General features: G+C 41.8%; 1 protein-coding gene across 1 annotated transcript; it reads right to left on the bottom strand.

Annotated features, from left to right (window-relative positions):
• Positions 1–684: 684 nt before the first annotated feature.
• Positions 685–69061, bottom strand: PCOLCE2 (procollagen C-endopeptidase enhancer 2). The gene is made up of 9 exons (XM_081235689.1): positions 68646–69061; positions 67577–67685; positions 27565–27820; positions 21020–21144; positions 17877–18013; positions 11471–11625; positions 6635–6718; positions 3532–3699; positions 685–1264 (listed from the first exon to the last, which is right to left on the bottom strand). Exons 1-9 carry the CDS (start codon positions 68726–68728, stop codon positions 1134–1136), a joined length of 1248 nt encoding a protein of 415 aa, XP_081091815.1. The 5' UTR covers positions 68729–69061; the 3' UTR covers positions 685–1133.
• Positions 69062–121896: the final 52835 nt, after the last annotated feature.

Below are 121896 nucleotides of genomic sequence, written 5' to 3'. Positions count from 1 at the left end.
GGCCCACAACCTCCTGAGGGCTGGTTGCCACAATCATTGCAGGTACTGCTGCCTTTTAAGCAGCTCTGTGCAAACGATGGGAACCCTTTCACAGTTCTTCCATTACTGAGTGAGAAGAGGTCTTTCAAAGGCAATGGCAGAATGCATCCCAGCTGATACAATCTCGTCCAGTTAACTAGGGATTAACAAGATAGGGTTGTCAGGCTCACTTCTAATTTCAAGTCCTATGAAACAACTAATTATGATTTAGGCTAGGAAAACAAAAACTGAACTCTGCAAGAGAAGAGGGTTTTCCTGTGGAGCAGAGAAGGCCTTTTCTAGTGGCAGTGAGGGCACTGGGGTTAGAATTAGGACTTCTGAGCTAGATTGCCCGTTCTGTCTCTTGGGAGATATGTGCTCTGCACAAGTCACTAAATATACCTGAGCTTCCATTTCTATCACAAAATGAAGGACCTGAATGAGATTCCTGAGGGACACCATTCTAGCTCGAACATTCTCTGGTTCTGCAGAGAAGAATTATAGTCTATTTACATTACTGAGTCCATCTAGTCCCTGCGGTTCTTGGAATGTTCTTTTAGCAAAGTATAAACTGATACAAGGACAACCTTATGTGTAAATAGCAGGGAACATTCTTTTTACAGTGTCCCACTTTCTATAAAAGCAAGTCTAATGGCTGTTATATAATCATTTAAAAATATTTTATTAAGCATTGATTTTTAAAATGCAAGAGAAGAATATCACAACTCAGAGCAAATGCTTGAAGGTAAAACAAATATCACTATAAATATTGCACGTATAAAATCTCTTTTTTACATCTTCACACAACTCATTTCTAAAATATCCTTTTACAGAGATGTATAAATAAACTGCTTCCAAACTGTCAACGCTTGATACATTTAGTTTCTTATCACCTCACTAAGTGTGCAGGTTTCCAATCGGCTCTCTGCTCTTCTTCTTTGTAGGCAACAGAACTTCCATCAGTGACACCGGAGCTCTCCTACCTACATCATGTGAAGAGTAAATCTCTCTGAATGCTCAATATTTCAGGTTATAAATTTTCTTTTCCTACTGAGAAAAAAATAGATCCTTCAAAGGCAGTGACAGAATGCAGCTTAAATGGACACAGTTCACTGTTAACATTGCTTGTTCTTCAAGGCGTCCAGGAGCTTCTGATTCTTGGTCTTGAACATCATGATAAAGCTGTTGGGCATGATTTTGCCTCTCCCATCTTCACCCACTTGGCCCATAATAATGTAGTTTAGACCTAAAAGAGAATATAAGATTAATTTTTTTCTCTGTGTGTGTTGGTTTGAAACAACTTCGACTGTAACTCACCTCTAGGTAATTGCTCTGTAAATGGTATAATTACACATTTATCCTATCTAGGATAAAATCTGGTTTAAGACTCTCATTGGGAAAAAATCTAAATGTAACTGAATAGCATGTTCCAGCTCTGCTAACACTAGGAAAGTGGATGGAATGATTCGATCCGGTCATGTCTAGCTCTGCAGAAGGTCTGATGTATTTACTGAGTGTCTGCTATGAACAATACACTGTTTCTGTGAAAGGCTCTCCTTCCTCAAGGGGCCTCCAGTGCTCCCCGACACGCCATCTTCAGGTGGCCTCTCCTGGTGTCACAAGGCTTCTGGATCTCCCCAGGCATTTGGCAACTAATGATCCATTGTCTTCTGTTGTTGTTGTCTTGAACTTTTTATTAACATCGCCAACATTTATACTATGTAAGTTTTTTGAGGGCATGGTTGGATCATATACTTCTTTCCATTCTTATAGTCCCTTGCAAAAAGGTAAGTACTAAAAAGTACTTTATTCTGTTAAACTATTTTTTATATATCAGTGTTTCTGGCTAAGGTAGGCCTAGACTGGGGCCCAAGCTGAGCTATGTAGGGTTCAACTCTGAAGATTTATACTGCTTCAGAAAAATGTCATAAAGGAAGTGTGTCTTACCACCCCCTTTATTCTCCCTCTCTCCCGTGTGTCATAAGAGAAATATGTGTTTCCTTTTTCTCTTGCATAGGCCTTCCTCTGTGGGCCAACACTGGCATCATAGTGGTCTTGAGCCCGTGAAGGCTGGGTAGGATGAGCAGGTAGACGCCACCGAAAGGCTGGACTGCTAGCATCATTGTGAGATTTGACCGTGTCTAGATGTGTGTTATTTGCTGTTCCAGACAGCTCTGGAAAGAAGTGTTAGCTTTTACAGGGCCTTTGATATTCCCTCTAAAGAGTCAATGTGAGGCTGCTCGCCTTCCGACTTTTCTCAACAATCTGAATTCATAGTAAAGCTTTCTTGAAGTGGATATGCTATATTTCTGTGTGTGTGTGGCAGAGGTTTGGTTTGTTTCACTTGTAGGAGAGGTGTGTAACAAGACTGAGGAAAGAAGTGAGCTGATATTGGACAGAGAAATCATGGTATAGCACACAGTGGAATGCCAGGCATTATTGCCATGCTGAAAAAGAGATCTATACATGCTGTTGATGGAAAGCTGTCCACATATACATCACGTGGGGGAAAAGTTGCAGTAGAACGTGTAGTATGATCCCTCTGTCTACGTGTGTATGTGCAGGCTTTATATGGATAGAACTTTGTGGAAGGAACTGTTCATTGTGCCTCTGGTGAAAGGGAAAGGGCTTCACTTTTTATTTTATATCCTTCTCTACTTATTTAAACTTTTTAAAAACCATAGAGCAGGGCTTCCCTGGTGGCAGTGGTTGGAAGTCCGCCTGCCGATGCACGGGACATGGGTTCGTGCCCTGGTCTGGGGGGATCCCACATGCCGCAGAGCGGCTGGGACCGTAAGCCATGGCCTCTGAGCCTGCGCGTCCGGAGCCTGTGCTCCGCAGCGGGAGAAGCCACAACAGTGAGAGGCCCGTGTACCGCAAAAACAAACAAACTAACAAACAAAAAACAAAAAAAAACCCCATAGAGCATACATTACTTTTATAAGTTAAAGAACCTGTTTAAAAAAAAAAAATCATGTACCTTTGGCTCTGGAGTAGCTTTTTTTTCCGCAAAATTTCTTAATAAACTCATCCCCGTCTATGGATTTAATAATCCTATATCTACAAATGAATCCCAAATCTTTCATTCTAGCCCATAGATACCTCTCTCTTCTGAACTCCAGCTCTGAATTTCCTGTTCCTTGATGGATATCTTCCTCTACACACAGCAGTGGCACCTTAAGTTCAATAATTCAAAATCTCTTTCTCCTGATGTGCTCCTTCTCTGTCTGTTCCCTACTGATCCAACTTCAAACGTTTCTTGGACTCATTGATCATTTCCATTACCTCGTCTCCTTCCACAAGTTACCGGAACTGGGATTGGAGCCCAATTCTGGCTGACTCCAAAGGCCCTCCTTCGAAACCACAAGTGGGCAATACAGTAGCCCTGACTTTACTTCCCCTAGACCAGCCATGGCATGGAAAGATCCATGATTTTCTCAGAGAGGCTCTCCCGTCCCCTTCTCTGCCCCTGAGCTCCCCTGGAAGAAAGACTGAAGTTTTCCTCTGACTCACCTCTTCTGAGGAGTGGGCACTGCTTGCAGACCACGACGACCTTGGCACTCATGTTCTTGCCGGCTTGCTGAATTGCCAGATTTCCCTCTTTATAGATGTTGATGATTGAGACCGTGGCATGCAAACTCCCACCTCGAGGGATGGTGGTGATAACAGTGCCGGCCAAGACTGCAAAAGAAAACGTTTTTGAAATAATGGGACAGTGAAGGCAAACGTAAGCAGAACTGAACGTAATTGTACATTTCTCTAAGTTTCAGATGGGATACATTTTAATGTTAGAAAGAAGGTCCTCATAGAGCCATTGAATTTGATTCTGTACATTTGTCATCAAAATTCAGGTTGAAAAAAAGGAGTCGTGAAGCTGTAACGTTACCGCAGCTGTTAGGCGTTGATACTGAGTAGGAAAACCAAAATATCTGCCGAATTGCAGCCAGTTGCTGAGACGAGGACTCGTTCCAATGTTTCATCCGACGTATGGATCAATTACCAAATAAGGGATGGGCTCATGCGCCTCTACCTGTGAATACTCAACAGGACCTTGTACCTTTAGAGGTACTACCATACTAAGAGGCTGCATGATGGGGGTTTGAGCCACGAAGATCTGAGTCCTTGTGTCTGTGTGGGTGAGCGCCTACCTTTCTGTGTCTCCCCCTGGTTCCTCTCTTTAGCTGGCCTCTCTCCTTGAACTTTTTTTTTTATAAAACACATATTTATTAAATGAAGAATCGGTCTTACAAATATCCACTCCCTTAAACCTTCTCCCAGGCTTCTACAGCAAATGACCAATTGCAGGTGCTGGAGGAAACTAAAGAGAATTAGAAGCAGCAGGTTGGGATGGAGGTGGGGGGAAGGAAGAGGGAAGATGGGGGTCAGAAGATAAAAGCCCCTTTCGGGCTTCCCTGGTGGCGCAGTGGTTGAGAGTCCACCTGCCGATGCAGGGGACGCAGGTTCGTGCCCCGGTCTGGGAAGATCCCACATGCCGCGGAGCGGCTGGGCCCGTGAGCCATGGCCGCTGAGCCTGCGCGTCCGGAGCCTGTGCTCCGCGACGGGAGAGGCCACAACATTGAGAGGCCCGCGTACCACAAAAAAAAAAAAAAAAAAGAGTATCATAAAAGCAGTGAAGGTAATCAGGGTTAGCAAAAACCAGAATTGTTTTTGTTCCTTAGACCAACCCCCCCCTTCATCCCTTATCTGTCTTCTCTCAGTGGATATCAGGTGCTCTCTCCTTGAACTCTGATTCATCCATAGATCCCCATCTCCCTCTAATGATCAGTAAATATCTGTCTTTTTCTGGGTCTTTCATATTCTCTTTTTTATCCATCCTGTTTAACGCATTTAACAAGTCAAAGTATAGAACTGAGGTATAACTTAAGACATTTTCTTGCTTACAAAAAAAAAAAAAAACTCTAGCAAAATTCAGTTGCTTTTCATTATGTCACTCTCTCTTTTTACTATGTGACACTCAGAGAAGAGTCTCACTTCTGACCCACAGAAAGAAAGATGCTGTGTTTCTCAAAGGCGTGCTTTTGGCATTCTGGGGGTGGCGGGGGCAGGGGACATTCCATGTGAGGCAGGACTTGCGTTGAGTGACTTTCTGATGAATCCTGTCTCTACCCAGAAAACCAGTAGCACCCGGCAGTTATTGTGACAATCAAAACCTACCCCTAGGGCTTCCCTGGTGGCGCAGTGGTTGACAGTCCGCCTGTCGATGCAGGGGACACGGGTTCGTGCCCCGGTCTGGGAGGATCCCACATGCCGCGGAGCGGCTGGGCCCGTGAGCCATGGCCGCTGAGCCTGTGCGTCCGGGGCCTGTGCTCCGCAATGGGAGAGGCCACAACAGTGAGAGGCCTGCGTACCGCGAAAAAAAAAAAAAACCTACCCCTAAAGGAGTGTTAACCAATGCTGGTTGGGAACCAATGGGCCACTGGTGATAGTATTGGGTCATTTTGCCATGGAAGTGAGTCACAGTGGAATAGATCGAGTTTTGGACTTGGCTGATATGACCCGTTCAGGATAAAGTGAGAACTCACTGCTTACGTGGTGCGCAAAGCTCATAACATCAGAATTCTTCTCACGCCTTACTTTGACTCTTGGTCATGAATGTTTACTGCAAAACGTCAGTCAGTAGCCGAGTGAAATCAGGTGGCTCTGAAGGACAGGAAGGGAGATTTCCTTAAGCACCTCCTACAGAAGATCACACTGGGTGTGGGAGCCATGACACTTCGTGCTACTGGTTTTCATTTTCATGCCATTATTTGAATTTCAGCATGCAAACTCCAGTTAGATTTAGGGCCCTAGATTCTTTAGTGCCTTCATACCTTCTCTACAGCATAGTCCGTCTGGGCTGCAGTTACCACTTGAAGGCATAAGAAAAAGCAAGCAAAGCCTCATCTGGGAGGCCCTTTGTTCTGGGTAACCTATTTAAAGGCCATACCAACTTTCTTTTCCGGCTAAGACTTCTCTTCGATGTTCTTTTTAAACATAACCAACATAATTAAACTTGGCATCTTTTGCTCTTTAGTGGTTTTCACAGAAGTGCAATTTTTTTTAATTGGAAAAAACTCTTAGAAATTCTAAGTCATTAAGTAATATCTCCTCAGGTTCCTGCTTATAAGAGTTTCCAAATGGATTTCAGATTTCCAAGTTTTAATTTAGTACTTTGGAAGGACACTACAGAGGAAATACTTGAATTTCTTCTGAGAGAGGCCAGCTTGGACATGTTTCTAATTAACTTCAGTTGAACTACAGATGTGTGAAAAAGTACTCAGTACATGAAAACTATATGAGAAAAAAGGGACACAGGTTTTTTCTGGAATACGGAGCCAGCCAGAATACACAGAACGGTAGTATCACATACCAGGAGTCAAATTATTAAGTTTATGTGGAAAATGTATATTTTCTGTACATGAATTTTTCTCAGGTGTGAAATCTAACACTTCAAAAGGCGCAAGTCAACATACCCTAGTGTGTAAGAAAATATTTTCTTGGGTAAATGAAGAGTGTAACTGACCCTTTACCATCACATTCACGGCAATTCCTTTGAGATTAAGCATGCGGTTTCAGGTTTCTGATTAAAGAGGAAAGGCTGGGTTTTATTTCTTACCAAAGTTACTCAAGCAATAATTGCTCTCCAGCGTCCCCGTCCGTCTACACTTCTGCTGACACAGGGCCACGGTGGGTTTTAAACCTTCATTCAGAGAAGAAAGACATAAGATTCAGGAAAATGAATTCAAGTATAACTGGTGTTTAGATCTGAATCTACCAATTTAAAATTCCCATATATTTCCCTGAGCCACCAATCTGTCATTGCAATGAAATAATTAAAAAGCATGCAAAGGCAACACTTCATGCTACCAACCCCTGCTCTAATTTCTTCAGGGTAACTCAATACCCTCTGCTGAGTTTTAAACCTGAGATCAAAGATAACCCAAATTTAGCCCTATTCTCTTCTTCCTTTATATATAACTAATGCTGTAACCAAAAATAGATACAGTCTCATGTGCCCTGCTTAGAAAAACCCAGTACAACAAATATGAACACAGGAGATGTAGGTTAACTCCTCATTTTCCAAAAGGAATCCTATGGGTCTCCCCCTGAGGGTGGAGGGCACTTTCTTGGTGCATCTGAAATACACAGTCGCCCAAATGTGAGCAGTACAGGTTTCTGGGAACACTGCTCATGTGGTAAGGTGTGTTATAGCTGTAATTAGATGCAGCCAATCACTAAACATTTATTTTGAGCCTGTAAGGATTATTAGTAAGGCATTATTCATTGCCTAGAAGGATCTTAAGAACCGAGAAGTAGACAGATTTGAAAGTACAACTAAACAGATAACCACAGTGGTTCTCAGTCAGGGGTGATTTTGCCCACTAGGTGACATTTGGTAATGCCTGGAAATATTTTTGGTGATCACAGCTAGGGGATGCCACTGGCATCTAGTGGGTATATAACCAGGGAGGCTGCTAGACGTCCTACAGTGAACAGGACAGCCCCCAACAGCAAAGAATTTTCTGGCCAAAAATGTAAATAGTGCCAAGGTTGAGAAACTGTAATATGATGAAACGAAATGAAATGAAATGAAAATAATCCTCATTATCATCATTAAAAATGTTTCCAAAATATTTCCTAATGATTCACTTCTATGTGGCAACATGCTAGGAAGAATTAAACAAAGCTGTCACAGAACAGTACTTGGTGGGTAAGAATTTACAACTGTAATATTGCCCTGCTAATATGTTCTAACTTTTCTGTGAATTTACTCTTAATTTGTACCCCTACTTAACTCCAAAAAGGATCCAAAGTGGATTATAGTATTAAAATATATACAATTTAATGGTAAAATACACACAATTTAATGGTAAAATACACACAATAGCATATATATGGAGAAAGAGCTCAGAAAGCAGTTAGAGGGACTGTTGTTCCAGGAGTTGGGGACCTGAATTTACCTAATTTGCTGAGTCAAAAGGCAGTGGCGTTAGTGGTTCTCCCTGTCTGATGAAAGAGCATCTTTTCACGTGGGCCACTGGAAACCAGCTCCTTCTCGGCCTCGGAATGCTAGTCTGGAGGTTGGGTGGGTGTCCCCCACGGCCCCTTCTCTCCCTTCGGGACATGCCTACTCTCTTGCCTTTCAGCCATCAGCTGTCCCACCCTGACCCTCGCCATGCTCCCGTCCTCTCTGCTGCCCTGCACTCCCCAGCAGGGCACCTGGTTCTCAGCCCTCCTCTCCATGTGCTCCCGCGGCCGTGCCGGTGGGTCCTCCCTCCTCGGGGACGATCCCTCTCGGTGCCGCCACCCTCAGTCCCAGGCTTCCATGCCCTCCTGCTGAAGTCTCATCACCAATCGCCCAAACGTAGACACCCTGTCAGCCAGTGTAGCCTCCTCTCCTTCAAGGTTATTTAGTTACTCTCAGACTCTCATGAGTACTTGCTTTCTGTCTTCAGAGGTTCAACTCATTGACCCCTCGCATTCTTCCCACTCCGCCCTCCTGGCCCGTCTCTACTTCCTTAGCTACTCCACTGACTTTCCACAGTCTGTTATCTCACTTTCTTGACAATATGTTAAACTCCCTTTCCCCTCTGCCCTCCAACCCTTAGGAAGCCTGAAGGAGCCTCTGCGTCTCTTTCTGTGCCTGCACGTAGACAGCTGAGAACACAAATGGACCCTCGTCCAAGTGACAAGCTGTCTCCAATTTCCACAGCTGTTTTTCGGATTCTCCCAACCCCCCGGGGCTCCCACCTCCCTTCTTTCTCATTCTCAGCAGCTGACCTTGCCTATTTTCTGGGGAAAACAGAGATCATAGAAGAAAATGTTCTCGAAGCCCCACCAGACCTCCGAGCTGTCTTTATCTGCCCCCCTCTCTTCTTTCCTCCCCTGAGAGAGGAGGCTGCCCATGTCTGGTCTAAGGTCTGTCCTTCTGTGTGTCCTCCGGAGGTCAGACCCGCTCCTCTTTGTGGAAATTTCCTCTTCAGTTTATTCCTTCACTCTGCCCTTCTGTTCTCCTGCTGTGCCGGCTACTTCCCATTGGCTTTACCACGTTCACACCCTCCCTTAGGCTCGAACCTGTGGACTGAGTTCCTGGACTTAGTGTCAGTTTCCTCGCCTTGCTTCACACGCCCCTCACCCCCATCTGGCTTCTGCCTGCACAGCTCCACTCATAACCCTTGCCAGCGTGTCCAGTAACCTCCACATCATGAAATCAGATGGTAACATTTTGGTCCTGCCGTTGTTTGAAGTCTCATCAACACTTGGCTCTTCTGACTACCCCCTTCTCAAAACACAGTCTTCCCTGGCCCCCGAGACACCTGGGTTCCCCCCACATCCACCGCCTCCCCTTGGCTGCTCTTTTCATTCTTCTCTGCCAGCAGATCCTCCTCTTTAAAGACCTGGAGTTTCTAGAGATTGAATTCCAGCCCTTCTTCTCCTTTCCCTGTAACCTCTCCCTAGGAAATAGCATTCTGCACCATGGTGTCAACCACGTATATGTTGAAGATTCAAATTTAAATCTCTTGCTTAAATCTCTCTTCTGGCCTGGAGGCCCGTAGATCTAACTGTCTACATAACAGCTCCATTTGCTTGTCTCACAGACACCTCTAACCCTACAAGAGCTCAGCTTAACTTATGAATCTACCCCTCAACCTATGACTCTCCTTCTATGAATGGTAACGTTGTTCCTCTGAGTTATGCAAGCCAGGGACCCGGGAGGCATGCTTCTGGATCGCTCTAGTCCAATTAACCACCGAGCCCTGTCACTATCTCCCAAGGTCTCTGGCCTGCATAACTGTCAGTGTCTCTTGACCGTCTCTGTATTTCTGTCTGGTGCAGTTCCCCTGGACAACCCCAAGAACATGCTGACCCTCCTGACCTCTACAGTCCATTCACCTCACTGGGGCCTCACAGAGTGATCTTCATAAAGTGTGAATCTAATCCTGGACTTTGCTTAAATCCACCAACAGCTTCCCCTGCACTTAGGATAAAACCCCAACTACTTAGAGCTTCAGTGGTGAGGTGGTGGGGCCTAAAGATGAACCCAGCAAGAGAGGCCATAGGTACAAAGTGCCAAGGGGTTCGGCCCCTGTGCCGTCCAGTATGGCAGCCACTGGCCACGGAGGCTTTTAAATTTTAATTAAATTAAAAATTCAGATCTTTAGTAGCACTCATCACATTTCAAGTGTTCAGCAGTGGCCACTGTATTGGATGGCACAGGTGGAGACAATGAATTTAAGTGGGAGAAGGACACCGTCTGCTGTGTGTGTGTGTGTGTGTGTGTGTGTGTATGTATGGGGCATTCATTGGGGAATTAAGACAGAGGAAGGGGACCCTAAGAGTGTGGCTACAGTTGCTGTGGACCATGCTTGGGAAAACAGGTGGAGAAGCAGAATTGAGACAGAAAATAATGTGATAGAAGTGAGTTACATTAGATATGTTTTCATTTAAATGTCTAGCAGCTGCAAAACTCGAGGAGAAAATTACAAATTCATGTTTGCAATTTCAGAGAAAGTTTAGGACTGGAGATAAAAGCTGGGGAACCACGTGAGTGCGGACAGATAATTCACTGGAAAGAATAGGACACCAGGGTCCACTGAGATGGGCTGAAGAAATATTGCTGTAACGTGCGGCAGTACACCTTCAGGGCACAAGGTGGCACACTGTGGAGTGCTCAGAAAAATCAGCCCTTCTAGAAGTGCCTGTACTCAGGACAGCCCTGCTTAGGGTAACTGCAGAAAATGGTGGGCAGTAAAGCTGGGTTTATCTCAGCCTATTTCATATCTTAACCTTAGATCCTTCCTTCCCACTTTTTTTCTCCTCCCTGTATTTAGATTTTGAAATCTCAGGCCTGAAATCCTGGTGGGTGGAGCTGACAGGGTACAGAGACAAGATACAGGGACCCACAATTGCCCCTCCATTTCTTAGATAATACCAGAGTTTCCCGACTGGCTTCTATAATACCTCAAATATTTCTGTTTGATTTACTCCAATTTGAAAAAATAATACATTTTGTATGACACATTTTGGAGCATACCCCCTCCCAAAAAAGTCCAAATACTGGCAGATGTGAAAACAGGCAGGTATCAGAGCCCTGAAACTTTAACCTAAAACACTACAGTTCTATGTAATAAAAAATAAACATAATTTTATAAGTGCCAAGAAATAAAAAGTAGGCTTGTAATGATCTGTGCCAAAACAGGGTTCCTAGCATTTTTAAGTGACCATAATTTTCTTAGGTAACAGTTTAAAATTATTAGCTTAGATGCATTCTTACACCTTACACTTTTCTTTAATTCATGGAATCATATTATTCTCTTCCATAAGTTTTCATCTTATTTAACTTATTTTAGTCTCAAGTATTTTCCTCTTATTTAATTTTTTTTTCTACTTCAGAAGAATTTTTCTTATACTCCTCGAGTTTGTGTACAAACCTCAAATGAGAAAAACTTACTTGTAGTCACAGGAAAGGTGGTGGTAACAGGTGGTGCTGTAGTTGCTGGCAATTTCTTTGGCCTGAATTTGTAGTGAGCGATAAACCCATCTGCAGTTAAACTTAAGTCTGATAAAAACTGAATGAGAAGTTCATTTCTCTCAGATACAATTGGCCTAAAAGAAAAAAAGAGGTAAATACATATATATTTAAAAATTTAGGTGACACCTCTCTGAAATGTAGCATTTTCTAACTTGCCATCAATTTCTGACGATAGGTTATTCTTTGTTTAAACTGAAAAGCTGAAATACTTAAAAAGATGATGGTCTTAATCTGCTCAGTATTAATGCAAATAGCTAACATTTACTGAACGTTTGCTCAGTTCGAAACGTGCTTTATGAAAACTCTTGAATTCTGTCTTCCCAACAACCCTGTTATTATCCCATTTTCATGGAATAGGCAAGTGAAGATCAGAGAGTTCAAGTGATTTGCCCAAGGCCCTCGGTTAGTTTCTGGGAGAGTCAGCATTTGAAAGGACCAGGTGCCTTTAGAGACGCTGGTAGACATTGGGACCAATGTAAACACTGAAGCTGCAGCTGGTTCCTCACAAGCACTGCAGGGTTTGGCCTGACTTGGCAACCACACAGCTTCTTTGAACTAAGACTCTGAGTTCCAGCTGGCCTGGGGAGCTAGGGATGCTGGCCCTGGGGAATCAGATGGAGAACTTCGGTGAACAAATTCCCACACCCTGTGAAGACACCACCAAAGGGATCACCTCAGTGGGCTGGTCACCTAGGGATAAGAAAGCCAGGCAGGGTTTAATGGGACTTTCATTTCATTGTTAATGAGAGTTCTTATGCGTGCCTGAAATGGAAACCTTTCTGTTTATAATCTGGGTAGCAAAATGCTGTGAAGGAGAAAGAGAAAGTGATTACTTTGTTTTGGTGGTCATGAAAGACATCATTAAGAATTCTAATTTTAAAGCAATTTTAGGGGCATGCTGGTACTAAAGGTTTAGTGGCGATAATAACTGAGGCTCAGAAGCTCTGTTAAATCTTAGGGGATAACTATATTATACAAGATGGTAGTTTCATTTAATCTTGCTATTGTTATTTAAACAATGGTTTAAAAATGCTGTTTGGCTAATTTTATTTTAAAACTATTTAATTCAGAAGTGGAAAATTTATTTAATTGAGTTAATTGGTGGTTTGACTAAACTCCTTTTTTTGAGGCGTCTTCTCAGCTGAATCACTTCTTAGCCCTCACGGACAGTAAGTAATGAGGCAACCTATAAGCTATTTTGAGTGGAGTGGGTGGAGGGGAAGGTAGATCTGGACTTGACCCAACCAGTTAGAAAAACTGCAGGATCTTTTCTGTCCTGAAGGTTATTGCCTTCTTAGCCAAGGGATGAGACAAACCTAAGAGCAAGCGCTGTGACCCACATTTAGAGTTCCAGTCACAAAAGCGACCAAGGTCATTTAAATAATGCTTCTGAGAATCAAGCCTGGAACAGAAGTATTTTATCTTGCTTTTGAAAACACATTCCATTGAATAAATACAGTGTGCAGGGAACACAGTTCTCAACTACAAGTACAAATAAGACACGTTAATCTTGTTTAGATGATAAAATTACAAAAAGCACTTCTTATAAGCAGCAAAGAAAACCTTAAGATCCAACCAGGTCAGCCTTCTAGGCATGATGTTATAATCCTAGTGATCATTCACTGCCTTTTCTATGAACTAATCTTGGAAGCACGATATTGGAGGCTGAATTTTCTCAAGGAAGAGTCTTTTAGTAACAAAGATATGCTGCCACTGAGTTATGCTGCTACTGAGCTTTAGTATGAATGCGACAGAGTCACAGTGCCATAAATGTACTGAGGGCAGAGTGCTACATCTGCAAATTAATGTTACAAATCGCTAGGAAGGCAAGGGGGCATCTCACTTGGACCCACTCCCCACTGGCAAATCCCAGGAATGGACTGAGGATGCTGACGGGCGTCTTATAGAGCCGGCTTATGTGAGCTGTCTCTGCCTTGTCATCCACAGCCTCTCTCTTCTTTAATCACTACAGCCAACCAGCCACCAAGTCCTGCCAATTTTGCCTCCTAAGTATTCCTTGATCCACCTCCTCTTCATCTCTACCACCCTTCGCTACCACCTCAGCTTTCCCGGGACCACTGCTACAGCCTCCTTGCCAGCTCCCTGCTCCTCTTGTCTAAGGGCGGGTGTTCTAGAAGCCCCGGTCCTGTCACTTCCCCTAACTGCGCTTCGAGAGTCCCCATGTCTGCAGGACGTGGAACCCAACTCCACTCTCCGCCTCCTTGCTCTCTGGGCACCCACTCAAGGTTCAGGCTCCAGAATAGCATATATCTCCCCTGTGGATCTTCAGTAACAGAGTCCCCTCTGCTTGGAATGAGTCTGTCCTAAGTTCTGCCTCTAACTCTCACTCTTGCTTCAAGACTCAGCTTCAAGAGGCATAATCTCTTTTCCCAAACCTCCCCTGACCTCCCACCACTTGTCCCGACTGGACCAAAGGACTCCTTGTCAGAAATCCACCAGGACATTCCGTTGCCAATCTACCTATCTGCCTTGTTTTGGTCCTTCCCACTACTTACCTCTGTATCTTTTATTTTATCTTTGTGTTCCAGGTCCTTAGCATCATGTCTGCCACACGGCTAGGGTACATATAGTACATGTTTCTGAACTGAATCCAATGGTATCGATACTGATTTGAACCAGGCACAGGGATGCTGAAGTGATGTCCCCATTGCCCCCACCCACCCTGAGTTTTGTGCTTCTCCTTTCCTTTTGTCTACAGATTTACTCAAACATATGCATCGTGAAACCAGATATTCTATAGGTTTGCATTTTTTTAAATTTGATATAAATGAAAGAGTATAGTGTGTCTTTTTCTGTTATTTTTTTCACCCTCAACATTATAACTGTGAGATTCATCCACTGTGCTCAGGGCTGTATAGTGTGAACTATAACAGAATCGAACTATTCTCTTGTTGATAAACATTGTGCTGTTCACTCTCCCCCCAGTACAAATAATATTAATGAGAACATTCTTGTATATGTCTTGTGATGCACAGGGACAAATGAAGAGAGTAGGGTATATGGTCTATACCAGGTCAGAGGATACAGGCTCATTTTCAAATTAAAAAAAAAATTGTTTATTTTTGGCTGTGTTGGGTCTTTGTTGCTGCGTGCAGGCTTTCTCTAGTTGTGTCCAGTGGGGGCTACTCTTTGTTGCGGTGTGCGGGCTTCTCACTCCGACGGCTTCTCTTGTTGTGGAGCACAGGCTCTAGGCGTGCGGGCTTCAGTAGTTGTGGCACGTGGGCTCAGTAGTTGTGGTTTGTGGGGTCTAGAGTACAGGCTCAGTAGTTGTGGTGCATGGGCTTAGTTGCTCTGCGGCATGTGGGATCTTCCCGGACCAGGGCTCTAACCCGTGTCCCCTGCATTGGCAGGCGGATTCTTAACTACTGCGCCACTAGGGAAGTCCTTATTTTCAATTTTATTAGATACTGCCAAACTGATTTCCAAAGTGATTGTACCAATTTACATTCTTGTCAAAGATTTATTCACTGTGCAGATTTCTTCTTTGGGGAATGCCTTTTCATGTCTTTTGTCCATTTTTTCTGAGTTGTTATCTTTTCCTTAATAATTTTTAAGGATTTCTTGATATGTTTTGGAACCTAGACCTAGGTCTTTGTCAAATATATCAAACATTTTACAAATATCTGTTTCCGTTTTGTGTCTTCTCTTTTCCCTCTCTTTAAGGTGTATTTTGATGAGCAGAAATTCTCATTTCAGTTCCCAATCCATCTGTAATTGATGTTTGTGTGCTATTAGATATGAATACAATTCATTTTTCCCATAGAAGCAAAAGTTGTCCCTGCCTCATTCTTCAATAGGGTCATCCTTTATCTGCTGATCTGTGCGTCTCTGGGATATGTCTAATCTGCAGAGACATGTGGATATGTTTCTGGCCTCTCTTTGATGTTTTCATTAGTCAATTTTTCTACCTCTGTTAAAACCACACTCTGTCTTAATTACAACAGCTTTCTGACCTGGCTCTGCCATGGTTGGTCAAATCCCCCTGCCAGTTCCTTCTCCTTCAAAACTGTCTTAGTTTTGTCCCTTCCCCTAGCAATGCCATGTACATTTTACAGCTGGACTGTCAGTTTTAATGGAAAGCCAATCTTTAAAATTTTTAGATACTACTGATTTTTCCTATTCATTTGAATAGTACATAGCTCCATTTATTTAGGTCTTATTAAAATATCTTTTAGTAACGTTTTATAATTTTCTCTATTAAGGCCTTGTACATGATTTGTTAGATTAATTCTTGAGTTTTTTTGTTATTGCTATTAAGATACCTTTTAAAAATACAAACTTTTTTATTCAAGCTATTTAAGATAGTCTTATATAAGTTAATGTTTTCAACTAATAAAAACATAAGTTTACAAGTCACACTTTAATTTGGTAATATATAAAATTAAATTAATAGATTTTTCTAAATTCAAACCAACCTTGAACTCCTGGTCATAAAGTATTTTTTTTTTTTTTTTTTTTTTTTTTTGCTGTACGCGGGCCTCTCACTGTTGTGGCCTCTCCCGTTGCGGAGCACAGGCTCCGGACGCGCAGGCTCAGCGGCCATGGCTCACGGGCCCAGCCACTCCGCAGCATGTGGGATCCTCCCGGACCGGGGCACGAACCCGTGTCCCCTGCATCGGCAGGCGGACTCTCAACCACTGCGCCACCAGGGAAGCCCCATAAAGTATTTTTTGATTGTTAGATTTGGCTTGCTAATATTTTTTCTTTTAGGATTTATTTTTCATCGCATTCATAAGTGAGATTGATCTTCAGTATTCTTTTCTTTGTCCTTATCTTGTTTTGGTGTCACTATACTAGCCTTGTAAAATTTGTTGTGGAACAATCCCTATTTCTCTCTGGAAGAATCTGTGCAGTGTTGGAATTATCTGTTCCTCAAATGTTGGTTAGAACTCATGGAGGAAAACAACCGGGGCCTGTTTTTTTCCTCCCTTGATAGGAAGACTTTTCAACTACAGATCAAATTTCTTTAATCGTTATTCTGGCTTTTTCTTTTTCCTGTGTCCATTTTGCTTAAAAAAAAAAAAAAAAAGAAAAGAAAAGTGTTCTCTCCAATGGTTGGATGCAGTGTTCTCTATCCATTAGACCAAGCCTGTTGCCTTCAAATCGTCTACATCCTAATTTCCCATATTGAAAGAGATGTGTTAAAAATCTCCTACTGTAACAGTGGACTTTGTAGATTTGTCTTTTAATTTTTATTATTTTTCTGAATTAGATATTTTGATGTGCATACAAGTTTATAATTATTATACTTTCCTGATAAACTGCACCTTTTATCATTATATAGGAACTATTTCAGAACTGCTTTCTGCCTAAAATTCTTTTCCCTGATATCAATAAAGCTATGCCAGTTTTCTTTCAGTTAGCATTTGCTTACAATAGATTTTTCTATCCTTTCATTCTCAAATACTCTGTGTTCTTATTTTTTGGAGACATGTCTTATAAACAGCATATAAATGGATTTTACTTTGTTATCCAGCCTGACACTCTTTGTCTTTTCATCAATGATTTGATCCATTTGCATTTATATTGATTACAGGTACATCTAGATATATTTCTATGGTTTCCTTTGGTGCTTTTTTAAAAAAAAATCTTTATTTATTTATTTATTTATTTATGGCTGTAGTAATGTCATTGCCACTTTTCCTAGTACTGTATGTGACGGTGTGAAATATCTTGCACCAAAACAGTCATGTGTTGCACCAAAATACAGCACAGAGGAGTTAAGTAACTTGCCCAATGTCATGTATCTAATAAGCGGCAGAGCTCTTAGCTCCATAAATATTTGCCGATAAATGCACAGTACCTTTCAGGCTCACTCAGCAAGAATTTGAGCAACAATGCGAGGCAGCGTAAAGCCCCCAAAGTCCAGGACAGGTAAAATCACCTGGATCTGTCATAAGCTTCTAGGTTTCCTCATCTGGATTCCCAATAATCAGCTCCCTAGTTTTTGCTCAGAATTTTCCTCATTCCACTCTGATGCTTCAGCTCCCCCCTTGCAGGGCAGTGAGGTATCCAGGTCAGGTCTTTGGCTCAGCGTCTGCCCCAGGGGCATCACCAACGCTACTTCGGTTTATCTGTTTGGCTGCCAAGCCCTCTCTACACTCTTGCTAATGTTGCCTCGCTCTCTTGGTTGGCTACTCTTTGTGTTGATGATGTACGGGACTCCACTGCCATGGAACCCAAGAATTTGAGAACAAAACAACACCACAAAATCTTCCAGAAAATACAACATAATTGGGCAATTTAATAAGAAACAAGTTTAGAGCTCCTAAAATATTAATGAAATAAAACAGGTGCTACTCACGCAGGAGGGCTGTCGCCACAATACTTCCCAATTCTTTCAGCGTCATTGATCTCCTCACCGTTAAACACAGCCACATAATCATACCGGCAGTAGTTATCACGCTCAACATCAAACTTCTCAAACTTTAATTCTATAAGCTTTAGTGAAAACACAACATTAGAAGTGTCAGAAGAGCAGTGCGGAACAAACTCAAACAGTCTTCCTCTCCCCAGATTTGTAGGGTACCACGATTTTCCTTCTTAAAAAAACGTATTCACCGTGTTTGAATTTTTTCTTAGTGTTTACATACTTATTAGTTATCAAAACTGTGGTATTCTTTTGCTTTCATTTTTAATCATTCCTAAAGACCATCTCAAGCCCAAATCAATCCTAATTAGGATCTTAAACGTGGGAACTCTGTTCACTTACAGCTAAGAAAGTTTAAAAACACTATATAACCCCAGAAACCTATGTTAAGACTTAAATTGAGCTTGTGTTGGAGTGGGAAGCGGGGCTATACACCAACTTCATTCTTCTCTAGAGGAAAACTAATAGAAATAAAAATATTATCTACAATGTCCCCTATAGTAGTGTGTGTTGGGGTGCGTGAGATGGGTGGACACAACAGTTCCCCTTTCAAGAAAACGAGACTTACATTCCCACCACATGTAAAGAAGTCAAATTCTTTAGGACCAGAGGTTCAGGGAAGTGGGAACTGATTATGATGTCTTCTGGAAGTATGTTTGAAAACTGTGCCTGCCAAACACATTCTACTTGGTGATCTGGTTGATTTTTTAAGAGATTGCATAGAAGCATGGATACACAAAGTCAGTGTTAGATTTCTGAAGTATTTCTTAATTTTTTTTTTTTGCACTGGTACCAGTAGTAGTGTCCTAAATTATTCGAATCAATAAGATTTTTTATTTATTTTTTTATTTTTTTTTGCAGTACGTGGGCCTCTCACTGTTGTGGCCTCTCCCGTTGCGGAGCACAGGCTCCGGACGCGCAGGCTCAGCGGCCATGGCTCATAGGCCCAGCCGCTCCGCAGCATGTGGGATCTTCCCAGACCGGGGCACGAACCCTCGTCCCCTGCATCGGCAGGCGGACTCTCAACCACTGCACCACCAGGGAAGCCCTCGAATCAATAAGAATTTTTGATGTAAGAGCAATCATTCCCCTCATAAGCAGATTTTTCAAGACTCCCTCCAACATGTGAATCAGAGGAAGTCTCACTGGGTTCATAAATACCCATGGCACCCAGAGAGCTGGTCCCCACTCTTGCTGGATGGCAGGTGGGCAGGCAACCCTCCTTGCTGCTTATGGAATATAATAGGCATTAACTCCTGTTAGGACAGGCACACTGTTACTAGTTGTTAGCTAGTAAAGACTTAGACACAGTAATGTGGGTGAAGGTGATAACAGCAATGGCACCACAGAGAGACACAGAGGTAAAGTGTGGCTTTGAACATCATTGCCACTTATCTACATATTTATCCACTTTTAAAAAGTCAGCACCAGTGATGGGTGAATAATTGCTTATTCATACTTAACACTGCTTTAAGTTATATTAAAATATTTCCTCTTTGGGTCCTGTAACTCCTTACCGGTTAGTAATAAAATGTGTTCTAGGTTATTAAAAAATTGGCTGAACTTTTTCTACTTAGAAATTAGTCACAGAACTTTTGAAGAGAAAATAAAAATAAGTAAATAGATAGCAGGGTAAAGGGAAAGCTATGATTTTTTAAAAAGTAAGTCTTTAATAGAAGAAAATGCCCATAGATTTACATAGAAATTACTTAGGACTTAACTTTCTCATATTATTTTTCTCATTTGGACAGTTTCCAGTGATTTCAGACACTACAACCATGATTAAAAACTCAGCTGGCTGAAGCCAAAAGTCATATAAATAAGATAAAACCCAAATTTAAGTTTAAATAATCCAAGAGAAAAACAATGGAAAAAAGATGCTAAATTGTAATCTGTGAGTATAATTAAATTCAACTTATTTAATCTAACATATTTATAAATGACACAGAGAGAAAAATGATCAATACAATCTCAAGAATTACATGATGGCTTAAATGTTTGAGAAATTTAATTTTTAAATTTATTTTAAACTATAAAATGTTTAATAGATCTATAGAATCTTTCATTATCAAATAAATGAACATATTTTTCATCTTAAAAATAAAACTGAATTTGGGGATTATGATCAAAGTGTGTGAAGTGTGTGTGTGTGTGTATGTGTGTACTCAAATCACTATCTTGCAGGGTATATTTACCTGAATAATTTTCCACTAAAGAAATGAATATATGTCAAATAATATTTGTGTAAGCAATACAAAAGATCAATTTAGAAAAGTTTTTTTAACAGTATTATAATGCTCACCATACAGTGTTTTGATTTAAGTCTATAATATTTGTAATAATAACAATTTTTTAAAAGTTATTTTCAGAATTACACAACATAAGCTTGGTCTATTCTCATGCTAAGTTCTACCCTGCGATTAATTTCTGAAAGTGGTCCCCAAAAAGGGTAAAAATTCATACAACCACATACTAATAAACAACGGAAAACTTCTCTGTTGATTGTTTTAGAGCAATGAATAAAGTTATTTGTGGGGAAACTACACAAATTTTATTTTAAACAACAACCAAAAAAAAAAAAACAAAACACACACCACCAGTTTTCTCATCAGACACCTTGTTCTTAGAAAAGATGATGTGGTACGCTTGCACTGGCTTTGTTAAAGTGAAGCATTCAGGCTGTTTCTGATTTGGTGACTAAGAGGGCCATTATCAGGACATAATGCTCTGTGAGCAAATGGTAACCCGAAGTGTACATGTACTTGGGGATTTGTTATGCTTGCATGGTTATTCACTGCTGCTTATAACCCCATGCTTACAACATCTTCCACAGGGTTAAAACAATCTCATGTGGAATTGGCAGACCATTTGTATTTCAAAACCTGTTTTGAAAAATCCAATTCTATAGTAGGAAATTAAATCCATGACTTTGCATGTCAAATGGCACAAAGGCAATTTTAACCTGGGCCTTTGCATGAAGAAATACTGTGTCCAGGGGGTCTTCCTCATCCTGTATCTTTAACAGTTCACACTAATTCACACATGCATACTTTCTTCATGTTTTCAGGGAATCTTACCTGATTCTTTGGGGCTACAATGTGCCACACACAAGAGACTCCTGCAGGGTAATCACGGTCTGGCCAGTTGGGGGTTTTAAAAGAGCCGGAAGGTCTTTCAAGGAGTCCTCCACAATACTGATCCCCTGAAGTTATTAAAAATGAAAAAAGAAAATCCAAGTTTATGGCAATGCAACCATGGGGAAATTAGGAATTTGGAATATTGATACTATAATAAAGACAGTGGCAGATGCTTTTAAATTTTCTCTTAAAAAAATGGTTAGTCTCCTCTAAACCCACCCCCCTCCCTAACACACACACACACACACACACACACACACACACACACACACACAGAATGATCTCTAGGTTACCTGACATATCATATCAGCACAAGAGAGAGAAGGAGTGAAATCAGGGCCATAGCTTCCTTCCTTTTTCCCATTTTTTTGGATGAGACAAAACATTTGGGCATGCACTCATTCAGAAATCGTGCAGGCTCATTAGAACTCTCAAGGCAGGGGTATTATTTACTAATAATATTTTTGTCCATGCCCACGGACAAAATCTGAATTAGCTGTTATAGACAACTCTCATTCCTCGAAAACTTTTTATACTATACATCTTTCACAATTTTTAAGAATAATTTTGTTTGTAAAAACAATACATGTTTATAAATTTTCAGCAATACAGAAAAGCATTAAAGAAGGTGGGAGTGATTTCTAGATTGGGCCTGTATTGGGCAAGCTCCCTCTTGGTCTGAGAAAGTGACTGCTCCAGGAAAGTCTCCTGGACTAACAGGTATAGGTGTCACAGGGGGGCCGCTCCGTCCTGAGCAGCTAACCATGACCCTGGACTTGCCGCCAGGCATGAGCAGTTCTGCTCTGAATGAACTCAGAACAGAACCAGGAAGACTCTCTCCCAAGGGCCTCAGGAAGGGGTGCCACTGGGTGTTGCCAGGACCTGCTGGAGGTGCCCTCACACCAGACAGCACAGGCCCTGTGTGTTATGACAGGGACTGTGCTTCGTCAGCCAGTGTCCCTCTGCTGCCCTCTGTCCCCAAACCCATGGTTCCTCCCTTACCTGCACACTGAGATGGCCTTGTGTGGGGATGAGACCATCCCCCTACCTTTTCCTCTATTCCTCCCACCCCAGACCCATAACCTCATGTAGAGCTCAGACTCAGCAGTGCTGGAGGTTCTCCCTTTATGCACAAGTCTCATTATTTCACTAGGAGCTTCCAGAAGTTTCACCAAAGCCAAACTCAGCAGCATTTCTGATTGTTAGGATATTAAGATGGATGTTTAGTTTCACACTTGGTCTTCAAGAGAAAATTCTGCAGTGCTAGATTCCTGCTCTGTGCCGATATTAGCCTCACTTCTCTGGGACTGAACTGGGTTCCCCAAATACACCTAGACTCCTAGTAAAGCTGTTTCTTCATTGGTGGGGGGAAAAAAAATTAAAATTAAATTCGGGGTAAGATTACCTCAAATCCCACTAACCACAATGAACATGTGACAAACATCATTTCAGACCAATCTCTATGCATATGTACTGGGTTGGCCAAAAAGTTCGTTTGGGTTTTTCCTGTAACATCTTACGGAAAAACCCAAATGAACTTTTTAGTCAACCCAATACAAAAAGGTTCACAGAAATAATTTAGAAAGATATTTTAATACAAGTTTTACATTTAATTTTACTGGGACTTAACTAACAAAGAAACACTGAAAGGAATTAATATACTTTAATAAAAATATTTCTGTGACACAGAAGCTAATCATTCTTAAAAGAAGTCTGTAAATTTAAGACAATGTGTTATAAAAATTGAGGCTGGAGTAATTTCTGTAACTTTTTAAAAATATATATTTATTTATTTATTTTTGGCTGCATTGGGTCTTCGTTGGTGCACAGGGGCTTTCTCTAGTTGTGGCGAACGGGGGCTACTCTTGTTGCGGAGCACTGGCTCTAGGCATGAGGGCTTCAGTAGTTGTGGCACGTGGGCTCAGTAGTTGTGGTGCACAGGCTCTAGAGCTCAGGCTCAGTAGTTGTGGTGCACGGGCTTAGTTGCTCCGCGGCATGTGGGATCTTCCCGGACCAGGGCTCGAACCCGTGTCCCCTGCATTGGCAGGCGGATTCTTAACCACTGCGCCACCAGGGAAGTCCATCTGTAACTTTTAATTCATGGAAAATTTCAAGCATATACAAAGTAAACAGAACAATATAATGAATCTCTATGTATGCATCATCCAATTTCAACCATTATCATCATTTTACTGTTCTATCAATATCACTACCCAATGCTCACCACCTGCATTATTATTATTATTATTATTATTTTACAGGTTTGGGGGAGGTAAATTCAATACTCTGACATGCACAAGTCTTAGCTGTAAAAATTTGAAAAATGGATCTGCCCGTGTGAGCCACACTCCTATGATGATAATAGAATCATTTCCCACAAAATTCCTGTATCCCTTGTCAGTCAATCTTCTGGCTTTTTGTGCCATTTTTCTAAAACTTTTCACCTTAGATTAGTTTTATTCTATAGCTTCATATACATGGAATTATACGGTGTGTCCTCTTCTGTGTCTGACTTCTCCTGCTTAGTACAATTTCTGAGATACATTCATGTTGCTGTGTGTATTAGTAGTTTGTTCCCTGACATTGCTAAGTAGTATTCTGGGGTGTGGAAACCAGAGTTTGTTCACCTATTCTCCTGCTGGTATTCATTTGGCTTGCTTCCAGTCTGGGCTTCTGCAAATAACGCTGCTATGAACATTATTGTATAAATCTCTTTGGGGACATGTACTTTCATTTCTCTTGTGTAAATATCCAGGAATGCAATTGCTGGGCCAAGAGTAGATGTAGATGTTTAACTTCATAAGAAACTACCAAGATTTTTTCCCCAAGTGGTTGTAGCATTTTTTACCTCTCAAGGGATGAGCACTTTGGTTGCATCACAACCTTGCCACCATTTAGTGCGGTCAGGTTTTTTAGCCAACCCAGTTGGTATGTAATGGTATCTCATTGTGGTTTTAATTTGCATTTCCCTGTTAACTAATGACACTGAACAGTTTTTCATGTACTTATGAGTCATTCATATATCTTCTTCTGGAAAGTATCTGTTCAAATATTTGCCCATTTTTATATTTACGGGGATCTTTATCTTTGTACTGTTGAGTTCTTTATATATTTTGAATACAAATCCTTTATGAGGTAGTTTTGCAAATATTTTCTCCTATTCTGTAGGTTGCCTATCCATCTTTGTAACATTGCCTTTTATAAGCATTAGTTTTGATTTTAATGAAGTTTGCATGGTACATATTTTTCCATCCTTTTATATTGAACCTATTTTGTCTTTGTATTTCTAGTGCTTTCTTTTAGAGAATTATGGTTGGGCTCTGCTTTTTAACCCATTCTAATAATTACTGTCTTCTAATTAGAGTATTTAATCCTCTACCTTTAATGTATTTATTGACATGTTTGGATTGAGTGTGCCAATTACTATTTTGTTCTATTTGTCACACCTTTCTCTTGTTCCATCTGTTCTTCCTTTCCTGCCTTCTTTGGGCTGTTCAATAATTCTGGTATTCTATTTTAATCTTTTGGCTTTTAGCTAAAATGTGTGCATTTTTAATGGGTTCTCCAAGGACTGCAGTTTTAATGGGTTCTCCAAGGACAGCTTATTTAGAGTTAACAGTGTATTTCTTCACGTACTGTATGTTTCCATTTGCTCCTCCATCCTTTGTTCAATTGTTGTCATATATATTATGTCATACATTACGCTTGCCACAATAGAGTGGTAAAGCTTTTTGTTTGTTTTGTTTTGAACAGACACATGTAAAGAAATTAGAGAAGAAAATAAAACATAGCCTTCTATATTTACCATTTCCAGTGGCCTTCAATGCTTCCATTACCTTTGGGTTACCCTGTGGGGCCACATCCCTTCAACTTGAGGAACTTCCTTAAATACTTCTTGTGATGCAGGTGTTTATCTGAAAATGTCTTTATTTCATTTTCATTTTTTTTTTTGCCATTACTATGATTCCATTTTTTAAAACATCTTATTGGAGTATAATTACAATGGTGTGTTAGTTTCTGCTTTATAACAAAGTGAATCAGCTATATGTATACATATATCCCCATATCTCCTCCCTCTTGCATCTCCCTCTCACCCTCCCTATCCCACCCCTCTAGGAGGTCACAAAGCACCGAGCTGATCTCCCTGTGCTATGCGGCTGCTTCCCACTCGCTATCTATTTTACGTTTGGTAGTGTATATATGTCCATGCCTCTCTCTCACTTCATCCCAGCTTACCCTTCCCCCTCCCCGTGTCCTCAGGTTCACTCTTTACGTCTGCATCTGTCTGTCTTTATTCCTGTCCTGCCCCTAGGTTCTTCAGAACCTTTTTTTTTTTTTTTTTTTTTTAGATTCCATATATATGTGTTAGCATACGGTATTTGTTTTTCTCTTTCTGACTTTCATTTTTGAAGACTAGCTGTAGAATTCTGGGTTGGTACTTTTTTTCCAGCACTTTAAAAATGCTGTTCCACTGCCTTCTGGCCTACATTGTTTCTGATTAAAAGAAAGCCATCCTTCATACCATTGTTCTTCTGTATGTAATTTGGGTTTTAGCTAATTGATTTTAAGATTTCCTCTTTCTCTTTCGATTTCTGTCATTTAATTATGATGTGCCTAGGTGTGGCTTCATTTTTATTTATCTTATTTGGGATTTGTTGATCTTCTTGGCTCTATAAATTGATGTTCTTCACTAAATTTGGGTGGCCTCCAGCCATCATTTCTTGAGATATTCTTTCTGCATTATTATCGCTCTCTTTTTCTTTTGGGACACAAATTACATGTGTTAGACCACTTGACATTGTCTCACTGGTCTCCGAGGCTCTCTTTCTTTCATCTTTTTCCTCCTGGTTCTTCAGCTTGGATCATTTCTATTCAAATCCACTGCCTTTTTCCTCTACCACCTCCAATCTGCTTGTAAGCCCATCAGGTAAATTAAAAAATTACATGTTCTGTATCTTTCAGCTCTAGTATTACCATTTTCTTTTTTTTATATAGCTTCTTTTCTGAGATTCTCAATCTGTTTATTTTCTACACATATATTTCCCTTTAAATCCTTAAACATTTATAATAGCTGCTTTAAAGTGCTTGTCTGCTAACTGTAACTTCTGGGTTACTTTGGGGTCAGTTTTTATTGACTACTTTTTTTCTTGAATATGGACACACTTTCCTGGTTTCATCACATGATTGGATACTGGACATTATGAATGATACATTATAAAGTCTCTAGATTCTGTTGTGTTCCTATAAAAAGTGACTTTTGTTCTAGCAGGCATTCACCTTGGCTAGACCCGAGTTCAAAGTCTGTTGCCCTGGCAGTGGGCAGCAGTTGTAATCTCTGTTTTTTTCAACCTCCAGATGATGCTTTTGTGCCAGGCCAACTGAGTTCTCCCTCATATATGCAGAGTTTAGCCATTAGCCAAAGATTTAGCTGGATTATACCTCAATTTTTTGTGCCTCAATTCTTCTTTGGGATTTCCTCCCAAAGGTTCTGGCTGCTCTCTCAAACCAGCGATGTTGCACTATAGCCCAAAGCAAGAAAAGATTAGGAGTGCCTGCAGGCGGAAGGCTGTAAGTTTAACAGATCTTGACCACTGTGGTTGTCTTCCAAGGGTAGAGGTTTCTACCCTTGGGAGCGCACATGTCCTGACACGGAACGGTCCCAACTTGTAGTATGAAGTGTAAAGAAAAAGTTGTGAAACAATATGAATGTATGATACTACCTATATATTTTAAAAACTATTGCAAAAATACATACATATAAGTAAGTGCACATAGACGGTATGGGAACTACCAGCCATGGCTATTTCTAAGAGGGGACTACAATGGGGTGAAATGTGTCTATAGCTGTATGTGTATATCTGTATGCAGGCTTCACATTTTTACTCCATGAATTTCTACATTTGAATTTTTATAAGAATATATATGGGCTTTAAAAAAGACTGATTTTTTTATGGTTTATCTCAGAACATTGAATATAGTTCTCTGTGCTGTATAGTAGGACCTTGTTGTTTATCCACTCTATATGTAATAGTTTGCATCTGCTAATCCCAAACTCCCAGTCCATCCCTCCCCCACCCTCCCTCTCCCTTGGGAAGACTGATTTTTATTTTTAAGATTTTTTTTTGATGTGGACCATTTTTAAAGTCTTTATTAAATTTGTTACTACACTGCATCTGTTTTATGTTTTGGTTTTTTGGCCGCAATGCATGTGGGATCTTAGCTCCCTGACCAGGGATTGAACCTGCACCACCTGCATTGGAAGGCGAAGTCTTAACCACTAGACCACCAAGGAAGTCCCAAGACTGATTTTTTAATGGTCTCTTGATGGTTTGGTGGTATTTATTAGCTCTCTGTTTGAGAAAAATTGCTCTTAAACTTTAGATTAAATGAGTAAATGCATATAAAGTGCCTAGAACAGTGCCTGACACACAGGAGGCATTCAACACCCATGAGCCCTCATTATTGCTGTTATGTGGAAACGGTACCTCTTTCATTTGGTTCAGCGGCAGAGAACATGGCCATGAAGCCATTCCCAGCTGTGTTGGCATCGGAAATCATCTGCACCATCATCTTGTTGCCACTGGACACAAGAGCTCCGGGCCGGAACGTGCCGCAGAAGCGCCCAATGCGCTGGCCATTGGAGTGGCCGTTGTACACGTCCACAAAGTCATAGCGACACAGGTTGTCACTCTCCAGGTCTATGAATCGGAAATTAAGAACTACTACTTTTCCCTCGGGGACCTGCCAAGGAAAGGGCCAAGTGGAAAACCGTGTCATGAAAACAACTGAAATCTTCACATCGAGCCAATTACTAAAATAAGCAGATAAAACTTTAATACCCAAAATGATGCTTTTTCTTCCCTCAACTCTGAACTAGGCCAGAAAAGATTTTCTACCATAATGCATTCCTAGTAAAAGATAAGCATTTGTTCTCTTTTGACAAATTCCACAATTCTCTAGGGTACAGGAGCTTATTCCTAGGGAGTCTGTTTCAACAAAGCTGCAAAATACTGCATCAGTCTTATTAATTGATAAGTCATTGCTGACAAAGAATACCAGTCCTGATTGGACCTTAGCACACATTTGCATATTTTAAAGCACCATGGCACTCAGAGATAGTGCTTGGCAAAGCAACATTTGAAATGTCATTTTTCACAAATAATACAATAGGACGATCTCAATATACAGAATGTTTCTATGAAGTTCAAACTGAAGGGGTGATTTGGCAATTGTGCAGTTAATTTACAGATAATCCACTTTGGGTCCTGAAGGATCCAGATCAACTATCTACAATGATTATATTAATTGAGTAATTGTTGAATCATCTCTTTTCAAAGTTGCTGAGTTTTTTATTTGTTTTCCAGGTGAAAACTTTGTATAACAGGCAGCCTTGAAACACAATACACTGATGAAAAAGATGTGTTTTCACTTTCTCATAAGACTTTGTTCACCATAATCTCCTCCTCCCTCCTTGTTCCCTGAATAGGTAGAGAAAATGGCTACAGGGCTTCCCTGGTGGCGCAGTGGTTGAGAGTCCACCTGCCAATGCAGGGGACACGGGTTCGTGCCCCGGTCCGGGAAGATCCCACATGCCGCGGAGCGGCTGGGCCTGTGAGTCATGGCTGCTGAGCCTGCGCGTCCAGAGCCTGTGCTCTGCAGAGTGAGAGGCCACAACAGTGAGAGGCCCGCGTATAGCAAAAAAAAAAAAGAGAAAATGACTACAAAAGCATTTGGCAGGATTCTTACAAAAGCCCCATTCCTTTCCCAGTTCACACTATTTTAATTTCTTCATCCAAGCTGTTTAAAGTCTTGATCAGCTTTGTTTCATACTCAATAGAATAAGAATTTCATTCTGTAAAAGCTTACAGATGACAAAGGTCAGTGATTAAAGAAAAAAAAAACACAAGCAACACTGATTGCTTCATCTTAGTTAACTATCTCAGACTCAAAGATCAACAGATGCTTTCATATAAATATGGCTTCCCCTTGCTGGTGGTAAATGCCATGAATTTTTTTTCCTATAATAATAAGAAGTGTTTCAGTGTTATTTGCCTTTTTTGTCAAACACATACACACCCAGTGTAGAAGCTGTAACAGAGTAGTCACAAGAAGAGGGATATTTTGGCTTTGACATGGTTGCATTCTACTTGCTGGAAGCTTATCTTAAGTGTGAATATCAGAAGCTCTAAAGCAACAGTCTAAGAAGCTGATAGCAAAAAATGCAATTAAATTTTTAAGCATTCTCACGGAGATAGCTGTTGTAGAATGTCTTGTTTTTTTGTTCTGCTTTGCTGCATACAATCTCTATTTATCCCATGATCAGAAAATGATCAAAATGTGATGCCACGGGCTTCCCTGGTGGCGCAGTGGTTGAGAGTCCGCCTGCCAATGCAGGAGACGCGGGTTTGTGCCCCAGTCCGGGAGGATCCCACATGCCGCAGAGCGGCTGGGCCCGTGAGCCATGGCTGCTGAGTCTGCGTGTCCGGGGCCTGTGCTCTGCAGCGGGAGAGGCCACAACAGTGAGAGGCCCGCGTACCGCAAAAAAAAAAAAAAAAAAAAAAAAGTGAGTCCTTTCTACTGTATGACCCAGCAATTCCACTGCTGGGTATATATCCAAAAAAACTAAACACTAATTCAAAGATACATGCACTCCAATGCTCTTAACAGCATTATCTACAATTGCCAAGATATGGAAGCAACCTAAGTGTCCATCAACAGATGAATGGATAAAGAAGATGTGGTATATATAAATACAATGGAATACTACTGAGCCATAAAAAAGAATGAAATGTTGCCATTTGCAACAACATGGATGGGCTTGGACGGTATTAGGCTAAGCGAAGTAAGTCAGACAGAGAAAGACAAATACTATATGATATCACTTATATGTGGAATCTAAAAGTACAACAAAGTAGTGAACAAAATGAAACAGGCTCACAGATATAGAGAGTAAACCACAGTGGGGAGAGGGCAGGGAGGAAGGGCAAGATGGGGTAGGGGAGTAAGAGGTACAAACTATTATGTGCAAAATAAACAAGCCACAAGGATAGAGTGTACAACACAGAGAATGTAGCTAATAATTTATAATAACTATAAATGGAGTGTAACCTTTAAAAATGGTGAATCACTATGTTGTACTCCTGTAACTTATATAATCTTGGACATCAACTATACTTCATTAAAAAGGGGAAAAAAAGTGAGTCCTCTCTGCATGGTTGCATTCTTTTTCTCCCCAGCCACGTTCAGCTCCCTGGGTGGAGGTGCAGAGCGGCTGGAGCTGGATTTAAGCAGTGCTGGGTGGGGAGGTTGGGAGGTGGAGGGGTGTTTGCCAAGTGAGGACTATGGTGGGGGAGAGGACGTAGGCAGGAGAATGACCATAATGGTGGACCGTGGAATCCAAGTTGGGTTATAAGCATAGAAATCAGGACTCAGTAGGGTGAGGGCAGTAACAACCTAGATCATGGTAGAAGCAAGGACAATGACAATGGAAGTGTGTGGCTGAGGAGCGATGGAGGAGAGGAAGCTAAAGACCCAAAGGGATCATCCACATAGATATTGAAATTACTGTGAATGATGACAAGGAAGGTGCTGAAGACAGTGACCATGAGCCAGGGGCTAAAATTTACAAGAAAGGAGTCTTTGGATGACTGCAACAAGGAGGGACAGGGGGCATCATAGTCTTGTTTTATTTCATTCATCACAGTTCCCTGACACTGAGAAAACTGGGTGACTGTGGTCGGGCTGCTGAAATGGAATCCAAGCCTTGGATACTCATTCCCAATGGGATAAATCTTTCCTTCTCCAACATTCTTTATTTGGTCTCGATGCAATGAAAAGTTGAAATTTCTCTGAGAATGAGACACAAATAGATCAGCAGCAGAAAATGGGTTACATCGTATAACTTTCAACACAAAACCCAACAACCCTGACAAAAACTCTTTGGAAGGAAGGTTTCAGGGGAGATCTGTACCCATTGTGGGTCTATTGGAACCACAGACGAATGCCATCTCACACTGAAGGCCAAAGAGAAATTCTACTGCAAGTGAGATGCACACTGCATCAAACCCTTTCGCTGTAACACAACAGCTGTTCTTCATATTTATATAAGGAACCAAGATTGTCTGATGCTCTGTGAGGTGAACTTTGCTAAGAGTTCCTGGATTATCATTCTAAAGGACTTTGGAAAGCATATTCTCTGAAGATGGCCTTCCAGTTGAAGAATCTACGGTCTGTATCCTTGATTTTTCTTTGTTAGGGATATAAAAAAATATAGAAAGGGGGCTTCCCTGGTGGCGCAGTGGTTGAGAGTCCGCCTGCTGATGCAGGGGGCATGGGTTCGTGCCCCGGTCCGGGAACATCCCACATGCCGCGGAGCGGCTGGGCCCGTGAGCCATGGCCGCTAAGCGTGTGCGTCCGGAGCCTGCGCTCCACAACGGGAGAGGCCACAACAGTGAGAGGCCCACGTACCGCAAAAAAAAAAAAAAAATATATATATAGAAAGAAACGGAGAGTAATATAACACACACCTGGGTACCAACCAGCCAGAATTGATCATTGTTAACATCCTGTGAATACATGTTTTAAAGTCTCCTTTAAAAAGTTAATACGTAATTTCAGATCAAATGAGTTTTCCTTTATCCTCATTCATAGCCTCATTCTCCCTCCTTTCTCAGAAGCAACCACTGTCACATATTTATTGAGTTTTCTCCTGTGCCATGCAAAATACTTTTATATACATGTATATGTATCCATGCAAAATACATAGTTAGGTTTTTGTGTCCATTTTCCCTGAAAGATGGAGCTCTAGAAGGTAAGGATCCCCGCCCCCCCGCCTTGTTCACTGTTTCATCCCCATCTTCTGGACAGCACGTGGCCCCAAGTAGAGGTGCATCCTAAAGATTTATTAAATGAATGAATCCATCAAGAGCTAAATGGACACCGGCTTCTTTGCACAAATCCTGGACGAGGCACCTTCTGGGTGGCTCTGCCTCTTGGGTTTTCATCTCATATCCCACCAAGCAGCAAAACTCCAGAAGGCCCCTCTCCTTTCTAGGTCATTCTTTACCAAAAATAGAAGATACATACCTTTGGGGAAACTTTATATCTCAAATCTCCCGTAAATGCTAACAATGCAGAAACTCAAGTAAGGTACTTTTTTGGGGTAGCAAATTAGACAAGGCTACCAAGTTGTTGAGATTCTATTGACCAAGGGATTCATTATCTGCCTGTAGAAAAATAATTCTGGGCTTGTGATTTCCCTATCAGTAGCCGAGTCCTGTGTCGGCCAAAGCGCAGCACTGCAACAGTGACCTCAGCTCACCCCACAGCCCCTGGGCTGTCCTTATGGTCACAGGCAAGTATGCCAAGTCGCTGGATGCCAACGCCAGGGCTGCTGCCAGAGAATGAATGGGGAATTGCATTCTGAGCTGGTCATTTGCATTTTCAGGATACTATGAGCAAATGCAACAAAGAGGAGCCCATGCACCGCAACTAAAAAGTAGCCCCTAAAAAGTAGCCCCCGCTTGCCGCAGCTGGAGAAAGCCTGCATGCAGCAGTGAAGACCCACCGTAGCCAAAAATAAATAAATAAACAAACAAACAAATAAATAAATAAAATGTAAAAATAAATAAATAACTGAGTGGATGACAGAGGACTTAAAATTGTGTTATTGGCTACCAATGTGTATATTTGACTTGAAATTATTCAAGTAAATCTATTTCTATCCGTTGCAAAAAAAAATTGCAAATAGAAGCCAGCTTCTTTTGTGCGGAGGAATAGATTTCGGTAGAAGTGGGAACGCTCCTTTGTGTCTCTATCTTTTCTTCCCCCAACGCATCATTTACTAATTTGAGCAAAAAGATCTGTTTCTGCAGCCTGTCTGATTTTTTTTAAAAGCCCTCGTTTTAATCTTCTTAGATTTTCTTCTTCCACAAACAGACCTTTCAGAAAGCGTGTTCTAAAATGCAGTCCACATTTTATTTACAGCAAGTTCAAGAGGCACGGCAGCTCTGTGTCAACTCACTTACATCTCCAAATGTAATCCAGAGAAATGTATGTACAAATTACGCACAACTATTTGGCTAGGCTTCAAGAGGGGGATAAATCAGAAGCTTCAAGATCTTATTCACGTGTCTCTTCTATTTATTTATTTATTTCTTTTTGGCAGTGCCATGTTGCTTGGATCTTAGTTCCCCGGCTAGGGATTGAACCTGTGGCCCCTGCAATGGAAGTGAGGCATCCTAACCACTGGACCACCAGGGAATTCCCATCGTCTGTGTCTATTTAAATACTCCTCTTTTTAAAGATGGAATCTTATAAACATTTGGAAAATAAGACATACATTTTTGATTCATGGAAATAACGTGATGTTTTGAAAAAAAAATTTTTTTCTTTTGGTTAGGGTTTTTACCAAAGAAAAACCCCTTTACACCCTTACGTCTGGAGGGAGGGTGGAAACCCCCAACTACCTCAAGCCCAGCCCATGAGAACCAGTGGAGATGAGGTTACACTCCTCTGCTGAAAACTGTCCAAAGCTTTCCCAGCATAGCAGGAATAAAATCCTCACTGTACTATAATCACACACTTAAGTAGTGTATAAAAGGTGCCGGTATTTTTCTAAGCCCTTGACATATATTATCCCACTTAATTACAGCAACCCTATGAAGTTGATATTAGCCCAGTTTTACAATGTACAAGTAAGGAAACTGAAGCAATGAGAGGTTTAAGGTCCTGTATGATATGGCCCCTGACTACCTCTCCGACCTCATCTTTCCTTGTCATGCAACAATCTGGCTGTTCAAGGAACCCTCCAAGCTGGTTCTCCACCTCAGGGCCTTTGCACAGTCTGGCCCCTCTGCTCGGCACACTCTCCTCCCTGATATTCCCAAGTCTGTCTCTACCTACCTCATTATTTAACTCTCAGCTCAAGTGTCACCTTTCCAGAGGGGTCTCTCTCGAGCCCTTCAGTTGTTTTAGATCACGTTGACCACATAACTGTGTTATTTCTTTACAGATTATTTATCATCTGTCTGTACACCAGAATGTACCATCCAGAGATCAGAGGTTGCCCACAGCTAGTTCAATACTTAGCTATTACAGGAGTTCAAAACGTAGTTATTGAACAAATGACTGGAATCCTTATAATCTTAATTTAAAAAAAAAACAGTTCAGACCACAACTTCTATTACTAGCACATAAGTTTATATAACAATGTAAACTAACTAACAGGTATGAGGCAAGCAGTAGTGGCACCCCTCTGAAAAGGAAGAAACAGCTCAGAGTGGTTCTGATGACTTACAGCCACCCAGCAAGTCAGCGGCAGAGCCCAGGTGTCCTGACTTCTACCTGACTGTGTTTCCCATGGCCTGACCGTGGCAGAAGCTGAGGAGATGCTCACTGATCTCGGTTCCTTTCCCCAGGCACACAGGAAGTTGACATGCTCCAGCCTGCACTGCAGTTAGGTTGGGGCCAGGTGCCTGGGTCCTGGTCAGTGGGATGCAGGTGAAGTGAGGTATCCAAGTCCAGGCCGAGCCATAAAAGTCCCCTGCACAATCTTTTCGGAGTTCTCTTTTTGCTCTAAGGAGGGGACTCAACGGAGGAAACAGGAAGGTTCTAGGAGATGGCAGAGCCACACAGGAGCTAATGCTCAAAGGCGAGTTGCCCTGGAGAGCCATCCAACTGCACTGGACTGTGACGTGAGCAAGAAATTACCCTTCGTTCAGACTCACAAACATAGAGAACAGACCTGTGGTTGCCAAGGGGGAGGTGGGGTGGGGGAACGATGGATTGAGAGTTTGGGGTTAGCAGATGTAAACTATTATATACAGGATGGATAGGCAACAAGGTCCTCCTGTATAGCACAGGGAACTATATTCAATATCCTGTAATAAACCATAATGGAAAAGAATATGAAAGAGAACGTATATATATGTATAACTGAATCACTTTGCTGTACAGCAGAAATTAACACAACATTGTAAATCAACTATACCTGAATAAAATAAAGGAAAAAAAAAGAAAGAAAGAACCGTTTGGGGCTTCCCTGGTGACGCAGTGGTTAAGAATCCGCCAGCAAATGCAGGGGACACGGGTTCGAGCCCTGGTTCGGGAAGATCCCACATGCCGCAGAGCAACTAAGCCTGTGTGCCGTAACTACTGAGCCTGGGCTCTAGAGCTCAAGAAGTACAACTACTGAGCCCATGTGTCACAACTACTGAAGCCCACGCACCTAGAGCCCATGCTCCGCAACAAGAGAAGCCACTGCAATGAGAAGCCCGTGCACCACAATGAAGAGTAGCCCCCGCTCGCCGCAACTAGAGGAAGCCCGTGTGCATCAACAAAGACCCAATGCAGCCAAAAATAAATAAATAAAATGAATAAATTTATAAAAGAAATAACCCTTTGTTGTGTCAGGCCATTGAGATTTGGGGGGCTGTTTGGTACAGCTTTACCCTTTGGGTTAATTATCCTGATTGACACATGGATAGTGACACGTGCCTGTTGTCCTGACCCAGCAGCTCGGTGACAGGCAACTGTGGAGATATCTTTGTTAGGTTTTGGTGCTTATAAGTTCCATATGAATCAGCATTGTAATGTGGCCACCAAGCAGTGGACACGGTCTCCGGCTGTGTGAATAGGAAGGGAGGTGACAGGTGATTTGAAGCAGTCAGAAAAGAGTGAATTCAGAGGCATCACCGAGGTACGTGCTATGAATTCAATGGCTCCTGCAAAGTCTAACTGGCTCTTCTGGCACCACCGTCGTGACCCCTGACGCCTTTATCTGTGGCTGGGCAGCGAAGGTGAGAAGACAGTCAGCAGCCATGGATACTGCTCGAGATGGGAAAAGAAATGGGTCTTCTGATGGAAGACCTGGCTGTGAAATGAACAAGAAGCTGGTCATGCATCCTAAGACTGAGGGTGAAGATGGAAAAGCCAGAGAGGAGAAGGTGGCTCCCGCAGGGCCACTCAAGTCTGCCACGGGAAAATGCAGATGGGAAAAATGTGAAGGCACAACAAAGCAGCACCCAGGGCAACAGGAACTCTGAGGAAAGTCCAGCCAGGATGGGGAGACAGGCAGTTGGGTAAAAAGCTACTCGTTTAGGTTTTGCCTGGGGGAGGAGAAAAAGTCGGGTTTAAATGTAGAGTATTCTGTATAGTTGATTCACTTTGTTACAAAGCAGAAACGAACACACCATTGTAAAGCAATTATACTCCAATAAATATGTTTAAATATATATATATAGGGCTTCCCTGGTGGCACAGTGGTTGAGGGTCCGCCTGCCGATGCAGGGGACACGGGTTCGTGCCCCGGTCCGGGAAGAGCCCACATGCCGTGGAGCGGCTAGGCCCGTGAGCCATGGCCGCTGAGCCTGCATGTCTGGAGCCTGTGCTCCGCAACGGGAGAGGCCACAGTGGTGAGAGGCCCACGTACCGCAAAAAAAAAAAAAAAAAAAAAAAAAAAAAATATATATATATATATATATATATATATATATAACATATATAGAAATTTTTAAAAATGTAGAGTATTCCTTTTTTTAAACTCTGAATGAAGTAATTTTATTTATTTTTACTTTTTATTGAAGTATAACTGATGTACAATGTTGTGTTAGTTTCAGGTGTACAGCAAAGTGATTCAGTTATACGTATATATATATATATATATATATATATATATATATATATATATACCTATTCTTTTTCAGATTCTTTTCCATTATAAGTTATTACAAAATATTGACTATAGTTCCCTGTGCTATACAGTAGGTCCTTGTTGTTTACCTATTTTATATACAGTCGTGTGTGTATGTTAATCCCAAACTCCTAATTTATCCGTCTCCCCTTCCCCTTTGGTAACCATTAGTTTGTTTTCTGTGTCTGTGGATCTATTTCTGTTTTGTTTATAAGTTCATTTGTATCTTTTTTTTTTAAGATTCTACATATAAGTGATATCATATGGTATTTGTCTTTCTCTGTCTGACTTACTTCACTTAGGATAATCTAGGCCCATCCATGTTGCTGTAAATGGCTATATATCATCCTTTTTTATGGCTGAGTATTATCCCATTGTATATATGTACCACATCTTCTTTATCCATTCCTCCGTGGACAGACATTTAGGTTGCTTCCATGGCTTGGCTATTGTCAATAGTGCTGCAATGAACATTGGGGTGCATGCACCTTTTCAAATATGGTTTTCTCTGGATATATGCCTAGGAATGGGATTGCAGGATCCTATGGTAGCTCTGTTTTTAGTTTTTTAAGGAACCTCCATACTGCTCACATCTTTTCACAGATGTGCCTCTTCTGCTTTTCCTGTGGCTCATGGTATCACTAGGACCCTACCACAGATGGAAGTGATGACAAATCTTCTGGGCAAGTTATGCATTCGTCATCACTTTTTCTGAGAATTGGAAATTCACTACTTAATTTTTCACTACACATGAGCTGTCTTTTTAGCTATTTGTTCTTGAAAGGGTTTACTGCAAAATAAAAAAGCATTACCCAACAATAAAATAAAAAAGCACTACCATACAATAAAATATTGATTTATAAAAATAAAGAGCTGTAGATTTATACCAAGCCATAAATAATGAAACCACTCTAGCAAGAGCACTCAGACTGTTTTACAGCAGGACAGCTCAGCCTCCTCTCCCCAGCATATATTTCACGTACGATGAACCTATACTTCCCATGTTGTCCATTGAACCAGCCAACTGGTAGCCTGGTGGCTTTGTGTGTCTCACTGGTCACAGCACCAACCACAGCACTGGTGCCACCTGGCTTCTGGGACCAGAAGCATCAAACACGCATCCCTCTACCACCCAAGACTGGAAGGAGTGGCTGAACCTAGTGGCTAAAGCCCAAGCTATTTCACATGATCAGTGGGTGTCTGGAATGGTGTCCTTGAAAGGTCTTAGCTGTGTTGGGAAAAAAGAGACAAGTTTGCACTGGTTGTCTTTCACATTTAACCACGTGCTGAAGAGAGAACTCTGCCTACTGTATAAGTGTACGATGCCCTTCTAGACAAGACCACGGCAGAAGATGGAAGCACAAAGGGAAGCTCTACCAAACCCATCTTGCGTTATTTTAAAGCAACTCTCAGGAGTAATATTTCTTTTAAAACAATAAAAAATCCATGACAAATGGTCAATCACATGAGATGCCCTGAAAGGCAGGTACACATCGGAACTGTCCAGGACAAGTGCGGCCGCCTGGCTCTCCTGGCCGCAGGGCATCTGGGTCCCTCCTCTAAAATTTGAAGCTGCCCCAGTAAAAACCATAGGTTGACTAAATGAAGTGCTGCTGAATGGATAAAAGGATGAAAGAATGGCTTCCTGTAACCTGCAGAATGAAGTCCAAACTCCTTACAAGGCTGTGTGAGGCCCACCCCTCTGACATTCTGGTCTCATCTTTACCCAGCCCTTTGTATCTTGGGCTCGAATCTCCCCATCCTCTATGAGATCACACATATAACCCCTGCCTGGACTCTTCTCTCCCCATCTCAGTCTATCGACTGCCACCCCGATTTCAACGACTGGGCCAAATGCACCTTCTCTAGGAACCCACCAGCCTCCCACTGCTTGACCAATGTCCACACTCAGGGGGGTGTTATCTTCCCTCTTTCCGCTCCCAGAGCCCACTGGGGCCCACAGGGTCTGGGGTGTGTGCTCTGTCTCCAGGTGGACTGTGAACCTTTCAGGGGCAGGACTGCTCCACTCTGATTCATCTGAGTCTGAACCCACAGGCAGCTGGAGTCTAGGCACCAAAAAAAATGCAGGGAAGGTGAGGATGGAGATGGGGAAGGGTTTTCTATCTTCATTTTAGTCTCAGATCTGCGAACAGTTTGGGGACTTTCTATGCCATTTATCATGCCATATGCCATCTATGCCATAAATAATAGCAGCCGGCACAGTGACACATATCCAGGTGGAGAAAACATAAACTCTGAGGGTCCCTGTGACACAGAACCTGGCAGTGCCTCCCTGGATCAAGTTAGGGCTCCATTAAGACATGTGAGAGAAGAAGACTGTAAAAACAACACCCATCCCAAGCAGTCTGGTTTGCTATAATCTCTCAATCTGCATATGATGGATTATAGCTTTTTTAACGAAAGGATAGTCATTGCTTTTTCTTAGCTGTGTTTCATGATAAAAGACTGCAGATAGGTCATAGAATTAAATCTAGCCAATTTCTTCACACCTTCAAAAATTAGAACAAAGTACTTAAGTCATTTTAGGATATATTTTCAATTCTCCAGAAGCTGTCAGCATGAGTTAATCCAGAATGGGATAAACGTGATTGGTGGAGATTCATGGAGAAAAAGCATCCCTACCCTAAGCCACTGGTCTGTGTCATCTGACAGCTAGGCTTAAGGGTAACAGACATAGAAGCCAGGGTTGTTTTTTGCTAGCCAGGGGCCTTTGGCTCATACAGAACCCGTGTTTTCTCCTTAATGACATGTGGGTGTAATTTTTTTTTGAAAGCTTTTATAGGATAACGCTGATTTCTATGTGATGACCTAAGAAAAAAATCTGAAATGATATTTTCAAGAAAATCCTTTTGTAATCTGTGATATCATCTGAAAAATCTGTAATGGCCCAGGAACACAAAATTCTACTATTTTACTAGGAATGAAAGAGAAAGCCTTTCCCTTCTGGGATAAGAGAAGTCACAGGAAGGTAGTAAGCACATTTCAAGCAGAACAGATGCAAATGTGAGCATCCAATGTTCTCTTGAAGGAGTAAGAAACAGGGTTCATGTGGCCGCATTAGGTTGTTACAAGAAAGAACTCAAATTGTTTTTAAACCTCATTCTTTTATCCAAAAAAATCATGTCCATAGTTTATAACTTAAAATAGCACTACAAGGCTTTAACGGAAAATAACAGCCCTGCCCCTCTTCCCATCCCTGATTCCTCAGGGATAACCAATTTAACTTTTTCGACTGTTTTATCTGGCATTTACCTCCTTGCTTCTTAATAAAATGCTTGTGCTTCTATTTCTTGATTTATCCTTTTAAATCTTTATCTCTTTACTTACTACTATTTCCCCTCTTCCCCCATGAAAGTTCTGGTTAAATCAATATTTAGGATTTCCAGTACTACGACCACATAAATATTATTCACTGTTGAACTAAGTTGTTACATTTCTTGCACAATTTTTTGTTTTCCTTAGGGCTAATTTATTGCCTTGTTCTTTAAGCTTTGTTTTCCACGTGCTTGTCACTAAAACCCCTCTCAGTAATCGTCAGCCACGGGTGTTTTATCAGTTTCATTTTCCTCCTTGAAATATCGATTCTGGAGCCTTCCACCCTCCTGCCCTCTATCTCTCTGGTCTGGTCTGGTTACTCTCAAGTCCTGCTGCACAGCTGTTAGGCTGGGATTTTACTTAGCCATTAACTCAGGAAATCCCCATGGGGCTCCTATGTCTTCTTTCTTGCTTGCTTTATTCCTTCATTTTTCTGGAGCTCATCCTCTTGTAGTTTTCTTACAAAGGGTATACAGAGATAAAGAGTTTCAGATCTTCCTTTTTTTTTTTTTTTTCTTTCAGATCTTCCATTTCTAAAAACGTGTTGGGAATTCCCTGGCGGTCCAGTGGTTAGGGCTCAGCGCTCACACTGCCGAGGGCCTGGGTTCGATCCCTGGTCAAGGAACTAAAATTCCACAAGCCACATGGTGTGGCCAAAAAAAACAAACAAACCCCAAAACAAACAAAGAAACAAAAAAAATAACGCCTTAATTCTGTGCTCACATTTGTCTGACAGTTTGGCAGGGTATAGAATTATAGCTTAAAAATACTTTTCATTAGAATTTTAAAGGCATTGTTCCACTGACTTCTAGCTTCCCATAAACTAATGTTCCTTTCCCTTTCTACGTGATTTCTGCCCCCTCCAGAAGCTTGCAGGATTTTCTCATCTAAGTTTAACAAAGATGTGCCTTGGTGTTTATCTTTTTCATTCATTGTGCTGAGTATTATTTCTTTGATAATTCCCTCCCTTTTGTATTCTCTGTTCTTTTTTTCTAGAACTCTCCCTAGTCAGATGGGGCTTCCTGGATCCTCTAATTTTCTTACCTTTTCTCTCTAATATTTTGCTTTCTGAGTGTCTTCTTCAAGTTTATTTTCTAGCCCTTCTATCCATTTAAAAATTAATTGGAATTAATTTTTCATTTCTACCAAATTATGAATTTCCGAGAGTGTTTAACTTATTTTTTCTTTTTTTTTAAGCATCCTGCTTTTATTTTACATGAACAACATCCTTTTTGATCTCTCTGAGGAGAACCATATTCATTTTGAAATTTTCTTCTGCCCTCTGCATTGTCTCTGTTTCCTTGGAGTTTTTTGGTTTCTGTCTGTTTGGGCTCCACTCTTTCAGGTAAGAGCCTTTCCTCAAATGTCTAGGACCCCTCGACTGAGGCGAGGCAGATGGGAAGCTCTGTGGCAGGGCTAGTCACCACAGCGTGACCGGGGACAGACTGGCTTTTTCCCGGGGTCTCCCAAAAGTCAGTGTCTTGAGGTCCTTCCCTTGGGGCTCTTCATTTTTGCTGAGATCCTTCAATGTCTTGTCTGAGGGGTAAAGACTTTGCTGCAGCTTTCATGAGAGAAGCAGAAGGAAAGGGGATTGGGAGGACCTCCCCAACAGCCTGGCCCCTTCTGCTGGACCTGCAGTTCCCAAGTCCAGAACCTCTCTGGTTCCCAGAGAAGAAGCCCTGCCATGATGGAGGGCAACAGGGAAGGGAGGCAGCCTCCCTGCTGCTGGGAGTGGGGGAGGGAACCTGAGAGGTTCACTGCTCTTAAAAGGCTTTCAAACGTAACTCCAATTTATAACCTCCCCTGCTCCGCTGCCTTCCAGGAAACCCGGTGCCTCCAATTCCGTGGCAGGGATTCCGTGGCACAAATCAGCTTGCTCCTCGGTGGCAGCGCCCCCTCCCCTCTGAAAGACACGATTTCATTCTCTCTCCTTTGCTAATTCAGTTACCACGGACCATCTGCTTTCTTATCCTCCAAAATTTTGCTGGTATCTCTCATGTACTGTTAGTACCATTCCAGTTCCCTTCGTCTTTGTGGGTTTAAATTTTTGAATTTCCTTCCTGTAATTTTGGTGGGACCTTGAGAGGGGGCAGATATAAACACGTGTGTTTAATCTACCATGCTTAACCAGAGGTCACTAAGGTGATCTTTATTAAGAAGTAATAAGAATGATATGACACTATAGTCTTAGGTTACTTGTAAGAGTATGTTAGGTATAACATTATAAAATTATGTACAAGAGTACATTTAAAAAAGAAAAGCCAGATTCTATTAAGCACTTATCAAATACCAAGAATTATGCTAGATGCTATGGAGTAGTGGTCCCCAATCCTTTTGGCACCAGGGACAGGTTTCACGGAAGACAATTATTCCACGAACGGGGTACGGGGGGATGGTTCAGGCGGTAACACGAGCGATGGGGAGCGGCAGGTGAAGCTTCACTCGCTCGCCCGCAGCTCATCTCCTGCTGTGCGGCCCGGGTCCTAACAGGCTGCGGACAGGTACCTGTCCATGGCCCAGGGTTTGGGGACCCCTGCTATGAAGGACTCAAAAGAACTAAAAGACAGCTACGTTACCATTTTTAATGGCTTTATTCTAATGTATGCCTGTACCATAATTTACAGAAACAATTACATATTTTTCTGCTTTTAGTATGTTTCTAATTTTTCATTACTACAAATAATGCTATTATAATCACAATAATATAAGGCTTCTTGTGTGTAAGGGAATATTTCTGTAGGATGAATCCCTAGAAATGGATTTGCTAAGTCAAGGAGTATGGGCATTTTAGATGATTACAGAATAGACCCAGGAAAAGCTGAATTAATTCACAGTCCCACGTTTCACACCCTCAACTACACAGATGCTGTCAAGACATGTCAATCTGGTAGGCAAAAAAATGACATTTTGTTGTTGTTTTAATTTCACAGTGAGCATCTGCAGCGGAAAGCTGGGTTCACTTAAGGTGGTGGGGATGAGAGGGAGGATGGCAGGGAGGAGAAGCTTCACTAAAGATGACCTTGAGGCTTCAATCCCCGCAGGCACCATCCATATTAGAAGGACCGTGAGAAGGAGAGAAAGGTTTTGTGTTGTTTTGTTTTAGAGGAAAGCAGGGTGGAGGGACAGGGGGTGTAATAAGTTTGCTTTTGGCAGGTTTAAGATATTAGAGGTGTATGTTTCAGTATCAAAAGGCAGCTGGAACGATGGCTGGAGGGAGGGGAACGAGTTTAAAAGGTGTAGTTCTAGACACAGAGAACAAGTGTATGGATACCGGGGCTTCCCTGGTGGTGCGGTGGTTGAGAGTCTGCCTGCTAATGCAGGGGACACGGGTTCGGGCCCTGGTCTGGGAGGATCCCACATGCTGCGGAGCGACTGGGCCCGTGAGCCACAACTGCTGAGCCTGCGCATCTGGAGCCTGTGCTCCGCAACAAGAGAGGCCGTGATAGTGAGAGGCCCGCGCACCGCGATGAAGAGTGGCCCCCGCTTGCCACAACTAGAGAAAGCCCTCGCACAGAAACGGAGACCCAACGCAGCCAAAAATAAATTAAATAAAAATAAATAAATAAGAAGACCCCAAGATCACTATGAGAAAAAAAATGTATAGATACCAAGGGGGAAAGGGGGTGGGATGAATTGGGAGATTGAGATTGACATATACACACTATGGATACTATGTATAAAATAGATAACTAATGAGAAACTACTGTATAGCACAGGGAACTCTACTCAGTGCTCTGTGGTGACCCAAATGGGAAGGAAATCCAAAAAAGAGGGGTTATATGTATACGTACAGCTGATTCACTTTGCTGTACAGCAGAAACTGACATAGCAGTGTAAAGCAACTCTATTCCAATTAAAAAAAAAAAAGGTGTAGTTCTGTCAGGAAAGAGGACGTGGAAAACTTTTACAAGAGAAAACACACTCTGAGGTCAGAGATGACTCTTACTGTAGCCAGATGTCTCCCAAATGCGGAGCCATAAGGAGAGGGTAAGAGAGAAAGAGGGTGTGTGTGGGGCTCAGAGATGCCAGAAGCCACAACCCAAAGGGCACATCCTGGGGACAGCGGTGAGCAGTGTAAACAAAGGCGGCACCTCCACTATTTCCACAACTGTCTTCCCAAGACCAACAACCTAGCTAACGCTGCTTATAAATTCTCCCCTCAGATCACCACCCCCCAAGGAAACTTTTCAAAAAACTTAAATGAAATTAAAAACAAAAGAAAAATGGATAAACTAACGTGCTATTTAAGAAAAACCTCAGGATTCCCAAAGAAGAGTTTAGTCAGCAGGAGAAAAGACACTGAACCCTTCTGCTCACATGGTGTGACATTTAAATTAAATGTTCTGTGACAACACATTTAGGAAAAATCATAAAAAGAAGACACTCGTGGATGGGAAGAACAACATTGGAGAGAAGCTCAGAACAAACTCACTAGTTCAGACTGCTTGTAACTGGCACACATGGCTTGAAAAATCACGGCAGGGCAGGGGTCATTACGTTCCAACGTGGCCTGGCATGGCCATGGAGCCATGGCCTGGCTCTCCTCCACCTCCATGCTGTCCCCTGTCTGTTCTCCTTTCTTCAACTGCAAACCTTGGGCTTATTCATAAAATGAGAAGACCCAAGTTTCACCAAGCACCCTTTCCTCAAAGCCCCTGGCTGCCCTAGAGTGGGGGCTGATGTTGAGGAGAGGTGTTATCTTGTGGGTTTTCACTTCAAGAAAATGATTCCTTTTTTTGGCCACGTGGCATGCTGGATCTTAGTTCCCTGACCAGGGATCAAACCCGCGCCCCCTGCAGTGGAAGCGTGGAGTCCTAACCACTGGACCGTCAGGGAAGTCCAAGAAAGTGATTCTTAAAACCAAAGTCCTATAATGCCAGACACGGCAGTTCTGCTTGTATCATTCCCCACTTGGCCACAAGTGTCAGGTAGGGTCTTGGTGTTTCCTTGATATCTCAGACCCCATTCAGGACAAAATGTTCCAATCCTAAAACACTTAAAAAAAATTTGATTGAGGTAAAACTTACAAACCATACAACTCATTCATTTTAAGTGTACATTTCAATGATTTTTAGTAACTTTGTACAGTTGGGCAGCCGTCATCACAATACAATTTTTTATATATAAATATTTTTTTACTTTTTAATTTAATTTGATTTTTAATTAAAAAAAAATTTTTGGCCATGCCACGTGGCTTGCGGGATCTCAGTTCCCAGACCAGGGATTGAACCCGGGCCATGGCAGTGAAAGCGCCAAATTCTAACCACTGGACCACCAGGAAACTCCCTCACAATCCAATTTTTGAACACTTCCATCACTACTCAAGCCCATTCTGTCATTCCTCATTCTCATGCCCAGCCTCAGACAACCACTATTCTCTATAGATTTGCTTTTTTCCAGATATTTCATATCAATAGAATTATATAACTTGTGGTCTTCTGCATCTGGCTTCTCTCACATAGCATAGCATCTTTGAAGTTCATCCATGTTGTAGCATAAATTAGTACTTCATTCCTTTTTATGGGTAAGTAATATTCCATTGTATGCCATAACACATATTATTTATCCACTCATTGGTTGATGGATATTTGAGACGTACTTACTTTTTGGCTATTGTTAACAATGCTTTTTGAACATATTTTTGCAAAATTTTATGTGGATGTATGTTTTCATTTTTCTTGCACCTGAGAGTGCAATTGCTGGATCATATAGTAAATGTCTAACTTTAAAAGAATCTGTTTTCTAAAGTGGCTGCACTATTTTACATTCTTACCATCAGTGTACAAAAGTTACAATTTCTCCACATCTTTAACAACACTTGTTATTATTCTGTTTTTTTGATGATAGTCATCCTAGTGGAGGTGAAGTGGTATCTCATTGCGGTTTGGGGCTGCATTTCCCTAATGACTAATGATGCTGAACGTCTCTTCATATGCTTATTGGCTATTCATATATCTCCTGTGGTGAACTGTCCACTCAAATCTTTTGCCCATTGTTTTTTTTCTTGTCAACCCTAATTTCAAATGACAACTAGAAAGAAAAGCATCAAAACTTAACTTGTAATAAGGATGAGCATCTGAGTCACACCGCAAACTCTGGTTTCGCACATTGATTTCATGCCAAGAGGGAGGGGCAAGGCACCCCTAACAAGTTTGTTTGATGAAGTTACTCTCCACAAAAGAACTGTGAGTTGACAACTGTATCCTTCAACGAATGCATCGGTTAAGAACACTGGTTTCTCACCTTAATTTCTCAAACTGCAACAATTTCTACAAAAGATGTTGGAAGAACTGGAAATCCACACAGAAAAATATGAAGCTTGACTCCCACCTCACACTATACACAAATTAATTTGAGATGGGTCATAGACATAAGTGCAAAAGCTAAACCTACAAACTTCTAGAAGAAAATCTAGAAGAGTTACAACTCTGGGTAGCAAGAAAGCACTAACTACAAGAGTAAAAACTGATAAATGGACTTCAAAAAATTTTAAATTTCTGGGCATCCAAACAAACTCATAAAATGAGTAGATAAACCACAGGTGGTAAGAAACTATTTGCAATACGTATATCTAACAAATAACTTATATTCAGAATAAATAGAGAACTCCTATAACTTAATGATAAAATACAAATAATCCAATAAGAAACATGGGCACAAGACTTGAACAGGCATTTCATAAAGAAAGACCAATATGCACATGAAAAGCTTTCAACCTCATTAGTCATCAGGGAAATGCAAACTAAAATCACAATGAGACATTACTATACATCCTCTAGAATAACTAAGATTAGAAAGATTGATGATCATCTAAGGTTTATCTATGGTGCACACCTCAATGGTGTATTGGTGCTGCTCCAGACCTCATCACATTTTCACTCCAAAAGACCCTGGACTAGAGATTCAATATGGGTTCCAATGCTGTGTGGCTGACAGAGTCTTGGTGCTCCAGCCGGGTGTCAGGCCTGAGCCTCTGAGCTGGGAGAGCTGAGTTCAGGAAACTGGTCCACCAGAGACGTCCTGGCCTCATGTAATATCAAACGGTGAAAGCCCTGTCAGAGATCTCAATCTCAATGCTAAGACGCAGTTCCACTCAACGACCAGCAAGCTACAGTTCTGGACACCCCATGCCAAACAACTAGCAAGACAAGAACACAACCCCACCCATCAGCAGAGAGGCTGCCTAAAATCATAATAAGTTCACAGACACCCCAAAACACACCACCAGATGCAGTCCTGCCACCAGAAAGACAAAATCCAGCCTCATCCATCAGAACACAGGCATGAGTTCCCTCCACCAGGAAGCCTACACAACCTGCTGAACCAACCTTACCCACTGGGGGCAGACACCAAAAACAACGGGAACTACGAACCTGCAGCCTGCAAAAAGGAGACCCCAAACACAGTAAGTTAAGCAAAATGAGAAGACAGAGAAATACACAGCAGATGAAGGAGCAAGGTAAAAACCCACCAGACCAAACAAATGAAGAGGAAATAGGCAGTCTACCTGAAAAAGAATTCAGAGTAATGATAGTGAATGAAGATGATCCAAAATCTTGGAAATAGAACGGAGAAAATGCAAGAAACGTGTAACAAGGATGAAGAAGAACTAAAGAGCAAACAAACAATGATGAACAACACAATAAACGAAATTAAAAATTCTCTAGAAGGAATCAATAGCACAAGAAGTGAGGCAGAAGAACAGATAAGTGACCTGGAAGATAAAATACTGGAAATAACTACTGCAGAGCAGAATAAAGAAAAAAGAATGAAAAGAATTGAGGACGGTCTTAGAGACCTCTGGGACAACATTAAAAGCACCAACATTCGAATTATAGGGGTTCCAGAAGAAGAAGAGAAAAAGAAAGGGACTGTGAAAATATTTGAAGAGATTATAGTTGAAAACCTCCCTAATATGGGAAAGGAAACAGTCAATCAAGTCCAGGAAGCTCAGAGAGTCCCATACAGAATAAATCCAAGGAGAAACATGCCAGGACACATATTAATCAAACTATCAAAAATTAAATACAAAGAAAAAATATTAAAAGAAGCAAGGGAAAAGCAACAAATAGCATACAAGGGAATCCCCATAAGGTTAACAGCTGATCTTTCAGCAGAAACTCTGCAAGCCAGAAGGGAGTGGCAGGACATATTTAAAGTGAGGAAAGGGAAGAACCTACAACCAAGATTACTCTACCCAGCAAGGATCTCATTCAGATTTGATGGTGAAATTAAAACCTTTACAGACAAACAAAGGCTAAGAGAATTCAGCACCACCAAGCCAGCTTTACAACAAATGCTAAAGGAACTTCTCTAGGCAGGAAACACAAGAGAAGGAAAAGACCTACAATGACAAACCTAAAACAATTAAGAAAGTGGTAAAAGGAACACATATCAATAACTACCTTAAATGTAAATGGATTAAATGTGCTTACCAAAAGAGACAGACTGACTGAATGGATACAAAAACAACACCCATATATATGCTGTCTACAAGAGACCCACTTCAGACCTAGGGACACATACAGACTGAAAGTGAGGGGATGGAAAAAGATATTCCATGCAAATGGAAATCAAAAGAAAGCTGAAGTAGCAATTCTCATATCAGACAAAATAGACTTTAAAATAAAGACTATTACAAGAGACAAAGAAGGACACTACATAATGATCAAAGGATCAATCCAAGAAGAAGATATAACAGTTGTAAATATTTATGCACCCAACATAGGAGCACCTCAATACTTAAGGCAACTGCTAAGAGCCATAAAAGGGGAAATCGACAGTAACAAAATCATAGTAGGGGACTTTAACGCCTCACTTTCACCAATGCACAGATCATCCAAAATGAAAATAAATAAGAAAACAGACGCTTTAAATCACACATTAAACAAGATGGCCTTAATTGATATTAATAGGACATTCCATCCAAAAACAACAGAATACACTTTCTTCTCCAGTGCTCATGGAACATTCTTCAGGATAGATCATATCTTGGGTCACAAATCCAGCCTTGGTAAATTTAAGAAAATTGAAGTCATATCAAGTATCTTTTCTGACCACAATGCTATGAGACTAGATATCAATTACAGGAGAAAATCTGTAAAAATTACAAACACATGGAGGCTAAACAATACCCTACTAAATAACCAAGAGATCACCAAAGAAATCAAAGAGGAAATCAAAAAATACCTAGAAACAAATGACAATGAAAACAGGATGACACAAAACCTATGGGATGCAGCAAAAGCAGTTCTAAGAGGGAAGTTTATAGCAATACAATCCTACCTCAAGAAACATCTCAGACAAACAACCTAACCTTACACCTAAAGCAATCAGAGAAAGAAGAAGAAAAAAACCCCAAGGTTAGCAGAAGGACAGAAATCATAAAGATCAGATCAGAAATAAATGGAAAAGAAATGAAGGAAACGATAGCTAAGATCAATAAAACTAAAAGCTGGTTCTTTGAGAAGATAAACAAAATTGATAAACCACTAGCCAGACTCATCAAGAAAAAAAGAGAGAAGACTCAAATCAATAGAATTAGAAATGAAAAAGGAGAAGTAACAACTGACACTGTAGAAATACAAAGGATCATGAGAGATTACTACAAACAACTATTTGCCAGTAAAATTGACAACCTGGAAGAAATGGACAAATTCTTAGAAAAGCACAACCTCCCGAGACTGAACCAGGAAGAAATAGAAAATATAAACAGACCAATCTCAAGCACTGAAATTGAAAATGTGATTAAAAATCTTCCAACAAATAAAAGCCCAGGACCAGATGGATTCACAGGCGAATTCTATCAAACATTTAGAGAAGAGCTAACACCTATCCTTCTCAAACTCTTCCAAAATATAGCAGAGGGAGGAACACTCCCAAACTCATTCTACGAGGCCACCATCACCCTGATACCAAAACTAGACAAAGATACTACAAAAAAAGAAAATTACACACCAATATCACTGATGAATATAGATGCAAAAATCCTCAACAAAATACTAGCAAACAGAATCCAACAACACATTAAAAGGATCATACACCATAATCAAGTGGGATTTATCCCAGGGATGCAAGGATTCTTCAATATATGCAAATCAATCAATGTGATACACCACATTAACAAATTGAAGAATAAAAACCATATGATCATCTCAATACATGCAGAAAAGCTTTTGACAAAATTCAACACCGATTTATGATAAAAACTCTCCCGAAAGTGGGCATAGAGGGAACCTACCTCAACATAATAAAGGCCATATGAGACAAACCCACCGCAAACATCATCCTCAATACTGAAAAACTGAAAGCATTTCCTCTAAGATCAGGAACAAGACAAGGATGCCCACGCTCACCACTATTATTCAAAATAGTTTTGGAAGTCCTAGCCATGGCAGTCAGAGAAGAAAAATAAATAAAAGGAATACAAATTGGAAAAGAAGAAGTAAAACTGTCACTGTTTGCAGATGACATGATACTATATAGAGAGAATCCTAAACATGCCACCAGAAAACTACTAGAGCTAATCAATGAATTTGGTAAGTTTGCAGGATACAAAATTAATGCACAGAAATCTCTTGCATTCCTATACACTAATGATGAAAAATCTGAAAGAGAAATTAAGGGAACTCCCATTTACCACTGCAACAAAAAGAATAAAATACCTAGGAATAAACTTACCTAAGGTGATAAAAGACCTGTATGCAGAAAACTATAAGACACTGATGAAAGAAATCAAAGAAGATACAAACAGATGCAGAGATATACCATGTTCTTGGACTGGAAGAATCAACATTGTGAAAATGACTATACTATCCAAAGCAATCTACAGATTCAATGCAATCCCTATCAAAGTACCAACGGCATATTTCATAGAACTAGAACAAAAAATTTCACATTTGTGTGGAAACACAAAAGACCCGAATAGCCAAAGCAATATTGAGAAAGAAAAACAGAGCTGGAGGAATCAGCCTCCCTAACTTCAGACTATACTACAAAGCTACAGTAATCAAGACAGTATGATACTGGCACAAAAACAGAAATATAGATCAATGGAACAGGATAGAAAGCCCATAGATAAACCCACACACACATGGTCACCTTACTTTTGATAAAGGAGGCAAGAATATACAATGGAGAAAAGACAGTCTCTTCAGTAAGTGGTGCTGGGGAAACTGGACAGGTACATGTAAAAGAATGAAATTAGAACACTCCCTAACACCATACACAAAAATAAACTCAAAATGGATTAAAGACCTAAATGTAAGGCCAGACACTATAAAACTCTTAGAGGAAAACACAGGCAGAACACTCTGTTACATAAATCACAGCAAGATCCTTTTTGACCCACCTCCCAGAGAAATGGAAATGGAAACAAAAATAAACAAGTGGGATCTAATGAAACTTAAAAGCTTCTTCACAGCAAAGGAAACTAGAAACAAGTCAAAAAGACAACCCTCAGAATGGGAGAAAATATTTGCAAATGAAGCAACTGACAGGATTAATCTCCAAAATATATAGGCAGCTCATGTAGCTCAATATCAAAAAACAAAGAACCCAATCCAAAAATGGGCAGAAGATGTAAATAGACATTTCTCCAAAGAAGAGATACAGATTGCCGACAAACACGTGAAAGGATGCTCAACATCACTAATCATTAGAATAATGCAAATCTCTTTCATTCAGCCTTCTATCACGTACGTTTTTATAAGGATGTGTTGGCTTTAAAAGAATATAACGTTTTTACCAAAGTGAAGTAGCTAACAGAACACACTCTTGGTGGTGGTGGTGGGATGAACTGGGAGTTTGGGATTGACATATATACACTAATATGTATAAAATGGATAACTAATAAGAACCTGCTGTATAAAAAATTTTTTTAATAAAATAAAATTCGAAAAAAAAGAGAAAAGACACACTCTTAATTCATATTAACTATTTATCTATTTCTCTACTTAACTATTTACAAATTCCAACCCCGAATGGTTTTATACATAAAACTAACAGCTTACAAAGTCCACATTAGTATTGCAGCACTGTACTTTTGTATATATGAGAAGTATAATGCATATTTATAGTGATACTGTGCTGTGGAACAGAAGGCACAGGAGAAGAACTTCACACAGTGATGCATCTAAGAACGTTCACCCATATTGGAAAGTAAATATTCAGAAATCGACATTAAATCCACAGGGTGTGTTGTTCTGTTCATGTCACTGATGTTATGCTGACTGACTGGTGGTCACCCAGTACAACCATAGGGTGACTGATAATGCACAAACGCAGGGGTAGGTGCAAACAGCACACATATGGCACACAACTAAAAGCAAGGAGGAGGCAGGAAGGGAACATCTCTTTTAACGGTAGCATTCTGCAGATTACAAACATTTTCAGAATAAGTCATTTTCAGAATAAGTCTCCTTCCCTAGAGATCTTTGGCAATAAATTGATACTCTTCTGCAGAGGTCTATAGCTTCTGTGCTGTTCTGCCTAAAAGGAGGTGTAGTCATTGATCTATTCATTCATTCACTCATTCATTCGCACATTCATTCATTTATACATTCATTCTTTCATCAGCTACTCTTGCCTGTGTCAAGCACTATGTTAGCTACCAGGAGAACAGAAAACTAAAATAAGGGTTTTGTCCTCAAGAGCTTTTCGGTTTAGTAGAGGAGACAGATTAGTAAAGAGATGATCAGTGATCAGTGTTGCAATAAAGATACCCCCCGGATGCTATGGGAACACAGAGGAAGTAGATTCCAGTCTGCACTGGGGGATAGACAGTCAGGAATGCTTTCTGGTCATTCCTTTCTGACTTAATAACTCTATGATTTATTTCTCTACTAAGAAATATAGTTTCATTATTTTCAGATATATAAATAGTTAAGATTCATAGAGAGTAATAAAACAATATATGCATTGCTCAGATTTATAGGGATAAATATATATAAGACTTATGGAGAATAATAAAGCAAGTTCATTAAAATTATAAATCACAATTATAATATAATAATTAAAACAAGTATATTGGGTAATTCCTAGGGTAGATGCATGGCTCCTGATAATTGCCTTGCCCTAAAAAAAATTTTTTTTCTACCACATATATGTATCCCCCACACAATAAATGCCTAGTAATCCCTAAAGAACAATGGGGCAAGTTCCTATTAGCTTGATGACTGTGCCAGAATCCCCCCTAAAATCTCAGTTGCTTTGGAGTATCTCCAAGGGATGCCTACACAGGTCCACAAAGCTGTCTGGCTCCCTAGTGATAGCGTTCACATGTCTTTCCTCTCTTACTGCTGGAAAGCAATTTGGTGGCTCCTCATAAAGCAGAGAATTACCACATGATCTGATCCAGCAATTCCACTCCTAGGTGTATGCCCAAAGGGACTGAAAGCAGGGACTCAAACAGACACTTGAACGCCAGTGTTCACAGCAGCGTTATTCAAAATTGCCCAAAAGTGGAAATAACCCAAGTGTTCATTCCCAGATGAATGGATAAATAGAATGTTCCTGGTGATGGATGTGCCCACCAAGTCCCCTGAACGGGCCGGTGAAGAGGAAGCATCTCTCTGTTTCAAGGGTGTTATTTTCTGATGCTCCTAAGATTCTGCACCCTCCCAAGTTGCAGAGACTTGTGAGCCAGGATGAGGACAACACCTTCCTCCCAACTCTGCATCACTCCGTGTCACCTGGGACCCAAGACAACATTACGCACAAAAACTGACCCTTCAGCTCCTCCCCTGTGCACATCCCGAAGCACCTTTCAAAAGTAAAAGCCAAACAAAGCAAATATAAAGAAGCAAAGAAGCAAACCAAATCCACTACCCTCTCCACAGGAGTTAACCTTAATTCATGAGCAAGGCCTTTCCACTCATAATCATCCAGAAGACACTTTGTACTCATAATGGACAAGAAACATCAGAAGTTGCTTAATGCCACATACCTAGTCATCTGCATTCAGAGCAGTGATGACAATTTCTTCAGGAACCATCAGTGGGGAGATACTTTACATCATCCAGGTTTCAGTTCAAATGTCACATCGTCAGCCTCAGTCTCTATTACATCACCTTGTTTTATTGTCTTCATGGTACTTATTCCTACCCTACTATTTGTGATCTATTTTATTGTCTCTCTTCCCCCCTAGAGAGTAAACACCATCAGTACCAGAACCTTCACTATTATATCTCCAGAATATAAAACAAGGCCTGACGCATATTAAGCATTCAATGAATATTTCATGGATGAATGATACTTTTCCTTCGAGTACTTACCATGTGCTAAGCACAGTTTTTAATACTTTACATGCAATAACTCATTTAATGCCCAAAATGATCCTATGAGGTAGAGAGTATTATTAGCCATATTTTATAGATGAGGAAACTCATCTCAAGGTCATACAGCTAGTATGTAACTCAAGGTCAAGGTCATACTTGACCTTGAGTTACATACTAATGAATTTAGAATGGTCAACAGTAAGTAACTGTTTTGGTAATCTACTGCTGCATAACAAACAACCCCAAAATTTGGTGGCTTAAAACAACAATGTACTCTTATTTGTTATGGTTTTGTGACTTCACTAGTCGCAGCTGGGTGATTCTTGCTTGAATTATCTCAGGCAGTTACTACCAGTTCTCAGCTAGGGCTTAAGCTGTCTGAAGGCTTAACTGGGGCTGGTCCTCCAAGATGACTTTCTCATATGTCTGGCACCCCAGCTGGGAATACTGGAACAGCTGGGGGCTGTCTGAGCATCTTTCTCTCTCTCTCCCTGAAGCCTCGCTACAAGGCGAGCTTGGGCTACCTCATAGCATGGCAGTCCTTTTATGGCAGCTAGATTCCCCCAGAGTTCACGTTTTAAGAGACTAAGGCAAAAGCTTTAAGATTTCTTATGCCCCAACCCCAGAAGTCATGTAGTAACACTTCTGTCTCATTCTATTTTTTCATAGGGCCAGCCAAGTTTCAATGTTTGGGGGTACTAGAAAAAGGTGTGAATACCACGAGGTGAGGTTATTTAGGGGTCATCTTTGGGGATTCACCACCATAATAGGAGAGCTGGTATTTGAACCCAGGCAGTCTGGCTCCCGAAACTGCACTCTTAACTGTCAATAATATATCATGGGGTACCTCTATTAGGAATAAATGAATAAATTCATTACTTAATTTGTATAACTAGTGGGGACTATTCTGATGATTTGAGCCTCCAAAAGAGAATTAAAATCCGCCTCTCTAAAGACAGAAAATTATTTGCAATTCTTAACTGACAATCCTTTCTCTGCCTCTAAACACCCTAGTTTTAAAAGTTAAGGGGCATTCTCAGTTGGTGCTGGGTGAGAGGTGGTTAGGTTGAGGAGAATCAGGGATGGTTTGGAAGCACTTCTGTGGACAAAGTCTTATGAAAGACCATATTTTAAGTGAAGAAAGGACACAGTGAGTAGGAATGGGTATTTCCAATACCCATGGGAGCTAGCCATGCCCCAAAGGGATTACCATGCAGCTTGAAATGCGTTGGCTTGCAGACAAGTTCTACACAAACACCACCCTTTTATGGCTTGTTACAGTCCTGGAAGAGAGGTTGAAAAAAAAAAACCCATTTATTGACTACTTTCTTGCATCAAGCGCCGTGCCAAGGGCCACTCATCTACCACCTCCTTCAATCCTCACGCTACCTTTACGACGCAGGTCTGGCCATGATAACCAACTTTGGAAAGTTCTGGAAACTGCATCACATTCCTAGTAAATAGCTGAAAAATATTTCAGTATGACTCGCCAATGCCCTTTCTACTAGTCACTGAGTGATGCCATACTTACAGCCCTCCACTGTGAACCTTGTTACCCTGTGCTACTGTGATTCGTTTCCGGGACATCTCCCAGACTAGTGGAAGTCTCCTTGCCACCCCAAGCCCTGTTCTGGGACATGGTTTTCCAAACATTACAGTCTCCCTGCCCAACCCAGCATCTGATCTCTGGAAGGTACTTCAAAAATAGTTGTAATGAATTATGATTTCTTCCCAGAAGGTCAATCATAGCCCAGGGCTTTTAGAAAGTCTATATCAGACCTCTATCAGACCCTTACAGAGACAGGCTGGGACCGGGGACCCTCTGCTGCCGTGCTTGCACCTGGAAAAATGTCTCCTCAAGCAAAAAAAATATAAAGAAACTATAAGGGACTAAAAATAACTGCATGCATGCCCAGGTGGGGCAAATTATGGACAACAAGATACAAAGAGATCAAAAACCCAACTGCCACTTCTGAAGAGCCCCCCCGCAAAAAAAAGGACCCAACTGCTACTTCTGAAGAGCCCAGAGCAAAAACAGGGGTAGTGTGCACGTCACCTGCATTCAACTCCACCAAAAGTGTGGGCAAGCCACCTAAGCCACACCTCCAGCCCGACCCCTGGACACACCCTTATCCTCACCCCATATAAGGAACCAGCTTGCTGTCCTTCCCCAGAAATGAGCAAGGGAAACTGTTACTTGTTTTCACTCCCCCACCCCGCTGCAGCAGGGGCCCCAATAAAGCACGGCCTGAATTTCTTGTCTGGCCTCCTCAAGTTCTATCGATTAAGGAAGGTCAAGAACCCTAGTCTGTAACACTATCTATTCACTTCTAGGAGCAGTAAGCAGAAATCAACTCTCCACTGGCTTCCCTGGGCTTCTTATCAGCTTGGTCCACAGAACAGCCCATCTGTGACTAAAAGGTCTCTCCCTCCCTCTGCACTTTGGGAAACACTATTTTATTATATGTCATGTCCAGGAGTGTCTTGGGGCTGAGGTGGTGAAAGAGAGGTGATATTTAGTGGCAGGGCTTGTGCAGCTTTAATTGCAACTCCCCACGTCTCTGTGGTTGTTCCATTTATTTTTAGATATTTATATTGGTTTTACAGAGACTTGCCACCTTGACTCTTATAATATATCTGAAGAAAACACTTCTATTCTCCCAAGTCCCTAGAGTAAGAAATTCAAGAGTACCCCCAAAGCGCCATTGCCACTGTCAATAAAGCTGCTAAATTATAATGCGCAGGGGTGATTACGTTTTTCATAGGATCAAGGAATAATGATCCATACAGATAAAACTTAACTGTGCAGCAGCTAAGCACGGGAACACTTTCCAAACTCTAAAAGCAGGACAACGTGAAAAAAAAAAAAAAAACAGAGAGAAAGCCTTAGAATTAGGAGCCCTGTAAATGCTTCTCTGGTCTCCAGCATAGAGCAACCAAGCAATGAAACCACTCTCTTTTTCTTTTTTTTTTCTGTCAATACCTGATAGATTGCAAGGAATCTGCAAATTTTATGGAACAATTCAAATTTGCCTGTAATTTCATATCATAAATTGAACTCTGGATAGGAGTGTGAAACGAATTCCATCAGTCTTTTTAATAATACACCCTTTAAAACCATTTCTGGGTGTTTTACCTCTGTTAAATGCGTTCTCATTATACAGCTCTTTAATAGAGGGGTTTTAAATGTGTTATCTTTGTGCTCTATTACTATAGTGATGTTTCAGGAAAAATGACTTTTTGTCATTAATATATTATTAAAGAGAATCTCTTTCAGAAAAAAGAAATACCCAAAGAGGACTTCATTTTCATGGTCTCTCATTTTCTTCTCTACTCATTAAGCCCTTTCTAAGGCATCTGCCTTCAACCAGCCCTAAAAATACAAGCGGTACAAATAAGCACATTAATAAAACATCATGTTTTCAATCAATAAAAACATATTTGATTTCCATGTGAGACAGCAAAGAAAAACAAAACAAAACAGGCAACAGAAGCCCTTAAAAGCAAGCATGAAACTAAACAAATTTAGAAAAATTGGGCTGAGGCCCCAGTGGGAAAATGTCACCTACTTGCTTATTTATTTAGGATTTATATTCCCCCTGCTTCTCAGAAGGACTGAAGGCAGCATGGAAAATGCTTTAATGCTTCCAGTATTTTATCAATTGAAACCTAACTGGGACAGTTTAAGTGTCATAAGAATCACAAAGTTTCTGAATTATTCTCTCCTAATTAAAATCAGAAAACATGTAGCTATAGTGCTCTTTTCGCATTCATATAGTGCTCAAGTTCGGGTATGCAGACATTCTCTGTTAATTGCACTCATCTTTACTAAGATATTAGATACAAATAATAAGTCAAGCGCTGGGTTAAATTACTATTCAGGCAGCTGAAGTAACGAAGCCTAGTCCAACAAATGTATAGGTACATTAAAACAAACCCCATAGTTGACTGGAATTTAAATCTCTATATAATTCTAAATCCTACATGTATTTTAAAGCCAGGAAATATGTGTTTAAGGCCAAAATTCCATTCCGCTATCTGTCCTGCTGTGGTTATGCCAGGCAAATAACAGTTACAGTAATTTTAGAAGCCCTTGCCATACCCTTAGGTATGATTAAGCGACTTAAATGTTGAGTTCCTGTCTAAATTCACTATTTGTTTTCTCAAATTATATACCTAGCACCAATCTAAATAGAACATCAGTATATGTTTCAATTTTCATGCAATTCCATGCCCCACCACTGCTGACTTGCTTTTCATGAAGCCATATGAAGGTTAGTAGGAAGTTGTAAATCCCAATCACATTTTCAATCTATCATTTCTCTAAAGTAAATGTGAATGCCATTTAAACTTAATCAGGCTTTTGGAGGATGGATTCAGTATGATGACTTTAACACACATAAGTAACAAAATCACCCCATGGTAAGGAATGCCTTTACACAATTATTTATTAGGTGTATCTGGAAATATCAAGGCATGTGTTGTAAAACAGCCCTGTGCTGTCAAACAAAGGACATATAACAATTTCTCAAGTCTTAGAGCAGCACAGATGTAAAGTGGGTCATAACATCTTTTACTCTTTGCATGAGGTAATAATTGGTTTCATTTAAATAATCTAAGAACTGCAATAATTTTTAAAATGTCAATAAGCCTTATTCCACATTATCGATACTTAAAACTACTTACAGTGAGTAGCATAATTATTTACACAACATAATTGCTACTGATTTTCTTATCTAACTACTCCCTACCAGATTATAAACTCCGTAAGCATAGAAACTACACCTTGACTTTTTACCCCTGGGGCCCAGCCCAATGCTCAGTACATAGCGGATGCTCAATAAGCATTGAGCTATTTGTTAAATAAGTGCATAATAGTGCATTTGTGTCAGCGAGTCAGAAAATGTGCTAGTCTTTTCAAACCATTTGCAGGGATATTAGGCAAGATACAAGTTCTTTAGACCTCACTTTTGCCATTTGTGAAAGGACATACTAACATGTATCCACTGACATCACGGAATTGGATGCAGATGAAGTAACCATATGTTATTATTTTAGATCTGCGACCTGTATAATAACCAGTATATATATATATATATATATATATATATGTATATATATATATATATATATATATTTTTTTTTTTCGGTACGTGGGCCTCTCACTGTTGTGGCCTCTCCCATTGCGGAGCACAGGCTCCGGACGCGCAGGCTCAGCAGCCATGGCTCACGGGCCCAGCCGCTCCGCGGCATGTGGGATCTTCCTGGACTGGGGCAGGAACCTGCGTCCCCTGCATCGGCAGGTGGACTCTCAACCACTGCGCCACCAGGGAAGCCCTAACCAGTATATTTAATTCCAGTTACGTAGAAAAAAAAAAGGTAGTTATCAAAATGACAGTACGTGTATTACCTGGGGAATCTGAAGATCTTCTACATATGACAATTTATGCCTTTTTCCTCTGCATGAATTAGCTAAATAAGGAAAAATTTGCCATATACTTTCGGCTTAAATAGGACCGACTCTATTCATTGCTATAATTCTCCTTCCATTTCTGGCATAAGTCTGTAACTTTCTGATCGGCCCACATTATTTACTTCAGAGTTAAAGGAAACACCAAATTTTAAACTGCTCAAATGTTTGCTGGTTTTTTCCCAGGCCAGATTTCTGCTCAGAATAATAACTGAAACCTTCAATAATCTGCTCTCTAATTTCAGTACCTTCAAACTTTTTTGGGAAATAAAAAAGAGATATAAATCATAAACAAATACCTTGTAATTTTGATAAAGTTTTATAACAATAAGACCACATACATGAATAATCTCATTTTTAAAAACTGTTTTGTAAATTATGCCCACCTTTAAATCTAAGAACAAAATCATTTTCACTGACATCTGCATACCAACTGCTGTTTCTGTTAGATAAGAACAGCAATTCAGATGCAATATTTAGTGTTAACTTCATAACAATTCCTACATACCTATTCGAGGAGAGTTCCCAGAATGTTCTAGGCTTCAAGTTTCCTCTAATTTGCATAGTTGCTATAAACCAAGTTTCAGCTGGTTCCACTTAGCTGGCCATACCATATGCAGCCCAAGTCAAACTCTGAATAGAGTTGCTTTCACAAGGTATTATTTTGCTACTAAAGCCTCTTTTCTTTTTTTTTTTTAAATTGTGTCAAATTATCAATATGAATCTCTAATTCTACTGGGATTATAAAATGAACAAGTTATCGATGAAAAGATCAAGGAACCGAAGGATTGGGTGACTTGCCAAGTTTGCACTGAATTTATAAGGAAACCGTTAATAGAATGGTGATCTTTGTGCCGGTGGACCCAAGAAGGAAAGGTGCCTGTTGGGTTTTATTTCCCTTCCCACCCAGAGCCTGGGGAATGTGTCATCCCAGGCAGCCTCCCATGCTCACATCTCCCAGGTATTCATCTGTGTGTCTCCAGCACCTACAGCCGTGCTTGGTGGGCTCTTGGTAAAATGTGCCTTGCCAGGGTAGCAGTGAGCCACATCCCACCGGCTGCGCTCTATTTGACACTGGTCCACTCTCCCTGACTTGTTTTAGGGATCTCAGAGGTCTCTTACTGTCTTCTGCACAGTCTTGCCCCTTTGGGCACATGTACCCAGCAGGGGGACCACTGTGATAGAGCGGTCCAGGTGGTGGTATGTCACTCCTTGGAGTTTCATTTCTTGTTGCCGGGCTTGGTACAGGCACACTTACTAGTTCTCATCCTTCAGTCACTTTGGGTGACTTTTGCCTCAACCCAGTCATGTTGTCCTTCCAAGCCTGCTTAGAAGACCAGCCACCATTTTCCAAAAATTATACTTCCCTTAGCTGTCAAATCATACTTAAGTCCTACCCACCCCCCATGTATGCAGACTTGGTATTTTATGCAGATGCCCCTTAGGTTACAGTCCTGAACCTCAACTCTTATGAGAAACTAAGAAACCCTCAACTCCATCATTAGTAACAAAATACTTAACAATTTCTTAACCCTCAAATTCTCTGATTTGAACTCTAGCCGTACGTTTTTTAGAACACACTCAGCAAAATTAATTAGTAAAACCTAAGACTAGTTGAGGTCACCAAGAGTTGGTGGCCAGAAAGATATAGTTGAGTCACGAGGCTTCAGTTCCAGTCACAGCTTCAGCACTACACAGAACAAGCATCAGCTTCCTCGTTTGCAAAGCAGAAGTACAACTAAGCAGCACGGAGCACGTGCGTCCTCAACATATCTTCACATGAGTAAAATTAACCTCGAAATTTTTTTAGAACAGCACTGTCCAAAGGAACTTTTTGTGATGATGGAAATATTCATATTATATACTGTCCAATATGGTGGCTGCCACCTACATGTGGCCATTGAGCATCTGAAATATGGCCAGGGTGACTGAGGAACTGGATTTTTAATTTTTAACTTAATTTTAATTAGTTTAAATTTAAATAGCCAATGTTGATAGTATATTTAGACAGTGCAGCTGTCCAAGAAATAGCAAGGAAAATTTTAAAGTCCTATAATTTAAGGGCAAATCTAAATTTCCATTCTGCAAGCTGTACTTCCATCTCAGAAAGTCCAATACAAATGGCTAGAAAGTTTGCTTGTGACCACTAGCCTTCACCTTTCTCAAAGTATACAGATGTTAACATTAGGCTTTTCCCACCTCCACACCCCCACTGATAAGGTAGAGTTTGATGAAGAGGATTTGGTGGTGAAAGCCACTTTGCTGGGACACATCTCCAGTCTGGAAGAATGGACTGCAAAGCAGATGAGTGGTGAGAAGCAGGATCTTTCTAGCTACGGGAACTTGAGTTTGGGGGCTACTCTGAGACTCTTCCGTCCCTATGATGTTGAATAGCCAGTGGGAATTCTATTCTTGGTTTACTGACTGCAGGAGCTGGAAAATGGACTGGATCCACTGGTTTCCAGAAAGCCTTAAATGGACTGCCTTGGATGAGGCCACACCAGAGCACAGCCCTGTCTGGATCAGATGTCAAGCAAGGGTCCAGAGCCTGGTGCGTTGGGCCTCTTGGCTGGTGCCACTCCACCCTAGCTGCATTCAGAACTGCTAAGACAACTGTTTTAGGCAGAAGAGTCCACATTTCTTCATCTCCTTGGTTATCCCTCTTGTCCATTCTACCATCTTCTCTCTCCTGGAGGCCACACAGCTTCCTAATTGGTCTCCTTGTTTCCACTCTCAACACCCTACCATTCATCTTCCACACAGCAGCCAGAATGATCTTTTAAAATCAGAACATCTCAGTCCTTTGCTTAAGATTCTCCAGTGGCTTCCTACTCAAAATAAAATTCAAGCTCTTCACCATGGCCTACAGGGCCCTGCTCACCCTTTTTACTTCTCCCATCGTCCCCCTTATTCATTCTGTTCCAGCCACAGTGACCTCCTGGCTGTTCTTCAGACAAATCAAGCTTGTCTGTACCTCAGGGCCTTTGCACCCGCTGGTCCCTCTGCCTAAAATGCTCTTCCCCAGACTTTCACATGGCTGGATCCTTACCACTCAGGCCTCAGCTCAAATGTCACCTCCTCAGAGTGTCCATTCCCAACCACCTCATCCATAGCTACTTCTATCCCACCACTATGTTATGTTTGTTGGGTTTTTTCTACATATTTCTTGAGGTATATTTAACATATTATAAAACTCACCCATTTTAACAGCACAATTAAATAATTTTTAGTAACTATACCAAGTTGTACAACCATCACCATAGGTCATTTCCACCTTTGAGATCCCTCATGACCATTAACTGTTCATCTCCATACCTATCCCCTGCTCCAGGCAACCACTAATCTACTCTCTGTCTCTACAGATTTGCCCTTTTGGAATTGGAATACAGTTATTATCTAATATTCCACTGCTCTGTTTTATTTTATTTAAAAATTTTTTTATTGTGGTAAAATATACATAACATAAAATGTACCATTTTCACCATTTTGAAGTGCATGGGTCCGTGGCGTTAAGTTGTGCAACAATCACCATCATCCATCTCCAGAACTTTCTCATCTTTCCCAACTGAAACTCTGTATCCATTAAATACTGACTCTCATTCCTCTACCCCCACCCAGCCTGTGGAAACTACCATTCTACTTCCTATCTCTATGATTTTGATTACTGTAGGTGCCTCATGTAAGCAGAATCACACAATATTTGTTCTTTTGTGACTGGCTTATTTCACTTAGCATAATGTCTTCAAGGTCCACTCATGTTGTGGCGTGTGTCAGAATTTCCTTACTTTTTAAAGCTGAGTAATGTTCCTTTGTATACCATAGTGTGTTTGTCCATTCATCTATGGATAGATACTTGAGTTGCTTCCACCTTTTGGCTATTGTGAATAACGCTGCCATGAATATGGACGTATAAATATCTGTTCAAATCCCAGCTTTAACTTCTTTTGGGTATATACCCCGAAGTGGAATTTCTGGGTAATATGGTAATTCTAAGTTTAATTCCTTGAGAAAGTACCCTATTATTTTCCACAGCAGCTGCACCATTTTACATTCCTACCAGCAATGCACAAGGGTTCCAGTGTCTTCACATCTTTGCCAACACTTATTATTTTCTGTTTTTTTTAATAATAGCCATCCTGATGGATATGAAGTAGTATCTATTTTATTTTTATAATTCAGTTATCACTATGTAATATTTTCTTGTTTACTTGTTTGTTTAAACATTAACTGCCTGTCTCTCCAAACTAGGATGCTAGCTGCATGAGGGCAAGGAGCTTGGCTGCCTTGTTCACCAAAACTCCAGTAGTACCCAAGATCTAACACACATTTGCTGAATGAATGACAGACCTTAGGGCTACCGGCTTCTACAAGCTTTAGTGCTACCACAGTCCTCCTTCTTTTGTCAACCCAAGGATATACAGAAGCTAGGGAGCTCCCTTCTTCTGCTCTGACACACCAGAGGACCATGAAGAAGAACTGGGAATATTTTCCCCAACGATTCAGTGCTTTTCGTTGTGAAATACAAAGAAATGAAGATATTTTGAAACTGAGATCTTGAGAGCATCCAAGGCCTTTGGGAACATTCTGCTGAGGCTGTAATTATAACCAGGAGAATGTGCTGGGCTCCTCTGGAAGTTCTTGGTGCTACTCATATGCAAACATAAAAGAGGCAGCCCCTTGAAACAGAATCAAATGGCTAAGAGTGAAAACTATAAAGCTTTTCACTAGAAAAGCAAATTGTGCAGTCCTTTCTTGTGCATTACCTATGCTTTCTAAAAATATATATTTTTCAAAAAAGGCTGGCATTTGCTACTCAACTTTTGAGCATTAGTTCAGGCAGCCTGGGCAAACCACAAATAAATATGTCACAGAGACTGCTTGTTGTTTGCTTGTTTTCCCTTCTTTCCACAGTTGATAGAAGACTTTTATTCAAAAGAAGACTCTTGAGTTTTAGCAGAGCACATGGATTCCTGACATGAAGACTTCATTTCAGGGCTTCCCTGCAGCTAGAAGAGGCCATGTAACTAATAACTAGCCAGTGCAATGTAAACAGCAAGGTGCAGGTAAGTCTGCAGAATGTCCTTAAAGGGAGGATCTGTGCCCTTCCTCTCTTCCTTTTTGTTGGCTAAACCATGAACCTGATGGCTTGGAACTTGAGCACACATCTAAGTGGATACTGAGTGCCTAATGATTTGAGGCTGCCACACCAATCTTGGATTGCCTACCTCCAGATTCCTTTACACGGGAGAGAACCAAGCTTCTGGTTGAGCGATTGTTACTTTGGATCTCTGTTACTGGGAGTCAACCTAGTCCTAACGCACACGGAATCTCTCCAGTAAGATTACAGGAGAACCCAAGCACAGAAATAAGTGCTTCCTAGATACACATAACAAAGTCTATTGTTCCATCAAAGTCTGAGCTGCTTTAAGGCTGATGCCAAGCCCAGCTTAGCCAATATACTAAGGGGGTGGCAGTGATCTGCCATATTGCCTACCAGTCAGAAGAAAGGATGAGTCAATACTAGCAACAACGGTAACGGTGGTAGCTAACGTTTAGTGAGCACTTCTTATATCGCAGACACTCAGCTAAAGAGCTTTATACATACCATCTCATGTTATCTTCACAACAGTCCTGAGGTTTAAAGATAAATCCATCACACGGCTTATGAGTGATGGAATGAGAGCCAGCATGCCTCACCTTTACATTGTATCCATAAGGAGCATCCATTATACTTCCTCTTTCCCACACATAAAAATAAGGTAGTCAGGGGCTTCCCTGGTGGCGCAGTGATTGAGAGTCCGCCTGCCGATGCAGGGGACATGGGTTCGTGCCCCGGTACGGGAAGATCCCACATGCCGTGGAGCGGCTGGGCCCGTGAGCCATGGCCGCTGAGCCTGAGCGTCCGGAGCCTGTGCTCCGCAACGGGAGAGGCCACAACAGTGAGAGGCCTGCGTACCGCAAAAAAATAATAATAATAAAATAAAATAAAATAAAATAAAACAAAATAAGGTAGTCAGGCCTCTGCGAGGGCACACCCCTCCTTTACCAAGGACAACTTTCACTGGACACCCTTCCCCACCTCCAACACTAACAATGCCCCGAAGACCCAAAACACTGGGCTAACCATGGAGTCTACTTGCTAGGCCCATGGTGTCTCTCAGTCACTAATTTCCTTGGGTCATTTTAAACTTACAGCCATTTAATCATAACTGAAACACAACTATAACATAAAAACCAAGTTATATGTTTGTTTCGGAGCCTTATTTCACATTTATGCTACTATCAATATTGCAGAGCTATCTTTCATGACCATTCTCTCCTGGCCCCGTGTTGCAATAACATAATGAAATCTGTACCATTTCATTAGATAGCCGATATTTTACAGGAGAGCATCAATGCATATAGGAGCTGACTTTTATTTAAGGAAGGAGACCCCCTCATATCTGCCTGTCAAATGACCTTCTTGGTGGGAAAGCCTCACTGCAAAATAGGCTTTACTTCATAGAAAGTTGGACTCACCCAATGCTTGATCAAGTCAGTTTATATCATTGTTCTAGGCCTCAGCTTCCTCATCTATAAAATGGGGATAATAATACTTCCTCACAGTGATTTCAAAGATTCAGTGAGATTATGCTTGTTACCTACTTGGCACAGTGCCTGGCACCCAGTGAGTCCTCAATAAGAGGTACCTACTTTTTTTTTTTTTTGCGATATGTGGGCCTCTCACTGTTGCAGCCTCTCCTGTTGAGGAGCACAGGCTCCGGACGCGCAGGCTCAGCGGCCATGGCTCATGGGCCCAGCCACTCCGCGGCACGTGGGATCCTCCCGGACCGGGGCACGAACCCGTGTCCCCTGCATCAGCAGGCAGACCCCCAACCACTGCACCACCAGGGAAGCCCAGAGGTACCTACTTTTAAAAATCATTCATTCATGGGTGGTACAATCTGACTGAATGAAGCAGTGAACTAATGTGTTCAATTACCAAACAACTTCCCAAAATTGAAAAAAAATGAAGAAGATAATAGTCACTACTATGCTCACTTGGAAAGATGACTCACTCTAGCTGACTAAATCCGGACTTATTTTTTTAAGGCTGGCTGTCTCTAAATCTGATTTCTTATCTTGACTCAGCATAATCTATGCCATTACTAACCAACCTGGGCATTTTGTTAGTTTTTGTTTTTAGGCTTTTTCTCCCCTAAGTTATTGTTATTCTCTATTCTTAGATTGCCTTTAGTGGTGGTTTTAAGTCAGAGACATGAAGTGGGATTGTTTTTTTCTTTTTCTTTCCCCTTTTTTTCCCCCTAATGGTTATAAAGTAGTCAGAGGTGAGTACTACCTTTGATCTTCTATCCGCCACTGGGAGACATTTATGAAAGGCACAGGAAACAAATCGCTTCTAGAAGTCTTTATGATGGGCCTTTGCCTGAAGATAGCCTTAATTTTGAATCCATGAAACTCAGCTGAGTCAGACTGGGTTTTCAGACACACATCTGCTTTAAGAATTTCTCTCTCCAAGCATTATCTCGAGCACTTTCTAACTGTTAATGCAGGGCACCACTAGTTCTATTAAAAATCTCCCAAATAGTAGAGGTAAATCCAACATTTCACTCTTACAGACATTTGCCCCCAACCCAAATTCTGACAGCAGAGGAAAAAAGCAGCAGCTCTTCCACTGTTTCCAGTATTCACTTTTGGAGAATACCCTTTTAAAAAATGCTTACTGTGATTTTCCAGGTACATTTGCTATTTGGAGGGTACACTCCAGGAAAACCTTCGCTGCCAATAAAGCCAGACTCTCCAGTAAGAATGCCGCCACATGTGAAAACAGGTCTGGGGAAATAAAAGAGGAAAAGAAATTTGAAACACTGTCTAACAATTTAATGTCAATTTCAGAAAGGTGCAGTCTATTAATATGGATAAAGTGAATACTGACAATTAACTGCCTGCATCATACACGGGATTTGAAATACTTGTTAGCTCTTAGAATAAATTCTAGCCTGCTAAAACATTCAGTCCAGCTGCCATCTGTCTCCACCATAATAAGATCTATCTATCCATCCATCCATCCATCCATCCATATGCAATCAAGTCCTCCACGTTAAGTGGTAAGATCTTACAGGAAAATGGTAAATGGAAAATTTAACTGCGGGGAGTGAGAGAGGGAGAGAGAGAGAAAAAGAGAGAGGGAGAGAGGGTGAGAGCTAGGCTCCGTGAAGTGCATGGTTTTAAAGCTAGACAAGTAATTGGTTAATATGAAAAAGTTTTAATTTCCTGGATTTGGAGAGATGCCTAATTCTCTCTTTGTTTGAAAATCGTTGGCCATTGGCAGAACCTCCCATTGAAAAGGAGAAGGCAAAGTTGGCCATAGGGCGGGTCTCCCGGCCCAGGTCCTGGAGCCATCTGGCAGCTCAGAGGTTGAAGAGTTAAACCTGCCAAGAGCCGCTCCCTGGGCGCCGGGCAGCTCGCGTTTTCCCCCAGGTTTCTGTCTCTCGGCAAAGCCTCTCCGGGGAAAAAAACAGGAGTAAAGCAAAGTCCACACATTTAGGTCCCAGTGCTTCCCAGCGCCCGCCTGAACCTTCGGGGAGAGGAGAGGTGGTGGGTGGCCAGCTGCGGGGCCGTGGGGCGGGCGGAGCTGGGGGGCGCCGGAAGGATCCCCGAGGACGGGCGCCATCCCGGGGTCCTGGTGGCGCGTGGGTTCCCCGGCGCCCCGAAGCGGAGTGGGTAAAGCCAAGCCGTGGGCGAGGGAAAGAGAGGGAGGAAGGGAGGGAGCGCGGGCGGGGGTCGCGTTACCTCTCCTGGGGCTGCGGCCGCGAGGGCTGGAAGGCGGCGGCCAGCAGCAGGCAGAGCGGGGCCCAGGCGCCCGCGCCCCTCATGGCCGGTGGAGACGCTCGGGGCTCGCCCCACGCCGGCGCGCACCCCGGAGCACCGCGCGCTCCGCACGGCCCGGACTCCCGCCCCGGCGCGCCCCGCACCGCGGCGAGCCCTCTCCCGCTCTCTCGCACGCGCCGCCGCGGGGCAGCCCAGGTAGCCGGGCGTGCTCGGCAGGCGGAACCGGGGCGCTTTTCTAGAGGCGATTACGGTGCAGTCTGCTTCGCCGCTTAATTTCCCCTGAGGAGTTGCTCTGGCAGCCACAGGCCACTGCTGAATATCCCGTTTGTTCTCCGGCGGCGAGAGGGGGCGGCTCCCAGGCCGGAGCCGCCTCCTCTCTCGGGGCGGGCGTGGGGGCGGGCGGCTCCTCGCTGGCACCCCGGGACCCGCACCCGGCTCACATCCCTCGGGCAGGGCTGTGGAGAGAAGGATGAAAGGGAATCCCCTGCCGCGTGGTACCCAAATGGGACCTGGCGCCTTGATCTACAGATGATGGGGTGGGAGGGGGGTTGGAGGGGGGTAGCCTTGGTTTGGTTTGCTTTGGGGAATGTTTTTCTCTAGTTGCTTTCAGATAAAAAATATTCGCGCTTGCTGATTGCTGGAAAAGAGGGTTCCTCCTTCCGACATCTAGATCCAAAGAAAGAAAAGAGAAAGTAGAAGAGAGATTCTACTATATTTTAACTCTTACTCTAATTCTCTTACTTTACACACACAGAATCTCAGTAGATTCTTTTTGCTTTTACTGGTGTGTGAGAATAGGGAGATAGGTTCTGTCCGGGAGGTGGGGGGCGGTTTAGAAGTGAGTTTTCAGCCGTGTGATTAGTGAGTGACTTGTCATTACCGCTGCAAATAACGGAGACAAACTCCGGATCTTCAGCTCTCACCACCCCATGTTACGTCCTGAGAATAGCGCTTCTTTGCTGGCGCCTCTCTCTTCTTCAAAGATCTTTTACAACGATGCCTTTTTCTGTAATATTGATTAGTTGAGATGTACAGAGAATTTTGTTTTTCTAAGAACAATTGCAGTCTTATGGAATCAAGGCTTTCCTTTATTACTTTTAATTAATTTTAATTAAAAATAATTTAAAATATTTATTTTGCTAAGTGCTTCCCAATAACCAGGGATTAATAAAAGAAAAACAAGAATGGAATGGAGCCATTGGGTTTTTCAATGACTACGTCACCATAAGGGGACATAGCTGAATTCAAATGCCTCATTGGTGTTATTCCTCCTAAAGTATTTTCACCATTCTAAGCAAAAAAATTAAGCCTTAAAATAATCCTTATCAAGACTTCATTTCTTTCTTTTTTAAAATTAATTTATTTATTCATTTATTTTTGGCTGCATTGGGTCTTCATTGCTAGGCTCATGCAGACTTTCTCTAGTTGCGGCCAGCGGGAGCTACTCTTCGTTGGGGTGCGCGGGCTTCTCATTGCGGTGCCTTCTCGTTGCGGAGCACGGGTTCTAAGCACGTGGGCTTCAGTAGTTGTGGCACACAGGCTTAGTTGTTCCACGGCATGGGGTATCTCCTGGACCAGGGCTCGAACCCGCGTCCCCTGCATTGGCAGGCAGATTCTTAACCACTGTGCCACCAGAGAAGTCCCAAGGCTTCACTTCTAATAATGAGCCTACAGTGTTAAGAACATAAGTACTGCAGGCAAGGAAATAAGCAACAACTGGCCGCAGAGAATAATCTCACTTTTTAGAGGAGGGGTATCCAGGAGTCAATAGTAGGAACCAGAATTTCCCTGTGGGGTTTAGATCTTCTTACTATTTTTGAAAATGCGAAGGAAAAAAACACCAAGAATTACAACTTGTTAAAAATTTTCTGAAGGCACCACACCCTGTATGACTTAAAAAAAAAAAAAAAAAGGATTGCAGAATTTGGCAAACTACATTATATGCTGAAGCCTACACCCTCAACCCAATAAAATTGTTTTAAAAGAGCAAATAGGAAAATAAATGATTGTTTATTTTGCACACATTTCAAGAACATGCTGTCCAACAGCATACGTATTTTAGATGATATTTTATTTAAAAGTCATAGTTTTAAATTATGAAGTGAAAATATTGCTTAATTCACTTTCTGGTAATGATTTGAAGTGATCATAGCCAGCAAATACTTCATTCTTCAAAACTAAGCTAAGTTTTCAAAATTTAAAATTAAAAAACAAAGTGTGAAATACGACTAAATGGATAGAAAACTATTTGGACATAAATATGCAACAACTCTTTTCTTAATTTACAGACTGATGACTGCATTTATATCCTCACTAAAAAGTTAGGGTTCCAACACTGATAGTTCTGTTGTTGTTGAGACATGTAGAAAGAAACTGACGTTACCATGTGATTTTAAAAATTTACTAAGACATTATTATTTGCTCTTAGAAACGCATATTTAATTTGGAACTACAGTTCTTATTTTTTTAACATCTTTATTGGAGTATAATTGCTTTACAATGGTGTGTTAGTTTCTGCTTTATAACAAAGTGAATCAGTTATACGTATACATATGTTCCCATATCTCCTCCCTCTTGCATCTCCCTCACTCCCACCCTCCCTATCCCACCCCTCTAGGTGGTCACAAAGCACCGAGCTGATCTCCCTGTGCTATGTGGCTGCTTCCCACTAGCTATCTATTTTACGTTTGGTAGTGTATATCTACCATGCCACTCTTTCACTTCTTCACAGCTTACCCTTCCCTCTCCCCATATCCTCAAGTCCATGCTCTAGTAGGTCTGTGTCTTTATTTCCATCCTGCCCCTAGGCTCTTCATGACATTTTTTCCCCTTAGATTCCATATATATGTGTTAGCATACGGTATTTATTTTTCTCCTTCTGACTTACTTCACTCTGTGTGACAGACTCTAGGTCCATCCACCTCACTACAAATAACTCAATTTCGTTTCCTTTTACGGCTGAGTAATATTCCATTGTATATATGTGCCACATCTTCTTTATCCATTCATCTGTTGATGGACACTTAGGTTGCTTCCATGTCCTGGCTATTGTAAATAGAGCTGCAATGAACATTTTGGTACAGTTATGACCAAAATTATAAAGCTTAAATGTCCTGAGAAGCTTAATGTGTCAAAATTGAGACACACCCAAGTGGACTCTGAAAGCGTGTGTAAGGTCCATTTCTGTGAGACCAATTTCTGGACTTCAGAGATGCAGCGTTGGTATAATGGTAGGGAGCCACAAAACTCCAGGCACTAGGAAAGGAGAGAGGTGGAGAGAACCAAACCTCTGAGGGTGCAGAGTGGTAGGTGAAGTGATCCTTGTTGTCCAAAGTATATATTACCCAGTCTCTGCAGTTACCCAAGTTGCACAGAGACTCAAAATCATGGGAATATGAGAATACTCACCAATGAACTGACCACTTATAAAATTAGAACCCGCTCAGAGTACATTGTTGCATAATATTAGCACCTAGCTGGGCCCAGTTTGTCAACATCTTTGTTGGTTAGTCACTGGTCAATTCATCAACCTTGCAAACATCTGAAAATGCAACATAAATACAATGCACATTTAATCCATGGTGCAGTACTGATCTTGTAAAAGATCCAGAATCTCATAAGATGGATGCAAGTGATAGTGAAAGAAGTGGAGGAATGATAGACTTCTTTGACAAATGAACACCTGGACGAATTACTCCAGTGAACAACTGAAGGAAAAAAACTAAAGCTCGCTGACCAAAAAAGAATGATTTTTAACGCCAAATATATTAAAGAGATGCCCATGAGAACAATTGATTCCCTATGCTACTTTTTCAAACGTAACATTCTACTTTATGATGTTGTGAAAATCAAAGGTGAAGGGGAAGAATGTTTATATTTTGCTCGACTGTAATTTCATAGGGAAAATTGTGCGAAAAAATCCAGATTTGATTCATTCTTTATTATGAGAATTGGCATATAGCTGCAAATATAGATGAAATTTTGTTAAATACAAAATAAATTTAACTTTAAAAATTTCAGCTTCATTTTTGAAGGTAAAACCCTAAACACTTTTTTAATATCTGCTATGAAACGTTGGAACCTGTTTTAAGTAAGTGGCCTTTTCCAGTACAGTAAATCTCAGGTATGGATTCATTCAAAATCTCAGATAATTTTTCCAACTATCTTGAAAAGCACCTGAGCAACAATCCAGGGGACTGCCTCAGACTGAGGGGGAGAGGCCGGGAGAGGACATAATGGCGGGCTGGGCTCTACCCCTGGATCCCTCCCATTGTTCTTTTTTTTTTTTTTTTTTGCGGTACGCAGGCCTCTCACAGTTGTGGCCTCTCCCGTTGCGGAGCACAGGCTCCGGACGCGCAGGCTCAGCAGCCATGGCTCACGGGCCCAGCTGCTCCGCAGCATGTGGGATCTTCCCAGACGGGGGCACGAACCTGTGTCCCCTGCATCGGCAGGTGGACTCTCAACCACTGCGCCACCAGGGAAGCCCCCTCCTATTGTTCTTTTAGAGGCATGAGCCATATCTGGAACTCAGGTGTGGTCTGTGCTTCCTTGAACATGACACTGGTCCATCTGCACCACATGGGTCTCTAGATTTATAAGTGCTCCAAATGTACAAAAGGAATCAAAAGTATCTGGAAAGCAAATAGTGTGGAAATTCTTTTATGCAGCCCAACTTAGTGACAATACTGTTTGTGACATTTCCATAACATCTGTCGTTCTGCAAAACTATCAAACTGGAATATCCCCATGTTCTTTTACCTAGGAAAATATAATAGTGTAGAGTTATGATATTAATACTTTACTGGTGAAGTGCCTTTTCTGAATTCAGCTTTTCCGATACTATCAACTTTTAGGAACTCTGTAATCTTTGAATTCTTGTGCACAGGTCTATCAGTAGGTCCTCTTGTGAACAAGGATTTTTAGAATTAAAAGTTCGAAAAAAAAAGTTCAATATTTTTTATAACTTTATTTATTTATTTTTATAAATTTATTTATTTTATTTATTTATTCTTGGCTGCGTTGGGTCTTCGTTGCTGTGTGCAGGCTTTCTCTATTTGCGGTGAGTGGGGGCTACTGTTCGTTGCAGTGCATGGGCTCCTCATTGCGGTGGCTTCTCTTGCTGTGGAGCATGGGCTCTAGGCGTGCGGGCTTCAGTAGTTGTGGCATGTGGGCTCAGTAGTTGTGGCGCACGGGCTTAGGTGCCCTGTGGCATGTGGGATCTTCCTGGACCAGGACTCAAACCCATGTCCCCTGCATTGGCAGGCGGATTCTTAACCACTGTGCCACCAGGGAAGCCCTAGTTCCATATTCTTTGATGTTTGGAAACATACTATTCCTCCTAAGAATAGAACATTGGAGGGGAATTGTACTGGTTAGGCTTCTCAGCTACAAGCAATTGAGTCCACTCTGGCTGATTCACGCAGTAGAAGGGATATATTTTAAAACACAAGGTAGTTCACATTACCATTAAGAGAACTGGAGAAACTTATTCCAAGGCTATTTTTCCCAGAATAGTGGCCAAAACCTTGCTTCAGAAATGTCCCCGGGAGAAATCTGTGGCCACTGCTGCCACCAAGGCTAAGTACTAAACGCAGGTACTTCAACTTGCCGACACTGTGACACCTGCGAGCACAGCAGATGCATTTCTGCCCCGAGAAATTCAATCTCCCAATACTCGTGCCCCAAAGGCCAGACGGCTCTGCTGCCACCTACAGAATGAAAGCTCATCACTGACCCTCTTTGCTCAGATGGATCTCTTGACTCAGTCTCATGCAAGTGCATATGGTAATGTCTGTGTCACATGCCGGCATCTCAGCTGCAAGAGAGGCTAGGAACACAACTCTTTGTGGGGCATAAGGTCTGCATGCTGTAGAAATGTCCCCAAATATTAAAAAGCTACTCAAAAAATAATGGCAGGGGCTTCCCTGATGGCGCAGTGGTTGAGAGTCCGCCTGCCGATGCAGGGGACACGGGTTCGTGCCCCGGTCCGGGAAGATCCCACATGCTGCAGAGCCGCTGGGCCCGTGAGCCATGGCCACTGGGCCTGTGCGTCCGGAGCCTGTGCTCCGCAAGGGGAGAGGCCACAACAGTGAGAGGCCCACGTACCGCAAAAAAAAAAAAAGGCAGGTACAAGTATGATTAATGTCCATGACAGGGATATACAAAGTTCAATTAGCCTTTCTCTGTTGAGGAAAACGGCTCCAAGGTAGTCTTTATGTATAAGGGTCCCAAGGCAACGTAATGTGTGTTGAATGAAACCAACTCCACTCATCTGCCAACGTTGGACAAAGAAGTCGGCAGCCCTTTGCTGGTTTGGAATGAAACTTTGTCCAATGGAAGCTCTCCACGATAAATCCTCCTCCTCCTCCTCATCATGATCCCTAACTTTTACTGAGCACTTATTATACACCAGGAACAGTGATATAAATGCTTTACAATAATATTTCATTTAACTCTGCCAAAAACCCTATAAGGTAAGAGTGATAATCACTATTTTACAGGTGAAGATTCTGAGATTTCTAGAGGTTAACCGCTATTCCCAAACCTGCCATACGTAAATGAAATGCTGGGATTTGAACCCCGGTTGACTGGAAAACCCAAGCTCTTCATCAATACTGCACGCCAATCCAGCAGAGCCTCATTTGGGACCCATGAATTCAGTGTAGATGGAGATGGTGCCTGGAGTGGATGAATATACGCTGTGTATGCACCAAGGATCACCGATTCCATTCACTGGTCCTCCGGGCCCCCGCCTCACCTGCCCTGTGGGGCATGTGACCTAGGACTGTCCAATCAGAGAGCTCTCCCAGGACTTTTCTATCGTTGGTATTGAGGAAAAGGTTCTGCTACCCTGTTTCTTCCTCTGGAAGCAGCATGTAAGCAAACATTACGGGAAAGGAAGAGCGAGCCTGAGGTGAATGATTCAGAACAACTGGACACCCGACTTCCACATGAAGATGGCCCTCCAAGAACTTAAAAAAGATTCTGTTGAGAACACAGGATTCTACCACATAATATGGAGACTCGGCCATGAGAAAAGATGTAAGTACCAGTGTTAATAAAAAAACGAACTTGATCCTAAAAAATCCTCAGTGTGTGGGCCATTGATGATAATGAGGGCCATGAAGTGAAGAGTATAATTAACACCACCAAATCAAATCAAAACTCCTTGGAATTATTTTATTATGTTGACTTTGGGGGATAAGTCTTTGTCTATAAGATAGATTAGTATTAATTGTAGGTAAGAAATATCTTTTTTGTTTGTTAGGTATACTTCCCATAATTAAATAACCTCAATAAATTGATCCAGATATGGATGCTTTTTGCAATTAATTCATCTGGTTCTCTCACCAGGACTCAATATTACTCATAATCATGAGTCATGCCAAGATGGTAGTTGTCTTCAAGGAAGATAGGGTTACTTGGAGGAAAGTGCTGGGACCCCAAAGGTGAGAGGAATGCCACCATGACTGCCCACTAACAAGGAACCAGGAGTCTGGAACAAGAAATGCCAGAGCACCAGAGGGTATGAGCCCAGATCCCTTTGCCCCAGACTACCCTGCGATTCCTGTGCCCTCCTCACTGATTCTCAAAGCTCAAGGCAAGCATTTGGTGTCAGCACCCAACCCTAACCAACACCAAGGAATGAAAACTGAAGCTCTCTCTTAAGCTGCATGGGTTTCCATCTTTGGTCACCATCTCTTGTTCTTTCTATTTTTTAAGGAAAAATTTCCCTGAGTAGAAAGGAAATACATGCTCATTATATAAACTCTGGAAAATATTTAAAAAGAGAAAGAAGAAAATCACCATTAACTTTGCCACCCAAAGACGACACTAGTGTCCCTTTAGTTTCCCATCCTTTCTGATGTGCCTCTTCTACTATGAAATTATATCTAGGGATTTAAAGAGTTTGTTTTCATTCCAAGTCCTTCTTCAATTTTGGGAAAGTTACCAATAAAGAAAATTAATGATAATGATCTCATAGTATCAACATTACTGCAGTGACAGACTGAACATGATTTCCTGAGAGGAATGGTAGTGGATCTTTTTCTATTTTCTCCATTCACAAGTCACTTCCTGCTTACTCATTGGTCTTCTAAACTACTGTTTGGAGAAACCAATTCTAAACACAGGCAGAACCAACAAATCTACCTCAATTCAATTGCCTTTTATTTGTCCCTCAAGGAAAAGATTCACATTCATTGCTCATTAAACATCTGGAATAAAAGAATTTGTATTTCCAATTTGAGTCTGGTTTGTTATGAGTTTCAAGATTGCTAAAGGTTATTGCTTTTGAAAAGGTAAGATAACTACCTAAAAGGCATTATCCAAATTAATATTATATGTGAGCAAAGACATTAAAACTATGAGACGATCATTACGAGATTCTTCAGAGTTCTGTGAATTTTGTAGTTGGTTTTCTTTTAAGTGTTTCTGTAGAAAATTTGTAATTTAAGAATTAACTAAAATTAAATGATATTAAAATTTAAGAATTTCTCTAAAAACTTTATATATAAAGAATTTATAAATATAAAAATTATATGTAAAGGATTTATATATACTGTAATATATGAATATATGTTTATACATAAATATACATAAAATTATGGCTATGAACACAGTCCTAAATCCATGATATTAATAAAACTGTTTCAAGTATGTGTCCTGAGTCCTTTGCCCTCAGAGTTCTAAAAACACTTTATAGTCTTGTAAATACTTTTGAATAATCCAAACAAAAACTTCATTTTTCCTAAGAAACAAGTCAAATTCTGAATACACATTTTTCCACTAAGATAATTGCAAAAGAAGATATATGTGGGAAAACATCACTTTCGGTAAATTTAAATAAAGCCAAAATGCTTGAACATCAACATGTATTTATTGTGGACATTAAACGGTTATTAATTTAAAAAATTAGCCTGAGACTTGTTTGATGGAATTTAATAGGATTACAGCTCTTGATAGAGTCCAGAGCCTTTTCTCAGGGACACTGCAATTTCCACATCTTAACTGAGGGATGTTTGCCAGACGCTAATGACAGGAGTACTCTGGCCTGCTGTGTAGAACTAATTGCACAAATGGGAAGTTGTAGCAACAGAAGTGCTGTGACTGTGCCTGCAGCTGGCGATTGTCTGTTTTCTCAATTGGTAATGTTTCCATTGGCAGTATCTAGAGGAGATTTTGTTTGTTTGTTTCACTTTCCTTTGACCCTTGTGGTATATTCTTGGTATATATTGAGAATTCTGAGCAAGGTAATAGGTATATGAATATATGTATAATATATCCATTACTTCCTACACATTATTATTCATGCATATATAGATATGGATGCAGGTTGGAATGTGTGTATGCATCTGTGTGTGTGTGTGTGTGTATCTTCTCCAGACAGTGCTGAGGAAGTAACAACACATTTTTACTCTTCGACGTTCCCTTTTCTAAATTCAAAACTGACCATCCTCTCCTGTCAACATGTTTTTCCTTCTAATGCTACAGTTTTTTTTTTAACATTCACTAAAGCTTAGTTAGATTTTTAATCTCAGCTAATCCAAAATCTTCCCTTCCTCTCTCCCTCTCTTCCTTTCATAAGTTTTTGAGAGGCTGCTTTATGCTTTATGCCAACTGCTGCACTAGGCCCTGCAGATACAGTGTTGAATAGAACAGACCCAGTTTGTATCCTCACCGTTGAGAATGTCCTTCAAGTTTATTTCTGTAAGTAATTAATCTCATTCACTTTGTATTGTGTTGGTTCGGGTCCTCCGAGCGACAGTCACTAGTACAGACTTAGATGTCCACAGATATATTAGGGGAAACACCTGTGGAGGATAAAGGGCTGAGGAGGCATGAGTAGGTAGGGAGCCTCAGACAGCAATGCAGGTCTGGCACCTGTGAAAGGAGTTAGGGAAAGAAGTGGGATTGGGTTGGAAGCACTTTAGGTGACAGTGCAGCCCTGAGTAAAAGCTGGGCCAGGGCAACAAGGACCCCTAGCAAGGAGCCTGTCAGAGGAGACCTGTGTTGGCTCTAGTACTTCCGCCATTGGCTGGGAACAGCCTGGGTGGCCTTGGCATGTATCCTGTAGTAGATCCCTAAAGTACAGCAGCTGGAGGCTGACAGCTAATGGCAGTCCTTACACCAGGTTCTCTCCTGAAGGGACATCTATATGGTGTACTCCATGGCTACCATATGGGTGAATTTTAGGGTTTTATATGCAGAGGCAACTTTATTTTCAAGTTCTTGGAAGAGGCGAGAGTGGGAGCAGAAGAAACATTTCACTGCTGCCTCCATGTAAGGATTGTAATATCGAGAAGATAACTTTGTAGCAACAAGGTCTTACCGTATAGCACAGGGACCTATATTCAATAGCCTGTGATAAACCATAATGGGAAAAAATATGAAAAAGAATGTATATATGAATAACTGAGTCACTTTGCTGTACAGCAGAAATTAACACAACATTGTAAATCAACTATACTTCAATAAAATTTTTTTAAAAAAGAAGAAGAAATAATATGAATTAAAAGCTCAGATTATGAATTGGCAATGATGGTACAAAATTAAAAAGGTGAAATTTAATAAAAATAGTTTTGTGTGAAAAAAAGAAAGAATTTAACTTTGTGACACCCAAACAAGTACATACCTGTGTCCTTCCCAGTTTTAGCAGAGAGGTCATTATATGGTCCAACTCCATTGAAAATACATATAGGGCTATTTTGTAATGATGCATTTCTTCGGATGCCTAAGGCTCCAAATCCTGTATTTCACTCTTGTCCCACAACAGACACCTACCAGCAGTAAGGTGTAGAATTAGATACACAGAAGGCATCCTGTAACACCTATCTCTTCTAGATTGCTTGTGTCATCTACAAATCTAGGACATCTTGGATTGCCTTTCCTCTTGTTTTAAAGCAAAATAAAGCCAAACCCACACCATCCCATACCATCACCACCACCAAAACACTTGTAGCTGAGGAAAAGAAAGACCAAACAAGAAAAATCGATTAAAAAAGAAAAGCTACAAAACGACATGATTATCTCCAGGATAATTATACCCAACTGCACTTCAGTTGAACCCTCCTCCACCTTACCCTCTCATCAGATAGCTCTAGTGGGTCTGAAAATTTAGGCAGCTCAAAAGATTTTAACCAACAACATACAAGGCCAACAACTCTCTGCCTTCGAAAAGATTACCACCAAGGAAAAATTGAAATACCAAAATCAGCAGTCATCTGAACTCTTCAGGGCAAAAACAAACAGCCGAATAGTAAGTGTCCAGATGGGTAGTATTTCAGATGAATATCTGGTGGTTGGACTTTTTTTTTTTTTTTAATCTCTGCAAAAAGCACTAGAGAAACAGGAGAAACTTGTTTCTTGGCTTCCAAAAAAGGAAATATGAGAACATTAGACACAACGAGAAGGTGATTGGGAGATCGTCTCTAATTATTGCTGCTCCTCGACATTTCTGTGGTTGGATCTCCACTTATCCAAAATACTAGCTCCTTACATTAGCTAATTTTGAAATATAACTATGATGTCTTTAATGTGATTCTAAGAAACAGTAAATTAAAACACGGTATAATTTAGCTATGTATCTAGATCTGTGCTGTTGAGTAAGACAGCCACTAGCCACATATGGCTATTTAATTTATTTTATTTTATTTTTTGGCATTACGCAGGCTTCTCACTGTTGTGGCCTCTCCCGTTGCGGAGCACAGGCTCCGGACGTGCAGGCTCAGTGGCCATGGCTCACGGGCCCAGCCGCTCCGCGGCATGTGGGATCTTCCCGGACCGGGGCACGAATCCGTGTCCCCTGCATCGGCAGGCGGACTCTCAACCACTGCGCCACCAGGGAAGCCCCTTCCCCACTCTTAGTCCAAGTTGTCCTGATGAGGACGGCTCCACCCTGACTCTCTGGGGAAAGCAGTGACTCAGGCCGCAGTAAATCAGAGCTTCACACTCCCCTGGCCGCAGCGATCACTTCAGGGATGGGCATATGACTGCTTCCTCCCCAGAGCCCATGGGTTGCCATGAAACATTTTTGGAGAAGGAGACATTTCTGAGAAGCGTGGGATGTGTGGTATTTTTGCTTTGAAGCTGAAACCTGAGAGGATGTGGGGTCGGATCTGCCGTCACCATCTTGATACTTCTAGAGCCATCTCAGAGCCAATCAGATGAGAGACAGATAGAGGGCAAGGCCTGCAGACAGTGGGTGGGCCCGGAAGCCGGCCATGCCTGATGAGTCCATCCTTGGCCTTTTTGTTTGCTCACTCAGTTCCCTAGTAAATTCCCTCCTTCTTTAAACCAGCTGGGCTCAGGTTTTCTGTCTCATGCAACTGGAGTGGCAAAGTCCTGCTGCTTCCCCTGCCAGGAATACCTCCACCCACCCCCATCGACTGGCAACTATCTCCTTCTCTTTCAAGACTCAATTTATGCACCAATCATCTCTGAGCCTTTTCTGGCTCTCCTGCCTCAGGGGGAGCTGACCCTTCCTTTATTTTCCTCCACTGTACTCTGTACACATTTGTATCATCGCACCTAAATTGCCTTAGAACACTTATTCTTATCATTGTGGCTCTCTCTCGATGAGGCTGTAAAGCTGTCGAGGGCAGGAACTGTCTATTTGTGGGCTTTATATCCTCAGAGTCTAGCCCAGTGCTGGACACATAGTAGGTACATAACTAGCATTTGTTACGTGAATGAATGAATGAGTGAATAGCGCAAGAGTCTGCACCCAAGTTTTCCTATAAGTGATATTCACATCTCAGCAGGTGGACAGAGACAGGCCATGGAGAATTTGGGATACACAATGGAAGGAACCAATCTGTCCATCGGTCAGCCATTCAGTCAGTTTGTCCATCTATCTGAATCTCCTTAGGCATCACTCACAACTGGGATTCCCAGGCTGGGGCAGTGACTCATGCTTAGGAATAGGAAATTCAGGGCTGTTTAAATGTCACCTATGCCCAGCACTGATTTTTGTGACAATCCTTGCCCAACTCTGCTCTCCCTCTCTCAGGTGGGCATCTTGGTGAGCAGCTCTGGAGATCCAAGGGCACAAAAGCTGAGGGCATGAGGTGGAAGGTGATGGAACAGTTTTTAAGCATTTAATAAGTTATTGCTCCATTGAATTCATTTACTATAGAAACTTCTTTTGTCCCCATTAATATGAGAAGCCACTTGGAGTTGCAAATATGACCAATGGCAAAATAAAAAAATGACATTAGTGAATGTAAACAGAAAATGTTTGAAGCATCATTTGAAGCACCAAAAGTATCCTCAAGACAATACCATTGGTAAGTAGGTCTGATCACTTCTCATATTGTGGTGTCATGATCATGTTGACTTTTCCTGTTTCCCAAATCAGAAGGTCAGCAACCCCAAGCTCTGTAATCTACTAGCTAGAAAACCTTGGGCCAATCATTCAGCATATCAAGGGTATAATTTTATCACCTTTTCAGTGGGACAATAAAACCATCACCCCTACCTACATCTCATAGTTGAAATGAGGATTAAATGAAGGGAGAAACGGAAACTGAAGTGAGATTGGACGCCTTTTAAGTTCCCTATCCTATACTGCACATATTACAGACGGCATCTGTCTTGATTTTCTTGGTTGCAAGTGACAGAGAAAAACAAGCCAAACAGCCTTAAGTGAAAACAAGATACACTGACACTCATAACTGAAAACTCCTCAGAGAGATCTGGGCTCCAATGGCATCACTGGAACTCAACCAATCTCTCTCACCTCTGTTCTCCTCAGTGTTGGCTCAGTTTCCAAAATATTACTGTCCCTTGTGGTCACAAGATGCTTCCAGGAGCAGCAGACCTCATTCAAGTCTGTTGGAAAGGAGTAATTATCCTTTCCTTAAGAGTCCCAGTAAAAATGTCATTGAGTTTTATTGACTGTTTGGATCCTGTGCCCATCCCCAAACCAATCATTGAGACTAAAAGAAATGTCAGATTTTTTCTGATTGGTGAGGCTGAGTCACATACCCATACCTTGAGCCAAGGCTACAATCAACCCCACCCTTATTTCATGAACTGAGAGAGGAAGACTTGGTGATCCCCCAAGGGAAACTGTGCTGTGGTTACCAGTAGGGAGAACGGAGGTTAAGTGACAAAACAACAGATATCAATTGCCCACATGTAACTCTTAAGACCTCAGGCCACACAAGAGAAGTGACAGAAGCTTGAGGCAGATGGGAGGGACACAGAGGGTCACAAGAGCATACACACTAGAATTTCTCTGGTTTTATCCCCACCTGCTCTGTGAGAACTCCAGACCCTCAGCTTCCTCCCCTATTATTTAGGGAGTCCCTGGAGACTTTAGCAAGGAGCCCCATGTACACTTGTGAAAGAGTTCTTCTGGGTATTGCTCAGGACCTGTAACCTCTTCCTCCTTTGCTGTGGCCTCTTGTGATGTTTTCTGTGGCTGCCAAGGCCAAGGTATGCAAAGCACGGTGCTGCTTCTGCAGTGTACAATGCCCTCCAGGGGCAGCAGAAATGGTGTGCATGTTGCTGAAAGGATCAAAGCCTTTAAAAACTGGAGTCTCTTCTCACTTCTCCAACAGGGACTCCATGTGAAGACAATACCCTTCACTCCCATTTTTGCCATTCAGCCCCTCTTACCTGACGGACAGGGCTCAGGTGGTGCGTGCCCAGCCAACAGGTAAGCCAGAGGATGGAGCTGGAGCACAACTATTTGTGGTTATAAAGCCAAGGCAATGGAGCCCAGGGAAATTCCTGGATGCAGTGTCCTGTTCAAGTCCCAGTTCAGAGCCCAAGTCCAGGGACATAGGTGGGCAGATAGCTGAGGAGCACTGACGTGGAGAAATGGACTTGAGCTTGAGTTGATTGCCTGATGAGTATCCCCTCTCCCAGAGTTGCTGGCTGGGCGAGACTGCTTATTTGGCCACAGAGATTAGTCAAACCACCCTGTATGTTATTACTTACTCTTTCCTGCAGTCCTCTCCCACTGTGAGTCCCTGGGGGCTGGGTTGGCCATCAGTCAACAAGGTGGATTACTGAGAACCATACTTTTTCTGCAGGAGTTGCTTACTATTGCTCTTGGACCAATCCCAGGGTTCCAACTCTTTCTCCCTTAAGGTATGTCCTCTTCTTCATGCAAATCCATGCCTGGAAAGGATAGTAGCAGTGGAGTTCACTGCCCTGCTGGTCCTCCAGGCAGTCCTCAAACACTGTAGAGTGGGCATTATACATAATGATAACAACATCTAATACTAATTGAGAGCTTGTTATGTGCCAGGCAGGGCTTTGTGTGTGCTATCTTCTTCACTCGTAACAGCAGTCCCCTGAGTTAGGAACTATTATTATCCACAGTTTATAGATGAGGGCATCGAGGCAAAGAAAGGTTTAGTAGATGTAACTATACCTTGAACTGGATATTCGTCTGTCTTGGTCACTGATGTGTTTCCGGTGCTCAGCGCAGTGCCTGACTTAGAGGAGTTATTCAACAAATACTTTTAAGATTGATGGATATGCAGGGGATGCTGTGGTGGGCCTCCTTGATCTCTCATTTAGGACCAAGGCATTCATTCCCCCAGTTGCTGGGTGTCAGCTGCTAACATCTTCCAATTGGCACATGTCTAGGAATTTCCCACAGGACAAGATTTACAACCCCTCCCCCAAGGATGACACCCAGTGGCTGGTCTATGTGGGAGTTAAAAGATCAGTCCCAATTTGAAGGGCCATCCCAGGTCCCACTGGAGATGGAATCAGTTAGGCCTCTGTTGCATCTCCATTGCAGTTCAGTCTCTCTCTCTACCCAGTCTTGCTTTCCTCACTTCTTTTTTTTTTTTTAACACCTTTATTGGAGTATAATTGCTCGCTTTCTCACTTCTTTATGGCTGTTATTGTCGACTACACCCCTCAGTGAACCACCTGCATGCAAATCTCTGAGTTTTTCTCCAGGCAGCTTGATCCAAGGTGGATGGGATGCATCATTCTCTCAGCCTTGTGGCTCTCACCTCAACAAACCTCTCTAGAGACTGGCTCTTTTTCTAGAGCTGTTTGAGGTGACATGGCCATGGGCGCTGCAAAAGCCTCTGCCTTCCTCCCTGAAACCTCCAAAGGTCAGGAAGATGCCACCTCTCATCACAGCTGCTCTCACTGAAGCTGGAGCTCTTTGTTCAGCCCTGATGGCCAGAGATAGCTCTCTTGTCCCAGTGCCCCAGGCCACAGTGATAGCTCAAGACACAAGAAAGAAAGCTTCTACCCTTGGAGATTCTCTCAGGAGCTCCACCGCAGCTTCACAGACCTTCCTATGAACCCTCCACCCTGGCAACCCTCTTGGGTCAGACCAGCTGCCGAGGCGTCACTTACTAGCACCACCGTTCCCCAGTGAACCAATGGCCATGAGTTCGGTCTTCTCCTTCCTGCCACGTGAATTTCCTTGGAGTCTCTTGCTCTTCCTTTTTCCATCTGCCTATTGTCAGGGCCACATTATGCACATCTGAAGCACGAAATGGAAATGGGTCCACTTCCTCCCCCTGGCTCCTCTGTAAATTTGCCTGACTGTCCATTCCCCTTGCCTCTCCCCAGGAACCAGCAAGCTCTGAGAAAATTGAATATATTAGGACAGGGAGGGAGGGTAACGTGGGAGGGACATCTGCTTACTGACATACGATCCAGACAATGTCTCGTTGTGTACAGCAGAGGAGTTAAGGAGTCAGATAAACCCAGATTCCTAACATACCATCTGTAAAATGGGGATACTTCACTAAGTTGTTAAGATAAATAAGGTAATGCGTGTAAAGCACTTGGCATTGTGCGTGGCATGAAGTGAGCGCTCCATACATGATATTTGTGCCGGTTACTTGGTTTTTGTCTCTCAGTTCTAAACCTACCGCTGTCTGCTCTGCTTTGTGGGTCTGGGACTCTGCAGACCACAGTTCTGCTTTACCCGCTATTCCTTGTTGGGCTCTGCCAATGGGGAAACCAGAGGGAGACTACAAGGCTGCAGGAGGGAGCAGGAACGTGCTCCTCCCCTGGGGGCTGAGATCTACTTCTTGTTCTTGTGCGCCTCACATCAGCAATGCTTATTCATCCCTTCCAGGGGCAGTCTGAATCCAGGTTGCACTTTCCCCCTCACTTGCAGAAGCAGCCTCAGCACACTCCCTTGGAGACACCAGCCCCATCCTTTTGTGCCATCCTCGGAGGTCCTAGGTCCCACCTGCACCCTATTCCTCTCTTCCCCACCTCTAGGGGAGGTAGCTGTTTCCCATAGTTGCTACTGCTGTGATTTCTTAGTGTCTTCCTTCTACCTTTTCAGTCTCCTAATTAACAACATTATACCTAGTTAACAGCTTTTTTATATACATGTATATATTAAATTCTCACTGTTCAGATAACTGGTATGGTTTCTTGTCTCCTGACAGGACCGTGATGGATATAGCAGTTTTTCCATTTTATGAATGAGAAAACAGGGGTTCGTGTTGGTTAAGGAATTTCCCAAGGTCACAGAGTGGTTCTTTGGGGTTTGAATCCTGGCCTGCCTTTGGCCAGCACTACAGTGGCATATTCTACATGATATAACACAGCTAACGTAAGCCACGTTGCACCCACTCCAGGTCACCCTCAGATTTTCATCCCTGCCTTGGCCTCACCCAGTTGCGTGATGGGATGTACTCCACCCACTGCCCTGGGGCTTGGAACTGAGAATAAAGCCCAGCTGCTGCATGGCTAAAAACGGAACATTGAGTGCCTCTCTAAAACTCTGTATTTAAAAAAATTATTTTGACCAACTTCTAAATTTCTCATTAAGTGAACAGGGATAAATAGTAAATCAGTTATAAAAATTTTAGATGCTAGTGAATCTTTTAGATTCACTAAGGGTTATAAAATTATCTTGACCGAAATTGATTCTCTAAGCCTGACCTAGAATTTTGTGGGGAAAAAAATTCTCAAAACACAGCTATTTTAATGTCACTTTTATTTTTAAAAGTGTTTCATGAAGCACTTTTTGATGGAGGACAGGTGGTCAGAAAGAAGAAAGGGAGTTAGACCGAAAGAGAAATCTTTCACATTAAGCAAGGATGGACCGCACATCTTTAAAAGATGAGGGACCAGCGTTCTAATAGATTATTTGGGGAAAAGACACAGTGACATTCCTGGGAATCTGGCCAAAGGAGGAACTATCACTGGATGTTTCTGACTTTGTTCAGAATATTCCTGGAACTCAATATCTTTATAACGCCATAGAGATAGGAGCTTTTCCTAGTATGAAGAATGCCACAGTCCGTTAGCAGAAATTGAACAACGTTTTAATTTTATTATAATGAATATCTAATTAGAAATGGTACCCCAAAGAAAAACAAATGAGTTGTTAAATAATTATTGTCAAGAAATAATGAGTAATGTTACTAGATGGATGGAAAAGGCTGACCCCAACATGTTGGTGAAAACAGAAAATACAATCCAACTTCTGGATCACTACCTAGGAATGAGGGCAGGGTTCTCATTCCAGGCAGTGATAAGTTGTTATGCTTGATGTTTCTCTACTAGAAAAACAAAATCGTGTAAGCAAAGAGTCATTTTTACAAGTTTGGAAAAACTAAAGCCACAAAATTTTGTGTCATCACCAAAGAATGCTCCTAGGAAACTCACTGACAAATATAATTTTTATGAAAAAATTGTTTTCAGAATCATGCCAGGGAGTTGAACGTTCAGAATTTATTAAATATTAAGTGTTGCCAGATAAAAGCCAAGATAAGTGAATATTTCTCCTATCTAGCTACTTCCCTTCTTTCTAGTATTCCAATATCTTGCTTTCTCACCGACTATATTCTACTTGGCTATTTTTTGGAGGTTCCAACTGTTTATGCTATTTACTCATTACCAAATTTTAAAGAAGGAAAAAATGACAGAATCCACCGACTTTTCTACCAGTCTGAAAGGGCTTTCTAAAGTAACATATTTTACAATTTTTTATATGACTGTTACTGAGAGCACTTTTAAAACATTTCTTAAAATTGTTTTTCTCCATTCTTCAAGTCAGCAAGGACAGCAGAGAGAACACAGCAAGGTCAATGTGCTGTCCTGGATAAGACCACAAGCTCCAAGGGTCAAGAGATCAGAATTTGGAGTTTAGCTTCAGCCATTCACTAGCTGTGTGACCTTTGGGCAAGTTACCTAACCTCTCTGAGCCTTAATTTCCTCATCTATAAAATGGGGTGATGATAGTAGCCACCTCATAGGATTGATGAGTAAAACAGATGATATGCCTGGCACATCGTGTATGCCCAGGGAGTTACTATTTAATGAAAATGCAGGGGCCCAGAACAGGATTGGAGTGAGGGTTACCTCTTGGCAGGGCATCAACTCTGTATGATAAACACTTCCACGAAGTTCATTGGAACTTTTACTCATTCATATTTGTTGAACCCATACTGTATAAAAAAGAGCTTACAAAGTGCTAAGTAAGCTACAACCCATGCTTTCAAGAAATTTATAGTCAAGTTGGGGCATGAGGGAAATATCCAAACAACTTAAGGGCAGAAGAAAAGAAGGGACTTGAGTGTGGGACAAGCAGTGTGAGCTGTGGAGAGTCTCAGGGTGGAGCATCGTGGCTTTCCTTAGAGCCAGGGGTAGGCGGTACAGGTGGGTAGGGTTGGACCAGGTGACGGGGACATTTCAGGGGAGGAAACAATATAAAGCAAGAAAAAGAGGTGGTGAATTGTGCAATTCGTTTGGGGAACCAACCTATTTGGCTGAAGCACTGGGTGATGGTGAGAGGATAGTAGAAAATCAAGCTGGTTGGAATCAAACTTTGGAGAGCCCTGAATAGTACGTAGATTAGGGAGTTTTGTTGGTTGGTTGGTTGGTTTTGGTTTTAAATAGGTAGTAATAGGGAGCCAATGGTAGCATTAAAGCGTGTTCAAGTCTCTTTTACCTTCTTTTCCCCTCCAGATAGGTCTTATCTCTCTCTTCTCCCTTTCAGCCGTATTTCTTGAAAGTCTTGCCTAAATACTTTGTCTGAAATTCAGATGCTCTGAACCACTGCAGCCTGGCTTCCGTCCTGTCATTCTGCTTGGAACTGCCTTATTGAGTGCACCAGTGACATTCTTTTTTTTTTTTTTTTTTATTGAAGTATAGTTGATCTACAATGTCGTGTCAATTTCTGCTGCACAGCAAAGTGAGTCAGTTATACATACATATACATTCTTTTTCATATTCTTTTCCATTATGGTTTATCACAGGATATTGACGATTGTTCCCTGTGCTACCAGTGACATTCTTGATGCCATTTTGCAGTCCCTATGGTGTTGACACACTGACCCTTCCTCCTGCACTGTCTTCGCTCGGCCTCCATAAACCAGCACCTCCTTGGATTTCATCTAACACCTCGAGCTGCTCCTTCTCAGCTCCTTAGCAGGCTCATCTCCCTCTGCCCATCCTGAACTATCAGGACACCTTGGGGATCTGATCACATGCCTCTGCCCTTCTCCTCCGCATCTCTTCCTGAGGGATCTCACTGCTCCTCTTCATTTCCACACCCCTTACCACTTCCGTGCTGAGGATGGGTACCCAGATCCGCATCTGCTTCTGAGCTACATTTCCACTTACTTTACAGACAACTCCTCTTGGAGGTTCTTCAGGCACCTTAATCCCAATGTGCCCAAATGAACCCATTGGTTACCCCTGTGATCTCTGTCTTAATAAATGGCGTCACAACACACACGCTACCTAAGCCAGAAATGCGGTGTCATCTGAGCCTCTTTCCTCTTCTTTATGTCCCACATTCTGCCACCAAGGCTTATTGCTTCTACCTGTGCCTGTTCCTTGAACCCATCTACCTCTCTTCGTCCCCATTGCCGTTTTCTTATATTTTCTGCTAGTCCTAAGTGGTCTTCCTTTTCCCTGTGTCCATTCTTCATGTTGCCATCGTATTTTTTTTTTTTTGCAGTGAAAATATTGTCCCCTTAATGGTACCCATCACTCTTAGGGATGAGTTGCAGACTCATCACAGCTTACAGGCCTTACAGGGTCTGCAGATCTGACCCTGAAACAGCAAGTGGGTTTTACCCTAAGAGTGCTTAATGCCTCGGGATGCAGGCCAAATGCAGGGAGTCCATCAGATCTTTCATTCTCTGGCTCCTGTCTGCCTTTCTGTTCATCCCTGGGCTTTCACTTACGTGCACCCTGCCCTCCCGTCACCTTGAACCTCTTCCAGGTCCTGGGATGTGCCATGGTCTCCTCTGTGCCCAGCCGTGCACCTGGTGCTTCCCCTGCATGGAATATTTATTGTCCCTTCTGCACCTGTCACGTCCTGTTTGCTTTTTTTTTTTTTAAGCGGTACGTGGGCCTCTCACTGTTGTGGCCTCTCCCGTTGCTGAGCACAGGCTGTGGACGCGCAGGCTCAGCAGCCATGGCTCACGGGCCCAGCTGCTCCGTGGCATGTGGGATCCTCCCGGACCAGGGCATGAACCCGTGTCCCCTGCATCAGCAGGTGGACTCTCAACCACTGCGCCACCAGGGAAGCCCCCTGTTTGCTTTTTAAATGATTTTCCTGGGTGTCTTCCTCCAGGGAACCTTCTCAGGCTTTCAAGTCTAGGTTAGTGGCCCCTATTAAGTGCTCCAGTTTTTGGTTAGTCCTTTTCGTTTGCTGTAGCGTTTATGCTTCTGTACTGTGAGTGTCAACTCACTTGCCATGTTCCTCTTTTGGACTGTAAGCTTGGTGTGGAAAGGACCATGTCTATCTTATTCATTGCCTTATTCCCAGCACCATTTGGCAGTGCATGGCACATAGTAGGTATTCAACAAATACGTGTTAGGTGAATGAATGCATGAACTCAGCAGAAATTATTAGTACAATAACGAAAAAATTAGAAACAGCAGCTATTAAATATTACCATTCATTCATTCACTCATTCAATCAATATTTACTAAGGATTTATCATGTGCCAGGCACTGGTTAAGAAACTGGTAATGAAAAAGCTACAGAAATATGAATACATGTTTATAATGCAATATAATGTGAAATAAATAAATAAACAAAACCAGAATACCAAACTGGGTGTACACTATGATTACAACTCTGTAAAATATGTAGGAGACAGCCTTGTTTTGTGCAGTGGTTTTAAAGGTTTTCTATTTTTAGTTAAAGGCTTTTTGTCCAAATGAAATCTGAGAGGCCCCAAAATATAAAACAGAAAAAGGCAGAGATTTTCTGCTTGATACAGGGGTGGTGTACAGAGCCTGCCCACGCTTCCCTCCTCCTCTATCCCACCACCTCCACCCCTACTCCCAAGCCGGAAGGCAGCCACTGTGGCATGTTCAGAGAGCATTATTTGAAAATCCCCAGAATAGTCTTCTGGTTAAACATTGCTGTTTAAAAACATGCACCTTTCTTTGATCCCTTCCAAAATGCCACTAAAATGACAGCAAGCAAGCTAAAATGGCCCAAGTCCACAAGGACAGAGGGAAGAGGTGGGGTCAACGTCAGCTCATTGGGAACAGGAACAGGGACCAGGTGAGTGGTGAGTAACCCAGCAGAGCTGAGAAAATGGCAACCCCGGCATCTGCACGTGGGAAACTGTTAAGAAGGAAGCCCGTTCATGGCACCGCACCCCAGAAAGGCCCTGGGATTGGGGGCACAGATCTTCTGAAAGAGAGGGTAGGAGGCAGGGCTGCAAACAGGAGGTTCATGGAAAGTCTTTTTTTTTTTTTTTTTTTTTTTTTTTGCGGTACGCAGGCCTCTCACTGTTGTGGCCTCTCCTGTTGTGGAGCACAGGCTCCGGACGCGCAGGCTCAGCAGCCACGGCTCACGGGCCCAGCCGCTCTGCGGCATGTGGGATCTTCCCGGACCGGGGCTCGAACCCGCGTCCCATGCATCGGCAGGCGGACTGTCAACCACTGCGCCACCAGGGAAGCCCCATGGAAAGTCTTTTGAAAGTCCTTTGAAGGGGCCGTCAGATCCCCAAATTCCTTCTCTCCACAGCCAGATGACTGCCTTTCTCCCACCCCAGCAGAAACCAGGTTTACTCTTTGGGGAAAGTGAACTAGAGGAGGCTCCAGACTCAGGGATATGGACCAGCCAAGGGTGTACAGAGACTCCTCACTGAAAGAGGAGAATTAACTGATTGGTCTAGTGTTAGACATGCAACCCAAGTTGGGTCAGTTGTGTCATCCTTGACACTTTTATAATTCTGAAGCTGGGGGAGAAAAGCAGTTAGAAGAAAAGAATGAAGTCAAACACAGATGAGAGAGACTGTGTGTGTGTGTGTGTGTGTGTGTGTGTGTGTGTGTGTGTGTTGAGGCCCTGGATCTAGTCCTGGAGGTTACTGGCTTTGACTGGTTCCGGTAACTCTTCCTTCAATTCTATAGGCTACCCAGTATCCTTCTATATTAGTTGGCTAAGGCTGCCATAACAAAGTACCTAGCTTAAACATCAGAAATTTATTTCCTCATGGTTCTGGAGCCTAGAAAGTCTGAGATGAAGATGTCAGCAGAGTTGGTTCCTTCGGAAACCTCTCTCCTTGGCTTAGAGATGGCTGTCTTCTTCCAGTGTCTTCACGTGGTCTTCCCTCTGTGTCTGTCTCTGTCAGAATCTCCTCTTCTTATAAGGACACCAGTCAGATTGGATGAGGGCCTACCCTAATGGTCTCATTTTACCTTAATTACCTTTTTAAAGCCCCTCTCTTCAGACACAGTCACGTTCTGAGGTACTGGGTGTTAAGTCTTCAATATATGAATTTTGGGGCGAGGTAGGGACACCAAATTTAGCCCATAACAACATGTATGGACAGCAATTATTGAATAAATAATGTTTCCTTTTCTTTCTTTCTTCCTTTTTATAAAAGCTATTCCTTTCTCTTTTTTAAATTGAAGTAGAGTTGATTTAAAATGTTGTTAATTACTTCTGTACAGCAAAGTGATTCAGATATATATGTATATTCTTTTTTAAAATATATTCTTTTCCATTACAGTTTGTCATAGAGTTTTTTTTAATTTATTTATTTTTATTTATTTTTGGCTGTGTTGGGTCTTTGTTGTTGCGTGCAGGCTTCCTCTAGTTGCAGTGAGTGGGGGCTTCTCTTGTTGCGGAGCACGGGCTTTAGGTGCACGGGCTTCAGTAGTGTGGCTCGCGGGCTCTAGAGAACAGGCTCAGTAGTTGTGGCGCACGGGCTTAGTTGCTCCGCGGCATGTGGTATCTTCCTGGACCAGGGCTCGAACCCGTGTCCCTTGCATTGGCAGATGGATTCTTAACCACTGCGCCACCAGGGAAGTCCCTGTCATAGCGTATTGAATATAGTTCTCTGTGCTATACAGTAGGACCTTGTTGTTTATCCATTCGATATATAAAAGCTTACAGCTGCTAACCCCAATCTCTCACTCCATCCCTCCCCAAGCCCCCTCCCCCTTGGCAACCACCAGTCTTTCTCTATGTCCGTGATTCTGTTTCTGTTTCAAGGTACGTTCATTTGTGTCATAGTTTAGATTCCACGTATAAGTAATATATGGTATTTGTCTTTCTCTTTCTGACTTTATAGTATGACAATCTCTAGTTGCATCCATGTTGCTGCAGATAGCATTATTTCATTCTTTAAAAGCTATTTCTAATTTAGTTTCTGCCACTTGGACCCAAAGAGCTCTGACGTACCCCTCCCTCAGCTCTGTGTACTGCCTGGGGCACATCAGAGTCTTCCTTAACTGTTCTTTAAATCTGCACTGCTCTTCACCTTTCCTATATTTATGTCCCTTGAGGCAAGCAGTGGATCACAGTTTGTACAGCCTATGGTGCCAGGTGATCAGATTAGTAGAGGATCTACTTATTAGCTGCTTGATCTTGGTGAAGTTCTCTGTGTCTCCATTTCCTCATCCGTAGAATGGATGATGATAATAGCAGGTTGCTGTGAAGATTGATGTGTTAATGAATGTAAAGCATTTAAAGCAGAGACTGGCATATGGTGAGTGTTATGCAAGTGTGTCTATTATTTATTCATTCAGTAGTCTCTATAGGAAATAACTCAGGTCATGTACGTGGTGGATGATCAATAAATCTTTATTAATTCTACTTTGTAAATGTATGTGCTATGATAAGTGGTTCTTAAAAGTATCCTCAAATCTTCTTTCATCAGTATCTTGTTATTTGCCAATGTAAGGATATCGTTACAAGTTTCTTTTTCATTGTTTAGTCAGTGGCTACCATAAACGGCTATAATTCTGGAGCACCTATCTTACTTAAAGCAAGTTGATACAATAAACAGGTAAAGAGCCATTTTCTTGTACTTTAGAAGCTCAGTCATATAGAAAAAGAGGCTGGGATAAAAGTCAGTGTTGCTGACTTCTTGTCCTGGCTCCCCCCTTTCTGTGACACTGGACACAAGTCTTGTGTTTTCTGGGCTCTGAAGTCTTTATTTACAGACCGAGTCTGGATTATGTAATCTTTAGATGAGAGAACATCTTATCTGAGCTGCTCAGACCCTTTAAAAGTTACATTTTCCCTCTTTTCCTACTTTGAATAGAGCCTTTGGTAATTCTAACACATAGTTAGATGTATTCCCCACCCCCTTCCATCAGTTATATAAATGAGCCATACATTATTAAAATTTGGCAAAGATTAGTTAGTATCAGGTATAGTATCTTTTTTTTTTTTTTTTTTTTTTTTTTTGCGGTACGCGGGCCTTCCATTATTGCGGCCTTTCCCGTTACGGAGCACAGGCTCAGCGGCCATGGCTCACTGGCCCAGCCGCTCCGTGGCATGTGGGATCCTCCTGGACCGGAGAACGAACCGGCGTCCGCTGCATCGGCAGGTGGACTCTCAACCACTGCGCCACCAGGGAAGCCCCAAGGTATAGTATCTTTTGATAAGTTAAGCATTTTATTTTCTAATGAGTAGCCCTCCCTTCCAAAAGAAATCAGAAAGAGGGTAAGAAGAGAATAAAAAATGCTATTTCGTTTTATTGAATTTTAACTCCTTGGCCATTTTAAATTTCCTCAGAATAGTGTTTTGAGTCTTGACCTTGTAGTCAATTGGTCAGTCTGCCACTGTGGTGACTCTGGCACTGCTGGAGGTAGCCATGGGGAGGATGCAAAAGAAGCAAAATACACGATGTCTGCTCTCGATGGGGTCCCATCTTATGCTGGCAACGCTCAGGCTAAACGCTCAGAAACAGGAACACGCACACACTCATATGTGTGCAAAGTGACACCACGTTCCTTCCTTCATTTAACAAGAATGTGTTGACTGCCCGCTCTGTTCTTTGGGATCACTGCTAACAAGACAAAGTTCTGGTCCTCATGGAGTTGTCATTTCAGTTAACTATATATCTCTGAATCAAAGAAGAAGATTGAGGGAAAAGTGAGGGTTAACTTCCATCCCCCTTGTGGGCAGATTCACAGCCGAGCGGCAGGGGAAAGCCTTGTCAGCCAGGGCAGCTCTCCCCGACCCCAACCCTGGCTCTTAGCTCTGGGGGGCAGTGGTGTGCCCTGTGTATCTGACACACAGAGCACGGCATTGGTTTACAGATCCTCCTTTATACCTTATTTTCAGTAATAGTAATAAAATGAGAAAAGTAATATGAACAGAAAAAAACCCACAGTGACATTTTTCTTTTATTGAACTTTGTATGTATAATCATGCCAATAAAAATAAATAAGTAATAGAATAAAGGATTCCAGGATCATAAAAGGGGAAAAGTAATGGACTACTACTTTTTAATTACATTACTATTTTTCAAACGGAGGGGGAAAATATACCTACATATTAGTCTGCCACAGAAATTAATTAAATGGCAGGTGAATAGTGATTAAACAGCAAATAAGGAAAATGACAACTAAAAAGGAATCAATTTCAATTTTTAAAGGTATTGTTCAAATGCTGTTAAATTTCACATATGAACTAATTTCTATTTTTATCAGACAAAAATGTTCCACCTTGCAGTTTGCACTGTTTCACTTTAAAATTTTAATCACAAATTAAAGCTCCAAGTGGTCGCCGAAAAATGAGAGAATTAAATTGAAAGAGAGAATTGAAGTAGCTCAAGTTCTCTTATAATCAAGACTGTCTCTTATTTCAAATCTAGTGTGTAAATGCAAAAGCAGAGAACTCCACCGGAATTGGAGACATGAAATGTGCCCAAAGCAAGCATGATTGATTCCAAACCATTAGGAACGAAGCTATCAAACAAACTCATGTAGATTAGTCCAGTTATGCGAAGGCTTCTGTGAGTTAACTTCCATGTAGAATACAATGTTTATTGAACGATAAGTGACGAAATGTGCTAATTTTACTTATTACAAAGTTGAATAGTAACCACAGAACTTTTTCAGAATTTAGACAAACAAAAGATTTTGGGAGAGGAAGAGTATTTCATATTGTATCTGACATTGTGTAGAATTGCCAGTGTGGGACTATGTAAAAGCAGACCAACTTAGTCTGTTTTATTATTGTTTTAAATCTCTCTGCAGACTATTCACTCCCTTATATTGCCTGGGACGATTCGTGTGACTACTCTTGGAACACCAATGGCAGAGGAAGTGAGGAAAATTAATATAGGAACTATAACTTAAAGCCACATGTATTTAATTGGTAAGACCCTCCCTGCCTCTCTGTTCCAGGCCAGTTCCCAGCCATGGGAGCCTCAAGAAGCCCCTGCACACCCTCTGGATCTTGCAGCCGGGTGAGGAGCCTGCCCAAGGCTACTTATCATAGACTCTGAAATGATAGCAGAGGCTGTGTGTCTATTGGGTGAGTGCGAAATAGGAGTTAGGGTGTGTATGCGTGCAGACGGTCGTGTTTGCCTGTGGCGTGAGGTTAGAGAGGCTGGTGAAGAGCCCTAAGAATAAACATAAAACGAATTTGTGCCCTCTCCTGGAAACAGTGGGAAATTTTGGTTTGAAAATTAATGTGGATTTAAACAGCTTCTCCGAGTTCAAAATACCTCACAGACATCATTTAATTCATATTTTCAGTTTCCCTGTGAGTTTGGCAGGAGATTTCTGTAAGCAGGGGGAAATTGTGGAAGGTATATTCAGTGATTCCCCTCACTCCAGGGTGAATTCATTAAACGGTAGATGAGTTTTAGACATATACATAGGAAAGAAAAAGAATGAGACCAAATCAGTAAGAAGTAATTATTTAAGAGCGTAATATGACAATACCTGGTACAGCTGAAGACAGACACTCCCAATGATCCAGCCATTCACTTCTCTTTTTTTTTTTTTTTTTTTGCAGTACGAGGGCCTCTCACTGCTGTGGCCTCTCCCGTTGCGGAGCACACGCTCCGGACGCGCAGGCTCAGCGGCCATGGCTCACGGGCCCGGCCGCTCCGCAGCATGTGGGATCTTCCCGGACCAGGGCACGAACCCGTGTCCCCTGCATCGGCAGGCGGACTCTCAACCACTGCACCACCAGGGAAGCCTCACTTCTCTTTTTCAAAAAAATTTATTTTTATACAATTTTAAAGGTTACACTCTATTTACAGTTATTACAAAATATTGGCTATTTCCCCCGTGTTGTACAATACATCCCTGCAGCCTATCTTAAACCCAGTAGTTTGCACCTCTCCGTCCTCCATTTCTGCATCCCCCTCCCCCTCCTCCCCACTGGTAACCACTACTTTGTTCTCTGTATCTGTGAGTCTGCTTCTTTTTTGTTATATTCACTAGTTTGTCATATTTTTTAGATTCCACATATAGTGATATCATAGAGTATTTGTCTTTCTCTGTCTGATTTACTTTCCTTAGCATAATGCCCTCCAAAGTCCATCCATGTTTGCAAATGGCAAAATTTTGTTTTTTTAAATTAGCCATTCATTTCTAATTATACACCCAAGGGAAATCTCCTGTATGTGCACAAGTAGACGTGTGAGGATGTTTCAGACTGACTGAGTTTCTTAGGCTCAGCTGTGGTTTTCTCAAGACCCCCCAGGAAAATCACCTTCTTTGGAGCCACAGAGAGGTGGTTTTGACCATTGTGGTAGGGAAGCTCATGAATCTCGACCTCTGCAGAAGCCATGCCGTCATCATGTTCTTCCTGCTCAGCCAGCTGGGCCCATCGTATAGCTGCTCTGGGTCTCCCAGGTCACTGTGGTACAGCCCAGTTATCACCCCGCCTCAAACCTCACACTGCAGCCCTTCTTTCCCACCCTGGACCCTCCCTGTCACCACGGAGGTACAAGATACAACAGAACCACTGGAGGCACACTGGCTTGAGGGGGCCCAGATGCTGCGGGCTGCAGGCAGAAAGGGGATGTCCCTGGCTTGTGCCTGCTCACAGGTGGCAGATGCCACTGCTGTTTCTTCATGGCTGCCAGGAGGAGCCTGCAAACAATGCCGGAAGTGCAGGATATTAATACCCAATGAAGTAAGTGTTAACCACTGATTCTTTGTTGTTATATTTAGTGTTATTATACACTAGCATTATTTTTTAACTTCCACATATAAGTGATATCATACAGTGTTTGTCTTTCTCTGTCGGACATATTTCACTTAGCATAAAACCCTTCAAGTCCATCCATATTGTTGCAAATGGCAAAATTTTCATTCTTTTTGATGGCTGAGTAGTATTCCAGTGTGTGTGTGTGTGTGTGTGTGTACACATACCACATCTTATAGAGAACAAACTGTTGGTTACCAGTGGGGCGAGGGAAGCAGGGAGGGGCAATATAGGGGTAGGGGATTAAGAGGTACAAACTATTATGTGTAAAATAAGCTGCAAGGATATATTGTACAACACAGGGAATATAGCTAATATTTTATAATAACTGTAAATGGAGTATAACCTTTAAAAATTATGGATCACTATACTGTACACCTGTAACTTAGATAATATTGTACATCAATTATACTTCAATAAAAAAAAATCAAAAAAACATTTCAACCACTGAGAGGATGGAAAAGAATCCATGGATGATTTTTCTCCATCCTCTCCCCAAAGGAGTCTTCTGAGAAATGATTCCATGTGGTCTCTGGAAATTTCCTACATGACTGAGCAACCAACTGTGCCTTCTAGTGAAGTGTGGGGGGCCAGCTCAGCCAAAGATCACCTTCCGTCTGCTTCCCCTGCCTCCTGCCTCAGTGACCTGTTCCTCTTCACTCTCGCTTCCCCGGGTTTGCATTCTTCCAGTAAAGCTTCAGAATGTAAAATTTGCCTCAGGCTCTAATTTCCAGAGAACTCAGACTCAGACAAAGAATGCTGACTGCAGCAAAATTGTCACAATGCTCAGACATTGTTTTATGGACACAAAAACCTAATTAAACCATTAGCACAGAGAAAAAGAAGGAAAGCTAGAGCGAAAACAGGGAAAGCTGGAAACTAAAATGAAAACAAACATGGACTCACAGTGCAAAGAACAGCCTCTGACCTGGAAGAGTTCACTTCTATTTTTTCTCTGCTGCTCACTAGCAAGCTGTCTTGAAAACTTTTGGTTTTAATTTTATTTATTTATTCATTGGCTGCGTTGGGTCTTTGTTGCTGCGTGCGGGCTTTCTCTAGTTGTGGCGAGCGGGGGCTACTCTTCGCTGTGGTGTGCGAGCTTCTCATTGCGGTGGCTTCTCTTGTTGCGGAGCACAGGCTCTAGGCGTGCAGGCTTCAGTAGCTGTGGCACACAGGCTCAGTAGTTGTAGCGCATAGGCTCAGTTGCTCTGCGGCATGTGGGATCTTCCCGGACCAGGGCTCGAACCTGTGTCCCCTGCATTGGCAGGAGGATTTTTTTTTTTTTTGCGGTACGCGGCCCTCTCGCTGTTGTGACCTCTCCCATTGTGGGGCACAGGCTCCGGACGCGCAGGCTCAGCGGCCGTGGCTCACGGGTCCAGCCGCTCCGCGGCATGTGGGATCTTCCTGGACCGGGGCACGAACCCACGTCCCCTGCATCGGCAGGCGGACTCCCAACCACTGCGCCACCAGGGAAGCCCACGATATATTTTTAACCTGGCTACATGGGCATGGAGGGAAAGGTGAGGGTGGAGAAAGAATGATGTGGGTGATGAGGAGAAGGAGGTTGCAAATAGCAAAGCAAAAAAGGAGCAAAAGATGAAAAAATTTATGATTATGTTTAGGTATTTTTATAAATGTATATATGTAGAAAAAAAGCTTAAAAATAAAATGCATAAACAAAGAGAAACCATATATCTCTATATAGAGATATTCAAAATAAAATAACTGGAAATTGAATCTAAAAGTGGATTGAGAAAAATGTCCTGCGGTCACATGCAAAGATGACTCAGTCTTAAGAAATATATCAACATTTTTCAATATACTGCATCAACTAATTAAAAAGTAAAGCATCCTATGTTAGAATAAACATATGTCCCTAGAAGAGGAATTGAGAAAATTCAGAAACCATTCCTAACATATAAAGAACTTCTCAGGTTGGTGAAAAAAAAATCAGCAATCAATTAAAAAATAAGCCAACGACCTGAAGAGGTTAAGTGACCAGTCAAAATATGAAAGAACAGGGGCTTCCCTGGTGGCGCAGTGGTTGAGAGTCCGCCTGCCGATGCACGGGACACGGGTTCGTGCCCTGGTCTGGGAAGATCCCACATGCCGCGCAGCGGCTGGGCCCGCGAGCCATGGCCGCGGAGCCTGTGTGTCCGGAGCCTGTGCTCCGCAACGGGAGAGGCCACAGCAGTGAGAGGCCCGCGTACAGCAAAAAAAAAAAACAAAAAAAACAAAAAAAACAAACAAAAAAAAAATATGAAAGAACAATAAATAGTCATTAAATTGTTAAGGAAACACAAATTAGAGAGCTTCAGCTGTCACATCTGCAGCAAGTATTCTCTGAATCTGGTTTTCAAATTTTTTTAAGGTTGTCTTTTTATTGACACGCAGATTTTAAATGTTTCTCATGTATGCAGATTTGTCATTCTTTTTATGAGTGTGATATCATTTTTACCCTTGAGACTTGAAAAAATGGAAGAGATTATAATAACATATAGGTTATAATAACATATATAATAACATTGTCAAGGATGTGAGGAAACCAACATTCTCATCCCATGTTGTGGATGGGAATGCAAACAACGGATTTTGAAATATAATCAGCTATATGGCTGTTAGCATAACTAACACCTTCTTGGACCCGTTTTAGTCCGTCCTGTTGCTTCACTGATGCTACCTAGGACTATACTGTGTGGTAAATCACTTCTCTGTCATCAAGGGCTCTGTAGTTAAGATATTCTTTAATAATCCTTAGGACCAGGTGGCCTCTATGCTCTGTTATTCTCCAAACAATGATGAAAACCTTCACTGACGTATTCCTGGTACCCATGGGACTAGTCACCCATTCCTAAATCTTGACTTAGGAACGGATGTCCTGTTTCCAAGCACCAACCCCCACACCCTAGGTTAACTATAAAGTTGTTTCAGTGGCCCCTCGGTGGTGCTGAGTGCAGCTGCGAATGCTGGATGGTTGTCTGCCTGATCCCCATTACACCCTGTAAGTTACCCTGTAATAAATTGATCCATTGATTAGATGGAGCTGCCTGCTAATTTTTTCAGTCTCAAGATGCCTTCCCAATTTTGTGGGCACTTTTCATTCCTTCTGTCCTCCAACATCACGTAACAGATATTAAAACATTAAATATGTTCATCTTTAGAACTTGCAATCCTGCTTTGAGGCATCCATATTGCAGAAATAAATGAACTAGCCAACACAAGGAAGTTTCTTGCGGCACTGCTTATAATATAAAACTTTATGGGAAGTGGGGAGAGCAGAGACAGCTGCACATTCATCAGTGGTGACATGGTATACTTTACAGGAATTTACAAAAATGAGGTGGTTTTTTTCCATTATTGACATTATATTACATTGATTACTTTATATGGAGAGATGTCCATAATGTACTATTAAGTGAAGAAAGAGAGATACAGGAAGTAATAAACAATGTTGTTTTTGCTGACCCAGGATTCATTAACCTTTCTGGTAAATGTGGTTTTCCTTTTGGGAGTATTATGAACTGGATGTTTATGCCCATGGCTCCCACCCCGCCAAATTCATATGTTGAAATTATAACTACCAATGTGATGATATTAGAAGGTGGGATGTCTTGGATACTTTGGATATTAGTTCATGAGGGTGGAGCCTCATGAATGGGATCAGTGCCCTTATAAGAAGAGATATGAGAGCTTTCTCCATTTCCTCCTCCTCCTCCTCTTCTTTCCCCTCTTCCTCCTCCTTCATCTCCATCTCTTTCTCTGTCTCTGTGTCTCTGTTTCTCTCTCTCTCAGAGTCTGCAGACTAGTAAAAGTATCCTCACCAGACACCAGATCAAATCCAGCTCTTGATCTTGGATTTCCAACCTCCAGAACTGTGAGAAGTAAATACTTGTTGTTCAAGCCATCCGGTCTAGTATATTTTTGTTATGGAAATCCAAACTAAGACAGGGAGCCTATTCTCAGTCCATGTGTATCCATGACACATGACTGGAAGATCACAATGAGAGCATTCCTCTGGCCTCAGGAATGGACATTTCCTCGATCCAATCAGAGGCAGTGAGTGCAAAACCTCAGAACTTTCGTTGATTCTGTTGAAAGAGAAACGTACTCTTTTTTTTCCTGGGTTTGGAGCTGTGAAGATGTAAGCTATTGCCACCACAAGGGAAGATTTGCCCAAGAATGGACCAATATAGAGAAGACCAGCACCAAGACAAAGCAAAACCAGGTGCTGATTTAAGTCCCTAGATCCAGCTATTCTTGAAACCTTCTCAGTTTAGTGAACCAGTAAATACCCCCTTTTAGTTAAACAACTTTCTGTTTCTGTTACTTGCAACCAAGAGTCCTGATTAATATGTAGAATGATGTGAATGATTTGATTCTGACTTTATAAAACGAGCCTTTACAATTATGCATTTGTGTTTGAATAAATGTGCATATTTCTTTAGTGAGGAGAATATACACTAAACTGTTAACATTGTGCTTCTCAGGGGGATGGAATTGGAGGGAGTGAAGGGAAGATTAATAACTTTTTCTTTATACATATCTGTAATGTTTGACTTTCACACAGGTGTTCGTATCTTTTGCAATTTTTAAAACCCTATAAATTTTCATATGTTTTGTGTTTTTTCAAATACGGGAATTTATAAAAGGGGAAATGATGCAAATTACCCAGAAAAAGAAAAAAAAAAGCTTAAATTTGATACTAGAAACATTTTAAAACAAATAATCATATCAGCTGATGAAAACCTAGTAAAACTTTTCTGAGTTAATTCTTGATTTCAGAACTTAAATATAATTGATTATTGCTTTTTATATCCTTATTTTGAATGCACATGATTAAAGCTTTTTAAAAATGTCCTTATTCCTAGTTAACCTGATGCACATATGGCTTTAATCCAATATATTTAGGAATAGGAAACAGGATTTCTCCTCCACGATTAAAATATACCCACCCCTATATTAAGAAAACAAAACAATAAGGTATTTCACTATTGTCCTGGAAAATTGTCTTTCTCAGATTTGAATTCTGAGTTACAAAACGAATTATAACTTCTTATAACTTATGAAATATGCTTTGAATGATGCCTTCTGATAATGTTTGGGACTTTTTTTCACACTGGCATCTTTTATTTCTTGATTAGAAATGTAACCAAGGGTCTGATCAACCTAAATCAAAAACCTAGATCTTGGGACTTCCCTGGTGGCCCAGTGGTTAAGAATCCGCCTGCCAATGCAGGGGACACGGGTTCTAGCCCTGGTCCAGGAAGATCCCACTGCCGCAGAGCAACTAAGCCCGCGCGCCACAACTACTTAGCCTGCACTCTAGAGCCCGCAAGCCACAACTACTGAGGCCCTCGCGCCTAGAGCCCATGCTGCACAACAAGAGAAGCCACCGCAGTGAGAAGGCCGCGCACCACAACAAAGAGAAGCCCCCGCTCCCTGTGTAACTAGAGAAAGCCCACGCGCAGCAAGGAAGACCCAATGCAGCCAAAAATAGATCAATAAAATAAATAAATTTATTTAAAAAAAGAAACTAGATCTTATAATTTTATGAAAACACAATTCAAGGCATATGTTGTTACAGTATTTACATTTGCATTATTTAGTAAGATGGTTTTTTCCCTCCTGGAAGTTGGGGAACGGAGATCAGTGAGAACATTAACGACAGAGCCAGGAGAAAACACTGCCAGCTCTTACCTTTGAGTGGCATTTCACAGGTCTTAACCTCACAGCCCATTTTAAACCCACAAAAGGTCATTTACTTTCTCACACAAGCCTCTAACCCACTTGAGAGATGGGTTTAGTCAAAGGTAAAGCCCCTGTGAATTGGTAACCTGGTTTTGGGAAAAGACTTACATAGTAACTAAGGTTTTGGGTAAACAGACACTTACCATTTATTTACAAAGACGCCTCATAGCTATGAGTATTATTTTGATTGTGTCTTCAGAGCACAATATAGCTGTCTTGGAGCTCCTTTTCCCAAGGAGAGGATCAGTTTAAATATAATTAAAAGTTGGTAATTATTTCCTTGAATTTGAGTATATCAGGTTATTATGTTGTATCTGCAAACCCAGTATGCCATGTTTATAGGTAGGAACTTCTACTGTACCATATATTAAATATTATCCATTAAATCCATCAAAATGAAAATCTTGACAAATGACAGTAAGTGAAATAAATAAATAATGTCCTTGGAAAAAAACACAGTAATATGTAAATAATTTTTATCTTATAAAATTAATCCCATAAGAGAGCATAATTGACTTTATTGATTTACAGTACCGTCAACATTCTTGTAATGTAACATTTAGTAGCTAGCCTTGGACATTAAATTTTAAACTCAGAATCACCATCAATCTTTTATTTAGATCTGATAAGCTTCTGGGGTTGCTCCAGCAGTGGCATCTTAATCTGGTTCTCCCACATGGAGGGACTCACCTTCAGGATATTACCTGTCCTCTTTTACAAATCTATAAGCAAAAGTATTACCTATCATAATGGAAATAACATGACTAAAATTTTTTCACTTGGCATTGGGATAAGGATTACATTGTCTTGACTAACAGCTTATATATATATTTTTCTCAGCTTTATTAACTCTAGCCAAGTCCTTAATTTTCATGAATGGAATTGAAAATACTGTTCCTTTAATCTTCTGGGTTGAGTTCTGGGTCATGCAAAGATTAAGTGAAGTGATTCCAAACCTAAATCCTATAATTATGAAATGTCTGTTTTAAGTTGATGCTTGGTCTTCTTTTTCCCTCTACTTCTAAGTTGGGAAGAGAGCTTTCTGAACTGCAAATTAAGATAGTCTTGGCTTGTTCATCTGTGGTAAAGCAAGCAGACTTAAAGAGGCCATCTACTTAGTTACCATTTCTTTTGTTTAATCTGAGATTAGGCCTAGGTTTACCAAAAATTTACTAAATTTAGAGTAGACAGAAGGCTTTAAGACAGCATTACTTGGTAGTAGTTTCTCCCTACAGCCTCTTCTGAGTGGTTCGTGAATGGGCAGCAAAGTGTAAATAAGCTTTGACAAATTGGAGGATGCAGTTTTAGAGGGAATCGAAATATCTACAAATTGATCAAATAACATACTAAAGGACTTCTAAATGGCAGCATATGTTTTTTAACCATTTTTTAAAGGAGCTGGTAATAATTCCTCTAATGATTTACTGCATGTGTTTTTACCACTGACCATTACCTAAGGGAAGAAAGATCATGTGACTCTTTACTGTGATGGCCCAGATAAAGAAATCCCTGTGGGAGGAAAGACTTAGAACTACAGCCTCATTTCTTTTTTAAAAAAATTTTTTATATCTTGATTGGAGTATAATTGCTTTACAGTGTTGCTTTGTTTCTGTTGTACAACAAAGTGAATCAGCTATATGTATACATATATCCTTATATCCCCTCCCTCTTGAGCCTCCCTCCCACCCTCCCTATCCCATCCCTCTAGGTCGTCACAAAGCACCGAGATGATCTCCCTGTGCTGTGCGGCTGCTTCCCACTAGCTATCTATTTTACATTTGGTAGTGTATATATGTCAGGGCTACTCTCTCACTTCGTCCCAGCTTCCCCTTCCCCCTCCCCACATCCTCAAGTCCGTTCTCTATGTCTGCGTCTTCTTTCCTGCCCTGCTGCTAGGTTCACCAGTACCGTTTTTTTAGATTCCATATATGTCCGTTAGCATACAGTATTTGTTTTTCTCTTTCTGACTTACTTCACTCTGTATGACAGACTCTAGGTCCACCCACCTCATTACTAATAACTTAATTTCATTCCTTTTTATGGCTGAGTAATATTACATTGTATATATGTGCCACATCTTCTTTATCCATTCATCTGTTGATGGACATTTAGGTTGCTTCCATGTCCTGTACAGCCTCATTTCTAATTGGAGTGTGGTGAAAAAGACACTAGTTACAATTGGAACAAGGGGCCAGGATGGCTGCTTGCCTTGTCTTGCAACCAATAGTCAGCAAATCTTTGCATCAACATATGAGACAATTTTTGCAGCCAATTTGGGGGTTAAATTGTAGAAACTCTCAAAGGGACCAAATTGAGGACATTTCTGAGATTTAGAATTTGACACTTGGTTTAAGAAAGACTACGATGGGTAATGTGACCTTCTACCTTAGAGACAGTATTATTAATTGATGAAGTGTATTAGTTTAGTTTTATTTTTATAACTCTAATAAACTTAAAGGAATGTCTTAGCGGTCATTCAAAGTAGGAGAACATATTTATGATGCTGTTCTTTTCTGCCTGTTGCTTTCTCTGCTTGAAGAGCCTGCCAGGAACAGGAAGGTGAAGGAAGGAAGGAAGGAGTAAGGACTCAGGGCCAGGGAGACAGACAGACCTGCGTTCATATTTCAGCTCTACAGTTACTGGCTGGCTGGTTGCAAGTGTGAAACTGATCCTCTCTGTTTCCTCAGGGGTTCAGTGGAATCAATGATAATTATACTGAGGGGATGTGGAGATAATGAAGTAACATATGCAAAGTACCTTGCACATGGCAGATGCTCCAAAATGTTGCTTTACTTCCTCTTTCCTTATGTCTGCCCGGTAAATCACTCATCCTTCAGACTGACTCAACGAACCTCTTACCTTCCAGCTCTCACGACCCTTCTCTTATCATGAAAATGGAAAGGTTGGACTACATTTGGGATATTATTCCCAGGTAGTCTTTGGAATGCAGAGGACTGTGCTCCTTCCAAAAGACACAGAAGCAATTGTCTTCAAACAGCCAAGATTTGTCAGAAGCTGGAGTAGCAGACTACTTGGATCTTCAAAGTACCTGGGCCCCTGAATCAGTTAAGGAAGATTTCTTGTTCTCTTTTGTATGATCCAATCATAAATTCTGTAAAATCAACTGACTGATGAAAAAAAAAGCTCTGCCTTTATCATTGACCTCCCAACCTAGTAACATTTCACCTACTAATCTTCCTAACTGATTTGTCCTTTGGTCTAGTTTTCCACCTGCTGTTTGTCTGACTGGGAAATCTGCTTTGTCTACAGAACCTGACCAGTCAGTGTTCACACCAACTCAGGTTGCTACACTGGCTGTCCTTTCAAAGACTTCTCTCCTCCATCTCAGATCTTCAGCGCCACGCTCACTGCTCTGCATAGGTTTCCATCATACGGCTTTGAAGAGGGACAGCTAAATCAATATCTTTGCTCTCCTTTGCTGCCAGAATTCGATGATCTGTCACAGTTCTTGCCCAATTCGTCTAATCGTTATTGTTCAAATGTTTTTAGCTTTGTTTAAAGTATTGGGTTAAGTGGTTTCATAAGCTACCTCTGAGCTAAACTTTGAAGTATAACTTTAGCAACATTTTACTATACTTTTCCACAACCCAGAACACATACTATTTTATGCTTAATGGTTAATCATTAATGGCATACATCTTTTGCAACTATCCTCCAAGATTTTTCCAGTATTTTCTATCTGGGAAGGTTTTTACTTATAATCACCCTATCCTGAATCATCTCACAAACTCTTCTGTCTTATATTACATTGCTCCTAACCCACAGACCAAGCACAACTTACTCTAAATAATGTTGAATAAGATGCTATGGTTCGGGCTTCCCTGGTGGCGCAGTGGTTGGGAGTCCGCCTGCCGATACAGGGGACGCGGGTTCGTGCCCCAGTCCGGGAGGATCCCGCGTGCCGCGGAGCGGCTAGGTCCGTGAGCCATGGCCGCTGGGCCTGCGCGTCCGGAGCCTGTGCTCCGCAACGGGAGAGGCCACAGCAGTGAGAGGCCCGCGTACCACAAAAAAAAAAAAGAAAGAAAGAAAAAAAGATGCTATGGTTCTGTGAAGTCTTTAATATTCACATCTGAATGCAATCACTTGTAGATTCATAGAATAAATCTCTCTACAATGGGAGTGTTTATAAGTTGCTTATGTTAAACAGTTCCCCTATCATGCTTTTCACATTAAATAAAGTAACCCTTTCAAATCAATTTTCTATTGTATCTATGATGTAATCGTTCGATGGTATAGGTCAGGGTTGGCCAACTTTTTGGAGGGTCAGATTGTAAATATTTGGAGGGTCAGATAGTAAATATTTTAAGCTTTGCAGGCCACGCAATCGCTGTTGCAGCTACTCAGCTCTGCTGTGTAGCGGTCACAGACAATTTATAAATGGATGAGCATGGCTGTGAACAATATAACTTTACCTATAGATACTGAAATTTGCATTTCATATAATTTTCACAGATCATAAAATATTACTTTTCTTTTCAACCATTAAAGATGTAAAAACCATTCTTATGGCCTGTACAAAAACAGGCAGAGGGCTGGATTTGCTCTGTAGCTGTGGTTTTCTGGGACAGTATAGTTTAAAGCCAGAAGCAGATCCAGGTTTTGTGAGGAGAGAACTCTTTACAAGGGGACCTTCTTCTTCTTCTTTTTTTTTAACAGTTTATCATTTTAATGTTTCAATTTGCATTTACTAAGGATGAGGATATTTTCTTAAGTAACATCAGTAAAACTAATACATTTACGAAATTTAACAGTAATACAATACTTTATTCTAACCTATAATCCCCACTCCATTTTTTTCAATTGTGCCGATAATGTCCTATGTAGGACTGTTTTCAGTACAGGATGCCATCCAGGTCATGTAATAAGTAAAGTCTGCACATCTCTTTAGCTTAAGGGGTCCTTCTTTTTTAAAAAATAGTATAAAATTACAAATACGAAATTAAATACAAGGCTTTGGGAGGGACCCTTGCAGATAAGAGGCCCTTGAAAATGGAGTCTCCTTGATGTCCTGGTGAATCTGCCTCTGGTGACACTTGGACAATTCTGCTGTGAGGTTCCCAGACCTGGCTGATTATTCAAGACACCAAGAGAATTTTCTAACAACAGGTTGCAAAGCCCCAACAGAGTGCCTGAATTAGAATCTCTGTCTTGTGAAACTCTCTAGGCAATTCTACTGTGCAGCTAGGTTTGGAGACCACTATTTTACTAACCAATTTATAATAGCATGAGTCCATTAGTACTAGTACCACAAACACATTTGTTGCCTTAATTGTGTAGCCTGTCCAGAAGTAGGTTTTAACCATTGTTATTGACCCATAGCCCAAATATTTAGTTTTATCCAGAAAGCTCATATGTTAAATGGTCTCAGCAGAGTAGATATACATACTCTTAGGCCAGGCCACCTACTCTCTTTTTAGTGAAGGTTAATCCATCCATAGTTGATTGGCTCTTCACCATTTAGACTCAGTCTAATATTTTTATATATTAATCTTTAATTTTAAAACTCTTTTTAAAAGTCTTTTATCTTTGGGCTTCCCTGGTGGTGCAGTGGTTGAGAGTCCGCCTGCCCATGCAGGGGACACGGATTCGTGCCCCAGTCCGGGAAGATCCCACATGCCGCGGAGTGACTGGGCCCGTGAGCCATGGCCGCTGGGCCTGCGCGTCCGGAGCCTGTGCTCCGCAACGGGAGAGGCCACAACAGTGAGAGGCCTGCGTACCGCCAAAAAAAAAAAAAAAGTCTTTTATCTTTGAGTTGGCATTACATTTCAGATAATCTATGAAGTAAATAAATGGCAGTTGAAGAACATCTGAAACTTACGTCATCACAGTTGGGAGAGTTAGTTTATAACCTTGGGCACAAGGTGGTAGCTAAGTCACTTGTCATTGCCTGATTAATCGTCAGATTTATAGAAGCCTGCTTTCATATTCCTGTGAGTATAATGCATTCTTTATTCTTCAAATATAATATTATTTCCATGATGCTGAGAGATCTTCTTAGTCAGAATTGGGTAGCTCTGTCTGTAGAGTAGGTAGATACTACGACATCCAGTCATTTATTCATTTAACTCATTAACTCATACATTCAACAAGTATTAAACAACTGCCTACAATATACTAGGCACTGTGCTGGGTGCTGAGGATCAAAACCTGAAGCCTTGGAGCTTAGATTCTAATGGGGAGACAGAAACAGTAAACAAGGTAATTTCACATGGTGATAAATAATGTGTAGAAAATAAAATAAGGTAAAGCCATGGTGAATGTGTGTGTATGAAGGGAGGGAGGAGACAGGGGCCACTCCTTACATAGTCAAAGGTGGTGGTGACGTTTGAGCTGAGACTCAAAGAGTGACAAGGAGTCTGAGCTGTGCTGTCCGGCACATGGGAGATTGAAGCTCCTGAAACGGGGCTGGTGCCACAGGTTGAAATGATAGTACTTGGGATATAGTGGGTTAAACAAAATATATCATTAAATTTAATTTTACCTGATTTTTCGACCCTTTTAAAGTGGTTATTAGAAAATTATATATATGGTTTGCGTTATATTTCTATTGGATGGCATTTATCTAGAAAGAAAGCTAATTCAATTCCAATTTTTTTCCAGACTGCACACGTGCCCCCAAGGATCCTTATGGATCGGGGATGTGATGAGTTCCTAAGAGTGTGAGCGAATATAACCCGAGCTAAAATGGACTGAACGGTTAGCATGTAGCAGGCACTTAGTAAAATTGCTTTACATTCATTCCTTGAATTCCCACACTGCTAGGACATAAGAAATATTTCCAACTCGATTTTACAGATGAGGAAATGGAGGTCTGCAGGGGCCAAGTAACCTCCTGAGATGACAGCGAATTTGTGGCATGAGAAGTCAGACCCACGTCCAGGTCTGATGAGCGAGAGGCCAGGAGTTGCAGTGGGAGGAGGCCGGAGTTCAGAGCACGGACAGGGTCGGGACCACCGCGGACTTTCCTGCAGCCTTCTGGGTCCTCGAGTGTGGGTCCCCTGGCCCCCACCGTCGTCCCACCGTCCAGCCCGCGCCCCGCGCCCCTGCGCCGGCTCCGGCCGCCCTCCCAGCAGCTCCCGCAGGCCAAGGCCAAGGGCGAGGCGCCGACCTCCCCAAGCCGACCCCGCCGCCCTCGTCCTCTGGGACCCATCCGCCCCGCGCGACCCGCGCGCCGATGACCCTCGGCCCTCGCCCCGCTGCCGCTCCAACCCCTGTCCCCTGGCGACTACTCCCCGAGCACACCCGGAGAGCACCCCGCATCCCTCTGGCTGCTCGAAATGTACTTCCCCGAGCCAGCGTCGGCCCTGCAGGAATTCCTGCAAAAAATCCAGCGAGAGCCGATTTCCTCCCCCTTCCCCTGCTGCATGCATCTCCCCATCTGCTCCGCCGGCCGTGGTTCTGAAAGAGGCCTTTGTGGGGACCTTTATCGCTCGAGGGTCATCTCGCCATCTGGAGTGACCAGGGTGTTTGGTGTGTGTATATTTGTCCACAGCTCTTTAGATACCATTCTCTGGAGAGGCAGGATCCCCACCCCACCTCCAACTTGGGCGTCCAGCTTTTTCTTCCTGATTGTCCAGAACTTCAGGCTGCGCCTCCACAAAGTTACCTGAGTGTGCAGTCATCCAGCTCCACGGCCGCAGCGGGGACAGTGGGGACATCGTTCCAAACACAACAAGCAGGCTGGACGCTAAGAGGCCCCAGACACCTGGGCAGCGATTCCAGAAGCGGCTTCCCGTTTTACAGGAGGGCACTGGTTTCCTCTTTGGGGCATCTCAGGAGGGGCTGTGAATAGTCACTAGCACCTCGGGGTGGGGTGGTGGAGTCAAGCAACACTAGCCTTGACAGGTGTCTTTGTCAGACCTACTTTTGGCATCGAACAGCAAGGACAGGGAGGAAAAGATTTAGTTTTTAAAGTACCCTGCTACTCACGTGACGAGCCCCGTGTTGTTACGCCCAGGAAGAAAGGGAGAACTTCATCTTCACCAGACCTGAGTCTGACTCACAGCATAGCTGTGAGTCATTCTTCCAGGACTACTTCCCCAGCCACGAAGAAGCAAATGATGGCCCCAGGGCTGAAACGATTCTGTGAACCAGTATGACGGGGAGACAGGGTAGAATTGCCACCTGGTGCTAAGAAAAGCCCTCACGTTTCCTTTTTCTTCTCTTTAAATTCATTTTAGCTGGATTCCATCTGTGTAACCAAATTAAAGGGAGGCACCATGATTTATATGACTTGCCCTGGATCTCCTTATGCGTTCACGTGATACATAGGCGCCTAAGAATTAACAAGCTTTACATTGGGCAAGACATAGGTAATATCTGAGATCAAAATGAGGGGCTTCTGACAGAATTTCACATCTACCATTTTTTATATGTGACCCTTTCCTAGGATCTAAAAGTGACAAAAAGAAAACACCATAACCAAAAGCAAAAATTCAGATGAAAACCAAAAAAATCCAACCAACACAAACAACAAGAGAAAATGAGGACATGCACCTTTTTCTTACCTTATATGCAAGATATGATCATGATCTTCTTTTTTTTTTTTTTTTTTTTTTTTCCAGTACGCGGGCCTCTCACTGTTGTGGCCTCTCCCATTGCAGAGCACAGGCTCCGGACGCGCAGGCTCAGGGGCCCGTGGCTCATGGGCCCAGCCGCTCTGCAGCATGTGGGATCTTCCCAGACCGGGGCACGAACCCGTGTCCCCTGCATCGGCAGGACGGACTCCCAACCACTGCGCCACCAGGGAAGACCTCATGATCTTCTTATAGTTGGTGTATTATATGCATATAACTGTAGAAATATTTATTTCCTTAAGCTCATTTCTTTTTGTACTTTTTGAAATTTCTGTGCAACTAAAATAAGAATATGAAAGAATTCTAAACTGATATTTATAGATTACCTTCAAAACAGATTTATAGATGGTAAGGTTGAAATAATACAGTGAACCAGTGAATTAAGAGCAGGAGTAAAAACCCACTCAGAGCACCTTTAATTAATAATGTAGCTCTTAGAGAATTACATTTTGTAGTAATAAATGCTCACGTGCCTTCTCCCTACCTCTCAGTTTTCTACATATATTTTTACCATTATATAGGCTCAGGATAGGAAGGTTGGGTACTATGTGAGCAGGCAGGATATGGGACCTCTTTTATTAGTCCTATGATTTTAAGAAGTACTTATATTTGCAAAGGTAATCCAATTTCTTAAATTCTACCTTCTTTTAGGAATTCCTTCTGCTCTTGGAAAAAAAAATATTGGAGGTCAGAAACTGTGAGTGGACTCCTCAGACAGAAAGGAGAGAAAGAAATTATTTACAAATGCTTCAGAAGTCGTCATGACTCAGCCATAAAAAAAAAAAAAGAATGAAATAATGCCATTTGCAGCAACATGGATGGACCCAGAGATGGTCATACTGAGTGAAGTATAATAAGTCAGACAAAGACAAATATCATATGATATCACTTATATGTGGAATCCAAAAAAAATGGTACAAATGGACTTATTTACAAAACATAAATAGAGTCACGGATGTAGAAGCAAACTTATGGTTTTCGGGGGGGGCGGTACGGGAGATAAATTGGGAGATTGGGATTCACATATATATGCTGCTATATATAAAATAGATAACTAATAAGGACCTACTGTATAGCACAGAAGTCTACTCAATGCTGTCATGGCCTATATGGGAAACGAATCTCAAAAAGAGTGGATATATGTATATGTATAACTGATTCGCTTTGCTGTACACCTGAAACTAACACAACATGGTAAATCAACTATACTCCAATAAAATTTTTTTTAAAAAAAGTCATGTCATGTCTACGTGTAGACTTTCCTTTGTACAGATTTTGAGTGGGTGTTGTATCATTCGCTATACTCTGTTCCTTTCTCTCTTTTCTCTCTTGCCTTCCCATTACGCATATGTTATACTTTTTGTAATTGTCCTACAGTTCTTGGATATTCAGTTCCATTCTTCCCCAGTCTTTTTTCTCTTTGCGTTTCAGTTTTGGAAGTTTCTATTGAGGTATCCTCAAGCTCCTTGGTTCTTTCCTGAGTGTCTAGTCTACTAATGAGTCGTTAAAGTCATTCTTCATTTCTGTCAATATGTTTTTGATTTCTAGCATTTATTTTTGATTCTTTCTTAAAATTCCCATTGTTTTGCTTACAATTAGCCATCTGTTCTTGCGTGTTGTCTGCTTTTTCTATTAGAGCCCTTAGCACTGTTGTCCTAAATTCCTGGTCTGATAATCCCAGTATCCCTGCCTAATCTGAGTCTGCTTCTGCTGCGTGCTCCGTCTCTTCAAACTATGTTTTCGGCCTTTTAGGAGCCTTGTAGTTTTTTATTTAAAGCTAGACGTGATGCGTATCAGGTAAAAGGAACCCAGTGCTTGTTCCTGCAGAGGTTTCTGCTCATGGATTCCTAACATGGCAAGTTATAATTCTTTGCATCCAGCTGTCTGGATCTCTAATTTTGAGGACAATGGTTTGCTCTGTGATCTCACTTCTCGGATGGATCCAAGAAGAGTTGTTGATTTTTTTGGTTTATTCAGAGTTTTAGTTGTTGTTAGGATAGAGTGACAATTTGTAAGCTTTTTACATGCCATACCAGAAACTGGAAGTCCTCAGTCAATGTTCTTTAGTTGCAGGAAATGGAAACCTTCTGGCTAACTTAAGGGGAAAAAAATTTAAAAAGAATAATATATTGAAGGCTATGGGTGCCTCACAGGATTACATAAAGTCATATGCAGGCAAGTCATGGAAAGTACAGAATCCAGAGACACTCTGGGCTCACAGGCCTACCTTGGGTCACATGCCCCACCCCCCCACTGCCAGGGACAGCAGTCCCACCAAGGTTGAGTGGGAGGGATTCTTCCTAAAAGGAAATTCAGGGTACTGCTAGAAGAAGCAGGGGGCTGCATTATAGGGATAGAAGGAAACCAAGGGAAAGAGGAAACGAAGCAGCTGCTGAAGTTCCAGCTCACTTCTGATGGCCTTTAACTGGGATAGAGGACCACAATTAATTTTTTAGATCAGAGACTCATGGAATTCCTTTCCAATGTTATAATTCTGTATATTCTTTATATTTAATGGATTTTTGGTTATTAGGGGCTGAGTCTCAATATGAAAATTATAAACACTATGCTGATACATGGGAATGTCACTTATTATTTGTGAGTTTTGTTAGTTTAGATTTCTTTCACTTGACATATGTTCTAAGTATCCATGTTATATCTCCCTTCATCTATTTAAAGTCAACATTAAGGGAAAGAAATCCTAGGTAATTCTGTTCCTAATGTTCCTTTTTTCCTTTGAAGTAGAACCAAATCTCTGAAGAGAGTTCAGTCTCTGCCTGATCCAGAGTCTGCTTTGTCTTCCAAGGAGAATTAAGGGTGAAAAATCAGAGGCCTACTTGACTACTTGCTAATGATTGGTTTGGGGAATAAAGAGCTCTGGCTTCCCATTTCCAGCACTCCTGATCACCATCTTTTTCTGCTTAGCTTGTTTATCAATTTGGAATCAGTTGTAGCCAACAGAGTCCACTCAAGCTAGCTGGGGCTGAAGGGCATTGGTTGGCTTACACACCCACTGAAAGGATTGGAGGAGTAGGCTCAAGGTTGAGCTTCCTGGCACTAGAATTACAATGCCTTGGTGAGTCAGAGAGCTGACAGGAAGTGGCAGAATCAAGCCGCTAACGTATACTATAACGAATCCTTAATGTATACTATACATAGTAGAGGGTCTGCGTTCACACTTTGAGAGCATCGACGTCAGGCGTCAACAGTGGAAGAGAAGTCAGCAAAGGAGATTATGAAAGAGTAGCCAGAGAGGTAGGAGGACATCCAGGAAGTACAGGGTCACAGAGGCCGAGGGAAGACTTTCAACAGAAGGGAATGGAAAAGAGGATCTAAGAAATGTCCAGGACACCATAAGGAGGTTGTTAGAAATCTTGTAAAAACCATTTTGGTGAGATTAATGAAGCCAGAATGCAGTGAGTGAAGGAGTGAGTGGGAGTATGAAAACAAAGACAAGTGTACACCACTCTTGCAAAAAGCCTGGCTGTGAAGGAGAAGAGAGGGGGGAGTGGTCGTTAGAGTGTGACAGAGTGGGGAGAGGCTGACTCTTTTTTTAGAAGATGGGAAAGACTAGTAGCACATTTAAAAATGTTCATAGGGAGAATCCTATTGAGTAGAAGTAGTTGAACATACAGGAGAACAATGTGCAATACGTGGAGTGTGGTTCCTGAAGAGATGGGAAGGGGTAGGATGAGAGTGGGCGTGGGAAGATGAAAGAGACAAAATACCTGCAATGGTATTTTATATATAACTGGGACACTAGCAAACCTTATGGATCAGTTAAGATGTTTCTGATTACATGCAATAAATACAACTTAAACTAGATTATATAATGAAGGTTTATAAGGAAAAGTCCAAAAATGGGTAGGCTTCAGGCATAGATTGATCAAGTCTCCTTTTGTGATTTACTCTATTTGACCCCACTCCATGTGCTAGCTGTATTCTTATTCTGGCTTCCCGCAGGGTTACACTTAGACTGCCAGCAGCTGCCAGGGTTAAGGATCCCAGAAAAAATTGGAACCATAAAGGAAGAGTGGGGAGGGAAAGGGAAAAAAATACCTGCCTTCTGCCATCTCCCTTCCATCCAATCTCCCACCATTTCTCTCCTTGGCAGGACCTAACAAAAGCCAGAGAGAAGGGGGCCTAGAATCAGCTCCAATACAGAACAAGTGAGGGGAGGGATGGGGAAATGGATCTGAAGGCAAACAGGCAGATATCTGGCACAGGCGCAAGGTGGACAGAAATCCTCCCAGCACACAGAACCTGAGGAACTCATCCTACAACCAGCTCATGGAGGGCTTGGCCTTCCTAGATCATGGGAGGTGACGGCTGCCATTTATTGGTGGCACAGTATGCTATTAGAAGTGGTACAATATTGTGAGCGGAAGTTGGCCTCTCAGTGATCCAATTCTTCTCTGCCTACAATGAGTTGGGGTGTAGCTGAATGTCTCACTGAGAGGAACTCCTATCACATGGAGATCCTAGGTGCTGAGAGCTGGCTGCAGTTCTAAGCCAGGACTTTGGGTTGATTTTGGGAAAGGGGGCAAGAACACTTAGATTATACATGTAACGGTTCTATTGCATAAGGCAAGCATATATGGAAAGGAGAGTGTGGGCTAGCCAGCCAGGTGCTGGGCTGTGGTGGTTATTGTTTGGGGCTGCTGGCATGCATTTTCTTCCTTCCTTCTGTAACCGGGTGCTCCAGAACTTGGACGGGAACCCCACATTGGTAAGACACTCGGCTTAGACAAGTGCCTTACATAGAGTCCATTGGCCCAAACCTTCGGTCTCCCATTGTCCTTGTCCTCACACTCCCCAGGAGTTGGGATTATAGAGCTATGCCTGTGTACCAGACAGCCAAGGGACGCATGATGAGGTGGACAGCAGTTGTTTTTGTCTGCCCATCATCCCTTCCTTTGGGGAACTAACTCTTCACCTCCCTGCGGTTCTGAAAAGGGCTGTAAATCACAAGCACCCATACCCTGACATCAGAAGAGTCCATGTGATCTAAGCTAAGCCAATCAGATACTCCCTCCCTTTGAACTGGGGAGAGATACAACAGGGCCAGAAAACAGCAGAAGTTGCCTCTCTCTGGTAGCAGTACCCTGGAAAGACGCCGGCTTGGGGCAGGAGTTGCCAGCTGGAATCTCAAGCTCTGTCCTGCTCTTTTTCCTTCCTGAGGTACGGGTGGTCAGCTCTGTGCACTCTGGGAACTCCCAGAAGGTTTGTAGTATTCTTCCTACAAACCTTTTCGTGCTTAATTGATTTTTTCTGTTCCTAACAACCCCAAACCCCTGAAATAAGAGTCAACATGAGTTAAAGACTTAGCAGTCACCACAGAGCTTAAGAACTGAAGTTGAATCTCCCTTGCTAGTATTATTTAGGATAGAGAGGATGCAAAGTTACACAGATCACAGGGTTCTGGAACAGGCTGTATTTGCACAGAAGTCCATGGACCACATGTGCCCTTGAAAAATAGTGAGGTGTAAGGAAAAACTTCATTACCTGGGTTATATGAGTATTTTCTTAGAAGATATGGTTTCAAAGTAAGTCATGAATTTTCTCTTCCTGTTGGGGGGGATGCCTTGTTGAGCAGCTTGTGGGATTCTAGGTCCCCGACCAGGGATTGAACCCAGGTCCTTGGTAGTGAAAGCACAGAGTCCTAACCACTGGACCTCCAAGGAATTCCCATGAATTTTCTTTTTCATTTAACTAAAATTGTAAAAATAATATACTAAGGGTGCTTCCTCAGGACAAACTTAACATTCTTCCCTTCTGCCTGCTGATGTTTGTGTCATACATACTATTAATTTAGGAATAATCTGTTTGCTGAAGGATATCTTCTGGACATGCACAGAGGCGTATAAATGCAGTCCTAAACACGATGCTTACAAATAATTTATTCTTATTTCATACATTTGTTTTCCAGCAAAAAATGAATAGTTATTTATACAGATTCTCATATTCAAGATCGTAGGGAACAAATGTCTCAGAAAACCCAAATCACGATACAACAGAAATGAGTCACAATTTTGTTCAGCTACATGCACAGAACTGACCAAGTGATAGCTATCTCTATGGATTATTTTGCTTAATTTATCAGGTAACAGGGGATTATGATTAAATACTCCTTTTCTGGCAGAATACACCAACGATTTGAAACCACATTGTATAGTCCCTGTCCACACATCCTGAGAAAGCCTCGCCAGCTAGCTAAACACAGCTGTTTAAGATCTAGGTGGTGACTGGAGTTAAGGTAGCCTAAGAAGAATTAATTTAGCAAGCAGTGGAAAAACTAGAAACTATTAGTTACTTTTTTCATGCCTGCGTTTTCCTTTACTCCCTTCTTCCTCCATTATCACCATTAAATGAACTTAAAAAATACTGACACAAGGAGGGCTCTATCTGGTCACTGTTAAATCCTCCCTCTGCCCCTGACCTGAGGAAAAAAATGAGTATGGCCCTTCAATTAATGCCCTTGACTGCAAAAGGGGACCTGCTGGTTGTACATTCTTGTAAATCTGAGTACAGTCATTGTATTTTAAATCCTCAGTTTAGAAATGGTTGAACCTCCTAAGGCAGATGGTTTGAGAAGGCCTAAATACACATGGAATCCTTCTAGAAACCTTTTGTGTTCAAGGCTGAGTTGGAAAGTGAAAGCTTCAGGGGTGATGGCCATGGTCTGGGAGAAGGCTGATACGAAGAGAGTTCAGAGCTACCACGTGCTTTATTTAAAGACAGCGGCCACAGCGGCCTCCCCCAGCCCTGAAACACAGCCTTGTCCTGGTCTGTGGATGGATGGCATGAGGCTTTTTTCTTCTTTCCACTCCAGAGAAACTAGGAGCGGAGGGTCCAGGGCTATACATTTTACTGGCTATGTTATCCACTGCGAGTGAACCCTCATCAAACTCAACTGGGCCTCATTTCTTTATTGCCTTGGTATTCAGTTGCTTAGTTGGAACAATTTTGCTCATAGCCTCCATAAAAGACCAGCCTGGTAGAAAAGTAGACCTTCTGTGCTAAGCCTTGCTGGGAGATTGAATTTAATGATGTTTCTAACTAGAATTTTAAAAAGACTTAAATTTAGCCTTGTGACACACCTATAACATAGCTGACCTGTTTTCTTCTTTAAAAAAAAATTGTTTTATCCTTTTTAAAACTATACACTATTTACATTTTTCAAGACCTTGGAGGTCTTGATCATTTGGGTGAGAGCTCCAGGTGATTAAACTCCCAGGACAAAGATGAGGCTTTCCAAAAAGCGCTGGTTCTCACCTATGTGCAAAGGCCGGTTTTTACAAATAAATTGCTATTATAAACTTTTAAAATATAAAATTAGAATTCTTCTCTAAAAATTTTGCCTATTAATTTTCATTTTTGCATCCAGCATATTACAAACAGATCATGCATTCTAACTAGAGATGGACCTAAAAGGAGAGATGATGTTCATGGGTCCCTGTACTCCATCTGGAAACAAGGGTTATTTACACGGGGTCCTTTCTCAATGTTGTGGTGAGCTGTGAGGGGCAGGGCCATCTCTACAGCATGGTTAAAAACCCAACCGAAGAACCCTCCACTCCTGCTTGAGTGCTTATTGCATATTTTAGGTGGAGTATAAGGCATGAGAAAGGTGGCCAGCCACTTTTACACGCTGGAGAATAACGCTGCACATTCAAGAAATGCCACCGTTGGAATAGCTTTCAGAGATTGTTCAAGAACAAAACGTATTAAAGGTCGTGCGTTACATTTAGAAGCACAATACACTGGAGAACATTTTCAAAAGCTCAAACGCAAAGCTGTGTTCCACTGAGTTAAATAGTCAATAAATGAGCATTTTTGCTGCCTCTAGGTATGTGTTCAGAGCTTTCAGAAGTCACATCCTGCCACAATTAACAGCCAAATGAGCATTCTCGGCCTCTGACCTACCCGTAAACTAATTCTGCAACACACTCACAGGCTCTGAAGAAGCTGTTTGGAAACAAAAGAAGCCCACGAACCGGTTAGAAATCTGCAAACCAGAAATACAATACATTTTTCCTTTTTTTAACGACAAAAATTTGTGTTGGCTTTTGGAATAGTGACCAAGAAGAGTAGACAACTAGGGGCTTCCCTGGCGGTGCAGTGGTTTAAGAATCCGCCTGCCAATGCAGGGGACACAGGTTCGAGCCCTGGTCCGGTGCCACGGAGCAGCTAAGCCCATGTGCCACAACTACTGAGCCTGCGCTCTAGAGCCTATGAGACACAACTACTGAGCCCGCGAGCCACAACTACTGAAGCCTGCACGCCTAGAGCCCGTGCTCCGCAACAAGAGAAGCCACTGCAGTGAGAAGCCTGTGCACCGCAAGAAAGAGTAGCCGGAGTGCTGCAACAAAGACCCCAGTGCAGCCAAAAATAAATAAATAAATAAATAAATAAATTTTAAAAAAAAGAGTGGACACCCATTTTCACAATTAAGAAATAATTATTCATAATGTTGAAGGAATAAAATCTTCAGTAGGAAGACATGCAGCCTATCACAACAGAGTACAGCAGTACTCAGCTTCCACCAATGACTGATGCCTTTTTCAGTTTGTCTAGACTTGTTCGTTTTTTGTCAGGTGATATACGTCAGAGAATATTGGCAATCCTTTAAGAAAATGATTCAAAAGGTGATTTACAATTGGCTGATGCTATCCCCTCGTGCCTTTTTGCTTTATGCCCTAATTTTATGGAGACAAATTAAAGACGGTAAACCAGGAGTACATCTGCTACTCAAAATATACCTAGGCACTTGTGCTCAGGTCATAAGCTACAGGATGTGGTCAGGCTGCCAAACAGAATTCCTCGCCTGCCTCTCTGAGCACTAATGCCCTGGGAGTGCACATGCTTTTCTAGGGACAAAATGTAAAACTCAGGCAAAACTGTCCGTAGTTCAACTTGTCCCATTCTAACTGTGTGAATCTAATCCTCCTTGTTCTCCCTTCTCGCGTGACTGCTTCCTATCTTTTTCACATCTGATATTTTTTCTATGTAGCTTTCTCCAGATTAATTTTTTTCTAAAATAGGTTTCATAGGTTACAACACAATGACCTGAAAAGAGGAAAAAGGCTAAAGAGCATTAGGTAATCTCAGCTAATCTTTGGAGATATAAGCATTTAAGCTCACATTTGTAAAAACTTAAATACACTATCTGTGAAATGCAGACACTTAATGATATCACGGTTTAGGCACTTTGGATGAACCTTGCTTCACAGTGGTTTAAAACCATGAAACTTCCAAAAGTGATCGTTATTAGTGTCTTTATGAATTAGCAGTGATGATAAATTTTTCAACTCTTTGTACATATGCCTGCTCTCCCTTCACCTGGATTATGCCTTAAACTTTCTAGTTATTTTTACCAAGAAAATTCACATAGGCTTAGGAGCAGACAGAAAAAAAAAAAAAAGGAATGAAATCGATTGTGGGTAAATTAGCATGTTAAGTGAAATAAAATTCT

The sequence above is a fragment of the Mesoplodon bidens genome (genome assembly GCF_964165515.1).
Source record: "Mesoplodon bidens genome assembly, chromosome: 5".
Lineage (NCBI taxonomy): Eukaryota > Metazoa > Chordata > Mammalia > Artiodactyla > Ziphiidae > Mesoplodon > Mesoplodon bidens.
The sequence above is the reverse complement of the archived record's forward strand: the minus strand, read 5'-3'. Positions and strand labels throughout refer to the sequence as shown.

Coding starts and splice junctions, on each gene's coding strand:
- PCOLCE2 (XM_081235689.1), bottom strand. CDS start 68,728: ATGAGGGGCGCGGGCGCCTGGGCCCCGCTCTGCCTGCTGCTGGCCGCC. Junction 67,686..68,645: donor CGGCCGCAGCCCCAGGAGAG/GTAACGCGACCC, acceptor TTATTTCCCCAG/ACCTGTTTTCACATGTGGCG. Junction 3,700..6,634: donor TTATTGCTTGAGTAACTTTG/GTAAGAAATAAA, acceptor TTTCTTTTGCAG/TCTTGGCCGGCACTGTTATC.